The 121,896-nt window shown below is 54.5% G+C and overlaps 1 protein-coding gene across 2 annotated transcripts; it reads right to left on the minus strand.

Moving 5' to 3' along the window:
* Positions 1–18,383: 18,383 nt before the first annotated feature.
* KCNK9 (potassium two pore domain channel subfamily K member 9) lies at positions 18,384–118,245 on the minus strand. Of its 2 annotated transcripts, none has more exons than XM_086337438.1 (2): positions 116,734–118,245; positions 18,384–20,424 (listed from the first exon to the last, which is right to left on the minus strand). In XM_086337438.1, the coding sequence occupies exons 1-2, from the start codon at positions 117,401–117,403 to the stop codon at positions 19,583–19,585; spliced, it is 1,512 nt and encodes a 503-aa protein (XP_086193564.1). In that variant the 5' UTR covers positions 117,404–118,245; the 3' UTR covers positions 18,384–19,582. The 2 variants fall into 2 exon arrangements, with proteins under 2 accessions (XP_086193564.1, XP_086193565.1); XM_086337439.1 differs by lacking the exon at positions 116,734–118,245 and adding an exon at positions 106,303–106,429.
* Positions 118,246–121,896: the final 3,651 nt, after the last annotated feature.

Below are 121,896 nucleotides of genomic sequence, written 5' to 3' on the forward strand. Positions count from 1 at the left end.
AAACTCTACAAACTCTACCTGTGGACAGCGGCCTGAGCCTGTGCTGGAGAAGTCCAATCTGTCCTTCCTGGAGGTCTGCCCTGTGGACCCCAGACTCAGCTGAGCCAGACCCCACAGTCATGTAAACCAACTCCAATAAGCCTCCTAAAACATTATCTCCTCCTGCTTCTGCTTCTCTGGTTGATCCGAGGCCGATTGCAGCATTGAGCCTTTGAGAGGTTAAGACACTTGCCTGGGGCTTGCTCAGTAAGAAGGACCCAAGATAAAGATTCCAGCCCATGTGACCCCAGGCTTTCAGCTTTGCCTTTAACTGGAAGGCCGGGTGGTCCGGGGTGGGCCCTGGCCTCCAGGGCTTAGAGATGAATGGGTCTTGATTAAACCCCATCTTTCCCTCTGTGTTCACACCGCAGCTCCCCATTGTGCCCAGACCATCACCTGTGCTCCATGAAAGCAGCTGACGTTTGTCTCAAGGATGTAAGGAACGGCTGCTTGTTGGCAGGACAGGGTGGAAAGGAGCAGCTGTGCACTTGGGTGGGCAGCCCAGGCCCCTGTGCCCACTCAGCCCCTCCCTCCCCCACAATTGCTAATATTTTTCACAAGATGCCAGCCCCCCCACTTTTTAAAAACCATCTATTCCTGGTGCTGCACTGGGGCGTTGCCATGGCAACAGGGCAACGCAGGAGGCCTGGTAAGCGGGCTTGCTTCTCTGATGGTTCTGTGGGGACCTCAGGGTTCACAGAGTAGCTGTACAAGCCCGCACCATCTGCTCCGTGCAGTGAACGCACACCCTCCCCGCCTACCCCCACCTCACTGAGTTTACCGCATGGCAAACCCAGGGCCCAGGGTCTGAGGACCCCATCAGGGGGGCTGCATAAGAAGGGTCGGCTGAGAAATGCAGAAAACCAAGGTCCGGATTCTAGTGCTGAAGCTAGGAGCAGGGTGGGCTGTACAGCTCAGGAGTGGGAGGTTTGTATCTCCAGGGAGGAATAGGCCTTGTTACCCTCTGAAGGGGAACACGGGGCAGGTGGTGCTTCCGAAAGGAAGAGTGGAGGGACACGCCCACATAAGCTGTGTCCTGTCTCTTAAGTCCAGAGCCATGCCGGGGCCAGCTGCCCTGAACCCTGGGAGGTCAGGGACGGCTGGACCTCAGGGGTGGACACAGGGCTGAGCCTCACCAGGCTGTGCTTTTGTGAAACAAAAAGGAAGGATAGGCTTGTCCTCCACATCCTCCTGGGGCCACTGGGCTGCATCACAGTTCAGCAGACACGTCCCATGGACTGGGTCAGCACAGCTCCTGTCCTGCAGATGAGCACTGAGGTGACTGCTGGGAAACCCCAGGTCCTCTCCATTGCCCTCCCCACACCCCTGTCCCTTCCTCCACTCCCAGTCTCAGCCTGCTTGCCTTTCTCCCAGCAGATAATGGGTTCTGGTTTTGCAGGAGACATGGCCACATAATCCTGGAGATGATCAATCACAACTCTCATGTCCTAATCACTCATATACTAAGCAATTGATCTCCTTCCCCGGACAACCAAAGTTAACTTTTCCAAGATCAGTGCCTTGGCAGGGATGCGCACCCAGCTCTCAGGATGAGATGATCGCATGGTGACATTTTGCCAACTTAGGCTGAGTTGTCTGAGTGTAGCAGTCGCGACTCATTGGAAAAGACCCTGATGCTGTGAAAGATTGAGGGCAGGAGGAGAAGGGGGAGACAGAGGACAAGACGCTTGGAATGCATCACAACTCAATGGACATGAGTTCGAGCAAGCTGTAGGAGACAGTGAGGGACAGGGAAGCCTGGCGTGCTGCAGTCCATGGGATTTCAGAGAGCCAGACACGACGGGGCGACTGAACGACAGCAACAAGCAGTCGGGCAGTGTATGTGGCCGGCAGGGTCTGCCAGAAGACAGATCGCACGCTTACCTTGGGTGGACCATTTTTAAGTCTGTATTGAATGTGTTACAGTATTGCTTCTGTTTTCTGTTTTGGTTTTTTTGGCTGTGGGGCACTTGGGATCTTAGCTCCCCAACAAGGGATCGAACCCACACCCCCCGCACTGGAAGGCAAAGTCTTAACTGCTGGACCTCCAGGCAAGTCCTGAGAACAGTTTAATGAAGGGACTGTTTTCAAAACCTTAAGAGTACAAGGAAGCCATAAAGGACATGCAGTACCAGGAGCTGATAATGTGAGGCCACTGTTGCCCCCTGAGTCAGGGGAAGAGGGGTGATTCTGAACCTGGGAGCAGACGCTGTGTGGAGAAGGCCACCCAGGAGAGGATGGGAGCCTTGCCATAGGAAACACCCAGACCCCAGAGTCTCTACAAGGTGAGCAAAGGGAATAAACGCTGCCACCACCTCCACCCCCACCCCGCTGCTTCCAACCTCCTGACTTCCTGACAGAGCTCCCCATTGGCTGAATCTAAATGGAAGCCACACAGGTTCGTTTCCATGGACACAGACCAGCCTGGATAAAGGTGGAGAGAGATTTGGAGGGGAGAACAGGAGCATTCCAGCAAGCACTTGACACGGGGCACTAGAGTCCAGTCTAAGTTCGCACTGGCTTGTTGAAATTGATGAGCTTATGTCATCGGCAGAAAGGGCAGGGGAAGATCAGGTATGGCTTGATTCAAGACCTGAATACTCTCAGGCTCTGTGTCTGAACGCCTCTTCATCCTCTCAGCCCGCCTGCTTCGACAGGCCCCAGCTGGTAGCAGACACAGCTTTTCCACCGAGTCCTGCTGGGCAAGAAAAGAGAGGGCTAGTACTGGCCGCTTTAGGGTCACGTGTTCATCCCTGGAGCGATCTCTGTGCTGGCCCAGGGGACGTGGTGCTGTCATTAGCCCAGCCTGGGTGGCAGACCACGCCTGTGGCTGGGAGCGGGAACCAGAGCAGGGAGATCACCAGTGCTGAGTGCCCCTGTCCATTGCTGCAGTCCAGAACTTGAAGCAGCCCATGCCGGGTGACTCGGGGGACCCACTGGACCCACTTCGAGACAGACTCAATCTCATTGATCACCTGACCTGTATAAGCTCCTACTCTGACGGTGGAACCACGGTGATGTTTTGAGGTCTCTTGGAATTAGTGTCAGCTCAGAGCCAGTGTCTAGAAATCCCCCCCAAAACAAGTCTATTTCCCTTTCCGCACTGCAAAGTCGCCCTGGTAAATGGCCACAGGTCCCTTTGGCGAGGGCTGGGGGAAGATCAATAGTATATACTGTTGGCGATGGACTCGGCTACTTCCTCAAGGGCACCCAGCCTCCTCTTCCTTCAAAGGGTTCTGGGTCAGTAATTTGGCTCGAGTCTGGACTATTACTAGAAGAAATAGCACAAGAGGGTGGGCACCAGACGAATAAACACACTGGAAGCCACTTTTCATTGTAGACACACAGCCCACGGCAGACACACAGTCAAAGGGAATGTGTGTGGAATGCATACAGCGGAACTTCAAATAATAACTGCAGGCGCAGGGTCTCAGAGCAGCGCTGGCACACAGCTAGCATTTATTATGAGCATTGCATGTATTATCTCAGTAGGTACCCTGACTCATGGGGTGATGTCAATAATAATAATTCTTCAAAAGAGGCCTGCTTTACACATGGGGAACCTGCAGTGTAGCGAGGTTAAACAGCATTGCTCCCTAAGACTGTGGGCGCCGAGCTGGGAAGCTGACCCAGAGCTCCCCACTCCCCACGTCCCCACTGTGTCCAACCCTGCAGGTGGGCCCAGTGAGAAAGTCTTACATCCTCGAGCTGTTTGGGTTTGGTTGAGGCTGAGCTGATCAGAGCTGCTAACACAGTGGACTCGAGCTTCTCAGGCAGTTTATAGCTGAGTCTATATAGACTGTCTAACTCCTCAGAGGGAGGGGACTTGGAAAGGACACCCAGACTGTGTCACTGACCCTCGCCTAGAGCTCCCCACAGACATCTCATGTTCTCTCTTTGGATGAATGCTTCGAGCTCTCAGGAGGGCTTGGTGGGACTGGGATCACAGCCAGGCTGAGGTTTGTTCTCTGCTGCTGCCAGCGCTAGACACATTATGAAAAGCAAGATCTGGATTTTACCTACAGCCAGCGCTGCTGATCCCTCTTCTGCTGCTGACTGAAGGATATTGAGGAGCCTGGAAAGGAAGAGGCTTTCTCAACATACTCATTTGTAAAGGGTGTCGCTACCCCTGGTGTGGGCCCCTCTGCACGTAGGGGAGACACTGGACATGCCAAAAGTGGGAATGGGGCTGGAGTAGCTTGTGCTTAAGTCAGATAAGTAAGACCCTGATGTGGAACTGATTTCACTGCATGCAGCTGTCTCCAGGAATGTGCCGCAGGCTGGCCGCTAACTCAACTCATAGACAATCATGATTGTTACACAACCAGAATTGGGTCCACTTGCCCACAGGCAGTAAAGTCAATCTACTGACACTGGGCTGTGCTGGAGAAAAGTACAGCACTTAATCCAGGATGCCCAACAAGGAGAATGGACAGCTTGGGCTTAACTCCCCAGTGCCTTTCAAGGAAGGGGTTTCAAAAGCAGGGTGTGGGAGGAGTTGCAAGGTGCATGATAAGCTCATGGACAATTCTCAGATGGGTTGGCCATCAGGGTGAAGTTTCAAGCATCGCCAACCTTCTGGTTTCAACGTTCTAGGGTCTAGGTGATGTGGTCAGCAGTTTTCACCTGCAGGGCCTCTGATTCCTAGAAAAACAACCTAGGAATGTATATCAGGCCTTTATCTTTCAGGGAACTGGGGGTTTGGTGACTCTGCCCCGTCAGGGATTTATAGTCTAAATCGTCACCTGGCAGCAGATGGACTTGGTTTCTACTTCTTCACATCTCTAACCTTCCAGCCAGGCTTTTGAGACTCATGGGAGGCCTGAGAGATTAAAACAAGGGCCTTTTATTTCCAAGAACAGGGACACAAGGGTTTGTATATGGTTTCAACAGTGAACTCAGCAGAGGAGCTTGGTTTCTTTATGAACCAAACACATGCCCAGGCACCACCCGCCCAAGAAACCAGTGTCCCAAGGCATGTGGCTCAGTCAGGAAATAGGTCATGGACAGTCCCAACCCTGACATCTCATTGGACATTGAAGGTATTTTTCTCACTCAGAAACGGGGCCTTTTATTTCCAAGAACAGGGACACAAGGGTTTGTATACGGGTCTCGATGCCCCACCTCTTCACTTCAAGACCTGAATTCAGCAGCCACTACCTTGAAAGCTGTCAGCATGGTGTTCTGGAGGGGCTTACACCAACAATTCTGCAGCTGAGAAGGGATCAAGGCCACCGCTCATGATTCGTTGGCCAGAGCTAGTCACATGATTCCATCCACCCAGTGGACCAGGAGGTGCCAGCTATCTATGCCTGAAGAGTGGGGTGCTGGGAAGAACTGATATGCCAGTGTGTGCTGGGTGGGGTCATGATGCTTATAAAGAGGTGCCTTGGGGAGGGAGGCCTCCTTTACCCATTACGCTCCCAAGTCACTAGGTGAACAAAGCTCTGAGGTTCTTCATGTGGTAAAGGCTCAGAGGAGCTGTATGTAGTGAGTTGTCAGTCTCCAGGAAAGGGGCTTGACCTCAGTTACACCCTAGAAGGATTGCTGTAAGATTCCATGTGTTGTCAGGATTTGGAAAACTCTATATTCAGAAAGGGTGATTTGTTCTCTGTGTGAGTTATGTCTCGTTAAGCCTGAGTTTAAAATGCAAAGGCATTCTTTGGCTTCTATAATAAAAACAGGGGGTTAGGGGAGGAGAAGGGGATGACAGAGGATGAGATGATTGGATGGCATCACTGACTCAATGGACATGAGTTTGAGCAAGCTCTGGGAGTTGGTGACGGACAGGGAAGCCTGGTGTGCTGCAATCCATGGGGTCACAGAGAGTCTGATATGAGATGAGCAACTGAACTAGGGGATTGGGGGAAGGGGGAGGGCCGACACAATAATCCAGGGGAGACACAATCATGTGGACCAGGGGGACTGGTAGAGGTGAGAAGGAGGGGTCAGAGTCCAGATAAAGGTTGAAGGTAGAACCCATAGGACTTTGGGTTGGATTTGGGGTAGAAAAGAAAGGAGTCAAAGATAATTCCAAAGTTCTTTGGCCTGAACAACCGGAAGGATGGTGCTGACTTAGATGAGATGCCCTTCAAGAGAAGCAGGAATCTGGGGAGATGAGTGGAGGGGGTGAGCAGGGGTTCATGTTGGGCCTGTGAAGTTGGAGATGCCTGATGGAAACCCAGGTGGACTGGGAGGGAGGGAGGGAGAGAAGAACAGGGGAGGGGTGGGAGGGAGAGCAGGAGGAAGCCATCCTTGACTGTTGTCCCCTCCGGGACCACCTGGGTCCCCAGCAGCCCAGCCAGGCTGACACAGGATGGAGGCCTATCACCGTACCCTGAGACTCGTGGAGCAGGGAGAGACCATCATCTCTAAAATGTCGACACACACAGTAGAACACTCTGCCAGGTACTGCCTGGTATCTTCTTGGGAACCTCCCAGAGGCAGGACAAGGAGACTGGACTGAGCAGTTTTCTCGGAGGCGGCATCACTGGGAACCATGGCCTGGGCTCCCTGGCCTCACCCGGGGGGTGGGGGTGGGGAGGCTGCTTCTGGCCCTTACGTGTGCCTGCTGCGTTGCTGTCTGAGCTGATGCTCGATGTTCGGGACGGTGGGGCGGAGGGCTGGTGCAGAGCTAGGAACAGAACCACGGGGGGAGGGTCAGGGGAGGCTGGCCTGGGCCGGCCGGGCGGATCATCTTTCTGAACCCTGCCAAAGGTGGAAGTCCCTGAAGGAGGAGTAAAACAAAAGCTCTGACCTGTGAACTGATTTCTGGTCCTTGGCTCAGATGAGAGCACTGGCTGGTGATAATAGCACCAGGCTGGGACTTGTGGGAAGATAAAATGAGTCTGTATCTGAAGAAGAGCTTAGGGCAGGGGTCTGCAAACTGAGCCTCCAGCTCTCAAACACCAGGCCCACAGTCTCTATGTTCCCCACCAACTAAGAATGAATTTTACATAATTAAATGGTGGTGGTGGCGGGGGGTGGGGGGTGGTATTAGTCACTCAGTCGTCTGACTCTTTGTGACCCCATGGACTATAGCCCACCAGGTTCCTCTGTCCATGGAATTTTCCAGGCAAGAATACTGCAGTGGGTTGCCATTTCCTCTTCCAGGGGATCTTCCCTACCCAGGGATCGAAGCCGGGTCTCCTGCATTGCAGGCAGATTCTTTACCACCTGAGCCCCAAGGATGGGAAGGGGCAGAGCAGGGCACGGTCGGGGGCGATACCAAAGATGAAGAATATTTCTGACCCATGAAAATGTGTGTGAAATTCACATCTCAGTCTCCATAAAGGCAGGTGTACTGGCCACCGCCAAGCCTTTGCATATCTATGTATCATCTCTGGATGCCTTCCTGCTGTAGCAGCAGAGCTAGGGGATTGTATTAAGTCTAAAATACATACTATCTGGCTCTTTACAGTCAAAGGTGTCCAGCCTCTGGCCTAGAAGACCCTGCCCCTCAAACAAGATGTTCTATCAGGGAACAAACTGGTGATGTGATGTCAATCATTAAGAATCAAGGTTCTTACTAAGGACAGGCATGTTCCCTGCATAAGCCTCTGTTATGGGGGAGCAGAGCAAAGCAGGCAGCAGGTACCCTAAAAGAGTGCATTTCCCACCAGACAGGTAGAAAGACAGGTCACACCTGTGACCACGATGTGCTTTGGTCCAGAATCTCTCCTTCATCTCGGATTTGGGACCATATGAGAGGATTAGGTTCCTCGAGGTGTGGGCCCCCCTCCAGCAGCATCAGGACCGCTGAGACCTTGTTAGAAATGCACAGTCATGGCCCCATCCTGGACCACGCTGAGGGTAAGCCCGGCAATCTGTGTTTTCGAGGCGCCTTCCGAATGAGGGCAAAATCGGAGAACCACCACCCCTGATGCAAAGAGTCGACTCATTGGAAAAGACCCTGATGCTGGGAAAGATTGAAGACAACGGGAGAAGGGGACGGCGGGATGAGATGGTTGGATGGCGTCACTGACTTGATGGACACGAGTTTGAGCAAGCTCCGGGAGTTGGTGATAGACAGGGAAGGCTGCCGTGCTGCAGTCCATGGGGTCGCAAAGAGTCAGACACGACTGAGCAACTAAACACCATGACCACCACCCCGCTGGGAATCTCTGGCCCTGCCCTCCCTCCCCTCACCAGACGGAGTTCCACAATGCCCAGGCCTCTGCAACACGAGTGAAGTCAGAAGACTCTCACGTTTCAGCAGATACTGTAGGTTGCCAGGAGCAGAGTTTTCCTTTGATGGAGAGATGATTTGAGCATGTTTATCTGCCTGTTTTTCTCTCTTTTTTCCATACACACAGAGGCAGGTAGAAAAAGAGTAAAAGGAGTCATCTCATGTTTTGCAGTCAAATCCCTCAGCCCAAAAAACAAAGAAGTGGCAAATCAGATCTCAGTCAAATCAGATCTCAGTCAATTTTATTTGGAGTCCTTGCTGGGGTTTTTAGCAGCAAGGCTTCTCAGCGGGCCTGCCTGCCGCGAGGAAGACCAGTGACGAGACGGATGCCCAGTTTTGACTCTGTCCACCTTGCTTGAGAAAGTTTTCCAGAGGTGAGATCAAAGCAGGAAAAAGCCTGGATGAAAACACTCTTAGCTCCCCATTCTCAGTGAAGGAAGACCAAGACACATTTGCAAACGTGCCATAGAGATTTTAATGAAAAAATTAGAAAAGTGCATTATTTTACAACACTACAGTAAATGGTTCTTTCTTTTTTCTGTAAAGACATTGTAAAATATATACAGGCTGCTTAGTGCATTCGTTACAAAAGAAAGATGCAATCCCTTGCATAAATTACATATTTTACACGGGCTGGATGTCTACTTGGACTTGTAAACATTGGTGATAGTTTTGTTTTTGTTTGTCATTCTTCAGATAAGCTGCGATAGTAAATACCTCTGATATTCATTGGATGGTTGTCTCATTCTGTTAAACTTCAGAACGGCATTCTAAGGCCATTTGTGAAGGCACCCTCTCCACAGGCGGAGAAGGCCAGAGAAGAGAGACAAAAGGAAAACAAACAGGAACAGGAACAGTAGGCTTCTCTGAATTTGGTTCACTGTGGTCCGCGGGGGATCACTGGCTTTGCCAAATCTGGTGCGGCTTCCCACCCAAGGTCTGATGCCTTGACCACTCTCGGGCCTGTGGTCCAAATCCCAGACTCCCACCAATGTGGGAAGGGAGGTCCCTGCTAGGCGGTTCGGGACAAACCATTCCATCCTCCGGGAACGTGGCCAGGCTGACCCAGCTTCTGATCGAAACTTCCTAATTGTCATCACTCCCGGGGAGCGAGTTCTGGAGGCTTTCCAGACAGCAGCAGCATCACCATCAGAAAACACGCAGGTCCTTTTACCAACGCAGTCATGAGAATGTCCAGCAATGCCCCCAAAACAGAAAAAAGCCAGAGACCCAAAGACACCCAGTCAGTGCATATGTGTGCGCACCTCAAAGGAATCAGTGACGGTCACACCTCCGTGCCCCCACCCCCCAGAATGAATCCCCCGTGCATACGGGCTGATCATTTGAACCAGTGTGAGTTTGAATTTAATTCAAGCTTAACTTCTTCTACGCCTAGGGTCACAAACGACGCTTCCGTAATGTTTAATGTTTTGAGGTACAAGAATACACAGTTGGCTGAAGTTTAAAAAGTAGAGAGGGAGCATCAGCAATTTCTTGGCCTGCTGGGAATGGACTAGGAATTCTTCCTCCTCGTTAAGCAGTTCAGTGGCTTAAAACCTCCTCATCCTCTTTGACATCTTTGCCTATAGGTCCTGTGTTTGATAAATTGCAAACCTTCTGATCAACATTTATGGACACATGAGAGAGCCCCAACCCCACAGTTGGGGTCAGTCTGTTCTCCTATTTCAATTTCACTCGATAAGGCCAATAGCTTCACCTAACCCAATGCGTTTTCTATTCCGTGGAGGTTTCTGATAAAGCACAGGGTGGACTCAGATGGCCCCTGGAGGTCCCTTCCAGCCCCAAACGGCTGTCAAAATGCTATTTGTGGGGCTGAATAAGCAAAATATATAATTAGCCTTTTTTGGGACTGTGTTCTTCTCTGAGGAGCCATCAAATTATACAGAAATCTTGTTAATTGTGGGTTCTGCTTCATTGGGTTCCCACTAATCGTGTTTTGCCTTTCACTGGATTATTTTTATTTTTCTAAAATTCAGCTCAAGAAAATGCAGCAAGAGCCGAACCACATTATGCTTCCAAGAACCGCTCATCCGACTCTGTTTCGAGGCCTCGTGCATCTTGGGAGCATACGGTCCATTGGAATTTTAGCCTTATGAGGCGAGGGAACCTGACCGTCCAGTTCACCACAATGGCCTCCTGCTTGAGGTTGGCTTATGGCAGATGCCCAAAGGCTCTGCGGACAATCACTGGATGAGAGAATCAATCAGCAGACAACACTGCTCAGAGGGGGCCCTGCGGAGCCACCAGGCCACTGGGGCTGCGGTTCAGAGGCAGCTACAGTGGTATCTCAGGTTAAGGAAGGGTGGGACACTTCCCAAGGTTTTTCAGGGAAAGGTGGGCTTTGGTTTACTGGGAAACGTCCCCCTCAACACCATCACCGAACATCCGGCCCACTGGGGACGGCAGGGCTGAAAAAGAGAACTCATCAAAAGAAGAGTCAGAGGAGCTGGTAAAGACACGATTCTTTGGTGCAAGGAAGGTTCTAGACTAACTCTACCTGGAAAATGTGATGTCCCCAGGGGAAGGGAGCCCAGCTGAGGAACCCTATGTTGGGAGGACTTGGTCATCTCCCCTCCAAAGCTGCCCCTCAAGGAAACGTCAACCAAGAGCCTGGTACGTAGTGACCTTTATCTCCTTTCGTCTTCGCCAGTATCTGTCTGGGGGATGCCTGCCCCTCCCCTGCCACTCCATCCTTTGTAGAAGAGAGGGAATGACTGGCCAAGGCCACGTAGCCCGGTTACAAAGAGGCAGGAAGGGAAGCCCTTGTCAGGGGTGCTTAAGAAGGCCCAAGGAGCTGAAAGGGACAAAGCTGAGGTTGCATGCTTTTTTAGCAGCCGAGGCTTATGGACAGCTAAACTTCGCAAGACCTCCCTCTTCAAGACTAAGAGTGGCTATCTGGATGGTAGGGGTCTTCAGGAAACTGGACTGGAGTCTCTGGAGAGGCAGGGGTTAGGACCCGAGAGTGAATGGGGTGATGTGAGGAATAAACTCTCCCCAAGTACAAAGTGGCCTTGCCCTTAAATGTGCCCTCCTCTCCACCCCGATTCCTGGTCACAGGCAGTTGCAAAGTCTGATGCTCAGAGATTCCATTAGGAAATAGCAAATTCTTCATGCCAAGGAAGCCCAAGAATTATACATTTTCCCTTTACTGGTTTCATGCTAATCTTTGGTCAAGTCGTCAGAAGTCTTCATCAGAACAAGCCCCCAGGATGCTTCAGAAGATGCTAGACAAAGAAGATCTTATCCAGAAATATTCCCATATGCAAACTATAGCTAATGTCTAGAAGAAGGAGGGGGTAGGGGGACCTCTAAACAATGGGACACCATAGAATTCAAGTTGGATGAGACTTGAGACTCCAGGATCTATTTTCAGGCTTATTTTCAGAGGACCCAGTAGGGACTTCAGGATGGATGACTCCGCCATCAGAGCCCAAGACTCAGGCTATGGTTGGTAGAGGGCAGGCGACCCTGAAATAATCTCATGTGTGGGCACTGGGGAGCCATGGAAGGTTCTTGAGCAGGAGGATGGCCTGGATGGATGACTGAAGATGTGACCAGCTTGTGAAGGGCCTGGACAGTTCCCTGCCTCGTCTGTCAGGTGTGACTCTGTGGCAGGACATTCCGACTACTGGATAAGACCTCTGCTGCCCTCACTTTCACATATCTGTGCCTTTGCCTAAAATAGTGCCCATTTGCTCCTTCAAGGCTCCCCTCAAAGATTACCAAGATTCCTCCTCCATGAAGCCCTGCCTGAGTTCCTCCACCAGACCACTCCACCTCCTTTCACAGCTGGACTGCGAGTCAAGGCTCAGGAGTAATCTTGCAGGAAACTCAGACTGGCCATCATGAGAAATGCAAACGATGTAAGAAGTCTTGCTTGGCACTCGGCTCAGAGCAGGGGCCCGTAAACGTCATCACACGCTGTCCTTGAACCCCGCTGCACCAGTGGCTGCTTCTGGAATCTCCAACTTAAAGATGGGAACACTGAGGCTCAGAGAGGCAAAACCATCTCCTGCCTGTGAAAAGCAGAAGCTGGTCCCAGGTACACGTGTAGCTTTACTGCCCTGCTGCTCTGTGGAGGAAAAGGAGCCTGCCGTGGCCTGTCTCAGGGTCCCAGAGTGAGCGCTGGGCAGGTGCAGAGTGGAGGCCAGGGGTCCTGTCACTCCCTGCGTGTGTCACACACTGCTCAGCATCTATTAGAAGTACCTCAGTGAGAAGACGATGCTGACCCGCCTCCAGGCAACATTCACATCTCAGGGCTCACTCGCTGCCCGGGGAAATGCCACAAGTGTGAGCCTGCAGTTTGATTGAACCTGAGTCTCCTGCATTGTAGGCAGAATCTTTACTGTCTGAGCTCCCAGGGAAGCCCGTGAAGACCTACCGATCACGTTTTATGGGAAATGCCCAGCTGTGGACAGCTCGTGGCCCTATCTTGTGTGGCCCACCCAACATTACTGGGCAAACACCATTGAGTTGCCAATGGTAGGGTGATGGTTTGCAAAGGGGCAAAGCTGAGGTTTTGGGTTTTTTAACATAGAGGATGTGTGTTGGTTTCCAAGGATGAAACAAAGGTCTGCATTGAAGTTAAGACATGCCTCGATGACAGCCACAGATTGCCATTTAGGCAAGATGCTGGAAATCTGACTGTCTTTATTCCCTGCTGTGGGCGCTGCCCAGCACTTAATAGCCAGGACCATTGGCGGTCTACTTCTGATCCTGGTATTGTTAATGTTGTTGTTTAGTCACTAAGTCCTGTACGACTCTTTGTGACCCCATGGACTGCAGCATGCCAGGCTCCCCTGTCCTTCACTATCTCCCAGAGTTTGCTCAAACTCGTGTACACTGAGTAGGTGATGCCATTCAACCATCTTATCCTCTGTCGCCCCCTTCTCCTCCTGCCCTCAATCTTTCCCAGCATCAGAGTCATTCCCAACACATTCCCAGAATATCCATCCATTATGGAAAGAAGGACCAGGGACCCCAGAGGGCATCACTGAATCCTTCGTGGGGCAAACTGTCGGGAGGAGCTGTGAAAGGATTCATGAGCTGCCCCCATCTGCACGTCCACACTGCAGAGTGGGAACATCATGGGTGGAGGCTCAGAGGCAGGAGCCCACGTGGACATATTTTCTTGATCAAAATAAGAGGTAACTGAGTCACAGCAGGTGGGTTGCTGTACGCTACTGGAACTGAGAAGACCATGCTATAGAACTTGCCAGCACAAACAAACATCTCAAACAGAGGTCCCCAGTCTTAGCACTTAATGGCCAAGAAGAGCGCCATGCCAACAAATTACACTTTTGAGGAGTATTAATTGAAAAGGCGCTTACCACTGCTCATCGGAAAGCACCTGGGTGCCAAGTACCCCACTGGCTCACAGGTATCCTTCCAGCCACCCTACAGGGCTCCACCTGCCAGCCCTTTGTAATGGATGAAAGGACGTCTCTGTGCTTCGTCTATTTATAGCTGGACCATCCCCACAGGTGTTTAGGGGAATGACTGCTGACTCTCAGCACAGAAGAGAGATCTCCGTGAGAAGTTGGAAATAGCAGAGCCTTATTCAGCTTTGGTGATGAGACCCAGCATCCTGGACACCTCTCCTGCAGCTTCAGTTAAGTGTCTCCAAGAGAGGAGAATGGCATTTAACACGCCTTGTTTATCTACCACGAGAGAGAGGTAACCACAGGTCTCCAGGGAGCCAGACTTCTCACCTGCATTCATCATTACAACATTAACTATGTGGCTCTCTTGCCTAAAATTCTTTAACCTAAGGAAACAGAGGCAGGTCGTGGGCCAGCCCACAGGACAACTGGCCCAGACTCCAAACCAGCAACATCACGACAAAAGAAAACAGGAGAAAAGTGTCCTAGATTGGAGGGATCTGGCACAAGCAGACAAGCAATGTGAGATGCAACCTCGGATTGTCAGATTCACATAAAAAGCCATGGAGGACAATTTTGGGACAAAGTAGGAAATGTGAATATGGGTTGCCTCTTAGATCATTTTATTGTACAAACGCTAAACTTGTTAGTGGTGATTACAGCACTGTTACCAAAGAGACATTGTTCCTGTGAGAGAAACAATTTTTCCTTTGGTCCAACCACTGAGAAGTTAGAGAGACCACTTCCTCCTCCCAGTATCTCTGGGTATGAAGGGGGTGATGTGGAGGGTGGGAAGGGATTAAGCAAATATGGCAAAGTAGTGGAGGCTGGTGAGTCTGGGTGAAAGGGGTACAGAATTTCATCATTCTGGTCTTCCAGTTTTTCTGTGAATCTGGCTTTTCATAACCGAAAGTTGGATGCGGGGGGCAGTGGGGGGGGGGCGGGCGGCAGGGAGGAATCATGGTAATACATGTGTTTTTTTCCCCCTCTGAAACAGCAACCTCTATTAAGGTGTGCTCACGTAACAACTACATAAAATGGATGTACGCCCAGGGCGTGGAGGAACGCAGCCCACCCGGGTCCTTGGTGTTCATGATGACCATTGTTCTCAATGCCTCTGCCTATTCCTTCTCCATCTTCCCAGCTCCTAGGATGCTGCCAAACAAATGATTTGGGATTTTCATTTTTGTGGCTCAAATGTGCCCAGTGACCAGAACATCAGGCCAAATGTCTCTCATCAGTCAAACTGATTCTGTGCTAAAGGCTCACGAATTCCACCCAAGCTGGCCCACTGTGTGGATGCGGAAGCCACTGAGGCCCAGGGAGGGGACAGGACTTCCGGGAGCCCAGAGACGTGGAGGTGAGAGCCAGGTTGTCCTCCCAACCTTTTCTTGCCTCGGATGCTCCCAGTTCCCACACACACTGTGGCTCTGTAGGAATGAGTCTTTAGCATCCCCAGACAGTAGGCACCAAGTCCCGCCCCTTTCAGAGTGCAGACACAATTCCCTGCTGTGTTTGACAGATGATGTGGTCCATCCCATCAAGAGAAGGGACATGGTCTGGCATCCGGCCTCAAACCTACACTTCCATAGATGCCCTTAAGTAGGATACTCTAATTAGGTCCTATTCTGTGTGTGTGTGTGGCGGGGGGGGGGGGGGGGGGGCGGGGGCAGAAATCACCTAAAGACACAGGACCAGAAACCTCAGTGATAGATGGTTTTCCTCCTATAATCATTTTCACCTCTTTTCTCTCTCTCTCACGTAATGTGTACAATGAATGCCTTTAAACCATTCTCCCCTCTAGCTTTGAGCTGCTAGTGATCAGGAATCAGGACCCACAAGACTCTTGGATCTGGAGGCAGAGAAGAATGACCTGCCTAGGCTTATCTGTGTGTTTCCAAGTCACCATCCAGATAGTCTCCCAATTGAGGATCTGTGTGCAAAGACTCAGCAGTGGTAAGCCAAGATTAAACAGTCAACTCGCCCTTTTTTATGGATGGGTTTTAATGAGCACCTGCAAAGGCAGGCATCCTGGGCAGCAGTCTACATCCATCTGCTTCCTTTCCTGGAAGGATTAGGGACCCAGTGGGGATTCCTGGGCTGCAAGTGATCTGCTGTGATCATTCCAAAGTGCTGGTACTGTCCTCCCCAATGGGTGATGCACAAGAGGAATACAACAGATGCTTCAGAGAGTGTGTTTTAATTTAGAGCTGTATTTACCAGGCTGATGCCTGAGTTTCAGGATGGAGTGCAGAATGAAAGAACTCTGATCTCAGCCCTAGTGCTGACTGGGTACTTCAAAACCCAAACAGAGTGTTTCACTCCTATGTAAAGAGTCTAGCAGGGCAATGCGACAGCACCATCCAGCCAGGATGGATGCCATGAAGATTAAAGTGGAATGGTCTCTAGAAAGCATGGTGCCCAGAGCTGCTGGGATAATCAATATCATTGCCTACCTTCCCTTGGTCTTTGATGGAAGGGATGGATTGAGACCTCTTAGTGGGAAAGCATTCAAGCAAGAATCCAAAATGTCTAAGTATCTACATGGTGTGTTGATCTCTAGACCCCATCAGGACTGGGTGGCAGGCCTATTTCCTGTGATTCTGGTAGAATGTGGTTCTTCCTCAGCTTGCTTTAACATAAGCTGAAGCTCAAATCCAACCAACCTGGTGAGACTTCTTCCCACTCCCTGAGCAGGTGTGGTCAACCGGAAGAAGAGTGTGGGAAACCTGGGCTGAAAGAAGGAAATCACCAGGTATGAGAGGCGGAAAGAGACTTGGGTCTGAGATGCTAAGGAGTCCAGCAACAGGGACTGTTGGGAGGGTGTGAGTGACAGTGGTAACAAAGCAGCCAGGAAACCAGCAGGAGAAATGAGTGGGAAGACCCTGTTCTGGCTGTGGGGCCTCAGATTTGTGCAAGAGCCTTTCTGGACCTCAGTTCCCCTCTCTGAAGATGAGGAGGGGCCTCATCAAGGTGATTCAGGTGAAGCGTCCCTCTGGCTTCTGAGGACTCCAGCGCTGCTCAGGAGGACCACACTCTAGGAGGAGAGGCCCTGGGCCAGGTTTATCAAGAAGAGAACCCCAGAGAAGCCCTGACTCGGCACCCCCATCAGAGCACCTCATTGGATGCATCTGGAGGACTCCTTGGCCAGACAGCATGGTAAGGAAGAGCTGGACCATCTGAGAAAAAAGACAGATAGCACAAGGGAAGCCAACCAAGGTTGACCTCTGCCCCTGAACACTCTGAGTATAAACAAGGATGTCTGACTTCAGAAGAGAAGACTCAGTAAGTGTCCTTCAGGGGGCCACGTGGGTAGTAAATGGCGGGGGACAGGGGAAGGGATACAGAACTAAGACAAATTTCAGGTTGGTTCAGACACTTAAGTTGGTGGTCATCCAACATAAAAGACTTCACCCTACCATCCTTAATCCTACAAAGAAGAGTCAGTTCTGTGGAAACAGAGATTATGGGATGTTTTCTAAACTTTCTTGCAAAGGGAGGAGCTCCCTGTCATTTGGAAGCATTCAAGCAGAAGTATGACCGTTGTACCCTGGTTGCGGGGGGAACAGTCCTAAATGAAGGGTTGAGCCCATGTTCCTCTGACTTTAAGAACCTGGTGTATTTACGTGCGGAGAAAGAGAAGCAGGTTCCCTCATCCGAGGGCTGAGTGAGGGTGTCATGGTATGGTGGAGTCAGTTTCTTGGACCCTCTTGGGGGGTCCAGACTGAAACTAAAGTCTCAGTTCTAGTCAAGACCAGTTTTCTGACATTGAGAAACTCACTCACCTTCTCAGTACCTGTTTCTTTACAGATAAAGGTTATCACACACCCATTCGAGGGCAAGTCTTACAAAGGTTTTCATGAGAAACCCACACTTACTCCAAGCACCTTCCTCCAGAGCATGAAGCAATCTGCAAATACGAACGACTACTCTTGCACCTGTGACTCCCCCTAGAGCCAACGAGCTCTTCCAAGAGAGAAAAAAATTTAAAGAGCAACTGCTTCTATTCTCTAGACAGATTTTAGAAACCTCAATTTTTTCTTTTAATCTTAAAAATGAGTTAATCGATATGGCCTTGAAGGTTGGTAACTGTGCATTTTGGTCTAGAGAATCAGGTTCTCAGACTTGTTCCGCAGCCCCCCATGTCCCAGACAAAGGGATTATTTTCAACAAGGAAGCTAATGTTAAAGTGCTTGCCTTTTCAGGGAAATCTCAAGGGCCGTGTTCGGTCCAACAGCCCAGACGCTTGGGGCGGGTGCACTGGGGCCGTCTCTTGGGAAACCTTGTAGGTCTGCTCTTCCTAGGGAGCAGATCCTCCATCCTGGGAAATCGCACAGGGGCCCCTACTTCCCCTTCCAAGTGGCCCAGCCAAAGCCCATTTCCATCCGAGAGCTGTGAACTTCCAGTTTTTGAAAAAGGGGAATGAGGATGGCTGATTTTTTAGAGATGGCAGAGACAGTGATGAGGGAATGAAGGTTCCCTCCATGAATCCGGAGGTCAGACTCTCCTTTATTCCTGCATGGGAAGGGCCACGTTCTATAGCCCAACTGGCCTCCAGGAGATAAGGAGGCCTTCACTTTGGGGGTCATCCCCTCTTGAGAGTGGGGAGGAATTTCTCCATTACTCAGAAAAAGTCATCCCCTGAGATTGACAAGTTCCCAGCAGGCCAAGATGCAGCTCCTTGCCTCCAAACTCTTCCTGAGACCAACATCAACATTCCCTTGTTTATAAATCAAATGCAGTTGGAGACACACTTTAAAATACATTAAATATATTCTTTAAAACGAGGAATGCCCTGTCATTGTTCATTAGGGAAAGAAACCACATCCACTTAGTCATACCCATTCTCATCGTAGCATCCCAGACTATAAATCTCACTCACGTAGGTAGACGCTGCACACATCATCCACATCGTCACATAAATAAGAGAGAAACAATAAAATAGATACTCTGTGGTTGCAACAATTTTCCAGCTTCCCCTGACACTTCCAGTTACATGGAAAATTGTTGGAACTAGAGATGGCAAAATTAAGAATGTCTCTAATAAATTAATATTATTGGCTTTTGATTATTCCATTGCTAGTTTTTTGTTTTCTTGTGTTGTTAACGCATACCAGTTTAACAAAGTGCATGCTTGTTTAAAAAATTTTTGAACTGGCAAGCTACAATGATCCATGATGGCTTGCCCACCCACCCCCTAAAAAGAAGTTAATAGAATTTAGAACCTAGCAGTTAAAACATGTGATCATGACACGCCTGGGATAAAGGCTGCTTATGGAACATGCTTGATTTGGCAAGATGATAAATCAAACACCTCCTGGGTTTTGTTTTCCCCTTTTTGTTTGAAAGCAGCCAAAAGCGGACTATTAACAGAATTGTGTGATGGAAAAGAAAGATGAACACCTGGTTTCCATCTCGTCACACACACACACACAGACGCACACTGGTGTGTGCCCTCACTCGCAAACACTCAGACCACACACATACGGCCACCCGCCGCTTGGGGAGGAGAGAGGAAAGAATTGGGTCAGAGATGCCACTGTGGGTGGGCACTCAGCGGGGTGTGCAACTTTGGGTAGGTATCCTCTGGGCTCTGTCTCCTTGTCTGGGTCTCACACCTGTCCTGGGAAAGCCACCCCTCCCCACCCCACATATGGGGCAGGTCGGGGAGAAATGTAAGGCATACTTTGCTGGGAAGAAGGACAAAATCCATGCTTCATGCTCAGATGCGAGTTTCAGAGGAAGACGGGCCTTCTTTTCCCTTTGGCCTGCTCTGTCTCGCTGGAAAGGTGGGGGAAGAAATGAAACCAAGAAAGGAAGGAAGGAGAGAAAGGAAAAAAAAAATGATGACGATAATCATAAAGGATAATCATAATAAATAAGACAAGTTGGGCCCATGAGACTGAACGTCAAAGAGGACACAAGACTCGGGCTTGTATTTCCCGCCCCAGACCTAGATGGACTTCCGTCGTCTCATCAGCCTGTGGTTGTCGGTAAAGCTGTGTAACCCGGGGGAGATGGAGCTGATGGGGGACGGAAAGAGGCTGTTTTTTAATGTGCTTGGTGAGATCTCCTCGATCTTGTAAGAGATGGAGTGGAAGTACTGCGGGGCGAGCTTGGCGCTGAAGGAGTTCTGATGTGCCGCCGAGCGGCCGCCGTACTCCTGCGGGCGGTAGCAGGTACAGGAGCACACGGACTGCAGGTCCGCCACGTCCGCCTTGTACCGGGGCCGGCCCTGCCGCGCCTCCTCGGGAATGTGGATGACCATGCTGTTGCGGTTGCCGGCCAGGGACGCCCGCTCCTCGGCGTCCCGCCGCTCGTCCTCGCTGTTCATGGTCAGGAACCTGAGGACCACCAGGTTGAGGAAGGCCCCGATGACCGTCAGCCCCACCAGGATATACATAAAGCTAAAGGCCACGTAGAGCGGCTTCTTTTGCAGGGCACCCTTGGTCTGCAGGGCCACGTAGTCCCCGAACCCAATGGTAGTCAACGTGATGAAGCAGTAGTAGTAGGCGTGGAAGAAGCTCCACTCCTCGCACTGGGAGAAGGCAGCCGCGCCGATGCACAGCGTCCCCATGCAGGAGAAGAAGCCCACGGTCACCATGTTCTCCATGGACACCTCCGTGTTGCGCAGGCCACAGCACCTCTTGATGCGCTTCAGCAGGTAGCGCACGAACGTGTTCATCCGCTCGCCCAGGCTCTGGAACATGACCAGGGTCAGGGGAATGCCCAGCACCGCGTAGAACATGCAGAAGGCCTTGCCCGCGTCCGTGCCGGGAGCAGCGTGCCCGTAACCTGCAAGGAGGAGGTGAGAAAGGGGAGAGGCAGTGAGGCAGGGTCTCCTTAAGTCAGGGTGGAGTGTGGTGGGGTGGATGTGGGTATTGCAGTTGGGATGCAGCTGGGGTAACCTGAGGCAGGGTGGTGGGAAGAACAGGCAAGAATCAATGAAGAAATGTTCCTCCATGTTTGGAACACTTAATTTAGGGGAGGAGGAGTTTGGGGGTTATTTTACTGTTCTTAGAGTAACACGAAGGTTTTCCAAAGAAAAGCAGCATATTCACTCATATGATTTTGCAGAAAGCTGCAGACGTAGCCAGCCCAAGGGAGAAAAATGAAATACGCCCACCATGGATCATCCCTAAGAGCAAACAGTCAAAGAATGCTAACTGGGTTTTCTTGTGGTTGCTGTTGACCACCATGCTTGTATTCTTAAATAAACGCTGGGTCTAAGGCCAGGTTAGGTGGACAGGTGGGTGGAAAGCCCAGGAAGTGTGGATCCTTGCACCTCCCCCACTGGGAGCAGTGGGGCCACCCAGGGAGGTGGGGGCATCTCAGAAGGTAAGAGGGTGCACAGGCTGGAAGGGCATGATGGATCCACCTGAGTCGTTTCTGCGTGTGCTGGTAAAGGGGGAGAAAGAACCCCAGTTTCCACAGCCTCAAAGGTGGTGCCAGAAAGCTCAGCATGGTCTAGAGAACCCCCTGCCTCCTGCCCAGGCTCCCCGTACCCAGCTCAGGTAGCCAATCAACTAGTTAGTCTGTGTGACCCGCATCACACACCACCTCTTTCTAACCTTGTGCTGACCCTATAAAACAGACACAATGCAGACACAATGCATCCGACACCACTGGCAGGAAAACAGTTATTTAATAGCAGGGTAACTCGATTTCTTCAGAATTGGGATTTAAGCCCAGAGTTTTCAGCAAATGAGGCTTAAAAGCAGAGGTCTTGAATCTAGAGGTCCCTGCTGAGTGGAGCATAAACACCACAGGGGCAAAGATGTTTACCTCTTTTGTGAGAAATACCGAGCACACAAAATACCTCTTTAACAAAGGACAGAATACATCCATGCCACTGTGTGAATGCGGCCTTGTCAGAATCGAGGGGACACACAATCCTAAAAGACCCCACATGTGTAGGAGCCTCTGAAACTCTTCACGCAGCTCCACAGAACACCTCTCTGTGGATTCCCTGCATAAGCCATGCAAAGCTGAGCCTGTATTCCCTCAGGTTCAACTGAGCACGGTGGTGCTGGAACGGTGAAGTTACCTGCCAGGGTCACTTAGGTGCTCAGTGATCATGTCAGAGTCTGGGTAGGGTTGGCACAATATGGCATGAGGAACCTAAGACTAATTCAAGTTCCAGGACTAATTCTGCCCGGAAAAAAAAAAAAAAAAAAGGATCACAGGCGGTATGTGGACTGCGAACTTGGAGGATGAACATGGCCTTCCAACATCTCCAATCCCGCCCCACCAAGAAGGGTTCCCCTGGTGCTCCCCTGAGTCACGTGCTCATGGTCACTTAACTGGGTGTATTACCGTGGGCTGCAGACCACCTTCCCAGCCTGGGTGTCCTCACCTGTTACACGGGATAATAACTTTGAGGTAGCTTGTTGTACAGATGTGCTGAGATCAAAGAGCAGGGTGTGGGACTCAGTAGGGATCTGCCCCCTCCCACTGCCTCCTCCAGGAAGCCTGCCCTGCCTGCTCTAGCCCACACCTCTCCACCAGGGATTCATCACTTACGTTCAGACTGCCTGCCTCTCCCCTGCCGTGAACTTGTGCCACGTCCTGCCTGACTGGGAGTCACACTTTTACTGCAGAGTTGACATCACAAGTTTGTACCTTCTCTGGCCCTCAGTCCCATTGAGGCAGCACAGAGCTCCGACCCTCTCAGAGACCCCATGGCCTTTATGAAAGAGGAGAAATGGCAGAACAACATCGGAGTTGGACCAGAAAGGACTGATGAGGAAATAGCAAGAAGAAAATAACAGGCACATGAATAGAAATTATCTAATCTGAAGAGACGAATAAGTAAGTCAGAAAAACAAATCATATATTAACGCGTATATTGATGCTTTTGAACTGCAGTGCAGGAGAAGAGTCTTTGACAGTTCTTTGGACAGCAAGGAGATCAAACTCAATCCTAAAGGAAATAAATCCTGAATATTCATCAGAAGGCCTGATGCTAAAGCTCCAATCCTTTGACCACCTGACGCGAAGAGTCAACTCATTAGAAAAGATCCTGATGCTGGGAAAGATTGAAGGCAGGAGGAGAAGGGGACAGCAGAGGATGAGATGGTTGGATGGCATCACCGACTGAATGGACATGAGTTTGAGCAAGCTCTGGGAGTTGGTGATGGACAGGGAAGCCTGGCGTGCTGCAGTCCATGAGGTTGCAAAGAGTTGGACACGACTGAGCGACTGAACAACAATAAAGCATACATGTGGAATCTAGAAAATGGTACAGATGAACCTGTGTCCAGGACAGGAATAGAAACACAGACACAGAGAATGGACATGCAGACACAGGCGCAAGGGGAGGGTGGAGGTGGGGGGAGGGCGGGCTGGGCTGGGGATTAGGACAGACATATATACACTACCATGTGTAAGGTGCTTGGTGGGAACCTATGGTTTAGCACAGGAAGCCCAGCCCAGTGCTCTGTGGTGGCCTGTGGGGGTGGGTGGGAGGGAGGGAGGTCCAAATATACACGCATAGATGATTCGCTTTATTGCACTGTTAGCAGAAGCTAACACAGCATTGTAAAGCAAAGTATTCCAATTAAAAAAAAATTAATAAAAAATGGGATTATTTCCTCAATTTCTCTTTCTGATCTTTCATTGTTCAGTTCCGTTCAGTTCAGTCGCTCAGTCATGTCCGACTCTTTGCGACCCCATGAATCACAGCACGCCAGGCCTCCCTGTCCATCACCAACTCCCGGAGTTCACTCAGACTCACGTCCATCGAGTTGGTGATCCCATCCAGCCATCTCATCTTCTGTCGTCCCCTTCTCCTCCTGCCCCCAATCCCTCCCAGCATCAGAGTCTTTTCCAATGAGTCAATTCTTCGCATGAGGTGGCCAAAGTACTGGAGTTTCAGCTTTAGCATCATTCCTTCCAAAGAAATCCCAGGGCTGATCTCCTTCAGAATGGACTGGTTGGATCTCCTTGCAGTCCAAGAGACTCTCAAGAGTCTTCTCCAACACCACAGTTCAAAAGCATCAATTCTTCGGCGCTCAGCCTTCTTCACAGTCCAACTCTCACATCCATACATGACCACAGGATATAGAAATACAGCAGGTTTCTGTATATTAACTATGATTTCTTCTTGGGAAGGAGAGGCCATCTTCCCTCACTCGTGGCATATGTGCATTTTGTATGCTTTCCGCTGCGTCTCTTGTACCGTAATCTGTAGATGGTGTGTATGCTATTGAGAGCTTCCCTGGTGGCTCCGTGGTAAAGAATCTGCCTGCCAATGCAGGGGATGTGGGTTCAATCCCTGGGTCAGGAAGATCCCCTGAAGGAGGAAAGGGCAACCCACTTCAGGATTCTTGCCTGGGAAATCCCATGGACAGAGGAGCCTGGTGGGCTACAGTCCATGGGATCGCAAAGAGTTGGACACGGCTTAGGAACTACACAATATTGTTGAGCTACGAGAACGTGCGATCCCCGCAGCGTGGGCATACATGTGGTGCACAGACCCTGTGTCCTGAGTGCTCGCTGCATGTTCACCCACATCCTACGCCACGTGTGTGTGCTGTGGGTGTACAGGAGATGCTCTGCATGTTAGTCTAACATGTAGATGGTATGTGGCTTTCACCTCTACACTTCACATCCACATCCAGTTACTCTACCTAACACATCCACCTTTCACAAAGTTCCAAGCGTATGCCACGTGTATTTATATAAAGCGTCCACAGACACTGAATGAATATTCTAGATGTAGGCTTCATATGCGTCCTGTTTGCATGCGGCGCCCATCACACTGCATCAGAAGCAGATATGGGAAGCGGATCCAGCGGAGCGTCCACATGGATCAGCCAAGGGCTTTGCTCGTCCCAGGCCACCACACCTTCTTCCTTCCTTGCACTCCCATGCTATAAATAGCCCATTAATTAACTGTTCAAGTTGAGAGTGCCACCTCCCGCAGTCACGGAGAGCTGTCAGTCCACACGCTGTGGATGTAGCTGCCGGCACCTGTAGAGAGTCACTCCAGGGCATGAACCTGCTGAAGAGGTCGACTACCAAGGTCCTCCTCTCCCTCCCTTCCTCAGACCTCCTGCTGGGGCTGTCCCATGGATGAACCCAGCTGGACACCAGAGGGCCAAGAAGCCCTAGAGGTGGTGCAGACAGACTTAGCCTCCCCAGTGGGGAGCAGGGTGCAGATGGATGCATCTCGCTGGGGACACTGAAGATGCCCAGCACAGCTCCCTTCTTCCTGGAGGCTCTGCAAGACACAGCCGCAGTGGGAACGGTCCTGCGCCCTGGGCCACTGGGGCCCTTGGAGATTTGTTCACCTGGAAGCCCTAAGCTTTGGGGTGTTCTGGGCCAACACGCTCGTGTACCTGTCTTGCTCTAAGGGATGTCTTTGCTGTAACACACCAGTGAGATATACCACGGGCCATCAAAATGATGGCATTCTTTCCTTCCGCAGGGTGGTGGGCTACAGAAGTGACACCCCCAGGGACGAGATACACAGGCATACTGCTGGCCAGGCCCCTAGAAGGGCCACTGCTTCACTCATCACAGGAAGGGCTGGGGGCTGGGCACCTGATTTTGACCCAGCAAGTACTATGCTGGTTTCCTTCCAGTAAATAGATCCCATCCAGAACCACTAGCTAATTTACCACCTTGTTAAGTTTTCCAGCATCCATCTGGGTTTTATATCAGCCGCACAGGTGAGCTATATGGAGATGTCATGGGACTCCCACCCCTGCGTTTTGTATAAATATAAACCTACTTGTTTATCAAGATGCGCTTCGTTCTTTCCTGAAGACCTCAGTTTCCATCTGGTGTCATTTCCCTCCAGGCAGAAGTACCTCCTTTAGAAATCACGCCGCTCTTCAGAGCGGCTGGAAACAAGTTTTGATTCTGAGAGTGGATTTTCTCTTCATTCTCAAAAGATATTTTCCCTGGATAGACAGTTACGGGTTATGGTATTTAAAAGGCTTTTTAAAGATGTTGCTCCACTGTTTCTTGGCCTCTGGTGTTTATGATTAAGAAGTAAGTGCTGTTCAAATAGCTGTCTCACTGTATGTGACGCACTGTTTCTCTCTGACGCTTTCGAGAGTTTCTCTCTGGTTTTTGGCAGCTCGATCCTGATGTTTTCTTTGTATTTATCTTGCTTGAAGTTTACCGAGTTTCTTGAATCTGTAAATTTGTGTCTTTCGCCAGATTCGGTGCATTTTGGCCATTATTTCTTCCGTTTCTTTTGAGTTATTCTCTTTCTTCTGGGACGCCTGGTTACAGTGCCCTACAGGCCTCTGAGGCCTTTCACTATTGAGTGAATAGACAAGGCAATCTCAAGAAAGAAAAATGGACTAGGAGGGATCAGGCTCCCTGACCTCAGACTATACGACAAGGCTACAGAAATCAAAATAGTATGGCACTGGTACAAAAACAGGCCTATAGCTCAACGCAACAGGATAGAAAACCCAAAAGGAGAACAAGCTGCAAATACTCGATGCCATCACAAAACCTGTGTGACAACTCAAACCCTAAAAGACTTTGTTTTTCCTAATCTGTGAGTGAATGAAGGCAGCCTGGCCTCCTTGGGCAGAGCTGGATTCAAGCATCTACTCATGTTATCCAGACTCACCCAGAGCCTTGACTATGCACACTACCTGTGCTTGGTACAGGGGGCCCACAGGGGCTTTTTGTCTTCCCCTGATATCTTAGGGCTGCCAGCCAGCCCACGGCCAGAACTCCCTTAGGTGGAGGGCATGGGTGTCACAATGCCACCAAGGACTCCCAGGCTGGTGCGTGTTCTCGGCCACCTTCCATCCCACCTGTGAGATCCAACCCCACGAGCTCAGAGCCACACCTCTGTCCAGCTTTGCTCTCTAAGACTCTAGGCTCCCCCATGCCCCCGTGCTCCCTCTAGAGCCTCTAAGCTCTAGGCTTCCCCAAGCACTGGGAGCCGCTTTCTCCTCCACCAACATAACCTCAGGAATCCCACCTAGGACCATACTGTTCATCCTTCCATCATCCTTTCATACAGTTCATCCTTCCATCATCCTTTCATACAGTTCATCCTTTCATCAAAGAGACTTCTAAAATTGATCCATACGGGGTTCAGGAGGTGTGCATGGGGCCCAGGAGAGACTCTGAAACCCCAGCCCCAGGCAGAAGCCTCTGGGCTCCTGCTCTGTGACCTCAGGAAGACGCACTCACGTCACCGGACGGATGTGGGAAATGCGGCTGGCAGGGGACAGTGAGACCAGGTCACAGCCCCTCCACAGGAGACAGGGTCATCCCTCCACAACCCTGCAGGAGCCAAGCAGTGACCAGTACGACTGTCACCCAGACCTCCCCAGCCTGGGGAATGTGAAGGCCACAGGCTGCTGGGTATGAAGCTCCCTGCACGCAGGGGACACAGTGGCTCTCACTGTCCCTCTGCACTCAGCCCTGCAGCCCCCTTGCTGCTGACTCTCCACAGATGCAGAGCCTGAGACTCAGATGTGCTCATGGTCCTGAGGGGCCAGGCTCCTGGGCGTGAGGACAGCTGTGGGGAACAGTGACAGCCTGTAAAGCCCCCCAGTTTGCACACACAGCAGCTCTGACCCCAGCACCGTCCTCCCTGAGCTCCAGGATGCCAGCTCAGGATCCAAGCACAGGGAGTCACCCTGGAGGCCGTCTCAGGTGATGCCCCATCCCGGCTCACTCGCCAGCCAGCCCCTGCTGGGTCCTCGCCTTGCAGCTCCCAGCCCATTGTCGCCGACCAGGAGACAGGTGAGCAGAATGGGATCAGGGGGAGGACCACCCCAGAGGTGCTCCCAGGTCCCAGCCCAAAGCTAGAGCAGATGGGGACACAGACTCTGAATCAAATTCAGGCACCTCTGGGCCATGACAGGAGGTGGAGCCCTTGCCAGAGTGACCCCAGGGCTGAGACCCAGCTTAGCTCACTAGAGCGGTGGGGTGGGTGCGGAAGGCTCAGGGACGGTGTGAGAGGGGCCTCAGGTCAATGCTGGCCAGCATCCTCTCCACGAGGCCCTGCATGGGTTGTGGGAGAATCTGATCCAGGCCCTGTGTGGGTTGCGGGAGGATCTGATGAACACAAGACACAAAACTGAGAGGCTGAGCACAGTATCAGACTCTCAGCCTCATCAGCTTTGCCTGGTGGAAAGATCTACCCCAGGGCCCATGCTGGATGTGATAGAAGCATGGAGAAGGCTCCCTGCTCAGACTGGGGCATCAGCGCAGGGTCACCGCCGGATGAATAGGAGCCCGCCAAGAGGAAAGGTGTGTGGAGTTCTCCCAGGCTGCAGTCTCTGCTGGAATTCAGATGTTACTCAGTGCTTCCTGTCTTGTCCTGCTCCCACAAATCAGGGCCTCCCCCTGGACCCAGGGTCCTGTGGCAGAGCCCAGGACCTGGCCAAAGGGCAGAGGCAAGGGGCATCCACTTGAGGCCCAAGGATCCTGGCCTCCCCTGCAGGAGCACTGAGGGCATAGCAGGTGGATGTGGGGGCTGATGGAGGTTCAGGAGAACAGAAGACCCTCGAGCTCAGCTTCACAGCCCAGCCCATGCACCTCACCCCAGGCGAGTGCCCAGAGGCTGAGCCCAGGGAGATGGGGGTGGAGTGTGCAAGAGCTGCAGGGCTATGCGTTAAGAGGAACGTGGGGATTCAGCCTGGAAAAGAACCTGCAGAGCCCAGCTCCACACCTGCCCGGGCTTCCTGACCTACACATCCAGAGAGGAGATGGAACTGTTCAGACAACAAGCCCCACCTTGAAGAGCTATCTGAACTCCTGAGTATCCGAGAAAGACACCTCCATTTCCCTGTCTGTGAAATGGGGCCAAGGACAGAAAGCAGAGAGGGACAGAGAGGCAGTGGGAACTGACCGCTCACCAGGGCATCAGATCCCTGGTATGGACTGAACGTTCCTCCAGTCCCGCAGGGAGATTCAGGATGGGGCCTCTGGGATGAGGTTTACATGAGGTCATGAATGCGGGCCCCTCTGATGGGACTGGTCCCCTTAAAGGAGACGAAGGAGCCAGGGCTCCTCTGTCTCGTGGTCACGTGAGGACTTGGCGAGAAGGTGGCTGTCGGCAGGCAAGATGAGAGCCTGCCTACCCAACCAGGCGCTGGACCTGCTGTCACCTGGATCTCGGACTTGCAGTGTCCAGAACTCTGAGACGCGTTTGCTGTTGGAGCCCCGCAGTCTGGCACTCCGTCCCTGCAGCACAAGTGGATTGATGCCGCCAGAAGTGAGGCCAGGCTCGCGGCCCCGCTCCACGCCCACCCAGACCTGCGCTCTGCGGCCTTCGGGCCAGGGCACCGGAGCTGAGCTCCCGCACAGGACGGCACGCCGACCCGGGCGGGCCTCCGACACGTGGGCACCCGCGTCGGGCCCTCAGCCAGCCACGCCTGGACACGACAGGCTGCCCCGCGGCCTGCCCACACCGCCAGCCTTCTGTGTCTCCTCCCGCCCCCGAGCCCGGGCCGGGGGGCTGGGGGCTCCCGGGGCAGGACCACCACCTGGACCACGTCTCACACCCTTGGGACACCGCCCCGCTGCAGCCACCGTGGGGCTTGGCCTCTGAGTGGGGATGGAGTTGGCCCCCGCCCTTCTCCTCCTTCTGCTGCCCTCCTCTCTTCCACTGCCTTCTCACCAGACTCTGGCTCCCAGGTGGGCAGAAGCCCACTCCTGGTCTGCCCTGGCACATCCCAGGGCCTGGCACGGGGCAGTCACTCAGAATTTAGAAGGCAGCATCCCTGTGCACATGACCTCCATCTTCCAGGCCTGCCTTGAGGCCCTGGTCCATTCCCGAGCCCAGCACGGCTGGGGGCAGCTCTGCCCGAGAACTACATCATCCAGCCTGATTTTCACGGCCCCTTTAATATACTTAGTGGGTCTCTTTGATCTGTCCTGGGAGAGGTTTAGCAGAGAAGAGGCCTGCATCTCAGGGCTGCAGCGGGCTAACAAATAAAACAAATGAATAGGCTGTCCCCGCAAGGGAGCCAGGTGGGCAAGGAGGGTAATGAAACCGATGGTTCCTATTGGGTTGAGGGTGCCCAAAGAGCCCACTGAGGTGACAAGGCAGCACTCCCAGAAAAGCGCCCTGTGCCCCCCACCCCCGATTTCTTGCTAGATTCCCCAAGAGTGTGGCAGCCACCAGGTTTGAGAAGTTCCCGGGCCCGGCTCCTGCTCTGGGCAGCGTTTCCCTAAGACACCGTGAGCATCCAGCAGGCTGTCCTCACTGAGAAAAGTATAAGGCAATGGGGCAACGGGGGTCGCAGACCAGCCTCACTCCTGACACTTCAGGACTGCCCGTGGCTCCCCCGAAATCTAAGCCCATCAACAGCTGGCCGTAAATGATCTCACCGGACTTTTGCAGCCCTTCACCGTGTGTGAAGCTTCCCCCACTGTGGGGTGCCCCTCCGTGAAGCCTGCCGGGATCCCTTGGTCAGAAACGACCAACCGTGCTCCGAATTCCCCTCCAGGACACTGTAGAGGGGCGGTGAGGGGTGGGGACAAGATTGGCCCCCGGGGATCAGGACAGGCTGGGTTAGACTCTGCCCTTCAGGGACCATGGGTGATCACCTCCCTGCCCAGGCCGCCTCGTTCTCCTTGGTCAAATGCACTGTGACCCCAAGCTTCCGGGGTGCTCTGCCACTCCGAGCGGGGGCGGCCATCAAGGCCAGGTGCCAGGTGAAAGTGATCCACCATCGCACAGCCCAGGGAAGGAGGAGGCCACCCAGGCATTTGGACATCAGGAAATTTGCTGCTGGAAGACAATGAAATATTTATAAAGGACACACAAGGATTCTGTGCCTGTAGGAATTAAAATAGGCACAAATTCTATTAAAGAATGACTCAGGGTGGCTTTGAAGAGGGATGGGCTGGGGAAGGGAGCTGCCCTTGGCCCCCCATGCTTTCTGGCGGCCCCCCACTTCAGCTGCAACCAGCATCCCACTCATCCATCCTCCCGGCACCGGCCTCATGCCAGCCCCGGTATGGGCTCCCCAGGATTCCTGAGCCCCAGGTGTCTGCAGACACTAAAAAGGAGAATGAATCACAGGCCCTGTGGGGAGTGGAGGGGGGTGAGAGTGGGCAGGAAGGGTCCTCCTGGGGTTCCTGGATAGAGATCAGGAAGGCCCAAGGACCACATCCGGCTCCATCTCCTGTTTCACTAGCCACGACACTGGGAAAGCCACTCAGATGCTAAGCCTTGACTTTCTCCTCTGTAGAGGGGAGTGAGGGTCACCCCCACAGCACTCCACAGCCTACAAAGCTTTTCTGAATTCATTCTCTCATCTGGAAGGGCCACCTCTGTGACAGCTCCAGGTCAAGGCACCCTTCTCACGATATAATGGAACCCGAATATCCCCTGGGTCCCACCACAGGGGCTTGGGCCAAGGTGCACGACCCCCATTCAGCCCAAAAGGGGATGACGTTTCTTGTGGGCTCTGCTTGGGTCCACTGGCCAAGCCCTGAACCAATGAGCCTTTTGTTCTTTCCTGCCAGAAAGGAGCCAGAGTGTGATGTCTGGAGCCCCAGAAGTTATTTTACCACCATGAGGATGTGCCCAGCCACAGAGCAGACTGTCCTGAGAAACGGGGCTTTCATTCCACCCCCAGTCTCCAGTCAGCTCTTCTCAGGCCCTCCCATCTGTGTTCCAATAATCTGGCTTCAGCGAGTGTCTTGATTGCAATGGATTAACACTCAACATGTCCTGGACCTCAGCATGACTAGAAATAATTCACAGGCCCCTGCACCTCACATGGTTTCTCTTACAGGCCACCAGGTCTGTTGGAGGGGAGGCCAAACCAGGCCTGTGGGTGGCTGGCGGCCAGCTGGAGACCCGAGTCCCCAGAAAGAGCAGCTGTTCCCCCAAGCCCCGGGACCAGGGCTGCAGGCCAGGGTGACCAGTTTTTAAAGAGAAGCTGGAAATACTGGATATTGAAGATATGGAATCTAATTAGCATCTAATGAAACATTTTAAAACGCGGCCCAGGCCAAACAAAATAAGACAAAACCGACCATCTGTTTGTCTAACGCAGGAGTCACGAGGCTCCAGAGCCGGAGGAAGGGAGGAGAGAAGAGAATGGACTTGAGAGGGCAGGCGGGGACAGGAGAGGGGCGTGAGGGGCCGGCCAGGCCGTGGTCCCCACCGCCGAGCCCTGGCTCACGGCGCCCACCCACCCCGTCCACCTTGCCCCATCACAGCAAGGCTCCTGCTGCAGGAGTCACCCGCTGGCCCCATTTCGCAGATGCACAAATCAAGGCCATGGACGCGCCTCCCCCCAAGTGGGCAGAGGTCAGCCCCACCCCGCACAAAGTACCAAGCAGAACCACAGCCTGGCAAGCGTGGCCATCCTGGGCAGATGGAGGCCCCTTCCTACCATCCCCATGGGGTTTGGTCTACAAAACCTCAACTGCAACTCACAGATGAGAACCCAAGGCTCCCCGTCCAGGCTGGGGACGCCACTGCTTGAGCCCTGGCCCCTCTGGGAGGCGCCTGGAGCCACCTTGCTCAGTCACCGGTTTGCACTGTGATCTCTGGAGGAAAAGCAGGTTTGGTGTTTTATTTAATGACAGAGCAATTCCCTCATAGGCTTTTTATTATTATTATTATTATTATTATTCATTTCCCAAAACATTCCCTTTGGGTTTCACTTCATTGTTTGTTCTTAAGAGGGAAAGGAGACCTAAAACTATTTTTAAAAATATGCAAGTTCACAAGCCACAGGTTTCTAATGACAGCTCATAGTCATTAGAGGGAGGACCCACACCTGCCCCGCCCCGGGGAGAGCCTGATAAGTCCCTTCCTGGGAGGGCTGGGAATGATGGGTGGGGGGTGCCAGCTGAGAGCAGAGCCCACCCGGCCTCAGGGACCTTCCCGCTCGTACCAACCTGGTGCCCGCTCCCCCTGCTTGTGCTGGATGGACATTTCACCTTTCGCTGGGCCTGTGTTATCACTCAGGAGTGCCTGGCGGATGGGATGGGGGGCTCCTGGAAACCCTGGTCCAGACTCCCGCTGGGCTTTACCACCCCGCCCCAGCCCAGGGCTGCATCTCCCTGGGCCCTGCTCCCTCCATGTTATGAGAATCCAGTGGGACCCAAAGACGCGTTATTATTCCCATCTTACAGATGAGGAAACTGAGCCTGGGCAGCCCCGTGTGCTTCTCCTTTAGTGCCACAAAGACTCGGGAGGCTGCCATCAGGAGACCCTCAGATGGGGCCTGGATGCATCCTGGCTGGGGGCAGGGGGCCTGGCACGTGCTGGAAATGACCCACGACCGACAGTGGTGACCACCCAGACATCAGAGGGGAAGTAAAAGGCGAGACTTTACAGTTTGCCTAAGAATGTTCTCTAAGAGCAGAAAAAAGTAACCAAAAAAGTACTCCCTTTAGAGACTATTTTTAGCAACTCTACTCCTAGGTGTATAGTCAAAAGCATTTAAAATAGGTATTCAAATACTCCATGCACGTTCACAGAGCACCATTCACAGCAGCTGAAAGGTGGAAACAGCCCAGATGTCCATCAACGAATAATGGACTAGCAAAATGTGGTCTCTCCCTACAATGGGATATTATTCAGCCTTAAAAACAGGAACGGAAGCAACCTAAGTGTCCATTGGTTGATGAATAGATAAAGAAAATGTGGTGTGGAACCTAATTGAACTTAAAGGCTTTTGCACAGCAAAGGAAACCATAAACTAAACAAAAAGACAACCTACAGAATGGGAGAAAATATTTGTAAATGATGCAATCAACAAAGGAATTAATTTCCAAAATACACAAACAGCTCATACAGCTCAATATCCAAAAAAAACCATTCAAAAAATGGGCAGATCTAAATAAACATTTCTCCAAAGAAGACATACAGATGATCAACAGGCACATGAAAAGATGCTCAACATCACTAATTATTAGAGAAATGCAAATCAAAACTGCAATGAGGTATCCACTTTACACCGGCCAGAATGGCCATCATCAAAAAAGTCTAAAGATAATAAACACTGGAGAGGGTGTGGAGAAAAGGAAACCCTCCCACACTGCTAGTGGGAATGCAAATTGGTGCAGGCACTATGGAGAGAAGGATGGAAGTTCCTTAGAAAACTAAAAATACATCTACCGTGTGATCCAGCAAGCTCACTCCTGGGCATATATCTGGACAAAACTCTAATTCAAAAAGAAACATGTACCCCAGTTCATAGCAGTACTGTTCATATAACCTCAATCACTTTGCTGAGTGACTGTCTCAATCACTTGAGACAAAGACAACATTCTAAATCAACTGCTTCAATAAAACATTTTAAAATAAATGTTAAAAAAAAAACAGTAAATGCACAAAACAAACACGCAGATACAGAGAACCAGGGCAGTGGTAACCAGAAGGGAGGAGGGGAAATGCGTAAAGGGGGCCAACAGTGTGGGCACAGATGGAAACCAAACTTTTGGAGTGAGCGTGCCTTGCTTTGTACAGAAGCAGATATTCAACACTGCACAAGAAACATACAATGTCATAAACCAATAAAAATAAATAAGAAAACGTGGTGTTTGGGATATTACTCAGCTCTAAAAGAGAAGAGAACATACTATTTTTAAAGCAGACTCTTCCCAGCTTCCAGGGTCCCGGCTCTGACCTGAACAGGACAGATATCGGGAGCAGGACCGGGTCAAGGCATACCCCACTCCCAGCCCCCAGCCCCTCAAATATCTCAGGCTTGGACCCACAGAGGCATGGAACCCTGCTGTTGGAGGAGGCTAGAGGCCCTCCATCTGCCAGGTAGGTTTGCTTCTGAAGAGGATCACAGATGGTGTAGCCAGGAAAGAGTTCAAGGGGCTGAGATGCCAGTTAAAGCCCACAGCCCTCGGTATTTTCAGGCCCACTTGCTAAGGAGCCTCCGTGGGCCGCCAGTCAGAGACCAAAAATGCAAGCGCGCCCTCTGGCGGGCACGCGGACGACTGCAAATGGCGCGCAGCCACCAGCCCGCGGTTCCCCTGGGACGGCATCCAGAATCAGGATGCGGGGGGGGGGGGGGGGGGGGGAGGGGGCGGGGGGGGGGGGCCATTCATCTTTTTCTCAGAGGCCATGTGTCATGTAGTGAGCTTCTCTGAAGTTACCACCAACCAATAATAGCAGTAATAATAACAGATGATGGTGGCGGCCACAACCACAGTTTACTGAGGACACACACCGGGCCAGGGAGGAGTCACCTTCCTTAACTCATTCACTCTGCAGGAGAGGGGGCACTCTGCAGGAGAGGGAGCACCCTGAAGGAGGGGGAGCACCCTGAAGGAGAGGGAGCACCCTGCAGGACAGGGAGCACTCTGCAGGAGAGGGAGCAGCCTTCCCACAGTGAGTGGTGTTATCTCCCAGCCATGGATGAGGAGCCCCAGAACTGGGCAGAGCTGGATCCTCCATCTCTCCCATTCCACTCTCCTTCCCTCACCACCCACAGTCCATAACCGCCTCTGAAAAAAAAAAAAAGAAAAGAAAAACTGCAAGGAAATATGGGGAAACAAACCTAAATATAAAAATCAGGTTCACAAGAAAAATTATATAAAATTGGGCTGACTTTTGAAAAGTCTATGGCAGAATAAGAAAATTGTAAGTCAGCTTTCATACCCAAGAATACTGTCTCATTCAGTAATAACTGATACTTGGGTATTTTTTTTTTAAATGAAACGAAATATTCAAACTCGCGCTTGTTTCTGTTAGAAGTGGGGACTCTTCGTTCAGGGCCTGGAGTAGAGGAGAGGGAGGGAGCAGGTGGAATTCATGGAGGAAAGATCCTTCAGGCAAAACAGAGGCTTGGATATCAAGGTACTCAGGACTCTGAGTGCTGGGACCCCAGCTCCTCCAGCACCCGCCCCCAGCCCCACCCAGGTGCCCCAGCGTCCTGGCTCCCTACAGACACAGCCTGCGCCCCCCTCCAGGAAGCTCTTGCCCCCCTTTCAGGACCCAGCTCAACGGCCACCTCCTCCAGGAGGCCCTCTTCTCCCTCACTGCGAATCCCAAAGGAGCTCTGGGCACACAGGGACCTAAGGGACACAGACTCCGATGGCCTGTGGTCAAGCCAGGAGCCCCCCTCCCTGAAAGGAGCATGATCCACGCCAGTGGGGGGATGGGGCCGGGAGAGCAAAGACACTGGCGCTTTCACGGCTGAAAATAGTCATCTCTGCCTCTCGGACGCCTCAAGAGCCGAGTGAAGGTAAATGCTCGGCTTCCCAAACTGCCCGTGTTCACGCGGCTGGACGTGCTGGGGTCTTGTTCCAGGGCCGACCCTGAGGCAGGAGGCTGGGCCTGGGACTCTGGGTTCCCCTCCAGCTCTGCGGATTCCTCCTCTCCCACTGAGTAGGGGTCACAGGGTTCTGTGAGAGCTGGCGGGGCCAGTGCTCGGCCTCAGAGGTCACTACCTGACCTCACCCAAGCACATGGCGGTGGTGAGACCGGAGCTCATCTCCGTCCACACACGTCGGCAGCCACCCATGTCTCCCAGACTGAGAGCCACTCACTTCCTCAAGAAGCATCAGAAGCAGGCGGGCTCTAGTCCCAGGTGCTGGTGCCCACTTGGGTGTGGGTCCTCCCCTGCCCCAAGCACAGCTGGCCACAGCACCCTTCAGGACTTGGGGCCAGTGGGGCTCCAGGCCTGGCCCCTGAGGGCCTGTCGTGCAACTCTCATCCGCTCCCTTCCTCCTCCCCGCTCTGCCCCGACAGGAAGAGGACTCAGGACCCCAGGGAGGACGGGGCCTCCAGGTGCTGGGAGCCGGGTTCCTGAGTGACCGTGCTCAGCAGGGGCCCCGCTGACCCGCGGTGACTGTGACCTGAGCAGCAGAGGGACTCACGGTGCAGGAGACCAGGGGTGTTGGGGGAGGGGCGCCTGCTATGCCCCCAGCTCAGAGATGCTATCTGCCAGCACGGAGGCCACATGCAGAGACCAGACACGCGCAGACCATCACTGCCGACCTTGCAGCCCAACAGGAGCCCACGGAGCCCCCGACTCCGATGCAGAACATCTGCTGGGGCGGCCGGGCAGGGACGGTCATGTCCATTTCACAGGCGGGAAGACTTGGGCTCAGGGCCATGACTGGCTGTGTGACCTTGGGGACATTTCCTTAGCAGTGGGGCAAGGCCTGGGACGTGGCAGTGAAACCCGAGTGCAGACTGCTGTACGATGCTGACGGTCCCATGCACGTGTGTGCAAATACACACATATGCATGCATACATGGGTGTATATAGATACATTTGCACACACAGATACACGCACGCACGCACACATACCATATACATGCACACACACAGACATACACACAGAGGCACACACAGATACATACACATGCAGACGCACCACATGCACTCATGCACACGCATATGCAGACACCCACTACATACACACACGTGTGCACACACAGGCACACACAGATACATCTGCACATACACATAGGCACATTCAGATCACACACACACACACACCTCTGGGGCCCGAGGCACTCTGGAAAGTAATGGAAAAGCAGCAAGATGAAGCTGAGGAACCCGAGAAGCCCACTCACTCCTTCCCCAATTATGAACGGAGAACGTGCATCAAATGTGCGCACTTAGAAACACCGCGGGGCAAGGCTCGGAACACGGCCTCTGTCCTTGGTCCCCGTGCTGGAAATCCTGAGTAACAAGAGCAACAGCCTCATGGAGCGTGGAGGATTAAAGGGTTTCAGCCAAGTCACTGGCCCAAGGACATGCACTAGCATGCGGGCAACCTCAGCTGCCACACAGACACCCGTGTCGACCTCCTTCTCAAGAGGCTGCAGCTGGCACCTGCGGGAAGACATACACGGGCGTGCATGCACGCACACACACACACACAGAGACACACACAGGCATGCATACAGACACAGAGATACACACAGACAGATAAACACAGACACACACACAGACACAGAGATACACACACACACACACACACACACACACAGGCATGCACACAGACACAGAGATACACACACACAGATAAACACAGACACACACACAGACACAGAGATACACACACACACACACACACACACACACCATAGACACAGACACGCACACAGAGACACACAGACCACAGCACTTCCAGACCCTCGCTTACGTAACAGCAACCTAAGGGGTGTCCAGGCGGAGTGGAAAAACACCAGCCTGGAGCCACACCAGCTCAGCCTGCCTGTCCATTGGTGTGACTCCGGGATCACATGCCAGTGCCTCGCACCCACGTCTGTCCTGACGCCAGGGAGACCCCCGCCTCCCGTGAGGCTGGCTGCGAGCGTTAGAGAAGGTGACAGACACGGAACGCCAGGCAGCACCCTCCCTAAGGTCAGGGGCCTCTCCCTGGGCCCTTCTGCTCTTTGACTCTTGCCTTGTGGCTTCCCAGACCCCCTGCACCCGTTGTATTAATAAATGAGCTTGTCCCAGGAGCACACGAGTCTCCTTTCTGCTACTTCATGCCCCAGGGACTTTGCACATGCTGTTCCGTCAGCCATGGATGCCTGCGTGCTCCACAGCTCCACCTGGTTCATCCCGGGCCCCTCAGGCTGGGACGGCTCAAGGGCTCAGCTGAAGGACCCAGTGAGGAGGCAAGGGGCCCCGTCTCATGGCTCCCCCAGGCTGATGGCCTCAACTGACCTGTAAGTGCCTGTCCCGAGGGAGCAGGACTTGTCCTAGAGGCCAGAGGGAGGAGGAAACCCCGAGGAAGGGGAGAGTGTGTGGGCAGCCCCAGCCAGTGACTGCCCATGGGGGATCAGCCCGGGGCCCTGACCTCCTTCACAGAAAGGCAGGCGTCCAAATGCATAGATGAACGTCTGCAGAGCCTCTGCCTCATGGATGTCTCCGCCACCCTCCTGGCAAGGAGGTGCTGGTGTCTGTGCCAGGGTGTGCCGTGTGCCCTCCGGGAGCCCTCAGTCCCCTCCCTGAGGGGCACAGGGCAGCAGGGTGTGCCGTGCGCCCTCCGGGAGCCCTCAGTCCCCTCCCTAAGGGGCACAGGGCAGCAGGGTGTGCCGTGTGCCCTCCGGGAGCCCTCAGTCCCCTCACTGAGGGGCACAGGGCAGCGGGGTGTGCCGTGCGCCCTCCGGGAGCCCTCAGTCCCCTCACTGAGGGGCACAGGGCAGCGGGGTGTGCCGTGCGCCCTCCGGGAGCCCTCAGTCCCCTCCCTGAGGGGCACAGGGCAGCGGGGTGTGCCGTGCGCCCTCCGGGAGCCCTCAGTCCCCTCCCTGAGGGGCACAGGGCAGCGGGTCCACTGTCACCAGCCCTGCAGGACAGCGCTGTCCCCCCATCTCGAGACTACCCACCCCTGCCCGTCTGCTGGAGGGGCCGGCTCGCCTGTGCAGGACCGTCCGTCCTCCCAGACCAGGGCAGCCTCTGACTTATTCCCGGAGCCCCAGGACCACGCCTGGCATGAGGGCAGGGCAGCTGCCTGCTGAACAGCTAGACAAGGGCGGGCCCCTCTGCATGTCCCCTCCAGCTGTCGTCCCCCACGGGGGTGACACTGCGTGTCAGTGGGGTTCCTGGGGGAAGACAGATGATATAGAACTAAAGCAGCAGAGGCCGGCAGGGCCCCCCCTGGTGTGTGTGGGGACGCTCAAGGGCTTAGAGGGATCCCGCCTGGAGCACAGGGGATCTGTGATGAACGGGAGTCACCTGCCATAGTGGCTGGGCAGCTGGGTCAGAGCTGCACATGGAGCCCAGCCATGGACAGTGGGCGGCCGGGCCACAGGTAGAGGGGGGGCAGGCGGCGCCCCTCACAGAACTCCCTAAAACCTGTCTCACTCACAGCCAGAAGACCCTCAGTGTCTGGTACATAGACTCTCAATAAAACGTTTGTGACATGGATGAATGAGTGGATGAGCAAGTGAATGAATGAAAACCACATGCCTGCCACGTGCCCGGCACTGTTCTAAATGCAGGGTATGGTCACTACATGCACACACGCGCTCAGTCGCGTCCGACTCTTTGCACCCCAGGGACTGCAGCCCTCCAGGCACCTCTGTCCACGGGATTTCCCAGCACCACCCCTGAGATTTGAAAGAAGCACACCAAGGCTCAGGGGCCAGTAACCAGCACAGGGTCACACAGCTGTGAAGACAGTGAAGGGGGACCCAACCCAGAAGGCGGCCCCCTCGAACCCCCATCCCCAAGGCCTGCGTGCCACCAGGGTGGGGTCCGACTGTCCTATGACAAAGCAGTGCCCACTGTCCCGTGGGGACAGACAGGGCAGGGCCTTGGGAAGGGGGCCAGGGCAGGAAGGAGAGAAGGCAGTGGAGGGGCAGGTGGGGCGTGGACGAGAGGAAGGCAGAGGGCTCTGACATCGGGGCCAAAGGGCTCAGAACTCTCCGAAGGTGATGCCCGCCTTTATGAGAGCAGACCGCCACGAAACCAGGGGAGAGCATCTCCTTCCTTCCTGTGTTAGTGGGTGGAGCGCCTGTGACTGCCATCACTGCGGCCCCAGTGCCTGGCACATGTCATCACTTACTGCATCCTTTCGTTCACTCGACAAGTATCTACGGAGCACCTACGACGTGCCGGGCACTGAGAGCCCAAGGCAGTGACAGCAGTGAGGATGGGGGTGATGACTGGGAGCGGAGGGAGGGAGATTTGGATGATGACAGAGAGGATGGTAACGATGGCCAGGACAACGGACATGACGATGGTGACGACGAGGAGGAGGAGGCAGGCGACAAGGATGACGAGGAGGAGGAGGCGATGAAGACAATTATGACAACGATGGGGAGGAGGAGGCGGAGGGGGGCGCTGAGGGTGCTGATAACAACCGTGATGACAATGATGGCCGTGACGATGGGGAGGAGTAGGAGGCGGCGGACAAAGACAGTTATGACAATAGGAGGAGATGGACGATGCCAGTTATAACAAGGATGACGGCAGGAGGGTGGCGGTGACGATGGGGATAAGGAGGAGGAGGAAGAGGATGGTGGTGATGAGGACAACGTGGGTTATAAAGACGACAGCGATACGGTGATAATGATGACGAGGGCGCGCTGCGCGTCGGGCCCTGCGCTGGGTGCAGGCAAGGCCGAGACAGCGATGACGCAACGACGGTGAGGATGGTGATGACGAAGACGACGATGAGGACGACACCGGGAGGGCACTGTGTCGGCCACTGCTGTGAAGGCTGTAACTCAACGGCATCATCACAGAAGACATGGCAGCCACGAGGGTAGGGTGAAGGATGTGGAAAAGATGGGCTCTCAGGGAAGCCCACCATACCCTCTGTTCACACGTGAGGACCTGAGGCACAGAGACCCCACCATTTCCCCAGGGTCTCACATGCCGAGCCCCCTACCCTGCCCCTGGTTGTAAATGAGGAGCCCAGCCCTGGGCTCAGCACTTGGGAAGGGGAGGGTACCTGTCCCCACACCCACCCCTGCAGAGAAGACCCTGCCCAGACACCCTCATCCGGCTGCAGGGAGCGTCTACACACAGAAGCCGAGCCATGGAGCCCTTTTAATTAAAGAGCCTGCCAGCTGTCTGTGGATGAGACATGGCCCTTGGACTGCGAGAGCGGCCCTCTGTCTGTCTGGTGAGCAGCTCGGTGTCCCGGGGCTGCTTATGCAGGACTGGAGACTCGGCCTCGGCCAAAGGAGCCAGTCCAGAGGGGACCGCCCATCCTGCTGCAGACTGGGCTGTGCTCTCCACCAGAGCAGCCTGGCCCAGCCTGGCCTCGGGGAAGACGAGGACCACGGGCTCGCTTCCGTGACTGCCCCAGCGAGGTCCGCTCTGGGATCACCACACTCCTCGGAGACCCTGGGTGCTGGCCCCGGGGAGAGGGGGCCTCCGAGGGACGGGTCTGGGAAGTGCACTAGGGTTGGGTCACAGGAAGAGCGCTGGCCTCACTGGGACCTAGTTCCCACCCTGCCACATGGAACGAGATCGGTCCTGCTGCCTGGGGAGGCTGGGAGGGCTCGGTGGGGCAACTCGAACTCTGATCAAACAGGGCCAGGTACAAAGCAATTACTGCTCAAAACAATACAAGGTCACCATCCATCACTGATCTTCCTTGGAACACCGCAGTGGACATGAAACGGCATCACAGACCCATAGCAGGCCCTCAGCAAATGCGAGTGGAGACCCGACCCCCTCGGATGAGATGAGGCTGAGATGGGGAGGACAAGAACACCACTCAGGTGTCCCCGAGCCCAGCATTCTGCAAAACATAGCCAGAGACCCTCCTTTCCCCCGTCAAAACCTGTGCCCAGAACGCCATTCCTCCAGGATGGTCTGCTGCAAGGACCAGGTATATACAGTAGTGGGAAAGCTGTCTGGCCTCTCCCCCAAAGGCTGGAGGTGACAGCAGGGAGCCCTGCACTGGCTGGTCTGAAGTGGGACTACAGTGCTCACACAGGGCACGTGCCTGAGTAAGTCACTGAGCCTCACTGTGCCTCCACGTCCTCATCTGTCAAAGGGGAAGGAGCCCCCACAGTGCTGGGGGGAGGGGCGATGTGCTGTGATGCACACGGCCCAGGGCCGGGCACACGCAAGTCCAAGCGGTGGTCGTCATCTCCTCCCGCCAGTCCTGGGCCACCTCCACACGTGTCCTTCTTTTGCAAAACCCCACATCCCTTCCTTCTGAGGCACCACCCACTCAGGTGTTCCCTAGCCCAGCGTTCTGCAAAGCATGGCCACAGGCCATTCATGGGGCTGGGGCAACGGTCAAAATGCAGATTCTGGGCCCTGCCCCTGACCTATGGAATCAGGACCCTGGGAGCAGACCCTGGAGTCTACACTGTAGAACCACCACTGTAGAACTGGAGTCGGAGAGCTGCCGCCCTGACCTGAGCCAGATTTTGGGATTGGTGCCTATTTCTGAGCCTGCTGTGAGGTGGAAAGTTGGCTGGATCTCTGAGAATTTGGGTGCAGTCTGGATGGATGCTCATAGGGCTCCCAAAGGCAGACACCCCGTGATTTAAGCTTCTGGGTACCAGTCCCACAGCGAGAAAAGCATGCCTGCCCAAAGCACTGCCCTTAATACCCTTCCCCAAAAAAAGTCAAGGGTGACAGTCACTGGGGTGGACGCTCTCCTGAATCTGTCAACACCGATTTCCATCACACCCAGCATCAGACACCACCAGCAAGGGGAGCGGGCTGGTATCTCCGAGGGGGATGCTCTACGCCTGTAATCACTCCGTCATAAGTACGAGAAAGGACCCGGGTCCTGGCACCACCTCCTCCGTGTCTCAGCCATGTGACCTTGGGCAAGTCACCTAACCTTGCAGAGATCAAACACTGAGATACAAAACAAGAGATGGAAAAATCCCCATTGATCTCATTCTCCTCCATTTATCTCCTAGACTTCCAGCCACTTCACCTTATTTTCTACTTTTGAGGTTTTTCCATTTTGCAAATTTCTAATTGTAGGAATAATACTTGCCTAGTGAAGAGCACCAGAAGTTTAAAGACAAACTCTACAGAAGCAGGAAAGAATTACCCACAGTGCCACCACTCAAGAGGAGCTCTGTGACCATCTTGTTATACTTCCTCCAACCTTTTCCTAAATACATCTTCCACAGCTGAGAGCAAATCATACATAAGCAATTATGTAGCCTTCTTTTTTCTACTTATAAGAAAGTGCTGTGCCACTATATTGCCAATAGAAATTCTTCATAAACATCATTTTTAATTCTTCATAAACTTCAAGTAGATGAGCCATAATTTCTTTACTTAAATAGGCTAAATAGGAAATCCATTGGTCTCCAATTTGTCTCTGTTGCTAATAACCATCTGTGGTTTAGCCAAAAGCACACTGTTTCTGGCCCTTGGTATTTTATCTGTATCACACAGAAAGACCAGAAACCTGAATGCCTGAACTTGGGCTGAGCACTGCAAGAGATTCAACAGTGAAGGAGATCCCTCATTGTCCCCCCTACCTCTGAGGGCAACACCTGGTGAGAACCTTCTTCCCAGGCATGCCCATCTTCTAGGGAGGGTCAACCCCATTTTCCTGGATGAAGACACATGCTTAGAGAGGTCAAGCGATTTGCTCCAGGTCACACAGCAAGTATGACTCCAAAGTCCCAGATATCCTCATGCTAAGGGTCACAGTCAGGACTAGGGTCATCCTGGCCAAGATAAACGGGGCTGGCCCTGTGGCCCAGGATTCAGTCAATTCCTGAGCCTCTCACCTGGCCAGATCTAGAGTCTCTCTTTCCCCTGCCCTCTGTGGCCCCTTCCTTTCAGCAGAGGTGGATCCTGCCTACTACCAATGAACCCAACCCTTAATGTGCTTTCTGAGGTCACAGAGCCTCACTGATGGACGGCCAACTTCCAGAATGGCAGCGTAAGGACTTCCAAAAATCTACTCCTCCAGAGAAACAATGACAGCACTGGGAAAACTGTCAAAATCAACGTTTTCAAATTCTGGAAATTAACTAAAGCCTTTCAATAATCCAAGATGTTTATTCAAGAAAAATGACTAAATTGTAGTAAGAAAGGAAAGCCTTATGGCATTTTAACTTTTCCTGGCCCCATCTCCCTGTCCCCAGCTCCACGGTAGCCTTGAAAACCAACGGCAGAGCATTCATGACAGCTGTGAACGCAGCATCCCAACATCCAGATGGGGCAGAGGAGCTCGAACCGAGCTCCTCACAAAATCCCACACCCAGAGAATTACCACTGTGTGACCTGTCTCACAGCTTCCTGAAAGTTCCACTCGCACAGCTAGTCTTTATTTGACCTGACTTAGAGCCTGCTCAGTGAGAACGCATATCCCCAGGGCATTTGCTGAAAATAATCAGAGGCAATTTTTTAACAGCACAGCTGCCTGAAGTGGCGTTACTAGTTGGAACTACTAGATTGGTGCAAAAGTAATTGCAGTTTTGCATTGTTGAACTTTGCCGTTTGATATTGGAATACATTCTTAAATGTGGTTATGTTATACATCATTTTAATGAACATTTCTTGCTATAAGCTAATGATATTACTTACTGTCTATTTTATATTTATTTTAAACCAGGGAAATGATGTTAGACAAAAAGCAAATTCGAGTGATTTTCTTATTCAAGCTCAAATGGGTCGTAAAGCAGCAAAGACAACTCTCAAAATCAGTAACACATTTAGCCCAGGAATTGCTAATGAATGTATAGTGCAGTCGTGATTCAAGACGTTTTGCAAAGGAGATGAGAGCCATGAAGACGAGCAGTGCAGTGGCCAACCATCAGAAGTTGACAACGACCAGTTGAGAGGATTATCGAAGCTGATTCTCTTAAAACCACTCGAGAAACTGCCAAATAACTCAATGAAAATCATTCTATGGTCATTTAGCATTTGAAGCAAATTGGAAAGGTGGAAAAACTCGATAAGTGGATGTCTCATGGAGCTGACTGAAAATAAAAAAATCATCATTTTGAAGTGTTGTCTTATTCTACACAGCAACAACAAACCATTTCTTAATCGGATCGTGACATGCGTCTAAAAGTGGATTTTATACAACTGGTGATGACCAACTCAGTGGCTGTACTGAGAAGAAGCTTCAAAGCACTTCCCAAAGCCAAACGTACACCCAAAAAAGATCAGGGTCACTGCTGGTCTGCTGCACTGATCCACTACAGCTTCCTGAATCCCAGCAAAACCATCACATCTGAGAAGCACGCTCAGCAAATTGGTGAGAGGCACTGAAAACTGCAAGGCCTACAGCCAGCACTGGTCAACAGAATGGGTCCATTTCTGCATGACGACACCCGCCTGCATGTCACACAACCACTTCAAAAGCTGAATGAATTGGGCTGTGAAGTTTTGCCTCATTTACTATATTCACCTGACCTCTCGCCAACAAAAACTTTTTGCAGGGAAAATGCTTCCACAACCAACAGGAGGCAGAAAATGCTTTCCAAGAGTTTGTCAAATCCCAAAGCATGGATTTTTATGCAACAGGAATAAATAAACTTATTTCTCATTGGCAAAAATGTGTTGACTGTAATAGTTCCTATTTTGATTAATAAAGATATGTTTGAGCCCAGCTATAATGACTTAAAATTCAGTCTGAAACTGCAATTATGCTTGCACCAACCTAATAACAAGAGGCTGACCAAAAACTTAAAAAGGAAAAACTGGGGAATGGAAGACTTTGACCCCTGTGAATCTAGAAGGCCACGGGCATATACAGGATTGTGCACATTACATTACAGGGAACACTTTATACAGCCCTAAACTCCCCGTTCATGAACATGAGGCTCTAACCAAGCAGGAACAAAGGCTAAGATGGAGGTGTAAGCTGCCTACCAGGGCAATGTGTACCCCCAACCCCCTGTACAAATTCCTTGGCAAAGACTTTTATTGGCTCAAGGCATCTGAGGAAATCTCTGTCCAACAACTAGCTGACAACAAAGCTAAGCCGGCAGAGACTTCTTGGCCACATGTGACAAAGAATACAGAATTTGTAGAATCTTCCAGGACAGTTGCTAAGACAGCAAACAGCAGCAGCATCGGCAACAAAATGTAGCAACAACAACAAAAGCAACATGTTAAATCCTGGAGGGTAAGGAGCAATTTGATTTCCAGAGTTTTCATATCGTATCATTTTAAACATCTAGCTTTCAACGGGCTTCTCTGGTGGCTCAGCTGGTAAAGAATCCACCTGCAACGCGGGAGACCTGGGCTCAATCCCTGGGTCGGGAAGATGCTCCAGAGAAGGGAACAGCTACCCACTCCAGTGTTCTTACCTGGAGAATTCCATGGACTGTATAGTCCATGGGATCACAAAGAGTCGGACACAACTGAGCAACTTTCACTTTTCGACAGAAAATTCTAAGATACACAAAGACACAGGGCAGTAAGGCCCATACACGGGGGAAGGAAGGTGGAGGAGGGAGTCAACAGACGCTGTGAGGAGGGCGGAGACCAGCAGAGACGCTAAATCAAGTGTTATAAATATGTTCGAAGACTGAAAGGAACCATGTCTTAAAAAACAAAGGAAGGCATGAAAGAGTCTCACTAAAGAGTAAAGAGATAGAAATTGTTCTTTAGTAAAAACTCTAGGATTGAAAAGTACAATAACTTTAATGAACAATCCACCAGAGGGCTCAACATCAAATATGAACTGACATATGGAGAAAAAAAACAAAACAGTGAACCCAAAGACAGGGTAATTGAGATTATGAAGTCTGAGGGACAGAAAAAATGCAGAGAAAAAGATGCATAGTCTTCAAAGACCTGTGAGACTATAATAAAAGAGCTACCATTTATTCCCTTACAGTCCTAGAAGAGAAAGAAAAAAGGGGGGGGGGGGGCAGAAAGGACATACAAAGAAATAATGACCCAAATCTTCCAAAATTTGATGAAAACATTAATCTGCACATCAAAGAAGACTAACAAAAATACGATAAACTCAAAGAGATCCATACCTAGACAGCAATAGTTAAGCTACTGAGTCATAAACAAGGATAGAGTGTTGAAAGAAGCAAGAGAAGAATAACCCAGTGTGTACAGGGATTCCCATTAAGATTACAGCTGGCTTCTCATCTGACCACAGAGGCCAGAAGGCACCAGGAAACGTGTTCAAAGAGCTGAAAGAAAAAGACCGCTAACCAAAAACTCTATATCCAGCAAAACTACCCGCCAAGAACAGAGGAGAAGTTTAGCCATTCCCAGATAAACAAAAACTCAAAAAATTCATTGCTGGTAGTCCAACCCTATAAGAAGTATTAGAAGTAGCCCTTCAGGACATTTGACAGTAATTCAAATCCACACAAAGAAGTAAAGAATGCCAGTTAAGATAACAATACAGGTAAATAGATAAGGATACATATGTGTTTTATATGTAACCCTTTTCTTCTACCTGATTTACGGTGGCTGTAAAAAGCAATACTAATAAAACAGTGCTGAAAGGCTTATAATATGCAAAGATGCATTTGTTTTTTCCTTTGGCTGCACCACATGGCTTTCAGGATTGTAGTTCCCCAACCAGGGGTTGAACCTACATCCTTGGCAGTGAAAGCCTGGAGTCCTACCCACTGGATCACCAGGGAATTCCCAAAGATGTAATTTTTTAAATAATAATAGTACAAAGGAAGAGAGAAGAAATGGAACTGTAATGGAGCAGTCTTTACACACCATTGAAATTAAGTCGGGGGACTTCCCCGGTGGTCCAATGGTTAAGAACCTGCCCTCCAACGCAAAGGACATGGGTTCGATCCCTGGTCAGGGAACTAAGATCCCACATACTGCATGGCAAGTTAGCCCACATGCCACAGCTCCTGAGCCTGTGCACTCTGGAGCACGTGCAGCAACTAGAGAAGCGTGTGCGCTGCAAGATCTGATGTGGCCAACTCAACGAATTAATAGTTTAAAAAAGGAAACTAAGGGGGTCTCCATCCAAACTAGACTTTTTAAGGTTAAGATGCGAATTATAATCCCCGGGGGAACTTAAGAAAATAAAAAACATATATAGTAAAAGAAACAACAAGGAAATCAAAATCATATACTAGAAAATATTTGAATGCAATACTGCAGGAATCAAGGCACAGGCAAGAACACATAGAGACAGCAAACAGCAGAATGACAGGCTTGCAGCCCACATTATCGGTGACGGTACTCAATATACGTTTACCGCACAGCACAACAGACGGAAACCGGCAGAACGGACAGACACCAAAAGCAGGATCCAACTACACGCTGCCTGTGAAAGACACACTTTAGATCAAGGACACAAACAGGTTGAAAAGCAAAAGGGTGGAAAATACAGACCACGAAAACTCGCCGAAAGAGCTGGAGTTACCATACTCAGTTCAGTTCAGTTCAGTCGCTCAGTCGTGTCCGACTCTTTGCGACCCCATGAATGGCAGCACGCCAGGGCTCCCTGTCCATCACCGACTCCCGGAGTTCACTCAAACTCATGTCCATGGAGTCAGTGATGCCATCCAGTCATCTCATCCTCTGTCGTCCCCTTCTCCTCCTGCCCCCAATCCCTCCCAGCATCAGAGTCTTTTCCAATGAGTCAACTCTTCGCATGAGGTGGCCAAAGTACTGGAGTTTCAGCTTTAGCATAGTAGCAGTTGCCATACTACTACCAGATAAAACAAACTTCAAGACAAACGTTTTTAATAGAGACAGAGAAGGACATTTTATAAGATAAAAGTTTCAGGCTTTCAGGAAGGCATCACAATCACAAACATATACCACCTAATAACAGAGCCCCAAACTGCAGGGAACAGAACTTCACGGATGTAAGGACTGGTTCAGTGTTTGCCCCAGCCACAGCCTTCAACCACACCCTGTCTGCCCCATTGTCCCTTCATAAGAATTGGGGGGAATTCCGTAACTTTTCCAGTGCCTTTCAGTTATTCAAACCTCAAGAAAGTCTAAGGTGTCATCTCAAACTCAATTTAAATCTTGTCTCCTCCTTTACTTCCAGTGCAAACGAAGCTTGGATCCTGACTGGGAAAGAGGAGAAATGGAAGGGGCCCACAGTCTGGCCAAGATACCTGCTCCCACCCCCTCATGGGCAGGTCTTGCATGAATAACAGAGTAGACACAGCAGCGGGGCGGGGAATACATCCCTCTGATGTATTCTGGGCACTTGCTGCCAAGTTAACATCACCCAGATATCAAAGCTGCAGCATTCACACAGAGCTCTGTGGTTTACAGGGGCATTCCATGTGTGCTGCTAATTAACATAAGTGGGAGGGGCGTGGAGAGCAGGGACCCTGAGCTTTGCGGTCTAATAGGCAGCTATCCCACCTTGGGCAAATTACTGCACCTCTCCGAGCTCCACTTTTCTCACGAAACATTCACTGAGCACTTTATGCCAAGTGATGCTGAGTGGATAAGCCCACCAACTCTCACCATAATTCCCCAGCAGTTCCCAGCATTTGCAGGAGCAGAAATGGAGCACAGGGAAGGTGGAGGACCTTACCAGGGGCCAGGCCACCAGCAGGATTAGACCCCAGGTGGTGTGACCACAGACATCTGCTTATTTGCCATGCCTGGTATATAGTAGGTGACCAACACATGCTAGCTACTCTCCCTTCTCTGTCCAAAAGTACCAACACACCCAGAGGCCACAGGGCGAATAAACAGTTGCCCTGTGCCAGGCAACTGGGAAGGAATGAAAACCAAGCTTTAATACAAAGCAGGTGGCGCTGAGACGGCCTGTGGCTCCACCTCACAACTCTGAGGATGCAGACTTTAAGCCTGCCCATGTGGTTCATTGTAGCCACATGGGGGTCATAGCACATGGGGGCTTCCCGGGTGGCTCAATGTTAAATGAACCTGCCTGCCAATGCTGGAGATGCAGGAGTCGCCGGTTTGACCCCTGGGTCGGGAAGATCCCCTGGAGGAAGAAAGGGCAACCCACTCCAGTATTCTGGCCTCGAGAATCCCATTGTCAGAGGAGCCTGGTGGGCTCCAGTCCATGGGGTCGCGAAGAGCCAGACAAACAGCACATGCAATGCCCAAAAGGCTAGAAAAGTGCTTCCCTCCAGGACTGGCCTCTCTGACTGCCTTGGAAGCCCAGCCTCCATGTGTGTGGCAAGACCCCAGCACATGGAGCAGCCCCCCTCAAGTCAACCAGAACCCAGCTTGCCGGCTCCACACTAGCAGGAGCTGGCCAGACCTTGTGAGACCGCCCAGCTGGGCCTCGGATGTTCTATCTAAGGCCAGGGTCCATGACCGCAGGTGAGGCAAGGACCCCGGCTCCGCCCCATCCATCACAGAGACGTCATCGGGGGAGGGCCTGTCTGTTCAGGGCTGAGTGCCAGCCCTCGCCTGGTCCCCACACTAGCCTCCAGCAGATCCTGTGGCCTCTGAGCCCGCTAATTGCACCTCCAAACTACCCTGAGCCCAGCCTCCTTCTGCTTTGCCAGGTAAGGCGTGCCTCCCAGGGCCTCCTGTGCTCGGCAGGCTTCCCAGCCCCTGAAGAGCAGGAAGACCAGCCTTGGCTAACACTACGGACAGGGCCCCGGGCACCATGCTCAGCTCCACGCGGCATGGAGAGGTCGTGTGGAGCTTAAAGGAAATAGTGCCCACGGCCTTCACATCCACAAAGCCTCTACTTGAGCCCATCGGCACTCCAGCTGGTGACTTGAAACCTGGTCTGTCACCTAACGCACCCCCTTACATGCCTTTCCCCCTTGCTCTACGCAGAGTCCCCGCCAAGCCCCTGCAATACTGCCCGTGTTCCACTCCCCAAACCAGCCACCTTGTTGACCTCCGGGGGGGTGATGGATGGGATGGTGCCACAACCCGTGATCCCTCACACCTCTTTCTCCCAGAGAGCAGTCTGGGCTCATCTGTGGGGCCCTTCTGGACTGGGTTGGGGTCCTCCCCCCACTCCTGCAGCCCTGTGCTGGCCAGGGTCAGCCAGAGAATTGTTATTTCTTCAATGCTGATCATCCTGGTCACGGACCTGCACCCAGAGCCACCTGGGGTTCATGAGGGCCTCCTAAAACTACGAGTCCATCTGTCCTCAGGGCAGGGATCCTGAACCCTGGTGGCCTGTGGATAGAATTCAAAGTCTGGATGGGAAGAAAATACACCACCTTCATTGTCAGCCCCCACTGGCGGCAACGCGGCGATGCCTATACACTTGGGCACGGCAAACCAAAGAGGGATCCGTAGCAGCTGCTGTGACTTCAGCAGAAATGGGGCGTGTTTCCCTCCCACATGTGCCACTGGGGGCCTTCTGAGGCCTCATGGACACACATCTTCACTGGGGGGCTCATCATAGTCACTGGACGCACCATCATCCCTGTTACTGAACTCATTGGTCAGAACGCATACTTATTGGTGGATCAGCCACCTTTAAAAAATGACCTTCATACCTGTGTTTCAGGTTCCTAGTTTCTAGAAGGGACTAAGGGAGATGATCGGGGCCTCACCCAGCGCAGGGCCTGACGCCAAGCAGGGGTTCTGTCTCTTCTGATGGCTTGGGGCATCCTGTGACCTGCACCTCTGGGGGTGGCCGTGGAGGCCTGGGCCACCCTGCAGCTGCACCCCAGCTCTACCCTAGGGCCCAGGACACTCAGGGCGCTTCCCCCTCCAACTCCCGCCTCCTCAAACCACGTGGCTCTCCCCAGCCTGCTGCAAAAAGGCTGCCCCTCAGCATGCTGGGCTCCACCTGCTGGAACCACATGGCCTGTGGCAGATGACCTGAGGGGTGTTGGGCCTGCTCCTGGCATCCTCAGTCTTCCTCAACCCCCAGGACGTGGGCCTCATGACCTTTTTTCTCCTGGAGGTGGAGTGGCAATAATATGGTCACCCCAAACAACAGTGTCCGCACCCACTCTGACCCACGCCCATCTCTCCAGTTCGCTCCTGCCGCATGTGTGCGTGCTAAGTTGCTTGAGTCGTGTCCAGCTCTTTGCCATTCCATGTACTGTAGCCCGCCAGGCTCCTCTTTCCGTGGGATTCTCCAGGCAAGAATACTGGAGTGGGTTGCCATGCCCTCCTCCAGGGGATCTTCCCGAACCCATGTCTCTTATGTCTCCTGCATTGGCAGGTGGGTTCTTTACCACTAGCGCCACCTGGGAAGCCCTGCTGCATGCCCAGTCTCCAACACACACCCCTTCATCCATGAGCAGGCCAAGCCCTTTCTCACCAGCAGCCTGGTCTCTTGCAGGATAAGCTGATCCTGGCAGCCCATCCATCGCAACGTTCCTGACCCTGCTTCTGCCCAGCGTCCCACCTCTGCCCTTGGGCAGGCCCATGATCCCCTTGGTTATATGCTTCCCTGGCCCTGGCTGGCCCGCACCTGACCGGGAACTCCCTGAAGGCAAGGCTGGGGCTGCAGGAGATGAGAAGAGCTCTGGAAGGGCCTGGTGGAGGAGCTGTCCTGCTGGCAGGGATCACCCCGTGCAGTGAACAGGCCTACGCTCAGGCTCTGTCAGATAGATGTCCACGTCAGGGGCCGGCCACAGCCCAGTGAGGTAGTGAGCTCCCCACAGATGACAGTATGCAAGCTAGGGCTGGATGACCACTCACCCAGGGTGGTCCCAAATAGATTCCTGCATCAGAGAAGGTACTTTGGAGTGTCCTTACTTCAGGTAGGGTGCTCCTAAAACCCCGAGTGACATCTATGGCTTAGGGGCAGCCTTTTACCTAAACCTGAAATCAACTAAATTCCATCCCTCACCAAGAGCAAATTTAGCGGCTCCTTCAGACATAGCAGCTCAGGCTCAGGAGATGCTAAGAACGTGGTTGGAACCAGAGGTCCTTGAACAAAGGAAATCCTACCCCCACTGGAAAATTTGGGAGTAGCACCAAAACAATTAAATTAATTGAAAAAGAAGAACTCTAATTCACTCGTTTTGTTGTAATCAAAACCAATCAATAATTTCCATGAGCTTAAAAGCACATTTTTTTTACAAGTCTGAGTTGTTGTTGTTGTTGTTTTTTTAAAATGAGCCTCCTGCAGAATGCCGTGGGTCTGAACTAGCCCCCAGTCTTGTCAAGTGACAGGTGATTCTGCCAGTCAACATGCCCTCCCTGGGCTCCAGCTGGGGCCCTCCCCTCCTGGCTTAGCCTGGTGGCCCAAAGGCCCGGAGCACACACAGTTCTTGACAGGTCGCCCCCAGAGGGGACCCCGGGAGCAGCTCCTTCCTCGTGGCAGAACCCATCCACTCAGAGGACTTAGGGGAACGGCAGTGGGGCCGGCCCCACGCCAAGCAGGCTGGATCCCACACCCGAGAGACACGGTAAGGATGGGGGAGCGCCTGGGGGGAGAGCAGAGAGAATTCCAGAACCCAGGCCCAGGAGGCCAAGGGCTGGTTTCTGACTTTGCCGGGTGACGGTGATCCCCACTCCTGCTCTCCAGCGGCTTCCCTGCCATGGAGTGACCAAGCAGGACGCCTCCTCCAGCCTCCTTCCCTGCCACGCCCACTCCGCAGAGAGGAGCACGAAGCCCTGCAACAGCTCCCCACTCGGGCAGAGAGCTCGGCCGGCTGTCTCTGGCCCGGCCTGAGTATTTAATCCACTCTGGGCCCCGGGATCCTCTCTGTCCGGCAGGAGAGAGGGTCTGGGGGCAGGTGGCTGATGAACATGACTTGGGTACTGTGGTCGGAAAGGGGACAACTGCCATCTGCCCCCTGCTCAGATACCCCCAGGGACCCTCCAGACCCTCCAACGAGGCCCAGACCCCTGGGTCTGACAGTCAAGACCTTCCCCCACCTGCCCCAACTCAGCTGGGCCTCCAAGAGCCCCACACACACCCTCGGCCGTATCCCTCTGCCTCTCACCCTTGCAGCAGGTGAACCGGCTTGCCAAGGTCACAGGCGCCCTTATCTGTCAGGCGGAGAATCTAATAGCCCCTCACCCCACCCCATCACAGTCCCACAAAGCAGGGACTCACTGCCAGCACCAGGATCAGCAAACAGTTCAGAAACCATGAAACCAGCCAAGCTGGATCACCTCCACCTCTGCATCTCCAAGTTATGCCCACTCCACAAAGCCCCCTCTTATCGGAAGTCCTCCTGATATTCCAACAGGGAGCATTTGGGAGGGGGTTGGGGAGACCACCCATTGTGTGCAGGCATCATGGGAGCCCAGAGAGCTCCCAGTGGACAGGTCAGGCTGATCAGGCAAGAAACAGGGCCCCCCACTCTGGAAGCCAGGTTCAAGGTCCACCCTGGTCCCCTGGGCTGTGGGAGGAGATCAGGAGGGGACAAGCCGGCAGATGTCCCTTACTGGGACTGGGGCCCAGAGACGGTGCCCTGGAGGAGAGGACTTCACACCTGTCCCACTTCAGGACTCAGCTGCAGCTGGATAAACCCCCAGGGGTCAGGAGCAGAGAAGAGGGAGGGACAGGGTCCCAGACAGAAGGACTGTCTGAGCCAAAACCTGGGTAAGACTAAGAGGCTGCTCCTAAGAAAGGCCCTCGGGAGGGCGGGGAGCAGGGCTGGAGACCATGCTCCAGGCCCCGAGATGGGTACATCTTTTCTGAGCTAGAGGCTTAGTGGGCAGATGACTGGAGGGGAGAGCTGCTATGGGGAAGGGGGCTCCAGGGACTGAGACAGCCCAGCAGGGAGGAGGGTCACTGCCAGTCTCCTCTGTCCACAGAATTCTGCAGGCCAGAATATCAGAGTGGGGAGCCATTCCCTTCTCCAGGGGATCTTCCCGACCCGGGCATTGAACCAGGTCTCCTGCACTGGCAAGTGGACTCTTTACTGTCTGAACTACCAGGGAAGCCCAGGAGGAATGCAGGGGCTCTTGGAATTTTAAGGGTGAGCCCAGGGCTCACCAGTAACCAGCCCCAACAACGATAACAGTGAAAAGGGGAGAGGAGCAGAGGGTGGGGAGGAGGAGGAGGTAGGGGAGAAGCAGGAGGAGGGGAGGCGGGGGAGGGAGGAGGGAGGAGAGGGGGTGGCTTTCCACAGGCAGTCTGCCTCACTGGAGCTGTCCCCGGGACAGACCCACAGGCCCCCTGCCCTGACTGCAATCCAACCATACTGCAGGAGCCCTCTCCACCCGCTCTGCCTGGAATTATGCCCACACCCCCCACCTGCTACCCAGAGCCTCTCCCACCCTTCAGGCCCTGGTTCACCTGCCCCTCATCCAGGGGGCCCTGTGGTCACCTGGCCAGAGCGCCCTCTTCATCCACCTGGCACTTCCTCACCCCCAGGGCTGGAGGAAGGTCTCTTGCCACAGTGCCGTGGACCCCAGTTCTCCGGGAGCTGGGTGCTCTCGGCATCAACCTGGGGCCCCCGAGGGTGGTGGCTGTGGTCCCCACCCCTCCAGTGGCATCCATGCACACCCAGGAGCAGGCAGCTGTTGCTGAAGTTACGATAATCCCGGCTTTAACAGTCTCGTCGTCAGACAGGGCCAGGCCCGCTCTGCGGATGAGGGGTTTGGGGATGGGCAGGTGTAGGTCCTACCATCATCCTTATCACCCCGTCCGACTGACGAGGGGCGGAGGGAGGAACAGACCGGCGTCTGCCACTCGCAGGTGGCAGAGGCGACAGTCAGACCCAGACAGGCTGAGCCCGGCGCGGCCAGGAATGCATGCGAGGCGGCCAGTGTGTGCGGTCAGCCGGGTCTCAGCACGGGCTCTCCTGCCGGCTCGCTTCCTCTCTCTCTCTATCCCACTGTTTGATTCCCCTCTATTCTACTGTGCTCTTTAATATTCTGGCTGTGACCCGCTAACTTTATTTCATGACCCACTAATGGGTCACCGCCCACAGTTCGACGGTCTTCCTGGGCAGGGCTGTGTGGGCCCGGGCAGGTGCGGTGGGCACGGGGGGCGCTTGGGCGGGCCCCTGGGCTCAGGGGCACCCACTCGGCCCTGGGCATCACTGCCCCCGACTCGGAGCCGTGGCTCAGGAGACCTGCTTGGCAGCCCCAGGGAGCGCAGGGGGGTCTGCTGCCCGGCCCAGCCAGGCGCACACCAGGCGGGAAGAGGCCGGCATCAGACCGAGACACAAAGCTGCTCCTCCCCAGCTAGGGCCCCTCTTGTCACCTCAGATAGGAAGGTGGACAGCAAACCACAGGGCTTCCCAGGGGGCTCTAGTGGTAAAAGAACCCGCCCGCCAATGCAGGCGACACAGGAGATGCGGGTTCGACCCCTGGGTCGGGAAGGCCCCCCTGGAGGAGGACGTGGCAACCCACTCCAGTGTTCTAGCCTGGGAAATCCCCACTAGGACAGGGGAGCCTAGCGGGCTACAGTCCAAGGGGTCACGAAGGGTGGGACACGACTGAAGCGACTCAGCTGGCATGCACGCACGCACTAGGACCGTGGGCCATGGCCCCCCTAAGCAGGGGCTCCCCCGAGGGCTCCATCCCAACAGGCGCCCCCGGGGCCCTGAGCACCAAGGCTGAGTGGAAGATGTGTGCTGTGTGGCTTTAGGCGCCTCACTCACCCTCTCTAGGACTTCCCTGGTGGCTCAGACGGTAAAGCACCTGTCTACAATGCGGGAGACCAGGGTTCAATCCCTGGGTCGGGAAGATCCCCTGGAGAAGAAAACGGCAATCCACTCCAGTACTATTGCCTGGAAAATCCCATGGACAGAGGAGCCTGGTAGACTACAGTCCATGGGGTCGCAAAGAGTCGGACACGACTGAGCGACTTTGCTTTCGCTTTCGCTTTCTTTCTCTCACCCTCTCTGGGCTCCAGTGGACCCGCCTAAAGAAGAGGTCAGGATTCTTTCACCCTCCAGAGTCTGGGGCTGGCCCGTGAGCCCAAGGTCCATTCGACTCAAGGATTCGGCTGCAGAGGGAAAGGGCCCCTCCCTCTGCCCGCCCAGGCCCACCTGCCCTCAGCACGGGACCAGGCCGGGCCTTTGGGGTCCTGGCAGCTCAGGAACCTGGCAACACCAGGCAGGAGAAAAGCCGGGAGGCTTCCCAGGCCTGGGCTTTCCTGTCTGCAAATCAAGGCCTAACCTGCCTCCCACCCAGGGTGCAGAAACTGCAGGAGAAGTTGTTCTGAAAACTCTGGAACTGGACTCGCCCAGGGCAGGTGCTCCAGGGAAGCCAGCCCTCTGCCCTCCTGCCCATCCCCTGGCACTGGGGACCCGCCACCACCATTCTGGCCCACGTCTGTCTCGGGGACAGCTTCAGCCAGACACCCCCCATGTCACCTGCAGCCGATTAGCCATGGAGGTGGAGTGCCTGCCTTTGAAGCCCCGAGAGGTGTATGGGGGGATTCGTCATGGTTGCAGAGGCCTTCCACTCCCCTTCTGCTCCCCAACCTCCACCCTGGCTACAGAGGGGGGTCTCCTACAACTCAGACCCACATGCCGCCCTGCCACTCCTGAAGACCCCCAGCACTGCTCAGCACCCCACTGCCTTAGCCTCGCACCCCGAGTCCTCCCAGTTCTCACCCAGCTGCCCCTCCTGGCGAGGTCAGAGGCCCCAGGAAAAACCTGCCCCTTCCCCCCTGCCCATCCTCCAACACCTCCGCCCGGGGGTCCTGCCACTCCCCAGGAGGATTCCTCCCCCACTTCTCAGTTGGGAACTGCACCCAGTGTTCAAGGCCTGGCGGCTGTCACCTCCCCAGGAAGCCCTGCCGGGGCCTGGCGAGCAGGAAGACCTGTGGGGCCAGCACCTGCGGGGAAAGGCCGTGAGCGGGGCATCTCTGCAGCCGCGCCGAGAGGCAGCCCCAAGCCAGCTCCCCCAGAGGTAGCACTGCTTCCGTTTGGAAAGACCGAAACCACTCACAATGGACATTTGGTCAAAGTCATCAGTTTCTGAGTCTCCTCCAGTATCCCGTGGAGGAGATGGGTGAACATGTGTGATTGGGGCGGTGGCCTCCGAGCTTCTGTTAATAACTGTACAACAGGGATTCTGGGGACCGGTCAGCGCAGAAGGAGGTCTCCAGTGGAAGGCCACGGGGCTCTATCTTGGACTTGACCTCATCAATATTGCTCATCAATGACTGCCACAATGACCCAGAAGAGGCCTCTCACATGGAGCAATGGGGGGACAGTCTGCTGTAAAACGATGGGTGCCCTCAAGGACAGTGCTCCAACTTTGAGTCAGGCAGTATCTTAGACGTGGGAACACAGGTATTCCGGGGACATTTGCTGACTGATTGACTGAATAAATGAATGGTATTTTGGACGGTGCTTGCTAAGCTGCTTGTATACAACAGTTTGTGACCTCACAGACTGTAGCCTGCCAGGCTCCCCGGCCCATGGGATTTTCCAGGTGAGAATACTGGAGTGGGTTGCCATTTCCTCCACCAGGGGATCTTCCCGACCCAAGGATCAAACCCGCGTCTCACATGGCTCCTGCATTGGCAGGCGTATTCTTTACTGCGAAGCCACCAGGGAAAGCCATTTTTGGATGTGATAGTTCGGCCACCTTTCCAGCATTTTAAAATCTTGACCCTAACAAGATAAAGATAAATCGTGATAAACAAGGACTCCCAGAAATGGGCTCTAAGTTTATGGCACAAACATAGACTCAATAACTAACAGGAAACCCTCAGCTGAACACGGTGAACTGATGTGGCTGCCCCAAAAGGACATCTTAGACATCTCTCGCAGGGGACACTGGCCCATTGTCCTGCCGCTGGTCCCCAGCCCTAAGACATCCACAGGGCAGGCATGCTGAGCATAAAGGGGAACCGGCCCCTCCACGCGCTGGGCCCCTAACCAGGCACTCCCGCCCCTCTGGGCTGGCAGAACCTTAGGTCTGAGGTTCACAGGCACAAGCAGGGGGCCGGGGCTGTGCTCCGGGAAGCGTGGGCTTTCCAGGGGACACGGATGCAGGGGGGCAGGCCCAGGGACAAAGTCTGAAGGGGGCTCCTGGCCTCCCCAAGCCCGTAGGCCCCTGAGAAGTTGGTGGGAGGTGTGGGGAAAGAGCTCACCTGTGTCCTCAGCTCATTCGCCCACTCAGCAAATATTTACTTAACCATCAGGCACAGCTGGAGACACGTGGATTCTTTTGTGGGGAGAGGAAGGGAGGGAGGCTGGAATAGGAACTAGCAACCCAGTCCCGCACTCTCACCTGGAAAAGTCAACGGGGAGAGGAGCCTGGCGGGCTGCAGTCCATGGGGCCCCAGGAGTCAGACGTGACTGAGCGCAAGCAGACACACACACACTCAAGGAAGGGAGGCAGCGACCACCCAACACAATAAATAAGCAAACGACACAACTGGAGAGAGGGCGGAGAGGGCACACGTCACAGTCTTCTGCCTGACCCCATGGCCATGGGACAGCTGTGCAAAGGCCCTGAGGCACAGGCTTGCTGGCCCGCTGAAGGACAGCGGAGAGGCCGGGGCGGCCGGGGGTCACCAGTGGTGGGGAGGAGGCAATGATGGGGGCATGGGGATTCGACGGGCACGGCTGTGGACCATTGCAAGAGCTGTGGTTTTCCCTCCGAGAGAATCAGGGCGGTCTAGAAGGCTCTGAACCCCAAAGTGCTCCACCCTGACTTCTGCTCTAAAAGAAACCCGCAAATCTCCAAGCCCCACCTTTGCCCCCAACTCAAGAGGCTACTGCAGAATATAAGATGGGCGGCCACTGTATAAAACAGTTTGACAGTTCCTCCAAAGGCTAAACCCAGAGCCACTGCATCATCCAGCACTTCCACTCCTAAGTCCACGGCCTGGAGAACTGACCACAGAACTCGGACAAGCCCACGTTCACGGCAACGCTATCCACCACGGCCAAAGGCTGGAGACAAGCCAAGGGACCACCCGCACGTGAATGCGTCTGTGCCCACAATGGCACACCCCTGAGCTGCGGACCCCCGGCACGGAAAGCGAAGGCCCGACACAGGCGACAACGTGGACGGGCCTCGAGGGCGTTCTGCCGGGAGAAAGGAGCCAGACACAGGAGGCCACACGTGATGGAACCCACGCGACAGCCAGAAGAGGCAGGGCCATAGGAGCGGAGCGCGGCGACAGGCACACCTCAGGGACCATCCGCGCTAGGTCTCAGACCACCGCAACGCATCGCGTGTGCCACGAACACGAGCTTTCTGGCTCCCAGTGCACGCGAGAGCTGTGTTGATGCTATACTGCCGTCTATGAAGCACGTAACAGCATTATATCTAAGAAAATGGATGTATCTTAATTTTAAAACACTTTGTTGCAAAAAAAAAAGTACCCCAACAATTACTAATATAATAGAAAGGCAGAAAATCCCTGGTCACAGGTCACGGAAACAAATATAACAATAAAGAAACAGGTTGAGACGCTGTGAGAATTGCTGAAACGTGACACAGACGCACACAGTGAGCCAGTTGTCAGGAAAAATGGTGTCAACAGACTTGCTTGACAGCACGGTTGCCACGAACCTTCTATTTCCAAAGCAGTATCTACAAAGCACAGTAAAACAAGTTATGGCTGTTTCAGGGCTGGAGGAGTGGGGAACAGTGAGTTAGTGTTTCATGGGTACGGGGTGTCCTTTTGGGAGGACGAAAATGTTTTGGAAGCAGACAGAGGGGATGGTTCCACAACACTGAATGTAGAAAATGCCATGAATTGTCTGCTTTACAATGATTGATTTTTGTGACAAGTATTATGCCTCAGCTGGAGGTAGGGGGCTCTCACACACAACCCCGACTCAAGGTGGTGGTAGCTACAGTGTCGACCCCCACATGGGGCTCCTGCCTCCTACACTCCCCCTTACCGAGGGGCTGGCCGCTAGCTCAGCACACAAATCCGGGAACTCGCTGCCACCCACTAGCGACCATAAACACCCGCTGGCATCAGCCACCCAGGACAGCTCTGTCTCAACCCAGAGCCTGGTTTAACCAACGAAAAGAACTTGCAAACAGGCAGGGACACAGCGCCTGCCCGCAGGGAGCCGCCCCTGGGCTACAGGTGGGTGGGATAGACAGAGGCCCACCGGCCACCCTGCTGCCTGCAGCTGCATCCCGGGGACCGAGCTGGGGGCCACTGCTGCCCCTCTTCTTCCCCGATTGCAGTCTCCACCTCACAGCTCCCCCTATGGCAGATGCATGCAGACATGCTCAGTCGCTCAGTCGTGTCTGACTCTTTGAGACCCCATGGACCATAGCCTGCCAGGCTCCTCTGCCCACGGAATCTTCCAGGCAAGAATACTGGAGTAGGTGGCCATTTCCTCCTCCAGGGGATCATCCTGACCCAGGGATCAAACCCACATCTCCTGTGTCTCCTGCATTGGCAGTGGGTTCCTTACCACATAGCCACCTGGGAAGCCCCACTGTGGCAAGTAGTCATCTGCTTATAAGGGGAAAGGAGACACTGGAAGCCTAAGGAGTTACTGCCATGAACTCTCTTAATTCACTTCCGTAAGACATCCCCCAAATAATCGAAGAAGGCTGAGCTGCTCTCGGCCCTCCAAGGAGTGTCCCCTCCTCCCGCGCACCCACACACCCTCATCTGCAGACAGGGCCGGACTGCTCACTGGCACTGAAGATGGATGCGCTCCGGTTAAATGATTCTTTTTCACTCTAACTCAGCTGGTGGAAAATGACAGGATTTTCAAGCAAACGCGATCTGGAAAATTGGCCAGAGTGGCGTGTCAGAAGCGTGTGTTTAATTATGCAAACGCTGGCGCCGGGGGTGAGGCAGGCCGGGTGACAAGCTCGCCCTTGGACGTGGGGGTTGGCAGCCCGTGGACATCGTGGGTGTCGGAAGTGGGCAGACTGAGCAAAAACAGAGGCACAGGGTGGGCCCAAGGCACTGCCCCCGTGTGACCCCCGCATACGCCGCCCCCGGCTCCTTGCATGGACCCTGCACCCCGCCCTGGTCTGACTCCCCCTCCCCACCCCCTCCTCCTGCACGGCCCTGCTCCAGTGCCTCTGATGGCTGCCCAGCACCTGTGAGTCAACCGGGTCTGGTTCCAGGGCTGTGCTGCCTGGCCTCCAATCCCAGTCCTTCCACTTCTCAGCTGTGTGGCCCTGGGCTAATTGCTTAACTTCTGTGCCTCAGTCATTCATTAAGAGAACACTGACTGAGCACCTGGCGTGTCCTAAGGTCTGGGGACACAGCCGAGGACAGAGCGGCACTGCTGCTGAGCAGTAAACACAGTCTCCCCACCAGAGCCGAGGATCTGCAGAAGCTGAGTGGAAACTCCCTGTTCACTGCGGGAGAAGCAGTGTGGGGAGGCGTGTGGTCAGGGAAGGCCCTCTGTTCTACCTCCTGAAAGGCAGTGAGAGGGCAAGTCAGGCAAGTACCCGAGAGGAGGGCATTCTGGGCAGCGAGAGCGGCACGTGCAAAGGCCCTGGGCAGGGACAGTCTGCTCAGGGAGGTTAAGAGCCGAGGCCATGGGACAAGCTTGGCTCCGAACTCACCAGGGCTTCTCATTTCACCCAGAGCAAGCTCCAGAGTCTTTAATCTGAGTTTACTTTTCTATGGATCAGCCTGGCTGCTTTGTGAAGTGCAGACTATCGAAGGCAAATTTGGGGCACCTCCTGTTAACACAGGTAAAGCCTCAGCTCACTCAAGTCGTCTGCACACCAAACCTATGGGTACCAGTAACCCCCTCGCGCAGCCCAGCCGCGGATCTCACTGTGAACCCTGAAACAGCCTGGCACACACACCGGTTCATTCAGTTCTTATTATTACTGTTAACAGCGCCCCAAAGAGTCCGAGGGTGAGCGACGGGGGCAGTGCTGACTTAGGACAGGGCAGAGCCAAGGTGCCCCATGCCCAGCCAGTGCGTGTGGCTGCCCTGCCCCTCCCCATCCCTCCTGCTCCCTGACGAAGGCGACCCCCAGGGGAGACAGGAAGGAGGAAAAACAGAGGACCATATGCCCTCCCATCTCAGGTCCTGGCCATCCAGCCATGGCAGGAAGCGATGGGCTTTGCACCAGGGACAGACTGAACGTTTGCAACCAGACCAGAATTTGTTGAGATTCTGGTTGCTGTGAATTTCAAAAACCAGAAGTCCTAGGAAATGCAATGGACATATACCTGGGGAAAACTATAATTCCAGAAGATACATTCACCCCAATGTTCCCTGCAGCCCTATTTACAATAGCCAGGACATGGAAGCAACCTACATGTCCGAAGCAACCTACATGTCCGTCAACAGAGGAATGGATAAAGATGTGGTATATATATACACACACAATGGAATATGACTCAGCCATAAAAAGGAACGAAATAGTGCATTTACAGACATGGATGGCCCTAGAGTCCGATATACAGAGTGAAATAAGTCATAAGGAGAAAAAGAAATATCGTATATTAACACACATATATGAAATCTATAAAAATGGTACAGATGAACCTATACGCAAAGCAGAACCTATATATGCAAAACAGACATAGAGGAAACAAGTATGGGCACCAAGGGGAGTGGCGGGTGGTGGGATGAACTGGGAAACTGGGACTGGCGTATACACAGCACTCTGTAAAACAAATGAGAACTTGCTGTGGAGCTCAGGGGCTCTACTCAGTGCTCTGGAACGACAAAGAGGGGATATGTGCACACACATATAAAGCGGACTCACTCTGCTGTACAGCAGAAATTAACACAACATTGTAAGGCGACTAAACTCCAGTTCAGTTCAGCTTAGTCGTGTCCGACTCTTTGCGACCCCATGGACGCCAGGCACCCCAAGCCTCCCTGTCCATCACCAACTCCTGGAGTTCACCCAAACTCATGTCCATGGACTCGGTGATGCCATCCAACCATCTCATGCTCTGTCGTCCCCTTCTCCTCCTGCCCTCAATCTTTCCCAACTTCAGGGTTTTTTCAAATGAGTCAGCTCTTCGCATCAGGTGGCCAAAGTATTGGAGTTTCAGCTTCAGCATCAGTCCTTCCAATGAATATGCAGGACTGGTTCCTTTAGGATGGACTGGTTGGATCTCCTTGCAGTCCAAGGGACTCTCAAGAGTCTTCTCCAACACCACAGTTCAAAAGCATCAATTCTTCAGCACTCAGCTTTCTTTATAGTCCAACTTTCACATCCATATATGACCACTGGAAAAACCACAGCCTTGACTAGACAGACCTTTGTTGACAAAATAATGTCTGTGCTTTTTAGTATGCTGTCTAAGTTGGTCATAACTTTCCTTCTAAGGAGTAAGCGTCTTTTAATTTCATGGCTGTAATCAACATCTGCAGTGATTTTGGAGCCCAAAAAATAAAGTCTGTCACTGTTTCCACTGTTTCCCCAACTATTTGCCATGAAGTGATGGGACCGGATGCCATGATCTTCGTTTTCTGAATGTTGAGCTTTAAGCCAACTTTTTCACTCTCCTCTTTCACTTTCATCAAGAGGCTCTTTAGTTCTTCACTTTCTGCCACACTTTCTTCTGTGTGGTGTCATCCGCATATCTGAGGTTATTGATATTTCTTCCAGCAATCTTGATTCCAGCTTGTGCTTCATCCAGCCCAGTGTTTCTCAAGATGTACTCTGCATATAAGTTAAATAAGCAGGGTGACAATATACAGCCTTGATACACTCCTTTTCCTATTTGGAACCAGTCTGTTGTTCCATGTCCAGCACTAACTGTTGCTTCCTGACCTGCATGCAGATTTCTCAAGAGGCAGGGCAGGTGGCCTGGTATTCCCATCTCTTTCAGAATTTTCCACAGTTTATTGTGATCCACACAAAGGCTTTGGCATAGTCAATAAAGCAGAAATAGATGTTTTTCTGGAACTCTCTTGCTTTTTCCATGATCCAGCGGATGTTGGCAATTTGATCTCTGGTTCCTCTGCCTTTTCTAAAACCAGCTTGAACATCTGGAAGTTCATGGCTCACGTATTGCCGAAGCCTGGCTTGGAGAATTTTGAGCATTACTTTACAGCGTGTGAGATAAGTGCAATTGTGTGGTTGTTTGAGCATTCTTCGGCATTGCCTTCCATGAAAATTGACCTTTTCCAGTCCTGTGGCCACTGCTGAGTTTTCCAAATTTGCTGGCATATTGAGTGCAGCACTTTCACAGCATCATCTTTCAGGATTTGAAATAGCTCAACTGGAATTCCATCACCTCCACTAGCTTTGTTCGTAGTGATGCTTCCTAAGGCCCACTTGACTTCACATTCCAGGATGTCTGGCTCTAGGTGAGTGATCACACCATTGTGATTATCTGGGTCGTGAAGATCTTTTTTGTACAGTTCTTCTTTATATTCTTGCCACCTTTTCTTTACATCTTCTGCTTCTGTTAGGTCCATACAATTTCTGTCCTTTATTGAGCCCATCTTGGCAAGAAATGTTTCCTTGGTATCTCTAATTTTCTTGAAGAGATCTCTAGTCATTCCCATTCTATTGTTTCCCTCTATTTCTTTGCACTGATCACTGAGGAAGACTTTTTTTCTTTTTTTTTTTTTTTTCAGGAAGGCTTTCTTATCTCTCCTTGCTATTCTTTGGAACTCTGCATTCAAATGGGTACATCTTTCCTTTTCTTCTTTGCTTTTCATTTCTCTTCTTTTCACAGCTATTTGTAAGGTCTCCTCAGACAGCTAGTTTGCTTTTTTGCATTTCTTTTCCATGGGGATGGATTCCTGTCTCCTGTACAATGTCACGAACCTCCGTCCATAGTTCATCAGGCACTCTGTCTATCAGATCTAGTCCCTTAAATCCATTTCTCACTTCCATTGTATAATCGTAAGGGATTTGATTTAGGGTACTCCAACAGAGGTTTTGAAAAATAAAGTAAAATAATGAATGCATTTAAGGACCAGCACCTGAGCAATCGGGCAGGGCGAGCTGACCACACACATATGGCACTCCCTGATTTGGGAGAACCGCCCTCCATACCCGGCCCCTAGGCTGTCCCAGGGGCTCAGGGTTCAAGCCCCTGTCCTGCATCAGCACCCCCCCCCCACCACCGGTAATAAGCTGGGTGGGAGGGGCTTCCTCCAATATCCATCAGGTGAGGGGCGGGAAGAGATGGGGACTGTCCACCTGGGTGTCCTGACTGGCAGGATTCTCATGCTGGGAGCTGGAGGTTAATTAAATGGTTATTTGTTCTGCCTTCCAAATGACGGAAATATGCACCCTAAAGAGCTTTCAGGAGGAAAAAAGTGCTGCGTGATGATTATTTAATATTTTATGGGTCCATAAACACAGCAAGCACCGCGCAGCCAAACGCTGTCAACCTCCGGCTGCCGGGACTGCCCGTCAGCAGGTGGCTCTCAGTGGACTCTCCTGACTCCCAGCCCCCGGTGGCGGCAGCCCAGGGTCCCTCTGAGTTCAAAACTGCCGAGACCAGGCAGGGGCTCGGGACCCTGGCTCCATCCTCCTGGAGTCAGAACGCGGTACCTCAGGGGCAAGGGATGGTGGCCGTGGCCGTGAGGGCAGACTGCCCAGCTCCCTGCCAGCCACCTCGGGGGCCCTCCGTCCACCGTGGATGGTACAGGCGGCCGGAGCGCTAGCCCGCCTGGGGCCTGCCGCTCAGGGCTCCCTGCAGGAACTGATGGAGAGCCATTCCACGAGCCTCTGATCCCAGACCTGCTTCCAAGTGGCTGAGACCACTCTTTTTATCAAAAAGTATATTTTGTTATATGAGGTCACAAATAACTCGCCAGGAAGTGTTTGGACACATTTTATACATACTGGTTTTACCTCGACAAAATTAAAAGAGCGGGTTTCCCAGGCGGCGCTAGTGGTAAAGAGCCTACCTGCCAACGCAGGAGACGTAAGAGACACGGGTTTGGTCTCTGGGTGGGGAAGACCCCCTGGAGGGGGAAATGGCAACCCACTCCAGCAGTCTCACCTGGAGAATCCCATGGACAGAGGAGCACGGTGGGCTACAGTCCATGGGGTCACAAAGAGTCGGACTCGACGGAAGCGACTGAGCACAAATAAAAGGAGCACCTGAAATGTCTCTCTTGCTGCCATATTTGCTTTGGATTGAACTGAGGTTCCCCCCGCCCAGAGCCCCTGCCTACGTAGTCCCCCCAGCCTGCCCCCGCTGGCGGCCCTCCTTCCAATTTCAGGGTCACACCTAGGACCCCTCACCCAAGACCCTCCCTCCCTCCCGCTCTCTCCAGAATGTCTGGGGTGTGGCTGAGGCCTCCCTGCGATCGTGAGGAGCCATTCCCGCTGCCTCCCTGACCCCGCAAGGCCCAGCTCCCCCTCGTCCACCATATGCAAACACTTGTTCGGCAGACACTCAAAACTCAAATCAGATGACACAAGGGAAAATGCTTTCAAAATCCATAAATCGCTCCACAAACACAAGACGGTGTTATCGGCTCAGGAAGAACCCGTCTTCCACGCTGTCCAGGGGCCCAGAAGCTCACCTCACCCCACACCAGCCTGGCTCAGCTCTCGGCAACACCCTCCCAAGAATTTCTGCTCCAGGCGGCCCTAGGCTGCACAGTTCCCATGTCCCCCAATCCCAGAGCCTCATCACAGACGGGGCAGGCTCTAATCCCCATGTTCCTTTCAGCCTGGAGGCAGTGGAGGCCCAGAGTGGACGAGTGAGTGCTCAAAGGCCACACAGCAAGTCAGAGCCCAGACCAGGACGCTGAGCCCGGTGCCCAAGGCCGTGTCCATGCAATTCTCTCAGCAACAGAATTTTGCAGGTTAATACACCTGAGGAAGAAAAGGAAGATGCTTTAAGAAAAAAAGAAGACTCTAAGTTCAAGCACAGCCTAGGAAGAGCGGAGGTTTATGTGAATTTTCTGCTTATACTGTGAGGGAAAGCTCTAGGCAGTGTTTCTACCAGGTACTTGTAAAACGTAAGCCCCGAAATCGCTGGGGTGCCCCAAGGTCGCACTGCCGCAGGCCCCTTCATCTAGGGGCGGCTCTGCCTGATCAAAGAAGACAGTTTCTGAGCAGGAAGCCGGCCTCAGGGCGTGTGTCCCTAGGTCCAGACCTTCCCGATGTGCCACGGTCTGCATCAGACGCAGACAGATGCTCGCCAGCACTCTGGGGCCTCGCTGTCTGACCACCTCACCCCTCATTGAGCTGCAGACCCTCCTGCCCCCTGAAACAAGCCCCCTCCCACCTCGGAGCCTCCCCGGCTCCTCTCTCAGCAGAGGCAGCAGAGAGGCGCGCTGGGCGGACTCCTGGCCTGTCTTCAAATCACCCCTGGGACGTCTCCCCCACCAGGAGCCTTTCACTTTGGGCCCTCATGCTTCTCCCACAAGGCACCCAGTTCACATCCTCTCAGACCCCTAGGGATATGTAAGGACCAGAAAGATAAGCACCAAGTGCCAAGGTAGCTGTTTAATCGTGGCCTCTGTGGGAAAGGCAGGGGGCAAGGGCGCGTCTTGTTTGCCATCCTATCCTGGAGCCTCATACAAGACAATGCACGGATTTATGGGGCCCCTCTGGGATCTGTGGATGCATGGGTAGGCCAATGGATGGGTGGGTGAATGTATGAAGAAGTGGGTGGATGGATAGACAAATGGTTCACCTGGATAAATGGGGTGGATGATTGGGAGGATGGATGGGTGGAGAGATAACAGGTAAACATGAATGGGTAAGAGGATGGATGGGTGGGTGAATGGGCGGGTGAGTGGGCAGGTGGGCGGGCGAGCAGGTGGGTGACTGGGTGGGAGAGTGGGCGACTGGGTGGGAGAGTGGGCGGCTGGGCGGGTGAGTGCGTGAATGGTGCAGTGAGATCAATGGATGGACAGATGGTTGTGTGGATGGGTAGATGGACGCATGGATGGATGGTGAGATGGACTGATGGATGGGTGGAAAACTGTTTCAATGGACAGATGTTTCATATGGACAAATGGATGAGTGGGTGGGTAGACAGATGGGGAGATGGGTGAATGGGTAGAAGGAAGTTGGTTGCAAATGGACAGAGCAGTGGGTGGATGAGTGGACAAAGGAGCAGATGGCAGAGCTGGAAATAAAACCCTGGTGTGGCAGGACTGAGTTCCCTGCCCTCCCATCCCTCCCCTCCTCCACGCCCTTCTCTCAGATGCTGCTTGGGAGCAAGCTGACAGTGACGAGTGACGGGGCTAGGCTGCAGACCCCAGGTGGCCTCCAGTCGCCAGGAGGTGTGACGGCCCGTCTCACCGAGAGCCGCAGCCCTCGTCCCCTCCCCATCCCCGGCTCAGCCTCCACGCGATGTCCAGGGGAGGAGAGGCAGGGCCCTGCCACCTCTTGCAATCACGAGGAGCAAACAAAACAAAGCACTCCTTCCCCGCTCGTTCCCAAAATAGCCGCGCTCGCCACCCAGACACGCTGGCTGCTGGCTCCCCCTCATTCAGACCTGACTAGGCAGATTTTCTAGAGCCCTGAGCTGGGGGTGGGGGAGGGAAGGGGCAGGAGAGGCTGGACTCCCACCAGGGCCAGAAGGGAAGCAGGGAGCTGGGTGGTGCCAAGCCCCGTGCTGCGGTGTCACGAGGTGGTGACTCCCCCGTGCACCCTGCCAGGAAGGCACTGCACCCCCATTTCTCATCCGAGTACACTGAGGCCCAGAGAAGGGATGTAACTGCTTGATTAAGTTGGCACAAGCAGGCGTGGCTGACCCCAACAGCCTACTTCTCCCATGCCCCGAGTCTCCTCATCCAGGGGCTCCTCATTCAACTAGAGTCAGAAGAGAGAAGGCAGATGTGGCGGGCCAACCCAGGGTAGTCATAGAAGGCTTCCTGGAGGAGAAGACAGAGTTCAAAAGGGGATTCTTACGTAACTAAGGCAAGTGAGGCAGAGCAACGCGGCAGGGCCTTGGGAAAGTTCCTGGAGTCCTGTGAGCCTGGGCTTCCTCATCTGTGTAATGAGAACAAGAACCCTTGGAGGGAGATGGGGCAGCTTCAGGTCAGATGAAGAGCTAGGGCTGCTCTCTGATAGGCACAGAGCCACAAGCTCCGTGGACACTCACTCAGGTGACTCAGGGCCCCTCTGCTCCCCACTCTTCTTGTGAGCACAGGGAGGAAGGTTCAGATGAGCCAGGGTCAGGGGGTGGCTGATGCCCACAGCCATAGACTGTGTGGATCACAACAAATTGGAAAACTCTTCAAGAGACGGGAATACCAGACCACCTTACCTGCCTCTTGAGAAATCTGTATGCAGGTCAAGAAACAACAGTTAGAGCTGGACATGGAACAACAGACTGGTTCCAAATTGGGAAAGGAGTACGTCAAGGCTGTATATTGTCACCCTGCTTATTTAACTTATATGCAGAGTACATCATGCAAAATGCCAGGCTGGATGCAGCACAAGCTGGAATCAAGATTGCCGGGAGAAATATCAATAACTCAGATACGCAGATGAACCACCCTTATGGCAGAAAGTTGAAGAGGAACTAAAGAGCCTTTTGATGAAAGTGAAAAGAAGAGAGTGAAAAAGCTGACTTAAAACTTAACATTCAGAAAACTAAGATCATGGCATCTGGTCCCATCACTTCATGGCAAATAGGTGGGGAAACAATGGAAACAGTGAGAGATTTTATTTTGGGGGGCTCCAAAATCACTGCAGATGGTGATTGCAGCCATGAAATTAAAAGACACTTGCTCCTTGGAAGAAAAGCTATGACCAACCTAGACAGCATATTAAAAAGCAGAGACATTACCTTGCCAACAAAGGTCCGTCTAGTCAACACTATGGTTTTTCCAGTAGTCATGTATGGATGTAAGAGTTGGACCATAAAGAAAGCTGAGCACTGAAGAATTGATGCTTTTGAACTGTGGTGTTGGAGAAGACTCTGGAGAGTCCTTTGGACTGCAAGGAGATCCAACCAGTCCATCCTAAAGGAAATCGGTCCTGAATATTCATTGGAAGGACTGATGCTGAAGCTGAAGCGCCAATACTTTGGCCACCTGATGAGAAGAACTGACTCATTAGAAAAGACCCTGATGCTGGGAAAGGTTGAAGGCAGGAGGAGAAGGGGATGAGAGAGCATGAGATGGTTGGATGGCATCACAGACCCGATGGACCTGAGTTTGAGCAGGCTCCGGAAGTTGGCAATGGACAGGGCAGCCTGGCATGCTGCAGTCCGTGGGGTCACAAAGAGTGGGACACGACTGATCAGCTGAGCAGAACTGATGCCCCCAGGTGCAGGTGAGCAAACCCCACTGATGCCCAGACCGGAACTGAGAGGTCTCAGCCATCAGCCCTCCCCACAGCCAGCCTGGCCCTTGGGAGCACAGGACGCAAAGTGGGAGCCACCTGATGGCGAGCCGAAGGCGGCTCAGCCCCAGACCCTGCCTGTCCAGCCTCCTCCGGCCCCCACCTCCCTGCATGACCGCTGTCCAGATGCAACAGGCATGTGCCCACCTCCGGGCCTCCATCCACACTGTTTCTGCTGCCTGATGCTCTCCTCTTCCCGTGTCATCTCAGGTGGGACCACACTCGCTTCTCCCCCAGCATCTCGGGCCAGCCGGCCAAGGCTGCTCTTCCCAGGGGGTTGGAGGGAGTCCCAATCCCAAGGAGGAGACAGACGAGCAAGCAGCCGGGTGCATGGAACCTTGTCCGATGGCCCCTCCTCCAGGAAGCCTCCACCTCCCTGCCCCTGCCTTCCTGGAAATGATCAATCACTTCCTCCTTTAAGTCAAGTTTTTTCTTTGGTAGGGGGGCTCAAACCCACAATGCTCTGTCCACTGCCACAGACCCTTCCTGAACCATCTTGAGCCTCTCTCAGATCTGTCGCTTCTCCTGGGCTCCATGCACTGTCCGGGTGCAGGCCACCATCCTCTGTCACCCTCCTCACTGTGTGACCTTGGGTAGGTTGCTGAGCCTCTCTGAATATAAACCCTCTTAGGAGTCTGAGCAGGAAAGGAGGACCCACTTGAAAAATTTAGGACAGAGGGAATTCCTCCCAGTCACAGGGGCAATAAGAAAGGTGAGGCAGCCCAGAGTGGAAGACTAAAAGCTGCCACCAGGCTCGAGCAGTGAGAGAAGGCAGGCCACGATCAGGTCACTAGGCCAGGGAGGAGCCGTGGGACCTTCCACCGGGAGCGGGAGCCGCTGCCAGGGATGCTGGGGGAAGGAGGGTGCAGGGCGCACCCTCTCATCACCCTGCCCTTCAAACTTCTGCCGCCACTTGCCCCTGGGCTAAACACTGCCAGACCAGAGAACACGGGCACCTGAGTGTGAGTTCCCTGCTGCCCACCGCAGGAGAAGGGGGCCAAGTGGGTCCTTGAGCACAGCCCTTTCGCTGCCTGATAAGCAGAGCTGATGGCATGGTCACGGCTAGCAAGGCTGTGTTCCAGAAGCTCTGTAGGTGTTAGCTTCCTGTCTCTCTAAGCCCCGGGTTTGTCAGGGCCCCTGGATTCCCCCTCTAGGTTCCCACTGACTTGGGCGCTGTCCACGGTGCTGAGACTCCACATTCAGAGGGTAACAGGGGGTGGGGAGATGTTTTCTAAGGGGTTGTGGAGGAGATGGTCCTGGGAAGCTCCCTAAGGGGATAAAATCAGAAGTGGTACGGAAATAAAAATTAAAATGTTGAGGCAGGACAAGTTATCAAGGGAGGTATTCCAGCAGGGAGGACCAGCAAGTCACTGGGAGCCCTGTGGGTGTCAACTGAGTTCATAGGTCAGAAAGTGCTTGTGCCCCAAGGCACCCCATGTGGATGGGGGCTCTAGCTGTGATAAGGGACTGGCCCAAGCCTTCCCCTGCCAGCCCACAACTTAGAGTCACAGCTGTAGGCTTGGGCCCTGGGCTCCTAAGACAAGACCCAGGGTTTTTCTTACTGGCCCCAACAATCCCTTTCAAATTTCTGAAGCAAAGCTCATGCCTAGGATTGAGGGCACAGGCTGGGTTTCTCTCCTCTGCCCTCTGCCTCGGCCCTGTCCTACCCCCTGGCACCAGGCACGGGGCCCTGGACACCTCTCCAGCTCAGACCTGACCCCAGTGCTGCTATCCAACAGGACTGGCCAAGTGATCAGAAATGGGGGAGGGCGGGCTCCTTCCCTAGGGGCCTGATTCTCAAAGGTCCCCCTTCTCTTTTTATTATTAGTTCCCCATTTCTTCTCAAGTTCTAGGAGAGCTGGAATTTGAAACCGGGTCAGGAGTCAAAACTGAGAGCCTGGGCAAATGACAGGTACAGACAACGTCCTAAAAAGCAAGGAAGAGACACAAACAACACTCAACACACAGGAAAAGACACGCAACCTCACCCTCAAGCTACACCAAGCCACCGTTCCCCACTAACAGGTTGCTGGCGGGCAGGCACAACTGTCCAACCCACGGAGGGGAATTTCTACTCTTACCAACTTTGCAAAAGCATTTGCGATTCCACTTCTGCACTTATCCTCAAGGCACACCTGCACACGTATGAAATGACGTTCATACAAAGTTATTCATTCACGAGTTGCTTCTAATCCTTTACTATCAGGAATAGAACACAAATCAGTAGACGATTCACTGAATTTAGCTACATTCGCATGACAGAATACTATGACGATGTCAAAAAAAAAAAGAAAAGAGAAAAGAAAAGAGAGGTTACATACTGGTATGCCAAGGTCTCCAGGACTTACTGCTATGAGAGAGCAAGAGACGGAACAGTGACTGAGATGCTGCCTTTTATATAAGAAGGGGGGGGGTAGTAATAATAATAGATATTTGTGTCTCCATCAGAAACATAAGACTTTAATAAAAATGATTCCCTCTTTATTTGTAAGGACATGGAAAAACAGATGCAGGTGGAATGAAAAGAACAGGCAGTGAGTTCTTTCAATGAACACCTTTGTATCTTGACTTAAAATCTGAATTATGTAAGTGTGGTACCAACTCCATCAAATAGCTGGTCAGAGCAGTTTTATTTATTTTTATGTGACCCTGAGTGAGTAACACGTTTCTGAAGGTGCTAGTACTGGCAATAAAACTGAGCCTCGGCCTCTCTGGAATGTCCTCATATGGATGAAACGCGAGAATGTCTGAAAAGCACTTACACCACCAAACCACAGGTAGCACGCACTCAGCAGTAAGAGCTCATGGAAGAAGGGGCTATTTTGGCCCAAATCCTTCATAGAAAGCACAAGAATGTCTGAGTGAAACCTACACACTGGATACGTTTCTCACCCAGCCAACAAACATGTGCTGATTACCAGCGATGCGAGCTGTCTGCCATTAAGAAGCTTAGCACGCGGGACAGTCGCTCCCACCCTTCCGTGTCCACGCCCTTCCCCGTATTTGAGACGGGAAAACCTGAGGCTCAGAGAGGTCAAACCATCTGCCTGAGCAGGCCTCAGAGCCCGCTGGCCCAGGTGACAACACAGGAGGGGCGTCAGGGCCAGGAGAGAGTGCGGGCCGGTGGGCTCTGGGCAGATCTCAGCAAGAGTGCAGGTGTGCAAGTGGGGAGCATGCTGCTGGACGAAGATGCGGTGCTGCGCGGGCCAGAGCACGGAGAGCCGTGGGAGTAGGGGAACCTGCTTCCTGCGGGGGAGGACAGGCGGGTGGTCCACTGTGAGGACTTGACTCGAACCTTCCAGAAGCTTCCATCTCCCTCAGAATGAAAGCCAGAACAATGCAGTCAGACTTCGTCTTCAGTGGGATCGCACTCACTCTGGCTGCGGCATGGGGACTGGAGGGGACCAGCTGGGCAGGTACAGGGTGAGGAGGGGGCCAGGCCAGCATCAGCAACCTGTCCAGAGGGTGGCCAGGGTGGTGGGAGGAGGGCCAGAGGCTGGGCCTCGTCTTGAATGAAGCCGAGGTTTCCAGTCCCAGCGACTAGAAGGAAGGAGGAGCCAACACCGGGGCAAGGGGGACAGCTGCTGGAGGAACTGGGTGGAGCAGTTAAGAGGATGGTGATTCACATACTCCCATTCTGCAGATAAGGAAACTGAGGCACAGAGAGGTGAGACTTGCCCTCTGCAGAACCAGAGCTCAGCACAAGTCCCCCCACCGGGCTGCTGCCTTGACACCCTCACCTGCTGGGTGCCCCCAAAGCATAGGCTCAGCCTCTTTCCTTCATGGGGAAACCGAGGCTCAGAGGGGCAATGGCCCAGCTCCCCAGGTCTTCCTTGGGACTGAGACCTGGGCCCCACCACCTGGGGAGGCTGAGCACCACCCAACCTGCTTCCCTGTTACCATGACAATCTTGTAATTCCTTGCTGCCCAGCCCAAGAGGGAAGGGGCAGGCAGCATCTGCAGTGCCCCAGCTGGGGCTACCAGGTGCTCAGGGTTGGACAGCACTGGCCGGGCGGGTGGCGTTGCCCTCCCCTTGTCAACCCAGGGACAGCTGTGCTCCAAATCCCGCCCCCCTGCAATGCTGGGGTTCAGGGCCACAGATCGGACCCACCCCCTGTGATCCCAGCCGGGATCAGGCCAGCCCTGGCCTCCCCTAGTCCCTGGGCTGCTGAGTGCTACTGCGGGCAGGGACGGGCGAGCGGGGAGGCTGTGGTCCCGCTGCCCTGCCCAGGGCTCAGTGAGCGAAGGCACGAGGAGGAGGACTCAGAGAGCAAAGACGCAGGGGTGGCCGGACTGAGGCAGACACGTGGTCAGAGGCGGCCCTACGGTCCCCCTGCCGCACAAGGTACCATAGTGCCTGGTGTGTGGACACGTCCAGGTGAAGCGGGCCTTTCTTATGCAGCCGTCAGGCGCCCACCCTGCTGGGAACACCTCACAGGTGGTCCCCACGGAGCTGGGCTCCTTCCCCCTCCTGGCCCCTAACAACTTCCTTCTTGTGAAATGGGATGAGGAGGCGCAAAGCGGGGTGGTAGTAAGGGACCCTGTCCCACGATCGACTCCAGAACAGCCGAGGCAGGGTGACCCCAGCCCGCTGTCCCCAGACCAGCACTTCAGCTTGAACGTGCACGGTCCCCTGGGGGCGTCTCCCCAGAAGGCAGCTGAGGGGGTCCGCCTCCACACTCGAGCAGCAAAGACCTGCAGAGTCAACCACCCAGACAGAAAATCAGCAGGACACAGAAAGGATGTGATGGAGAGCACGACGGGGCAGTGGGCAGAGGATGAGGATCTTGGTTCCCTCGCCAGGGATTGAACCCAGGCCCTTGGTAGTGAAAGCGCTGAGTCCTAACCACTGGAACACCCAGGAGAACTCCCAGACTCACAGAAGGCTAAGACTCCCCTGTCCCCTGGCTGCCAGGTGAGGCCGGCGCTGCTGGCCCCGGACAGCACTGAGCCAGCGGAGGGGGAGGATCTCGGCTCTGCCCCCCTCGCAAGAGCTCAGCTCCTCGAAATGCATGGTCTACTCCATCAGCACCACGCCTGGAATGCACTAAGCGTTCACAGCCCAAAACTGAACCCTGCGAGGGAAGAACGGAGACCCATCTGGGATCTGATCCTGGCCACTGGCCGTGCATCGTGTGACAGCCAGGCAACCCTAATCTAGGGCAGGGGAAACTGGAAGCAAATAGCAGTAACTGATAGAGACACAAGTGCAAATTCTGCTTTTACCAAGTACTGGCTGGTGGCCAGAGGCAAGTTCCTTATAGTCCCGAGCCTTGGTGTCCCTACCTGTACAATGGGAATCAGTTCAGTTCAGTCACTCAGTCATGTCCGACTCTTTGCGACCCCAGGACTGCAGCATGCCAGGCCTCCCTGTCCATCACCAACTCCCAGAGTTTACCCAAACTCATGTCCATGGAGTCGGTGATGCCATCCAACCATCTCATCCTCTGTCATCCCTTTCTCCTGCCCTTAATCTTTCCCAGCATCAGGGTCTTTTCCAATGAGTCAGCTCTTCGTATCAGGTGGTCAAAGTATTGGAGCTTCAGTTCAGCATCAGTCCTTCCAATGAATATGCAGGACTGGTCTCCTTTAGGATGGACTGGTTGGATCTCCTTGCAGTCCAAGGGACTCATAAGAGTCTTCTCCAACACCACAGTTCAAAAGCATCAACTCTTCGGCGCACAGCTTTCTTTATAGTCTAACTCTCATGTCCATTTATGACTACTGGAAAAACCATAGCCTTGACTAGAGGGACCTTTGTTGGCAAAGTAATGTCTTGGCTTTTTAGTATGCTGTCTAGGTTGGTCATAACTTTTCTCCCAAGGAGTAAGAATCTTTTAATTTCATGCCTGCAGTCACCATCTGCAGTGGTTTTGGAGCCCCCCAAAAAATAAAATCAGTCACTGTTTCCACTGTGAAAAAGTTGGCTTAAAGCTCAACATTCAGAAAACAAAGATCATGGCATCCAGTCCCATCACTTCATGGCAAATAAATAGATAATGGGGAATAAACCCTGTTAAAACAATATACAACAGTCTCTTTAGCCTTGCTACAATATGCCCTTCTGCTGCTGCTGCTAAGTCACTTCAGTCATGTCCAACTCTGTGTGACCCCATAGACGGCAGCCCACCAGGCTCCCGCATCCCTGGGATTCTCCAGGCAAGAACACTGGAGTGGGTTGCCATTTCCTCCTCCAATGCATGAAAGTGAAAAGTGAAAGTGAAGTCGTTCAGTCGTGTCCGACTCTTACTGACCCCATGGACCGCAGCGTACCAGGCTCCTCCATCCATGGGATTTTCTAGGCAAGAGTACTGGAGTGGGTTGCTATTGCCTTCTCCCTGTGAAATGCTAAATAAATACATACACACGACTACCTACCTCTTGGGCACTGGCAGGTGTGAATGGGTCAGCTCCTTGCTGGCACTCTACAAACTCGATCGTCCCATTTTACAGATGAGGAAACTGAGGAAAGGGAGGACCCATTCATCCGCCAGCTCTGGAGGCTGGTGAGCAGCACAGCCAGCACTTGAACCTGGCTGCCCTCCCAAGCCTGTGCTCTGAGCCACAGCAACACTGCATCCAGCAGGTGCTCAAATACCTGCCGTCTGAAAAAGCCCCGCAGAAAAATCCAGATCCACGTTAAACTGTACCTAACAGCTGAAACCCCACCAACCCTTTCACCAACGCCGAGTGCGATTTTTATTTCTCTCCAGTTACAGTTCCTTCATCTATGTTCCAACCTTCAGCCACGTGCCTCCTTGGGCACTGATGTCCACGGCCTTGCCCTGGCCTGGAGGACTGGCTCTTGCCCTTGAACAAAGTGCTCCCTGCCCCACCTCCATCCACGGCATCCCTGTGGCTGCATCAGAGGCTGGCGCACCACCCACTCGCCCAGCACCTGGCAGCTCTGCGGTCAGGGGCCCCGTGGGGAAGCAGGGCCTGGCGGGGGCCTGCGTGCCAGACGTGATGCGGCTAAGGCCACTCAGCCTCACAGGCGCCCACGGGGGCAGGGAGCAGGCCCACGCCCACATTCCATACGCAGCTCCGTGACATGAGAGAGTCCAGAGCACGGGGCCCGGCAGGCGATGGTTTCTGGGCCTCTGATGCAGAGACCAAGGGCTTTTAGACACGAGGCATCTATGCTAGAGACAGAGAAACGTCCCCTAACAAAACACCAACAGCACCTTAAAACATTTCTATGTGACCCGTCCACACCGGCCATGGGTCAAAGCTTAGGAAAGGCCTCCAGCGGGTCAGGCACTTAATACCTCTGCTCCAGAGGGACTCAGGAAGGCCTCGCCACACCTCTCATCCCCCCATTTCAGGCGAGGAGATCCGGCTGGGATCGGGTCATGAGGTGGCTCACGAGGACCGGGCCCTCCATCCTATGGGGTGCAGGCAGAGGCCAGAGGTGGGCAGCGTGATGGAGGTTCCCAGATGGAGGGCCACGCGGCGTCCCGTGTGGCACACGTGTCCTCTCTCTGAATTCCTGCCAGGACCCCGAGGCCAGGGTCCCTGTACATGCCCCCACAATAACTCGGAGATGCTAAGGCCTCCAAGGCAAAGGGGCTAATCCAACCGTCTGTGCTGAGAGCTCAGGGCTGCCTGACTCCACAGTCGAGGCCGGGACCACAGAGAGAGCCTGCTCCCTTCAGGACCACGGACAGAGCCTGCTCCCTTCAGAGGCTGCCCCTAGAGAGTGTCCACTGACTGAAAAACAATAAGTACTATACGTGTAACTGCTGGAGCAGGAAATAAGCAACCCATTCCAGCATTCTCGCCTGGAAAATTCCATGACCAGATTCACTGTGCTGTACAGCAGAACCTAACACAGCACTCTCACAATACTCTAATAAAAATTAATTTAAAAACTAACAATAGTCACTATACCACCGAGGCACACTTTGGGGCAACCTAACCTGGGTCCCAACAATAGCAACAATGAAATATTTTTTAACAAGAGAAACAAAGAACACATGACCAAAGGTCCCATCTTCAGGGGATCTTCCCAGTTCTGCTGGGGTCTCCAGGGCATCCAGAGGGAAGGGAGGCGGGGTGCTACAAGAGACCCACAGACCACGGCGGTGGACAGAGAGTCAATTTCCTGGCTGTGGTCCTCATACTTTTCTGATCACGGAAAAGAAATGAAGAGAGAGAAGAGGTGAGAGGGGTGGGGAGAGGAGGAAGGAGGTGGCGAGGAGGGAGGGAGGGAGCACCCACCGCTGTGGGGACCTGTCCTCCGATTTCCTGGGGAGGAGGCCAGGGGGCATGCAGGTGGGCGCCAGGCCAGGGGGTTAAACCTGACCCTCTCTCCTCTCAGCCTGAAGTATCCCAGAGGCATCAGCTGGCCCTTCCTTTCCCTGCAGACAACACCAAGGTCCCGCAGAGGGTCCTGCCCACCAAGGCCACCCAGCCCCAGGGGTGGCCCGGAGCAGCCAGTACCCAGAGCCTGGCTCTCGCCATGCCTCTGGGACCTGTTGTTAAAATGAAGAGGCCCCACAGGGCCCAGCAACCCTTCAGCCTGGCAGGTCCCATCACCCGTGCCTGCGCCAGGCTGAGCCTCACACACGCCCGCTGATGGTGCACCAGTAGAGCCGTCCCAATACATACCTGCCTGGACCCCCTGCCTCCTCCTAAGGAGCCTGGGCTGGGCGGGGCGGGCTAGGGGGTGGGGGGCAGCACCATCTCTGGATCATGTGGGGGTGGGACAGGAGTCTGAGCTCAGGCCCTCCATGGCTGGGGTCCCTGAGCATGATCCTAACGTAACCCCTCTGGCTCCAGGAGGCCCAAACGGGCTCCAGAGGTGTCACCAGGGAAAAAACGTGACTGAACAGGCCCCACCTACTCAGGTCCTGAGACACTCTGTTCTGAAACCTCCATTAAGGAGATTTGGCAACAGGGCCCGGGGCGACCTGTGGGCAGCTGTTCAGGGTGGCCCCTCCCTGCCTGTCCCGCCACCCAGAGCCAATGGGCGCGCCCCGCCACTGCCCTCAACGCCCCTCTGCATCTCTGACTGCATGCCTCCTGCTGGTCCCCGTAGTATCGTAACCTGAGCGGCATAAGGGCTCCGTCAGGGCCAAGGAGCAGCAGCACCCAGACCAGCCAGCAGCGCCTGGACCCGGCCTCCTCCCGGAAACACCTCCAGGTGGTCTTACACCCCTCCCCAAGGCAGGGCTGCCATGGCATCAACTGAAAAGGGCCCTGACCCCGATATCACAGCTGCACTGCCTTCTCAGGCACAAGAGGGTCCATCGGCGCCCAGAGCCCCCACTCCCAGGCTCTGGACAAGGCAGGGCCCAAGGACAGGCCCACGTGGAGGGGCGGGATCACATGGAGGGCCACCCAGCCGCAGGTGGGGAGCTGGAGGGAACTTGGGGGCCACAGGGCTTGTAGCACACACCACACCAGTCTCGACTCCCTTCCTCTCTCTGGGAACTGCTCAGCTAGCGACGCCCAGCCCACCATTAAGGAGGGCTGCGCACAGACCCCAAAACCACACACCCCTCAGGCTTCTGATGGCTCTGACCCACCACGCGGGAACCGTTAGTCATGACACCAACTGCTCATCTGAACCCCTATCTCCTGTCCTCCTGGAACGACCTGCAGGAGCCCCAGGGGGCCCTGAAGGTGGCAGAGAAGGGCACTGGCACTCCCCTGCCTTGCTCAGGCCCATCCCCTCTGTCATCACTACAAAATCATGTGAAATCAGTCCCAGACATCACCGGGCATAGAGGGTGAAGTGATTCACTCCCAGGTAGGTTCTGCTGAAATGTGCGGCTCTCCTGTGCCCTCGCCCTGCCCCGGGATGGACAGATGCCACCCGGCCAGAGGCACCATCTCCACCCTTCATTAGAAAGGCCAGCACCCAACACCGCAAGTGACCCGGCACTGAGAGACTTCACCCGCAGGAAGACCCAGTGAGGTGAACTCAGTTATCCCCACTGTAGAGATGAGAAGACTGAGGCTCTCAATTACGTGCATAACTGCCGTGTAAGTAGAGAAAGTTTGTCAACCCCAAGGAAGTTAGGGGGCGTCCCCCACAGAGCAGATCCCCACGCATGAGCTGCTGCCCACGCCTGCCAAAGGGGCCCCCCAACACGGGCTCCACCTTCACAGCGCAGGCAGCGCTGGTGAGGACAGAGCAGAGTGGGCTGCAGATGACAACGCTGCAGTTGGACTCACAGGACTGCACCCAAGAGCAACAGCAGACGAGTGGACAGAGGGCTGTGCACACCATGCTCATCGCGGCGCTCCTTACAGCCGTGGAACTGGAGAGGACCAGAATCTCCAAGACAAGAGCAGTTCATTATGGCTTATTAAGAGCCCAGTGCACAGACGGGCCATTAAAGCAGGACTGGAGAAGTCCACTGTTCTGCTTCTGTTCCTGAAAGGTTCTGGATACGCTAGATGGCAAATGCCAAAGGTCCAGGCGAGTAAGCATGGTGCATGCGTGCTAAATCACTTTAGCAAAGCTTTGTGTCCAGCTCTTTGCCACCCCGTGGACTGTAGCCCACCAGGCTCCTCTGTCCATGGGATTCTCCAGGCAAGAATGCTGGAGTGGGTTGTCATCCCCTCCTCCAGGGGATCTTCCCAACCCAGGGATCAAACCCACGTCTCTTATGTCTCCTGCATTGGCAGGTGGGTTCTTTAGGACTAGAGCCACCTGGGAAGCCCAAGTAAGTGTAGTACGATCCTGCTTTCTTATAAAGTAAATAAAAATAAGAATAAGAACAGGAAACGGATGCCAGCTGCTTCTGTACTTGAAAAGTGTGGACCAATTCACTAACAGTGGCAGATTCAGTGGGGAGGAAATCAGATCCTTTTCCTCACCTGTACTTTCTAACTTTACTTAGAATGATCGTGTATGGCTGACCTGATTATAATGGGTTTCTTTTATTTATTTATTTTGGCTGTGCACCACATTGCATGTGGGATCCTAGTTCCCTAACCGAGATCAAACCTTCGCCCTCTGCAGCGGAAGCATAGTCTTCACCACTGGAACACCAGGGAAGCCCCCCCAGTGTTTTATTTTTCAAAGTGAGAAACACTGCGATGGGACACGTTTGGCAGCCTAACCTCCCACCTCGTCTTTCCAGCTCCAGGATCAGGTGACAGCCGGGGGGACACCCCCGTCACCCCCATCACCAAGCAGAGGCTCTGCGGCCACATCAGCTTGACGGCTGCCCCGACCCAGCCTCGTGGAGCGGGAGCGGGAGTGTCCCCTGCCCATCCCATGGGCTTCCTTCCTGGATCCATGTCTGCTTCAATCATTGCATCAGTGAGAGAATATCCAGGCAAAGCAGCAGCTGGCCTGCGAGGACACCAGGGGGTCACCCGGCAGCCACTCCTGGAGCCAGAGGCAGCAAGGAGAGCACACGCCTGGGCTCTGGGCAGCCTGACCTCAAAGACGGGCTATCCACACACAGCTCCGCCCTCCCAGGGGTCACGCTCCCAGACCCCCTCTGGCCGATGCCTTCGCTCCTCTGCTCTGCGGCCCCAGCATCAGGACCCTGAAGCCTGCCCCCGGGGAGGGGACAGATGCCACCAGAAGCTCCCCCAAGCAGGAGGCCTGGAACACTTCGAGCCCCCTCCCCGAGAACACTCACTCACATTCACTCTCTTATTCCCACATCTTTATTCACAGTTCCCTTGTGCCAGGCACACCGTGGGGATGGCGGGAGCAGCACAGTCCCGGTCTGTCCCCGTGGGGCCTGCAGCCCAGTGAGACAGGCAGATGTTAAGTGTACACGCTCTCAGCTCGCAGTCCAAGCTCCAGTGAACGCCGTGAGGGGAGGCGGGGGGTCGCTGGGAGTCACGAGCGTGGCCAGAGCCCTCATCAGGCCGGGGAACAGTGGGAGAGCTGCGGACAGCAGTCACTCATCAGGGTTTCTGCCAAGGCTCCATCGTTCCTCACCCCCAGACTCTCGTCCAAGTCCCGGTGGCCCTCTCCTGGGCTCAGCATCTGTCCCCCAGGGCACAGCCCCGCCCACTGATGCCCTGGCTGGCCAGAAGTGTGGGGGAAACACCCCATCACACCCTCTGCAGGGGGTCCTCTCAAGGCCCCCGCTCCCCACAGTTACCAACTGCTCAGACTGTGCTCTGGGCAGGGCACAGCCAGAAACAAACCCCGCCCAGCCCTGCTGGCCAGTCAAAACCCACTCACTTGGGGAAAACGTAGGAAAACCAACAGCCAACACTAGGCAGCATTCAAAATCACGCTACGAAATGGTCTCGAAATAGATCCCAATACACAGTTCCCATGGCAACGGCCCCACGCCGGAGGGCTGCCTCCTGGGGAGTGCGGACATGGGGCAGGTGGGCCCAGGCTCCCTGGAACTTGGCCCACCTTGGGGGCAGAGGGCCCAGCCCCATTTGCAGCCCTGTGTCTTCTCCAGGGACACGGTGGGCTAGGAGCTCAGGGGGTCCAGGAACACCCTAGAACGTGCAGACCGGGCCAGGCCACGGGAGAAGCTGCCCCAGCCTGCAGGACCGCCACAGCTCCTCCCTGACCCGTCTCCCCAGCGTCACCTCCCCCAAGGTCAGGTGCCAGGCCCACAAGGTGGACGAGGCGAGGCAGCAACCAGTCCAGGGGGAGACGAGACAAAGCAGGAGAAGTAAAGAGCCATGGGTCCAGCCGGCACACCACCAACAGAGCCCCTGCCCCACCCTGTGCAGAATGGGGTGCAGACCCAGAGAGGGGCAGGGAGGGCCCTGGGTCCTCGGCTTCAAGACCTCATCCACCCAGGGGCCAAGCCAACACCCAGCAAGGGCTCAAAGCCCTGCCTGAGAGCCCCCGGGGATCAGCGGTGGTTTCGAGCTGGGGAGGGAGGCAGGGTGACTATTAAAGGGCACAGGGCTTCTTTTGGGAAGACGAACAGCTCCAAACGTTGCACAATCTGTGAATGTGCTACATGGAATTGTACACCCTAGATGAGGAGCTAATATGGTCTAAGAGGGCTTCCCTGGTGGCTCAGTGGTAAAGAATCCACCTGCCCATGCAGCAGACATAAGAGATGTGGGTTTGATCCCTGGGTCGGGAAGATCTCCTGGACTCTTTGGTCCATGGGGTCACAAAGAGCCAGACACGACTTAGCAACTAAACAACAACATGGTCTAAGGCCTGTATCTCAATAAAGCTGCTACGAAAAAGAAAATCCCGTGGGGCCTGTGCCAGGAATCAGGAGGGGTCACTATGGCAGTACTTGGCTGGTGCCAGGGGAGCAGCGGGAACCCTGAACTTCCACCAACCCCCTGGACAGTCCCTGTCTTACTTGACAGCCCTGAGAAGCTGACCTGGTAAACGCCAGCAGCCCATTTTATAGCTGGGGATAGAGCTTCAAGAGGAGAAGGCAATGGCAACCCACTCCAGTACTCTTGCCTGGAAAATCCCATGGATGGAGGAGCTTGGTAGGCTGCAGTCCATGGGCTCGCTAAGAGTCGGACATGACTGAGCAACTTCACTTTCAGTTTTCACTTTCATGCATTGGAGAAGGAAATGGAAACCCACTCCAGTATTCTTGCTTAGAGAATCCCAGGGACAGAGGAGCCTGGTGGGCTGCCGTCTATGGGGTCGCACAGAGTCGGACACGACTGAAGCGACTTAGCAGCAGCAGCAGAGCTTCAAGAGCTCACAAGAGCCACACAGCTGGCAGACACAGGCCGGAGAGACAACCTGTGTACAGGACTCCAGCTTCTGTTTGAGACAGTGGGTGAAACACCTTTTCAGGTTGTGCAAACGCTGCCAAAGAGACAGCCCCGTCTCCCCCCTTCCTTCTCATGGTCCCACAGGAAGAAGACAACCTATCCCAGCCTTAGGCTGAGCACGCAGCCCACCCACCGCCCCACACTTCCTCCGGGGCTGGACCCCACTGCTCCAGCCCGAGGCGGCTCAGCCCGAGGCGGCTCAGCCCTCCTGCCAGTTCGTCTATCTGGACCATCCTTCCAGCTCCAGACCACTGCACACACCAGGAAGACATAACCCCAAGCTTGTCTTCCGTGGCCCATTTGGAGTGTTAGGCACTGAATGTCTGTGTCTCCCCAAAGTCCATATGCAGGTCAGGAAGCAACAGTTAGAACTGGACATGGAACAACAGACTGGTTCCAAATTGGGAAAGGAGTATGTCAAGGCCGTATATTGTCACTCCGCTTATTTAACTTATATGCAGAGTACATCATGAGAAACGCTGGGCTGGATGAAGCACAAGCTGGAATCAAGATTGCCAGGAGAAATATCAATAACCTCAGATACCCAGATGACACCACCCTTATGGCAGAAAGCACAGAAGAGCTAAAGAGCCTCTTGATGAAAGTAAAAGAGGAGAGTGGAAAAGTTGGCTTAAAACTAAAAATTCAGAAAACTAAGATCATGGCATCTGGTCCCATCACTTCATGGGAAATAGATGGGGAAACAATGGAAACAGTAAGAGACTTTATTTTGGGGGGCTCCAAAATCACTGCAGATGGTGACTGAAGCCATGTAATTAAAAGACACTTGCTCCTTGGAAGAAAAGCTATGACCAACCTAGACAGCATATTAAAAAGCAGAGACATTACTTTGCCAACAAAGGTCCATCTAGTCAAGGTTATTGTTTTTCCAGTGGTCATGTATGGATGTGAGAGTTGGACTATAAAGAAAGCTGAGTGCCGAAGAATTGATACTTTTGAACTGTGGTGTTGGAGAAGACTCTTAAGAGTCCCTCGGACTGCAAGGATATCCAACCAGTCCATCCTAAAGGAAATCAGTCGTGAATGTTCATTGGCAGGACTGATGTTGAAGCTGAAACTCCAGTACTTTGGCCACCTGATGTGAAGCTGACTCATTGGAAAAGACCCTGATGCTGGGCAAGATTGAAGGCAGGAGGAAAAGGGAACGACAGAGGATGAGATGGTTGGATGGTATCATCGACTCGATGGAGATGAGTTTGGGTAAACTCTGGGAGTTGGTAATGACAGGGAGGCCTGGCGTGCTGTGGTTCATGGGGTCACAAAGAGTAAGACATGACTGAGGACTGAACTGAACTGAACTGAAAGTCCATATGTTGACATCCTGACACCCAATGCAATGGTACTGGAGATGGAGCCTTTGGGAGGCAACTGGTTACAGATGAGGTCGTGAGGGTGGGGTCCCACGATGGGATTCACGACCTCACAGGAAGAGAAGGGACCAGAGCGCTCTCTCTGACACAGAATGATATATGAAAAGGCGGCTGTCTGCAAACCAGGAAGAGGGCCCTCATGTGATCATCCTGGCACCCTGATCTCCGGCTTTGCAGCCTCCAGGGCTGTGAGAAATAACTTCTGTTGTTTAAGGCACCTGGCTTGCAATTTTGTTATGGTCACTGAGCTGACCGAGACAGGGTGCCAGAGTCAGGTGGACAGACGACAGTGCCCCAGGGACCTTCTGTCTATGAGGCAGGGGACCCAGCACCCCCGTTCCACACATGGGGAGTCTGAGGCTCTCTCTCATACAAGGCTCACCGCCGTGGAGCAGGGAGTCAGGACGCGAAGCCAGGGCCTCCAGCCCTCGCACTGAGCTCTGCCTGTCACACTTGTGCCTCCCCCACCAGGAAGGCCAGACAGCTTCCCTCCCCGGCTTGGCCCGGGGGCCCGGCTCCTTCGCTGACATGTTGACAGGGAATGACGGTGCTGTGATGGGGCCCATGCTGCCAGGGTCAGAAGGGCTCAGGCATCGGTGGCCCTGAGGCCAAGCGAGGATCAGGGGTTCAGCACAGGCTGTGCACGGAGAGTGCCGCCCTAAGAGCCACACCCAAGGGCCCTGTCCCCAGCGCATCAGCCCCCGCCAGGGCCTTCCCCACACTGGGTCCCCCAGGCACTCCTGGCTCAGCTGACATGGATGTAAATAGCACTGGCCGTGGCCTGAGACACGCTGGGATTCAAATCCTGGCTCCACGCTATTTGGCTGAGCAAGCTACAGGAAAATTACTCATCTTCCGGAGCCCTGCTTGTCCACCAGCCCCAAAGGGAGCAGAGGTGGAAGGACTGATGGAGGTAATAACGTCCACAGCGGGGCCTGCTCGGGGCATGGACACCCAGACCCTCAGGGACGGGGAAGGGGGTGGGGAGGACAGAGGGGAGACATCCCATGACCCCCTGCATGCCCTTCCACACCCCTGATGCCCTGGGTTCTTGTCTCCCCCCATGTGCTGGGCTCTCCCAACCCTCACCCAAGCTGCAACCCCTGTGTGGAGGGCCCATCTTCCCTCCCCACGCCCAGCCATCTTCCACAGCCCGAGCCAGCCTCAGCCTCTCCCAGAAGCCTCTAGGGACAGACCCCACTTGTTACGGCAAACCTCACAAGCTTCCTCCTGGACACACAGCTGGACTACATCTCCCAGACTTCTTTGCAGCAAGCAGGATCACATGACCGCCGCTGGTCAACAGGATGTTGGTGGGTGTGAAACACAGCAGGGCTGTCTCTGCACACACCTCCAGGCTCTCTTTCCCCACTGGCCAGCGGAATGGGGAGGACTCCAAGGCCCTAGGAGAAGGCAGAGCCACAAGACAGAAGGAGCCCGGGGCCCTGAGTGACCTAGCGGAGCAGAGTCTGTGACCTGCATTAACCTGAGAGCAAACTAGAAAGATGGTTCTGGTGAACCCAACTGCAGGGGAGCAATGGAGACACAGACACAGGGAACAGGCTTGTGGGGGAAGGAGAGGGTAGGACGAACGGAGACGGTACCACGAAAACATACTCTTTACCGCATGTAAGATAGATAGCCAGTGGGAATTTGCTGTATGACTCGGGGAGCTCAAACTGGTGTTCTAGAGGGGTGGGAGGTGGGAGGGAGGCTCAAGAGGGAGGGGACATGTGTATACCTATGGCTGATTCGTGCTGATGTACGGCAGAAATGGACATACAACACTGTAAAGCAATCATCCTCCAATTAAAAAAAATGCGTTTAAAATAAACAGAAATAAAGCATCTCATAAAAAATAACCTTGCATTTTGCTAAGCCACTGGGGTGTGGAGGTGTTTCTGTGATGCTGATGGACACACAGCCCTGACTCCTCTGCAACAACAAAGATTCCTCGAGCCCCTCCTGGCCCTTGGTCCTCTGTACCATCAGCCAGGTCCTCGTCTGCCTCCTGCCCTGGCCTGTGAGCTGTCTGAGGACCAAGTGACAACTTGTCCCACACTTCCGCTCCCCGAGCTGCTGCAGAGTGGGCACTCGTGAATCTTGCCTGATGAAGACCCCAGAGTTCCTCGCACTGGACACCTGGAGAATGTGAAGTCTGTCCCCAGAGGGCCTTAGCTTGTGTCTGATTCTCAGAGTGATGGCAGGGCTGACGTGGGATCAGCCCCACATCAGGCACCCTCCTAAGCTCTTCCCAAGTACGCGCTCAATCTACCCTTCCTCAGTCCAAGGCACAAAGGAGCTGAATCGCTTGTCCACAGCCTGTGGAAGGGGGGCTGCCAAGGCAGGATGGAAGCCAAGCCCCAGAATGCACCTGCTTCCCCCAGAGGCAGGTCAGCCCCACCTCCTGCTGAGGACGTCACAGTCTGGCCTGAGGGTCTATCGTCCCCCAGGGCTGCCGTCAGGAGCTGCTCACTCCCAGCTCTTGTGCTAAGATGCTTTAGTTGTGTCCGACTGTTTGCGCTTCCAAGGACTATAGCCCGCCAGGCTCCTCCATCCATGGGATTCTCCAGGCAAGAAAACTGGAGTGGGTTGCGATTTCTTCCTCCAGGGGATCTTCCCCACCCAGGGACTGAACCCATGTCTCCTGTGTCTCCTGCAGTGGCAGGCGGGTTCTTTACCACTAGCGCCACCTGGGAAGCTGCTCACCCTCAGCTGGGCTGAGTGCAAACTGCAGGCACTCAGGACAAAGGAATCAAGTGGGACAGAGACTGCCCCCCAGGTGAGTGGACGTGAGGCATCAGAGAGGGCCGCTGGCCCCCGAGACTGGGCCTGCCCACCCCATGAGCCTACTTGGGCTTGAGAAGGAGGAACGCATCCCAGGGGCCCGGAGACCAAAGGAGACCTACAGGGACGCTGCGCTCTGCACACAAGGTGCCTCAGATGCCACCATCCCTCGTGAGGTGGGTGCTCAGGTCACTAGCGGCTCTCGCCAGCACTGGGAAGCCATGCTACTGAAACACCGAGAGTCTCTCACCAGCTGGGAGACGGCCACTCCCTTGCTCACCACCCTGTACTCCCCACGGTCCATCACTCACATCTACCAACTCAAGGTTGACCCCGGGCACAGCGGGGCTCCCGAGCAGGTCTGCATCACCCCCTCCCCGTGGCTCTGTCCACAACGTGGGTCCTGCAGGCTAGTCTGACCCCAAAGGCCAAGAGACGTTCATCACCCGGCCTGCCTGGTTTGTTCAAACCCCAAGAGGCAGCCAGGGGCCAAGTGAGAGCATAATTCCTCTAAACATCGAGCACTAAGAACAGGGCAAAAGTGGGTCATAACCCTTGACAAGAAGAGAAGCGAGCCGGCCGTGCCCATGGCCAGTGTGGGAACTGGCAGCCCTGCCCAACAGCTCAGCTGTCCCACTGCTTGGCTTGGAGCTCCAGATCTGCACGCCCTGCCTTCTTCCCCAGGCTCCGCAAGACCCCCAAAACCCCAGGAAGCCCTGGGATCAGGGTTCCGCCAAATGTGGATACCCCTCTTTCAGCTGGATGGACTCCACGGGGTCGTGGCGAGGACTCTCATGGGAGGTGGGCCTCTTGGGTGCCACGCCCCTCAGATTCGGGATCTGAACCCACCTGCCCTCTGTGGGCTACGAGCCCCAAGGGCTCTGTGCCCCTGGGACCACTGCCCGTGTTCACCCAGGCTGCTGGGACACCCCGCTCCAAGTCACTTGGAAGTGACTCTCAGCCCTTCCTCAGGGGCCTCCAGCTCTGCAGGGGTGAGACTCCGAGGAGCTGGGTCCTCACGCTTCTAGGATGTCCTCTGGGTCCCCAAGGGCCTCTGGGCCCACTCCTGGGAAGGTCCCTGGTCCACCACACGGCCACTGCTAACATCCGCAGACACTATTCCCTTTGGGAGTCTGGGGCCTGCTGGCTTGGGGGCACTGTGGCCAGGCTGAGGGCCATCAGGGGGCCCTTTCGGGGCTTATGGGCTCCGACGTGGACCCAAGGCCTTGCTGTAAGACTTAGTAATGAAGGGCCTCTTCCCGGGTGTTAAGTGGGCAAGAAAACCACCCTTCCTCACCGGGTGTGGCTCCACGTCATACCCGCATAGTGGCAGAAACACAGCGGCTGCTCCAGAGACCCAGCCTGCGCTGACCTGAGACCACCTCAAGGCACTTGCAGGTTTATGGGTTTTTAAGCCCATTTCAGAATAGGAAGCATTCGATTAGGGGCCTGAATCTTGTATGGCCACTCCATACCGTTCCCCCTTTTTCTTTACCGAGAGGACCCCAGTTGGACACGGAACCACCACGGGCCCAGCTAGAAACACCAGGCATGGGCTCAGGCCTCCAATCTGCCCAGTGACGGCTGGAGTGGGCATCGGGCAGGGCTCCGGGAGGGCCGTGTCCCCAGTACGCAGGTGCGGCCCCCCGGACACTGACCTTCGCTCCTCCCTTCTTCCCACGAGGAGGCAGGATGATGGATGACAAACAAAAGCTGCCCAGTAAGATGGGGGAACAGGGGCCGGAAGGGGCTGGGTCCTCAGCGACTTCCCCAAGGAGCAGTACGTGCCTGGCCTCAGTCCGTTCAGTTCACTTCAGTCGCTCAGTCGGGTCCGACTCTCTGCAACCCCATGGACTGCAGCACGCCAGGCCTCCCTGTCCATCACCAACTCCCGGAGCTTACCCAAACTGATGTCCATTGAGCCGGTGATGCCATCCAACCATCTCATCCTCTGCCTGGCCTGCAGACACCCAAACTACCTGTTCTAGGGAAAATCCCGAACCGGTTAAGCTGCAGTGGTCAGACTTTTACAAGATGCTCAAGAAGGGAGCACAGTCCTCACGGACACAGGTAGAGGTCATTCCACCGAGCACCTCTGGGTGTGCACATCCTTGGATGAAACCGGGGACTGTTAGCAGGAACCAGCCAAGTTCATCAAGGGCTTACATGTGCCAGCATTTTCTCCATCGGTCCTCACACCAGCAGTCCCATTTTACAGATGCAAAAACACTCAAGAGTGATTGATGAGCTCACACTAGGCCACACAGCCTGTGAGGGCACAGGTCAGGGTTTGAACCCAGGTCTTTTTAGACACACCCAGGTCACAGGACTGGAAAAGGTCAGTTTTCATTCCAATCCCAAAGAAAGGCAATGCCAAAGAATGCTCACACTACCGCACAATTGCACTCATCTCACACGCTAGTAAAGTAATGCTCAAAATTCTCCAAGCCAGGCTTCAGCAATATGTGAACCGTGAACTTCCTGATGTTCAAGCTGGTTTTAGAAAAGGCAGAGGTACCAGAGATCAAATTGCCAACATCTGCTGGATCATGGAAAAAGCAAGAGAGTTCCAGAAAAACATCTATTTCTGCTTTATTGACTATGCCAAAGCCTTTGACTGTGTGGATCACAATAAACTGTGGAAAATCCTGAAAGAGATGGGAATACCAGACCATCTGATCTGCCTCTTGAGAAATCTGTATGCAGGTCAGGAAGCAACAGTTAGAACTGGACATGGAACAACAGACTGGTTCCAAATAGGAAAAGGAGTACGTCAAGGCTGTATATTGTCACCCTGTTTATTTAACTTATATGTAGAGTACATCATGAGAAACGCTGGACTGGAAGAAGCACAAACTAGAATCAAGATTGCCGGGAGAAATATTAATAACCTCAGATATGCAGATGACACCACCCTTATGGCAGAAAGTGAAGAGGAACTAAAAAGCCTCTTGATGAAAGTGAAAGTGGAGAGTGAAAACGTTGGCTTAAAGCTCAACATTCAGAAAACAAAGATCATGGCATCTGATCCCATCACTTCATGGGAAATAGATGGGGAAACAGTGGAAACAGTGTCAGACTTTATTTTTCTGGGCTCCAAAATCACTGCAGATGGTGACTGCAGCCATGAAATTAAAAGACGCTTACTCCTTGGAAGGAAAGTTATGACCAACCTAGATAGCATATTCAAAAGCAGAGACATTATTTTGCCAACAAAGGTTCGTCTAGTCAAGGCTATGGTTTTTCCTGTGGTCATATATGAATGTGAGAGTTGGACTGTGAAGAAGGCTGAATGCCAAAGAATTGATGCTTTTGAACTGTGGTGTTGGAGAAGACTCTTGCGAGTCCCTTGGACTGCAAGGAGATCCAACCAGTCCATTCTGAAGGAGATCAGCCCTGGGATTTCTTTGGAAGGAATGATGCTAAAGCTGAAACTCCAGTACTTTGGCCACCTCATGTGAAGAGTTGACTCATTGGAAAAGACTCTGAAGCTGGGAGGGATTGGGGGCAGGAGGAGAAGGGGACGACAGAGGATGAGATGGCTGGATGGCATCACTGACTCGATGGACATGAGTCTAGGTGAACTCCAGGAGTTGGTGATGGACAGGGAGGCCTGGCGTGCTGCGATTCATGGGGTCGCAAAGAGTCGGACATGACTGAGTGACTGAACTGAACTGAACTGAACTGAGGTTCCTCCTTCACAGACGAGAAACTGAAGCCAGATGCGGGAAGCGGCTCCACACCGGGGTCAGAGGGGGACTCCAGGGGGATGCCTGCCTTGCTAACTCGTTAAACACTGAGCTAGGATGTGCGGGCGAGAATGAAGCAAGGACAGAGCCCACAGCACGCCACCCTCCCACCTCTGCTCTGGCCCTGGAGTCCTCAGTCCACCTGAAGCCGAGGGCTTGTTCCAGCCACGCCTGGAGTGTGTCACAGCTGTTACTCTCCAAACGATGGAGTAACCCCCCAGGGGTGAGCCTGGGGGCCGCAGCTCCTGGGTCCTGTGCCCCGAGCCACCTGGTCCCACTCCACGCCTGCGGGGACCTGGGGCCTCAGGCCTGAGCCCAGCAGGCATTGGCAGCATTTCTTCCGGCTGGCACAGACTCTGCCCAGGGCCAGCCAAGTGTGGGCGCCTGGCCTGGCCTTGGCCAGCAGTGGCAGAGGTGGAGGGACCGTAAGTCCCAGGGCCCGATGCTGCGGGGGTGTCCCAGGGGCAGGGCAGGCCCGAGCATCAGGAAGAGGCCTTCCCCAGGGCGGCCGCAGCACATCCTTCACCAGTCCACCTCGCCCTGGACTCCTGCTTCAGTGGCCCCAGAGCGAGGGCTTCGTCTGGGGTCTGCAGTGGGCCCTGCACACCTCCAAGGGCTGTAGTTGGAGGGGGACAGCCCCAGGGCTGGGCGAGGGGCAGAGGGAGGATCCTTCCCACGGAGGAAGCTGCCCTCCTGGACTCTATCTCACAGGTTACAGGAGGTGTTAAGGAAGCCACACACTGGTACACAGTGCAGCCGGGATTTGAGCCCCACGGGTCAAATTCTCTAATTCCAGAGTGCGGCCCCCTCCCTCCAACTCTTCCAGGCCCCACTGGCCCAGCCTGGGGTGCATGCCCCAGCCTTCTTTCAACCCCTCTCCTGCCACCCAGCCTTTGCACACGCCACGCGGCTCCTTCATCCTGGGAAAGGGCCTTGTCCCTACATCATGCCTCAGTTCGAATGGCGCTTCTGGCAGATGCCACCCCTGGCCACCTCATCGGGGTTCAGGCCCCTCGCTCTCACAGCATCCACCTGCCCTTTACAGCCCATGCCACAACTTGGAGCTTCAGACGTGCGTTTACTCGTTTAACAACTATCGTCCCGAGCAGACATGTGGCATTCGGGTCTGTGTCACCCACCTCTCAGCCGACCGCACTTGGCGGAGTTCAGCCCATCATCACCATCACTGCATCCAGCATCCATCCATCATGGACCACGTGCCACGTTCCATCACCATCACTGCATCCAGCATCCATCCGTCATGGACCACGTGCCACGTTCCATCACCATCACTGCATCCAGCATCCATCCGTTATGGACCACGTGCCACGTTCCAGGCCAAGTGCTGTACCCACCTTCTCTCAGTCCTCACAAAACCTCTCGGAAGCAGCCAGCTGTCTACCCATTTTACATATAAAAACACTGAGGTGTCCAAGAGGCAGGCCAGGACGTGCACCCATGGGGATGAGCCCACAACAGCTCTAACCACGGGGCAGGGCTCCTCTCGCTAACAAGCTGCTCCACATATGCATGTTGAATAAAGAACCAACAGAACAGCCTAAAAAGGTATCGGGCAGAAAAAGCTGGCTTAAAACTCAACATTCAAAAAACTAAGATCATGGCATCTGGTACCATCACTTCAAGACAAATAGATGAACAAAAAGTGGAAACAGTGACAGATTTTATTTTCTTGGGCTCCAAAATCACTGCGGACAGTGAATGCAGCTACGAAATTAAAAGACACTTACTCCCTAGAAGAAGAGCTATGACAAACCTAGACAACATATTAAAAAGCAGAGACATCCCGTTGCCAACAAAGATCTGTATAGTTAAAGCCATGGTTTTTCCAGTAGTCATGTATGGATGTGAGAGCTGGACCATAAAGAAAGCTGAGTGCCAAAGAATTGATGCTTCTGAATTGTGGCACTGGATAAGACTCTTGAGAGTCCCTTGGACTGCAAGGAGCTCTAACCAGTCAATCTTAAAGGAAATCAGTCCTGAATATACATTGAAAGAACTGATGCCAAAGCTGAAGCTTCAATACTCTGGCCACCTGATGCAAAAAGCTGACTCACTGGAAAAGACCCTGATGCTGGGAAAGACTGAGGGTAGGAGGAGAAGGGGGTGACAGAGGATGAGATGGTTGGATGGCATCACCAATTCAATGGACACAAGTTCAAGCAAACTCTGGGAAACAGTGAAGGACAGAGAAGCAAGCCTGGTGTGCTGCAGTCTGTGGGGTCGCAAAGAGTTCGACTGAGCGACTGAACAACAACGGAGGACTGACCTGAGCCTGGGTGGGAGGCAGGAGCCACGGCCCACGGTGTGAAGAAGAAAGGATGCTGGCAGAGGCGGGCGGGGCCGTGGGGGGAGATCCACTTATCTCAGAAGTTTGGACTTGACCCAGCAGACTTCCCAGAGGCCCTGAGGGCTTGGGGGCTGGGACAGGGCTGCAGGCTTGTCCTGTGGGTGGGGGGGGGTGGTGGAAGCTCACCCCACATCACAGGGAATGTTGGGTTGACTGCTCCCTTGGCTGGAAGGTACTAAAGTTCCAGAGGCTTCTCTGATGAGGCCAGTGGTAGGTCAATCCTACATCATGGGATGGGGCACTGGCCACCTGCAGTGGATGCCTGGACCCAGCACCCTACTTAGAGAGGTCGGGCCATGGACCAGTGCACAGAGCGATGCTGCAGAGAATTTTTATTTGACTGGCAGCCTGTGTGGCCCACAGTCAGAACTGCACTTGGGGCTCAGGAGAGCGAGCAACCTGGAAGAGAGGCACAGCCCCAGGTGGATGATGGAAGGCCCCCTTCCTTCCTAGGCCTGCTCCTACGAAAGCTCCAGCCCCAAGGGAACCAAACCAGAACCTGCAGGCACCCTGGGATCTGCAGGAAAAAGGGCAGGGTCCTCAGAGCAAGCCGGGTGGCCAAGGGGCACGGGGAGTAGCCCACTTTCAGCGCAAGGCGGGGCTGCCTGCCCCCACAGCTGCACTGCCCACCACTTCTTGCAGACACCGGCTATTCAGATTCGCAGGCTGTGGCTTTCCAAGGATTTGCTTGTCTGAAAGAGTTGGAGAATATTCTCGAACAATTAAACATAGCCCCCACGGAAGCTGTTCCATTTCCATGCCTATATTCATTCAACCAACACTCTCCAAAGGTCTGGCAGGTGCCAGACGCTGGTGGACAAATGTCTCAGTCTCTGCTGGGAAGGCTGGGGGCAGGGGAGGAAGTTGGGCGTGGGGGGAGCTGAGCACGATACGGAGAGACGGGGGCTGAGCTGGTGGGGGTCTGGAGCTACAGGATAATAGGGGGCTGACCAGCCAGAGAGGAGGGGTCTTCAGTGGTTAGGGGCTCTGGCTACATGGCACAGGGTGCCTGCGGAATGAGGCCAGGAGGCAGGTGAGCGCTCAGACTCCAAGGGCCACTGTGAGCAGTGCCTGGATGTCGTAGGCAGCTGGGAGCCATCGACGGCTTTGGAGCAGCAGAGTGACTCGATCTGATCTGATGGCCCATGGCCAGCTTGACGCACATCAGCACAGACCTTGAGCCATCTCAGAAATGCACGCGCTGGGACAAGGCCGAGTGGGTAACGTGGTCCCAGAGCACGGTTGCATAACGCCCCGTGGCCCCCCGCCAGCCCTTTAAAAACAAATGCTTAGGTCATTCCCAGAGGAAGCCAAGAATGAGAGAGGGCTCCTCCGTGTGCCCAGAAAGGACCGAAGCTGAGCTGGAAAACAAAACCTGAAGGAAAAAACCCAGAACATTTCTGATGGCTGGGTCTCCTGGCTGTGGGAGCAGGTGGGACTTCAGCCAGGGGGCATTGCGGCCTGGGGAAGGGGGCAGGACATGGTCCTGGCAGATGGCCAATGTCCACTTGATAGGCAGAAGCGAGGAACAGGCACCACAGCACTGAACACCCCACCTTGTAAGGGTCACTGCTGGGCCCAGGAGGAAGGGGTTAAGGAGACGAGGGCACTGGCTCGCCAGCAGTTGCCCTGCTGGTGGGTGGGGAGCAGGTGTCTGGGGCACCAGCCTTGAGAAGGCGGTGGCCAGGGACAGGAACACTACCTCGGCCAGCAGCTCCCTCTGCTCACTGCCCTCCCCCCATCTCTGCCCCTCCCACCACAGGAGGTGCTCCCCCGCTGACAGCATGCCCATCTTCTCCTTCCCTCCCTTGATGGGGAACCTATCTCTTGGGACACCCTGAGACGCCAAATAAAGCAGCCAGTGGCCTGTGTCTTCAGCAGTGGGTCCAGGGGTTTCCACCGGGGACCTCAGAGCCAACCTCGCCTGCGGGATCACTTCCCACTTGGGAGATACAGCCCTGGCAGGGAAGGGAAACCTGCCCAAGGGGCTGGAGCTGACCACAAGGTCCTGGGTCACACCCCAGGACATGTGTTAGCTGACCCTGGCCAAGGGCTCGGAGGCCATACGGGCAGAATCTGCAAGGCCCTGAAACAGGCTGTTGGGAGGTCCCTTTCACTCCAGGAGTCCAGGCTGCAAGCCCCTATGCCTCTCGGGAGGTGTGAAATGGGGCAGGCAGCCACACCCCCTTCTCCATCATCCTCCAAGGACTGGGCTAAGGGTGGCCACGTCACCCACCCCTGGCCCATGAGGGAGAAGCAGCAGTTGCTGGGTCAGGCTTCCAGGAAAGTTTGTTCAAAGAGCAATCTCAGCTGGCATAGCCCATCCTGCTTCTTCCTGCCTGGAACACAGATGTGATCAGCATAAGTGACGACACATAAAGAAGATGAAGCAAGAAAATCAAAGGAACCAGGACCCCAGATGACCCTGGACAGAGTCCCGCAGAGCTCAACACCGTCACTCCCTGGACGTTCCACCCAGAAGTTCTTTGGGAACTCCACGTCCTCCGGTTACCCTCCGGGTCAGCCACACCTCAACAGAGCCCTCGCTGATGGCCCTGATGCCAACAATGGGCTTGGTGAGCCCTCAGTGAGGGCGTGAGAGCAAATTCTTGTGCAATTTAGCCCAAACACTCTACAACAGGAGCGTTAGCATTTGATGTCTTTTCTTTTTTGTTCTTTACCCTAGCAAACTCCAAGTAAACTTGATGTTCTATCATGGCCATCCTATACATGAATCACACACACACAGAGTCCACAGTCTTGGACTTTCGTACCTCATTTCTGGGCATTTTGTTACCAGCCACATTAAAATCTTCCTAGAAGAAAAAGGGTAAAGTTAAGCTAAAAATATGAACAGACACACACACATAGACATATATATATATATATATATACACACACACATACACACACGCCTACATTTATATATATAACAAATGCTAATAAAAGAAAGCAGGCACAGAAATAATATCAGGAAAAAAAATAACCCAAGGCAAAAATATCAAACACAATTTTAAAAAGCTTGTTATATAAAGGCAAGCTTATCTCCACACCCAGAAGAAATAATAAACACGAACCTTTATGCATCTAACCACATAGCTTCAAAATACGTAAAACTAAAATACAAAGAAGTGACAAGCCACGGCTACAGTGACAAAGCACTGAAAAAGACACTGACATGTCTCCCTAATAACAATGATAATCAGACGATTATAAGCCAAGGACACAAGCGGAAATGTCTCTAAAGCCAAGCAGCTGAGGCAAATTAGTGAGGTGACCTTATGTGACGAGGATGGGGACTGCAGTGAACTGGATGGACAGAGCACACATTCCATGAAAGGCGTAAGAATTAACAAAATAATGATCATTTCAAAGAGTATATATGCTTAATACAACATGTGTGCAGGTTGATTTAGGCCATAATCACTACTAGTAACCCTTGAAAGGTTTTGAACAACATAATAAAGCTTGATTTAACAGACTTACAAAGAACTTCATGCACAACAAAGAGATGTGTTCTTTTCAAATATACATGAAACTACAAAAAAGCAATCATTAAGCTACAAAGAAAATGTCTAATAAATCTTAGAATATAGAAATTAGGCTTTAGCAATGTGCCTGAGATAGTGAACACTCAATAAATGTTTGGAATGAAATAGCTAACAATTTTTTCAACTTGTGGGTTATTTTATTATTATTATTTTAATTATTATTATTATTACTACTACTACTACTACTTCTACCATTATCCTCATTTTATAGATGAGAAAAGCCCACGGTCACAGTCAGTAAATGACCAAGGAAGAACCTTACCCAGGAGATCTGCTCCAAAGCTCATGCTTGTAACCACTATGCTAACTTTATGTGTGCACAATATTAAAACACATACTTCAGATAATTCTTGGATTCAAGAAAAAACTAATTTGCAAATTGTTTACAAATAAGTGATAATGAGAGACCTATGGGACGCAGCCAAAGCGGTAAGCAGAGGAACATGTATAGCCTTTGATACGTTTATTTGAGAAACACAAAGACTAGTAACTGTCAGGGTGTGAAGGGAAGAAAAGAAAAATAAAACTAAAGAATGTAAAATAAACAGTTAATAAATACAAAAGCAAAAATCAATAAGATAGATAACCTAACTGTAATATAATAAAACCAAGAGCTCTTTTTTTTTTTAAAAGATCAATATACGTTGGCAACTAATTTAAAATATTTTCAAGAATCATGAGGGCCAAAGAAACCTTGTGAGCAGGCCAGAGCCTGCATGGGAGCCAAGTGCTTCATACTCTTCTACTCAGCCACCCACCCCAGTCATCACCTGGAAGTGGGGCTGAGGGGCCAGACTGTGATGAGACTTCCACTTCTACTTTACGTTTTGCTCAATACTTGAAATTTTTCAGTATAAAAATTCTCAAATACAGACTAAGGTAAAGGTTTAAATTATACCCACCCCCAAACACAAACAATAAAACTTCAGTAATTAACAACCTTATTTCACCTAAACCTTCACCCACTTCCCCTGCGAATTCAGAAAATTTTGAAGCAAATCTCAGACACTTCATCTGATCACTAAATATTTCAGTATATATCCCTAAAAGATAGGAACTCATTTATTAATATTATATATTGTTGTTCCGTCACTAAGCTGCGTCTGACTCTTTTGCAACCCCATGGACGGTAGCCCTCCAGCCTCCTCTGTCTTTGGAATTTCCCAGGCAAGAATACTGGAATGGGTTGCCATTTTCTTCTCCAGAGGATCTCCCTGACCCAGGGATCAAAGCTGCATCTCCTGCATTGGCAGGTGATTCTTTACCACTGAGCCACCTGGGAAGCCCCATATTACATATAACCATACTAAAATAATCACACCGACAACGTAACATTAATATGTATGTGCTTAATTACAGAAGTAACACATGCTACCTGTTTAAAAAAAAAAAAAAACAGAGAGAAGTTTAAAAGAAGTTCAGTAGACCTCATACATTTCAAAACATGCTGAAGGATCACCCACAAATGATCCTTGTACAAATGGGGACACTGAGGCTGAGACCAGGGCAAGGGTTTGCCTGTCATCCCCCAGCCAGTAAGATGTGGAGCACAGATTTGAGCTCAGAACTCTTGGTGACACACCCCAGGCTGGGTCCACTCTACCATGGCAGCCTTTTAACCTGACTTATAGCCAGGTTCTGAAAATAACGATAGAATACTTAACACAGTGTGGCAACAAAACCTCCTCAGCCATAAGGATACATGCCATAAGATACATCACATCTTACAGGTGATGGGGCAGAGAACTAACATCTGTACAGGAAACTCTGCGTGGTAAGCCTGGGTAGGTACTTTCATTTCCATCTTCTCTTTCAAGGCTCCCGGCAGCCCTAGGCTATGGGCTGAATTTGTCATTGTTGTTCAGTCACTCAGTCATGTCTGACTCTTTGCAACTCCGTGGACTGCGGCATGCCAGGCTTCCCTGTCCCTTCACCATCTCCTGGAGTTTGCTCAGACTCATGTCCCCTGAGTTGTATCTCCTCAAATTCATATGTTGAAGTCCTAAGCCCACATCTCAGAATGGGACCAAATTTGGAGATGGGGTCTTTAAAGCATGATTACGGTGGTGCTAGTGGTAAAGAACCCACCTGACAACGCACAAGACGTTAGAGACAAGGGTTCAATCCCTGGATCAGGAAGATCCCCTGGAAGAGGGCAGGGCAACCCATTCCAGTATTCTTGCCTGGAGAATCCCACGGACAGAGGAGCCTGGTGGGCTACAGTCCAAAGGGTTGCAAAGAGTCAGACGTGACTGAAGTGACCTAGCACGCATGCTCATGTTAACATGAGGTCACCAGAGTGGCAGAGCAGTCCACCGTGACTGGTGTCTCTCTTTGGCTGTGGTGGGTCTTCGTCACTGCACGCAGGCTTCCTCTAGCTGCGGTGAGTGGGGGCTACTCTTCATTGCGGTGCCCGGGCTTCTCATTGCAGTGGCTTCTCCTGCTGCAGAGCACAGGCTCTAGGTGCATGGACTTCAGTAACTGCAACACAAGGGCTCAGCAGCTGCAGCTCACAGGCTCTAGAGCACTTTCTTCACAGTTATGGTGCACGGGCTCAGTTGCTTTGCCAAACTGTGGGATCTTCCCAGATCAGGGATCAAACTGGTGTCCCTTGCACTGCAAGGCAGATTCTTCACCACTGAACCACCAGGGAAGCCCCTGGTGTCTTTATAGGAAGAGGAGATTAAGACACAGACACCCACAGAGGTATGACCATGTGAAGACCAGGAGAAGAGGGCCCTCTCTAAGCCCAGGAGAGAGCCTCCGAAGAAACCAATCATGTAAACACCTTGATCTCGGACTTCTGGTCTCCAGAATTGCAAAAAAAAAAAAAGTCTGTTGCTTAAGCTACTCAGTCTAGGGTACTCTGCTACAGTGCAGCCTGAGCTTCACCGAGAGTAGAGGTGCACCGCGTACTTCACCGATGAGAGAACAGCACTCACCTTACAGCGCTGAAATGGGCTTGAACCCAGATGAGAATCCAAAGCTATGTTCCCCCCACCGCACCAGGCAGCTAGGTGTGCGGGCGAGCAGGGCTCAGCAAAAGTGAGGACAGACGCAGTCAGCCAGGAGGGTGAGCAGACCGCGCCCCTGCCTCGGCCCCACCGTGGGTAGGCACACCTCCAGCCCTTCGGCTCTGGACTGTGTCACCTGACTTGCTTCCGACGACAGGATGTGGCCAAAATGACAGCACGGTAGCAGGGGCAGGGCATGATACAGCTCACTTGCTTTCGTGGCCCTCATGCCCCTCTGACATTACCGAGAAGATAGCACACAGTGGCTTGGGACGGAGCTGCCCCATCAGCTCGCAGACCAGCAGTGAGAAAAAGCTGCCCAGCAGAGCTCTCCAGGGCAGCCAAGCCCAGCTGACCCACAGTCTTTGAGCCATAAGAAACAGTAGCTGTTTTAAACCTCTAGGTCTGTGGGTGATTTGTTACATGCCACTACGTAACTGAGATAAAAAGTCAAAAGAAGCAGCATATAACCAAAGAGATACAAGCGCAGACTCTAAAGTCAGACTGCTGCTGCTATGTCGCTTTAGTCATGTCCAACTCTGTGCGACCCCATAGACGGCAGCCCACCAGGCTTCCCGTCCCTGGGATTCTCCAGGCAAGAACACTGGAGTGGGTTGCCATTTCCTTCTCCAATGCATGAAAGTGAAAAGTGAAAGTGAAGTCGCTCAGTCGTGTCCAACTCTAGTAACCCCATGGACTGCAGCCTACCAGGCTCCTCCGTCCATGGGATTTTCTAGGCAAGAGTACTGGAGTGGGGTGCCATTGCCTTCTCCGAAAGTCAGACTGCCTGGGTGTAACTCCTGGCTTAGCTACTGTTCTGCTGTGTGACCTTGGGCAAGTTGCTTAACCTCTCTGATCTTCCGTATCATCTGTAAAACGGAATGCATGAAAATATCCATCTGATAGGGTTGTGGAGAGCATGAAATTAACTGAGATGGTGTCTGAAGAAAAACAAAACTTGCTGAGTGATAGCTCTACTGTTGCGACTAGGAACTAGAGGTTAAGCTTGTCCTGGGGTGCTCTGGTCAGTATGACTGAGACAAGAGATGAGAGACCTTGTGTTTTCTTTTAATATCCATCCCACATCTGCCTTTCCCTATTAACTTAGTGAGACAGTGAGGTCCCTATCACTGGAATATCAAGCAATGATCCACCCTCAAAAGATAGGACCAGATGCAATAATCACTGAGGCAGGTAAACAGTGGTATCAAGAAGAGAATGTTGGGCTTGAGGGCAGATCCGGGGTTTTGAGTCCCAAGCTCCATGTGTGACCTTGGGAAGCCATTTGACGTCTCTGGTCTCATGCTACAGAATTGTTACTTGGATGAAAGGTAGAAATGGATGGGACTTTGCCTTGTAAACTAGTAACACCAAGACAAGCTATATCCACAGGGTCATCACAGAAATGTTACTCCAGGCATATTGATGGAAAAGCCCTCCACCTCTGAAGTTCTGTCTCTCACCGGCTTAGGGCGGGCAGGCATGCTGACCCCATCCATGCTATACCAACCGCATGACTGATGGATTACACACAGCTCTCTTCCCCGGTGGGGCTGCCTCTCAGCCCAGAGTTCCAGTGACCAAGTCAACTGGCTGCATCAGGTCATCATCAAGCAAAACCTCCTACCCTGGGAGCCAGGCCAAAGCTCACTGGCTCCCTTCTCTCTGCCTGCTTCTGGGGTGTCCGGGAGATTGTGGGTTCTGGGTGTCAACTGAACCCATGGACCCCACTGGACCAGCTGAGCCCACAGCTGTGGACACCAGCCTTCCAACCCCACGTGACCTGGTTCAGGCAACACACAGATTACTCGTAAAATGTTCTAAAATAGTAAGAACATCAAAAAAAAAAAAAGTCTTCAATATTGCTGAGGGTTGCTGCAATTGCAGTGAGACCAAAAGCCCTGCACCATATGCTGTTGTGTTTACCGGGCAACACATACCACCACCAGGTGCTTCTGCCCTCTACCCTAGGAATCCTGCCACGACAGCAAAGCCTTAAGTGGGGAAATAACCCAGCAGGATCTACACACACACACACACACACACACAAACAGATGTTCAATAATTGCAACAAAAAAAAAAGGAAAGACGGATACATTTGTTGTTGTTCAGTTGCTAAGTCATGTCTGGCTTTTTGCGACCCCATGGACTGCGGCACGCCAGGCTTCCCTGTCCTTCATCATTTCCTTCAGTTTGGTCAAATTCATGTCCATTGAGTCAGTGATGCCATCCAATCATCTCATCTGCTGCCACCCCCTTCTCCTCTTGCCCTCCACCTTTCCCCATACACATTAAAACATAAATATAGAAGTAATTAAACAAATGATCATACATTCCTTTAGTGGATATGGAGCTATGAAAATAGATTTTCTTTAAGACTGCAGAAACACAAGATAATGTTTGATGTGTTTGATGTAAACTTAAAGAGAAAAGGACTCTGAAATACCAGGCATATGCCATAGACACCATGGGAGAATACGTATCTCTACTCCTTCCTCACCTTCAGAACCCATTCAGTTTGAAAAGCAACATGCCATATCTTCCCAGACTCCCTTGCAGCTAGGGTTGGCCATGAGACACACTCCTGGCTAATGCTGCTACTGCTGCTGCCAAGTCGCTTCAGTCATGTCCGACTCTGTGCGACCCCATAGACAGCAGCCCACCAGGCTCCCCCATCCCTGGGATTCTCCAGGCAAGAACACTGGAGTGGGTTGCCATTTCCTTCTCCAATGCATGAAAGTAAAAAGTGAAAGTGAAGTCGCTCAGTCGTGTCCTACTCTTCGAGACCCCATGGACTGCAGCCCACCAGGTTCCTCCGTTCATGGGATTTTCCAGGCAAGAGTATTGGAGTGGGATGCCATTGCCCTCTCCGTCCTGGCTAATGAGATGTAGGTAAAAGTCCCTGGGTGGGCCATCCAGGAAATCTGTTTAGAAAGGAGCAGATTCAGTGGGCACACATCTTTGTCTTTTGTTCTCTTTTTTCCTGCCAGGAAAGGATGCTGGAGGTGATGCCGGATGTGGAGCAGCCATCTTAGAGCCATGAGGCACCAGCCTAAGAACTAAAGCCAAGATAGCTGGCTGAGCAGAAAGACAGAAGGAGTCTGGGTCTCTGAAGGCATCATGGAGCTACCTGTCAGCCCGACTACCTGCCCCAGACTCCTTCATTGCTGTTTGGTCCAGTCACTGTAGGCTAGGTTCTCTGCTACAGGCAGCTGAACACAGTCTCTGAAAGATTCATTCTGATGAAATGACAGAAACAGTGGGCATACATTTCAGTTCAGTTCAGTTCAGTCGCTCAGTCATGTCCGACTCTTTGGGACCCCATGAATTACAGCACGCCAGGCCTCCCTGTCCATCACCAACTCCCGGAGTTCACTCAGACTCACGTCCATCGAGTCAGTGATGCCATCCAGCCATCTCATCCTCTATCGTCCCCTTCTCCTTCTGCCCCCAACCCCTCCCAGCATCAGAGTCAACTCTTCGCATCAGGTGACCAAAGTACTGGAGTTTCAGCTTTAGCATCATTCCTTCCAAAGAAATCCCAGGGCTGATCTCCTTCAGAATGGACTGGTTGGATCTCCTTGCAGTCCAAGGGACTCTCAAGAGTCTTCTCCAACACCACAGTTCAAAAGCATCAATTCTTCGGCGCTCAGCCTTCTTCACAGTCCAACTCTCACATCCATACATGACCACAGGAAAAACCATAGCCTTGACTAGACGAATCTTTGTTGGCAAAGTAATGTCTCTGCTTTTGAATACGCTATCTAGGTTGGTCATAACTTTCCTTCCAAGGAGTAAGCGTCTTTTAATTTCATGGCTGTAATCAACATCTGCAGTGATTTTGGAGCCCAGAAAAATAAAGTCTGACACTGTTTCCACTGTTTCCCCATCTATTTCCCATGAAGTGGTGGGACCGGATGCCATGATCTTTGTTTTCTGAATGTTGAGCTTTAAGCCAACTTTTTCACTCTCCACTTTCACTTTCATCAAGAGGCTTTTTAGTTCCTCTTCACTTTCTGCCATGAGGGTAGTGTCATCTGCATATCTGAGGTTATTGATATTTCATACATTTGGGCAAAGATAAAAGTGTGAACATGAAAAGCTAAAGCCATTCCCACATACAACCATAGGACCATAGGGGAACGATGGGGAACTTCCCCCCTTCATGAAACCATCTTCGCACGGCTCACTACTTCTCCTTTTCAGCCATATGAGAGCTACTTTGTGAACCAACACACACTGACATCCACTGAGCTCACTGGTGTTTGAATCCCTCTGGCCTAAACACTTGCTCCAAATAGATGCTGGACCAAATAGATGCCCCTCAGCACTTGGGGTGGGGTCAAAGAGGTCACTGTCTCCCTGAAAATGGTGCTCACACTGGGAAACCTCTCATGACAACTGGACTCAGTGGGAACATCCCCCACAGCCTGGGTCAGGCCCTTTCCTGGGGCCCAGATGAGACCTGTGGTCAGAGCCCAGCCAGTCCAGCCCTGCATCGCCAGTGGTTTGAGAGAGAAAAGGTCCCGACGTTGCACACGTGAGGAACGAGGGGCATGGGGCTGCCTCCAGACTTACTGGGGCCTCGCAGCTAGACTGTAGCAGAATCCATGCCCCCTATGACACAACAACGCTGCCGAGAGAGCTTCTGCCTCGGGAGAGGGGAGGCCGAGTGTCCTCCTGTGGCTTTCCCCAACGCCTCTCGCCCCCTCCCCCTGAGTGACTCACCCCAGGGGCACCTGAGCTCCCATCTCCCCTCCACACAGGACTGTACCTGAGAGTCACCTCCCTCCAAAGACCCCCGCGCACCCCGGGCGGTTGTGTGGCTTCCTCCGGGCAGGAAGGAGGGAGCAGGCAGACGGAAGGAACCCACGGCCCAGGCACGCAGTGCGCACGTGCACACGCCACATTACGCAGCTCCTCCCACCACGGGCTGTGGAGGCAGCTCTTTCTCCCCGTCCGCAGAAGTCAGCAGGGCAGGGGACACTGTGTACTTTGGAGGTCACGTGGCAATGTCTAGAGACGTTTTTATCTGTCATTGCTGGGTGGGGGAGGGGAGTTGCCACTGGCAACTAGAGGACGGAGACCAGGGGTGCTGCTCAGTGTCCTAAAACGCACAGGAGAGCCCCCACTGCAAAGAGGCGGAAGCGGAAGTGAAGTCGCTCAGTCGAGTCCCACTCTTGCGACCCCATGGACTGTAGCCCACCAGGCGCCTCCGTCCATGGGATTTTCCAGGCAAGAATACTGGGGTGGGTTGCCATTCCCTTCTCCAGGAAATCTTCCAACCCAAGGATCGAACCCGGGTCTCCTGCACTGCAGGCACACGCTTTTACCACCTGAGCCACGAGGGAAGTCGTAGAGGCATCCAGCCCCAAACGTCGGTGGTGGGAGGGGGGAACTGTGCCCCTGCCCGAGGTCACACGGGGACCAGAGCCGGGGCCCCGCGCACAGCCTGTGCTCTTCACGGCATTCACAGCGGCATCCTCATCATGGGTCACGAGTCGTCACGGTCTCCTACCCACGGAAGCAGGGACACTGCCGGTGGGCCCCGGGAAGTACTTAAAGGAACAGCAAGAGCCAACAGGCAGATCCCCACCAAGCTCCACTGTGCCAAAGACCACAGTGCAAAGGTGTGGGGCGGGCATGCGTCCACAAGTGAGTCTGGGGGCCCGGGCTCCAGGGAGCAGCCCCGCTCTCAGCCTGGACACCCCAGGGCTGCAGCGCCCATAGCAGCTGCCAGCGCCAGTCTCTCATCCCCCGCCAGGCCTCACCTGCCCCTAAGACTCACTGCACCCCAGCACCCCAGACGCCTGCCCCCTCGCACACCTCCAACAAGTGGCCGACGGGAACCAAGGACCCCACTGCACATGCTTCACACACTAACGTCTAGTCCCGGGCAGTCAGTCATCAAGCAGCCGGTAAGTACATCCCCGGGGCTCAGGACACCGGGATAAGAGCCCTGACCCCGGCCCTCTAGCATCTTTCGTGTGCAGAGACCCAGCACAGCAACGGGGCCCGCTGTCACCTCCCGACAGTGTCAGGGGACAGGTTCAAGGGTGGCCCCAGAGCCCTGTGAGTGCACAGGCCAGCTGGGCGGGGGGACCAGCACGGGCAGGGTCTGAGATGGGAGCAGCCTGCCAGGGGCGTCCAGGGAGGGGTGGAGGGGGATGGCGGTGGAGGGGGGAGGCTGGAAGGGCAAGGAGAATGCGCCAGGGTGGAGGGCTGGGTGCCATGACAATGCGGCGCAGAGGGCAGACACCTGTGCCCCTCGGCCCCGGGCAAAGGCCAGTGATGCTGGCCTCTAGGAGGCCTCTGGCCTCCTGCCCTGCGTGTCTGGCAGGGCTGTGACAGCCCAAGGCTATTTTGCAGGTGGGTATCTCTCCCCGCCAGGTGCCTGGCAGACTCACATGGGCCTGTCACTGGTGGTGGCCTTGGGGGCTGAGATCACACATTCAAGCTATTGGAGCGAGGTGCTCCCCATCAGCGAGACGGGTCTCCAAACTGCCATCTTCCCTAAAACTGACAGCTGAGGTTCAAGAAGCTGGGCCTGTGTCCTGCACGTGTCCAGGGGCCCCAGGGCCCAGCCATGCAGGAAGAGGGCCCCTAAGCACTCACTTCAAAGTCCCCCCCCAGCTCTCAGGACCAGGCGTGAACCTTATCCCCAATAGGTGCCCTGAGGAGGGCCCCGGAGAGCCCGAGACCAGTGGGCGCCCAGCCCTGCCCTGGGCACTCAGGTGTCCACTGAGGAGGTTGCGGCACACACACAGACTGGGGTGCCCTGAGGGAAAATGGTGGGGCTGGCTCTGACCCGAGAGGTTGGGGGTGCAGAGGGGTCAGTTGCAGTGGGATTTGGTGGTGTGGACTTCAGAAGGGCCACTGCGGCTGCAGGGTGGAGGAGGGTGGCCTCCCAGGAAGTCACATTTTTCCAACAAGCCTGGGGTGAGAAGACCTACGGCCCAGGCTGGGACCCCACGACTCCAGAAGCCCCCAGCCTGGCATCCCCCCCACCATGGGAGCCTCCTTCTGCTGCAGGCCAGGTTTGCTATCTCCAGGAGTGTTCTCTAATGCAGCGTGGACACGGGGCAGCACCCACAAGGGCCAGTTCGACGGGAACCCTCAGAGGCGTGGCGGCCCCCAGAGAGTGGGCAGGGAGCCGGGCTGGGAGGCTGTGATGACGACACTTACAGTGTGGTTCCCTTCCTGTCCCGAAACAGTCTTGGGAATTTGGAGATAGTCCCAGGGCCCCTGAGCTGGTGCGGCGCAGGGAGGTGGGAGGCACCTGCCAGCCTCCGTCATCACAGCAGAGCCTGGGGCCGTGAGAGGAGGCCTCTCACCGCACATTCTGGTGTGTTCTCTGACGCTCGAGACACACAGCCACCAAGCTGTGCGTCCCCATCTCATGGATGAGGAAGCAGGTTAAAGAGGTGTGCCCAGGATCGGGCCTCCAGGACAGGCTGACGTGAGCTGCCCTGCCCAAGGCTGGGGGACCCCGTGATCTGCCGGCCCCTCGAGTCTCTCTGCACTCAGGCTCTGGAGACAGGCGGCACCGTGACCCACACCTCCGGATGGAATATCGAGGCCAGAGGTCGGGCCTGGCCCTGGGCCCCTCTGCTCTCCACATGCCAGGCCCAGCATGCCCCTTGCCACACCGAGTGCACCTGCACACCCACCAGCCCGCCACTGCCCACAGCTCACCCACCTCAAGGTCTGGCCCCCTCCTTCACCACATTGCCACCACCCAGGGACACTCCCAGGGCTGGGGACGCAGCAAGGGTGAGGGCAGGTCAGGACAAGCCCACTGCACAGGGCGGGCCCCACCTTTAAGCAGCTGTTCCCCAGCCAGGCCCCCTCCTTGCTCAGGACCAAGACTCCAGGAAGGAGCATGGCTGGGAAGGTGCTCAAGCCAATAGAGGGTCACCAGCTGGGGACACTGGTGTCCCCAGGCCTGGGGACAGACATCTCATGGTGTCCTGACAAGCTGGGCCAGTGCACTCACGGAGCTCCTGAATTTTCTCATCTTCCCCCGCTGCAATTTCTTTCCATCAATCATCTCTATTTCTCTGGGTCCACGGCACATAATTGTTTTCTGCTCTGAGATCAATGTCAGGGTCTGGGTTCACCCCAGTTCAAGACAGTGACTACAGGAGAGTTCTCTTGGAGCAGACAACAGACGTTCGAGTGGGCCGAAAGCTCAGAACTCATTGGTGCAGGGAGGGGGCTGCCCAGAAAAGCTGGCATACTGAGCGGTAGCATTAACAGAAGTATAGTGCTAGACCAGGGGAGGTGATTCTCTGCTCTCGCTGCGTGATCAGACCTGAGTTGGAGAGCACATGTGCATGCCAAAACTGCTCAGGGGAGAGGGGCCCAGCTTATGAAGGCATTATCGAAAGAAACTCAGGGGCCCTGGGACCAGTTCCAAAATCCCAAGACTGTTTTAGGACAGGAAGGAAACCAAGCTCTACTCAGCCCTTCCGCCAGAGAACTGGTAAACCACAGGGTGGGCGCCTTCAGTTTGAAAGGGAGACCCTTCTACAAGCAGAGGTCCCAGAGTGAGGGCAGGCAGGAGAAGGAAACTCTGAACACAATCCCTCAAGGAAGTGAATGCCAGACCCTCCCGGCCCCTGCACATGGGTGGCAAGGAGGAGGATGTCCATCAGGTGGAGGAGAAGACCCTCAACCAAGCTTTCACATCCCAGACCCCGCTGCCCATGGACTCCCTCAAGTGCCCACTGCCTCTGCTTCTGCAACCCAGGGGCCTGCCTCCCTAATCTCAGTATTCCACTCATTTCCTCCTGTGCTTTCCCTGGTCCTCTAGCACAGCTGGTGTGACTCAGACCACAGGTCAGCTGCCTGGGGCTGGCTGCCTGTCCATCCTGGCTCCCTGTGCCCATCACACTCTGGACCACGCCACATGCCTCCTGCTCCAGACCCACCGCACTCTGGGTGCTGAGTTCTCTCTCCTCTTCTGGCTCTGGACCCCCAAGTTCGTTTCTAAATGGAGACCTTCTGGTCCCTCGTCAAGTGACCACCATGGAGACTGGCCAGTCCTTTGAGAGAAGGCCAGTCCTCGACATGCAAACTGCTTTTCCCTGTGGAGGGAATAACCTCCACATTCATCAAGGCACACACACTTCATCACATGTGAAGTGATGAGCTCCCTGTCACGAGAAGCATTCAAGAAAAGGCTGGCTGATGATGCAGGATTCAGGGGGCTGACAATGTTCTGTCTCTTGAGCTCAGTCCTGGTTGCATGGTAGGGTTTGTTTACAGGGATCACTGAGCAATACATTTGTGATAGGTGTGCTTTTTCATACAAATGTCTTAAAATTTTTCAAATTAAAAGTGACTGAGATCTGCCGATCATCTGATGGGAAGATGAGGCTGGAACAACCTGAAGATCTCCTGCCATCGAGGCATTAACACTCACTGAGCCTGCTGGGGTGCCATGCACCTCCCCCCCACAGCGGCCGCCACCCGACTCTGCACATGGGAGCAACTAGGCACCATCCCACCGGTAGAGGAAAGCGTGAACCATGAACAGAGCTGAGTGAGTGCTCTGAGCAATGAGGAGTGAGTGAACAAGCAAGCGAACAACAGCACGGAGGAAAGGATGGATGAACACGTGGGTGTGTAGGGTGTGACACACGGGTGCAGGGAGGACGTCGGGGATGGGCAGAGACAGGTGTGAACACAGGTGCATGGGGATGGGCAGGTGCAGGTGTGAACACAGGTGCATAGGGACGGGCAGGTGCAGGTGTGAACACAGGTGCATGGGGATGGGCAGGGACAGGTGTGAACAGGTGCATAGGGACGGGCAGGTGCAGGTGTGAACACACGCATGGGGAAGGGCAGGGATAGGTGTGAACACAGGTGCGTGGGGATGGGCAGGGACAGGTGTGAACAGGTGCATAGGGACGGGCAGGTGCAGGTGTGAACACATGCATGGGGAAGGGCAGGGATAGGTGTGAACACAGGTGCGTGGGGATGAGGGGACAGGTGTGAACACAGATGTGTGGGGACGGGCAGGTGCAGGTGTGAACACAGGTGCGTGAGGACGGGCAGGGCAGGTATGAACACAAGTGCATGGGGAGGGGCAGGTGCAGGTGTGAACACAGGTGCGTGGGGACAGGCAGGTGCAGGTGTGAACACAGATGCGTGAGGACGGGCAGGTGCAGGTGTGAACACAGGTGCGTGGGGATGGGCAGGGCAGGTGTGAACACAGGTGCAGCGAGGTCTTGGTGAGGGAGGGCATGGGGTGGGCAGGTGGAGATGTGGACGCAGGTCCACAGGGGCGGATATGTACATGGAAGCCTGATTGACCTCCTGCCCCAACTTTCCCAGGCTTAGCTAGTGAAAGTCCAGGCTGATGAAGACAACAGGTGTCCAAACACGGGGTCTCAAGCTGTACCTGCCATCTCGAAGCCCTCAGCGTGGTGGTGTCTCTTACACCTCAGGAGAGCCATCTCTGTCTCAGGTTGCCCCGAGTCAGGGAACCCACCCCTCTGCCTCCCCCAGGACGTGTACAGACAGGCCGCGTTTGCTGAAGGGCCAGGGCCACAGGGCGCAAGGCCAGGTCCAGGCAGCCCTGGGAGGCGGAGCTCAGCACGGCCTGTCATGCAGCCACACCCAGCCCGCTGCCACACACAAGGTCACGAGGAGACCCCAGCCCTCCCCTCCAGCCCACCGTGTGTGGGTGGCCAGGCCTCCACCTGAGTCTGGCTGAGCAGGATTGCTGGAGGCAAAGGGAGAAGCAGAAGGACACAGATGGAACATTCCACAGGCCCGTCCCTGGCTCCTGGTGGAATCTGTACTTGGAGCTGGCAGTGAGGGGATCCTGACTAGGAGTTCTGGGCCCTCTGCCCCAGTGCACACTGCCTCCTCTGGGCCTCAGTTTGCTCATCTGTAAAGTGGGGCAATGCTCCCTCCTACCTCAGGGGTGACGTGTGTGGAAGCTGTGTACTCAGGGGTCCTGCTCCCATCCAGGGTCCTCCTGGAGGTGCCCACTCCATGTGAGGCTCTATATGGGCCCCAGCATGCCAGGAAAGACACACTTCCCCTGGGGCAGAATAAATGGCATCCACAATGCTAGAGCTGGAGGAGGCGCTGAGGGCAGCGGCAATGAGGGGTGGAGAGGAAGCCAAGTGTCCTGGAGGACGAAGGCCAGCAGAGACTCACCAACTCAGGGTGCCTGCTAGTGGCACGGGAAGGGTTAAGTGAGTTCAGCTGTCCCTGCGTTTCCCACTGGACGGTACCCAACTGTGTGGGTTTCCAGCCCCGCTCCTGCCTCAAGGCCAGACCTTATCTTATCATCTTAGACGGTCCCAGAGCCTCAGAGGCAATACAGGCCAGGCAGGGGCAGCACAGCGAGGCTGTGAACTATGGACAGAACACCGCGCCAGGAGCACCAGAGGATGACGCGGGAAACACTTGCCGCCTGGCGAGAACTCTGTTCAAGGTCCTGTGTGTGAGCAAGGAAAGGGGATGTCCCACCACATTCTCAGGGGACCTCGAGCAGGGACAGTGTCCCACTCCCCACCAGAGACCCGCTCCCTGAGCCGATCACCTTGGTTCCTGCAGCAGCCACCCCGCCTTTAGCTAGGGGGATCCCCCCACCACGTGTCAGTCTCCCCTCCTCCAAACAGCAGCAAAAACATAAACCCACGTCCTCCACTCCCTCCTTCCCCTGTGAGGACCAGTTTTTAAATCGTCCTCTTAGATCCTCCAAATGAGATCAGAATTCTAAGCACAGTTTCTTCCTTAATGATCCCGAAGGTGGTAACAGCTTAGAACACAGATGTGAAGAGTCTGAAGAGAAGTGTCGAGATTCCCGCTGCTGTCAGGTGTAGTAGCTGAGTGTGGGACATAATTTTGGCCTCCAGCGCCTCCGTAGGAAAAGCACAAGTTTGTTGGGGCTCCTTCCCCACCCAGGCCTTAGCCCCAGCAGAGCAACTCAGCCCAGGCACCCTACAGCCCTGCCAGGCCGAGTCCCACCACTCCTCCCGACAGCCCAGGAAGCGGAGTGGGAGGGCGTCCAGCCCTCCTGCGAACCAGACAGGCACGGCAGGGTGTGCAGAAGGATTTTCATCTTGACGTGATGGAGAGTTCCAAAAGCCTAGGACTTGCCAAATTTAGAACCAACATGATCTACTGGGCAGTAGCTACAAGTGCCACAGACCTCAGAAGCAGTGAGCAGGGACAGATGGCACCCAGACCTGGATCAACGACGGAAGCGAGTCTGCCCTCTCAAAGCCAGTGTGACCTGTGCTCGTCCCTCCTCGGGACAAAGTTGGCTGAGTCTGGGCCTCCCGGGACAGCAGGGGCTGTGGTCGGCGTGAGAGCCCAGCAAAGCCTCTTACGAAGACGGCGGCCACGGATCCAAGGCAAAGTGGTCATTATACGTGTTCTTAAAATCCATTTCACCGAGGGCGCTAATAAGTGCATCCATCCGGGAAGCAGGGTTCATTAGCAGAGCGGGAGCGGGTGCGGGTGGCGCCTGCCCCACCTTGGAGGCTGGAACTAGAAGTTGGAGCACACAGGCTCAAGAAACCGCTCAAGGTGAGATGAAAAAGAATCCTGCGAAGACGCACCTGACTCATCAACATCACCATCTGATAGGAGATGGCTCCTCAGAGGGCCTGGCTTGGGGCTGGGTTTTGTTCTAGGCCTAGGAGAACCTTAATTTACTATTAAAAAAAAAAAAAAAACAGAAATTAACTAGAAAGGTGCTTGGTTTCCTGCAAATGCGAGCTCTTCAGAGCTAAACAGCTTCTTAGGGGAGAATCTGAGGCTGATGTCAAAATTCCTGGATTCTCACCTACTAACTGCAGACAGCACTGTACCAGGTGACTGCACTGGCCACTGGCCCTTCAGAATCACCCCCGTAGGTGTTCCCAAGTCACAGTCCTCCTACAGGTGGGGGTAACTGAGGCTAGGAGTCAGGAACCAGCCCACCCGACGTGCGCCATGGTCTTCCAGGTCTGACCGGCCTCAGGTTCCAAGCCTGGTCAGTGGGCTCCAGCTTTGGCATCTTTCCACGGCAGGGAAATGCTGTTAGGACAGTCTTGTCTTCCTAACCTTACACATATATTCCAACCTTTCTTGCTGGAAAATCAGTTGGAAATTCAACAAAAGAACTGAGAAAACGTCACCCAGTCATCAGCGGCCCCTTCTCCTGTGCTGACTGGAATCCCACCCGCACCTCTGGCTAAGATCCACTCGGCCACCCTGTCTCGACTCTTTGTCTTTGGAGCCCGAACTGTTAGAAGCACATGTCCAGAACCACCAATCAGAATCAATCAGTGCAATTGACAAGAACCTGATCAGGTAAATGGACCATCTCTGGGTTTGATTTGTAACTCCAACCACCATCTCACCAAGGCTGCAATTCAATTCTCAGGACTAGCCCAAGCGAGGTATCCTGGGCTCCTGTCACTCCTGGAGGCGGGCATGCCCGCAGGTTTTATCTCTTTTGAGTCTACATCACCCAAGGCCCTTCCAGGAATGATGAGTTCTTCCCCTCCCCCGGGGCGGTCGGTTGTGGGGTGGGGGGTGCACATTCCCACAAGCAGGCCCCTGCCCCACAAGATTGCCACCCTGCACATGTATGTCTTGGCCACAGCTGACGCTGAAAGTTTAAAGACAGAAACGCTGGCCGGCTGGCCCTTTCGGGAGCTGGAAGCACAGGGTGGGAAAGGAAGGACTTTTCTGTGTTTTGGCCACAGGGCCAAGGGCGTGTGGCAAGAGGGAGCAAAGCTGGTTCTGCTGACAACAGAAGGACGATTTCCTTCTGAAAACATAGAAACCTACACCAATGAATTAAACATTTCAAACAAGATGACTCTCTACAAAGTCTTTTCAACCAAGAAGGAAAGACAAGCCGTCCTGTGCTGGCGCTTCCTGTTGCATATGGCACTGAGAAATACTGTTTTTGCAGCATGCAGAGCTTTCCAGAGAAAGGAAAATATCAAGGGAAGGAAAAATCAGAGAAAGAGGTCCAGAGAAGTCAGGCAGGAGGGATAATGAGAGGCTGGGGAGAGAAGGGGCCTTTGCTCAGGGCGCAGGGGCACAAATACATGGAGGGGGTCAAAAGAGTGATGGCCGTGAGCCAACGCGGTGGCCCCGACAGGTCCAAGGGGGTGGCCGTGGAGAGGCTGGAAGCCACGCTGGGACAAGTTGCAAACCAGAGACGCCACCCTACCTCCTGCCTCCATGGGGAAGGGTCCCCACCTCCACTGGGCTACAGAGACCTACTCCTTCCCCCACCTCTCCAAGTGTGATAGACACAGTTCTCCAAACACCTAGGCCTCGGTGGGGGTCCTGCCCTAGGAAGCCCCCAGAGACTGCTTGGTGGGCAGTGCCTTTGGGCTCAGAACCCACAGGATGTACCAACTGGACTCTCTCCCTGAACCGGGCCAGAACTTCCCCAGCTTCTCAGCAGTAAGCACACTTGCCTCACCCACCCTCACAGCCCAGGGGTGGACTGGTCCTGTCCCCACCCCACCCCAGCCCCCCCCCTCCTAGAGCCTTTCAGAGGGCTGTCACGGCCCCCTAGTCTCCCCCCAACCCCCCGCCCTCCACATCACCAAACAGCAAACTCTCTCCTGCCAGGGGCCTGGCACACCCGGGCTCCAGCCCTGGAACAAGAGGAGCCAGGAGGGAGGAAAGCTAAGATGTGGGCTCGGAGAAGGCTGGCGAGGGTCAGCGCCTCCCACGCTCCAAGAGCAGTGCCCGGGCCATCTGAGTCGGTCTCCGCGCCGCGAGTGCCAAGCCAGCCCTCTCCAACTCCGGGAGAGGTAGTAAGTGTAAGGCTTGGAGCCCCGCGCAGCCCAGCCCGCGCCGGGGCGGTGGGTGGGTGGGTGTCTGCTACGGGATTATTCTTAGCGCTCCACTCTCTTCGCAAAAGTGGCGCCTCCGCCCTCTAGGCTCGGCACGCTCGCTCCGGGCTCGCTCGCCCGGTCCAGACACCGGCGCGGAGGAGAGCCCCGGGTGGGGTCCGCGAGGGGTGAGGCCGGCGAGGAGGCGCAGGAGAGGCGGGGGGCTCCCGGAGAGGAGGGGGCGCTGCGGGAAGGGCCCCCCTCCTCGCGCCGGCGACAGGCGGCGTTTAACCCTCGGCGCCCCGCACCCAGCCCTGCGCTGCGCGCTCAGCCGCCTCCCCGGACTCCTCCCGGGACGCGGGGAGCCGGGCGGCGGCGCGCCCAGCTCTTACCTATGGTGGTGATGACCGTGATGGCAAAGTAGAAGGAGCCGGCGAATTTCCACTGGACGCCGGCGCGGTGTGGCTCCGACTGCAGGATCACCAGCTCCAGCTGCCGGTAGTCCTCGCTGCTGATGTTGTACTTGCCCTTGATCCGGATCTCCTCGGCTTTGAGTTTCTCCTCCTCGCGCATCTCGTGGTCCGACTCGAGGGCGTCGAAGACGGCGGCGCCCACCAGCAGGTAGGTGAAGGTGCAGACGATGAGGGACAGAGTCCGCACGTTCTGCCTCTTCATGGCCGCCAGCAAGGAGCCGGCGCGGGGGGCATGTCCCGCAGGCTCGCAGCCGCGCGCGTCCCACTGCAGCGCCCGGCGGCCGCCGCCGCCGCCTCCTCCGCCGCCGCCGCCGCCTCCAAGTTGTAAGCGGCGGCGGCAGCAGCAGCAGCAGCAGCAGCAGCGGGGAGGCGGGGGGCGGGGAGGCTGGGGGGGCCCCCCTCCGCCGGGGCCGCCACAGCCGCTGCCACCGCGAGGCGGCTGGCGGGGCAGGGGCGGCGCGGGCCCGGGCTCCGGCGAGAAGGCGGACAGGCACAGGAGGCTGCTGGAGCGCCGGGGCCAGGAGTCCGGGAGCCCCGACACCCTGCGCCAGACCCGGCCAAAACAGCCCGCCCCACTGCGCAGGGCCATGCACGGCGGCCCCGCCGGGCACCGCGAGGGCCTCGCTGCCCTCCGCACCCCGCCCCCCGCTCCCGCCGGAAAAGCAGGGGCGGGAGCGGGAGCCGGAGCGCGGCCGCCGGGGCCCGCGCCCCTCCGGGTCCGGCTCCCGGGAGGCGGCGCCCAGCTAGGAGCCCGCAGGTTTGCGCGCGCCCCGCGGGACCTCCTTCCCCCTTTAGCCCTCCGCGCCCCCCTTTGAAGGGGGGTGAAAAAGTTTGCGAAGTGGCTGCGTCTCCGGAGTCCCCAGCGATCCGGGAAGGGGCCGAGCAGGTGCAGCGGGCCGGGCGGCCGGCTGCCCGGAGGTCCGAGCGCCCTGCGTCCACCCGAGCGCCCCGGGACGCGGCGGGGTCCCCGCCAGGCGTCGGCCGTTCTGCGAAGTTTGCTGGGCTCAGCCCCCGAGGCGCGGGAGCGGGGCGCGGCCCCCGGGCGGCAGGGCCCGCGGCGGAGCGGCCTCGGGGGCGGCCGGGGGACGGCGCGGCGGCGGTCGGCCAGTCCGCTCCTCCGGGGGCGGCGGGCGCGGCGGCGGCGGCGGCGGGAGGGGTCCCGCGGGCCTCGCGGAGATGCGGGGTGGGCGCGGGCGCATGAGCCGCGCCGGGGTCGGGGCCCTCCGGCGTCCGGGGAGGCGGCCGCAGCGCTGGTCTGCCTGGAGCGCTGCGTGCGTGCGCGCCGGAGGGAGCCCGAGTGTGTGTGCGTGTGTCTGTGCGTATGTGTGCCCGTGTGAGTGAGTGTGTGTATGCGCGCGCGGGCGCGCGTGTGTGTGTATGTGTGTGTGTGTGTGCGCGCGCGCGCGCGCGCGCGCGTGGCAGCCCGGCTCCGGCGGGAGGGCCACGGGGGGCGGGGGCCGGGCTACGCTGAGGCCTGGCCTCCCTTTCTCCTTCCCCCCTCCCGCAGCCTCTTGGGTGCGCCACCTCCCGCCTGGTCCCCAGCCAGCTGGCGAGGCAGCCGCGGCGGCGGCTCCCGCTGCAGACCGAGCGCGGCGCAGGGCGCACGCGGAGGGGGCCGGGGAGGGGCGCCCGGTGGCACCGGGGAGGGGGCGGAGGCGGGCGGAGGGCCGGGTGTCGCCTGAGTGGGGGTGGGGGGCGGAGCGCCGACAGGATTTGGCAGGGGGATGGGAGGATAAATGAGGCTTCTCAGGCGGCTCGAGTCCAGCTCCCCGAGAGGCGGAGAGTTTGAGAGACCCGGGCTCGGACGCAGAGACGGCATGCAGCCGGAGAAGGCAGACAGGCAGCTTAAGGGAGAGGAGAAATCCAGCGGAGAGTGGGAGCACGAGGGGCGGGTCCGCGGGCGCCCGAGGGGAGCGCGCCGCCGCTCGCGGCTTCCCCCGGGGTCAGCCACCTGGCCGCGGGCGTGTGTCATGGGTCTGGATGCACCTCCTCTTGGCGCGCTGGGATCCGGAGGACCGCGTCGGATCCGGAGGGTGCCGCCGGCCGGTCGGCCCAGCCCCGGCCGGGGAGCGCTGAGGATTGCAGGAGCCGCGGCTCCTGGGATGGGGCCCCTGGGGAGGACGCCGCTTTCCCCCGTCCGCTTCCTGTTGCTTTTCCGAGAAACACTCCTTAGTTCCCCTAGGCTGGGCGCGGGGTGCCCCCGTAACTCAACCCTGACCCTCCCCGCGGCTCTCCGCCCCTCGCGACGGCGCCTCTCCCGGCCAGCCTGGGGAGGAAGCCCGGGACTCGGCCTGGGCGCAGCTGCTCGCTGAGTCCAGAGAGGAGCCCTCGCTCGCCTCGACTCGCCTTCTGTTTCAGCCCCCTTTGCCCTCTTTCCCACCCCAGTCTTCCCTCAGGTCGTCGAGGGAGTTTTCCTCGATCACTAGCCCCTTTAATAGCCTTTTGAGCAATGAAGCCCGAAGGGGCAAGCGGGAGTCGCGGAGACCCCTGGGCGCCCCTTCCCTTGGACTTCGGCCAAGAAAGGGGAGACTTGAGGGAAGGGGCGCCTCCCCCGGGCGGCGGGCTAAAAAAACGGAGCAGAAGCTAGCCATGGACTCTAGGCCAGGGAATTAAACTCAACCCTCGCTCATCTCGCTCCAGGAGCCCAGATCCCTGCAGAGCATCCCCTCGGGCCGTGCTGGGCTCCCTGTTCACAGGACTCAGGATCAAGAGAGTGTGGGGACCCACGGAGGCTCCCCGGCTGGAATGCTGTCAATCACATTTTGGGGACTTGCGGGTGGTTGTGCCCCGGGCGTGCGTACCGGGGAAGGGAACCCGCGCTGCGGGCGACGTCTGGGCCGCTGGGTCCCCTCTGGGTCCGAGCTCGCCCTCGGGCGCGGGGGCGGGGAGCCCCACCCGGTAGCGGGCGCGCTCCCCAAAATTCATTTTGGAAACCGAGGCCCCCGCGCTCGGCGAATGAGCCTGACCGCCCGGTGAGTCACCGCGAGCGGGCGACAAGGATTCCCAGCAGCTGGTAATTAATTGCGCCGTGGCGGCTCGGCCCACGGCGGAACCCCAGCCGGGCCTCCCGCCGCGCTGCCGCGGCGCCACCCCTGAGTCACAGCCGTCGGGCCCACGCCGTCCGGAAGCCGCCCGGACGCCACCAGGGGGCAGCGGACTCCGACCCACAGGTCGCCCGGTTTGAGTCAACCCCTGGAAGGAAAAGTCCAAGTTGTCCCCGCTGGCAGGTGCGGGAGCGGGGGATGGAAGCTGTCCACCCACGGATTCCAAGCTTCGTAGGGAGCCACTTTTATTCAGTTTACAACCTTTCAGGCAAACGGAGCAGCCTTGTGTGCAGCATTGGAAGGGACCTCAGAGACGAACTAGTCAGAACCGCTTGTTTTACAGATGGGAACGCTTCCACCTGTAAATTGCTAGGCAATTCGGGTCCAGAACCAGCACTGAACTTCCTCCTGGCTTCTGTCCTGCATTCCTTCAAGGACCTGGCTGGCCGCCGTCCGACCCCAAGTTCAGTGCCACGAAGAGCCCCAGACCACTCCCAGACAAGGGTCCTTCTTTCCTCTCCCCTTCCAAATACAGCCTTTAGACTCCAGAGATACAAGCCTGGGAGCCGGACCTCTGGAGGGTTCTTGATTGGGGAGAAAAGAAAGAGGAGGGCTCCCTGGTCTGTCCCCCCAGCACCCACACTGCCCTGTCCTGCCATGGTCTTGACCTGCAGGGGGAGGTGAGCTACCTGGAGCAGAGCCTGGGTCTTGACACCTTCCCTGACCCCAGACACTTATCCCCGCGGCAATCACTCAGCTGTAGCCCTGTGGGTTGCTCAGTCCAGAAAGCAGGCTGCTGGACGTGGGTCTGCAGAGACCACCTCCCTCTTTGCCCCGTAGTCTGGGAACACCAACTCCAGCTCAGCCTGGAGGTGGATCCAGATCCCAGGTGTGGCCAGTCGGCCAGGTTCCCCTAGCCCGCAATGATTGGCTGGGCGTGGCTCACCTCCTAGCCAATGAGAGCCCAGGGAAAGCATTTCTTGAGGAGCCGCTCAGGTCTTGAGGGTGGAGGAACGCTGCAGGCCATCTCCCCGGAGCAAATGCTTCATTCACTGTTTGGTTTAGGCCACTGTGAGTTGGTGCCCAGGAGACCTGTGCGCTGGCAGCCTGTCTGTGCTCCTCCGGGGAACTGACCCTGGGCCTCCCTGGCCATTAGTGTCTTTAGTAAAGCCAGGTGTATCTGATTAGATAATAGATAATATCATGGTTTTATAACTCTGCCTACTTGTTTTCTCGGTTCTCTACACATGGTGAGGTGTCCAGAGCCCCTGGGGTTAGAATCACTACCCTGCCTCACCCAGGGAGGCCAGCCAGTCAGGTGGACCTCACTTCCGGTCCAGCGCCCCTTCCCCATCAACAGATGAGTCTGTGGGTGGTCCCGCCATGGGGCGGGGCCAGTGCCCAGGGCAGCGGCCTCTTCCAATCCTCACTCCTCCCTGCCTTTGCTCTTGCTGTTCCCTCCACCTCATTACCGTTTCATGCCCCTTCAGGCTCTCCTCTCCTCGTCGTCAAGATCCAGCTCTGGCATCTCCTCCAGAAGCTTCCCCTGTCCCCAGGCTGGATGAGGCAGGCGCCTGCATCCCTGCGCTAACTTATATCCCGTGACTCCTTCAGTGCCAGTCACACCACCCCTGCCAGTCAGTGAGTTCCTTGAGGGCAGGAGCTATGCCAGCATCAACTCAGTCACACGGGACCTGCCACACAGTAGGCTCCTCTGTCCGTGGAATTCTCCAGGCGAGAATACTGGAGTGGGTAGCCATTCACTTTCTCCAGGGGATCTTCCCCACCCAGGGATAGAGCCCAGGTCTCCTGCATTGTAGGAAGATTCTTTACCATTTGAGCCATCAGGGAAGCCCCAAGGTATACAATAAATGTTTGTTAAAGACTAAAGAGCAGAGTTGAATTCATGTGCCAGTAGGTCTGAGGTCACTGCCCCAAGCGGGATCTCTCATAGGAGGGCAGGAAGAACTAGAGGCAAAAGAGTGAAAGGGGGAAAAAAAAAGCTATGCAGATGGCAAAGGTGGTTACCTGCCAGGAC

The sequence above is a fragment of the Bos grunniens genome, chromosome 14, assembly GCF_055505025.1.
Source record: "Bos grunniens cultivar Pamir isolate PY7600 chromosome 14, Bosgru_T2T1.0, whole genome shotgun sequence".
Classification (NCBI taxonomy): domain Eukaryota; kingdom Metazoa; phylum Chordata; class Mammalia; order Artiodactyla; family Bovidae; genus Bos; species Bos grunniens.

Bases quoted from the DNA above. Each gene is read 5' to 3' on its own strand.
- KCNK9 (XM_086337438.1), bottom strand. From the start codon at position 117,403: ATGGCCCTGCGCAGTGGGGCGGGCTGTTTTGGCCGGGTCTGGCGCAGG. The intron at 20,425-116,733 runs GTAAGAGCTGGG...TCCTCCTTGCAG, and splicing joins CACGGTCATCACCACCATAG to GTTACGGGCACGCTGCTCCC.